This window comes from Natator depressus, chromosome 6, assembly GCF_965152275.1.
Source record: "Natator depressus isolate rNatDep1 chromosome 6, rNatDep2.hap1, whole genome shotgun sequence".
In the NCBI taxonomy this organism is placed as follows: domain Eukaryota; kingdom Metazoa; phylum Chordata; order Testudines; family Cheloniidae; genus Natator; species Natator depressus.
In genome coordinates, this window is record NC_134239.1 from 88,627,708 (window position 1) to 88,742,492 (window position 114,785).

Here is a 114,785-nt window from a genome sequence, read left to right on the forward strand (position 1 = left end):
AATAAAATAAAAACATGGAGCAGCCCAAAGAATTTGCTTTGTGCCAGAGCCAATGGAACCTAAAAATGTTCAACTTCTGTTCACAACCCGCCATTTCCAATGTGGTGCCAAATGTGGTCCAATGAATTCTCAGTTCTGTAATGTTTAGAGAGGGAGCTGGGCCTCCCAACAAGCGACTAGCACATTTCAAGCAGCACCAAATAAGGGTGACATGGCATTGGTCATGGTCATCCCTGCATCATATTGCAGCAAGAGAGGTGCTCAGGGGACACATTTACAATTCTCTCCCCAAATGCCACACACCATCTTACACTCAAAGGCCAAAATGCAAGGCAGATATTTCCTGGGCATCATGTAGGACGTATGGAAGCTTGGGGGCCTCCTGGGAAGGGGGCTAGTGGCGTATGTTCTAAGGCTTCATATTTCAAGATTTACTTAGCGCTGCTTCTAATACCCTGCGTGTACACACATGCCCCACACACAGGATTTCACTTCTCACACCGCATACACATCCCACTTCAGCCACATACACTGTGTCTCACCCACAAACATTTACACCTTGCACACACCCATGGTCACACCTCACAGACACAGATTGCACATACCTGTACTTACACACTTTACACTCCCTGGCACAGGCACAGTTCTGCTTTGCACATCCATGCACCACACATACACCCTGCAGACATGAACACACTTTACGCACCAACATAATGCCATGCTTACACTTTGCACACATCCACAACTCACCTGCACGTCACACTTGTTCACACTTCACTTATGTGTACACAACACACTTGGCACACATGCCATTCAATTTAATAGTACTGTATTGATATGACGAGCTTTAGGAGCATTGCCAAAGTAGCAAACATACCAGGTATCTTGTAGAGATAGCTACAGGCTGGTTTAGATGGGGAGTCACAACTGCACATGGAACCAGAAGCCCTATTCTGCAGCATTCTCAATAAAAAGGTATGGTAACTGGCCATGACAATCTATCCATGGAGTCAAGGCAGCGTCCTTCCTCCCTGAGAAAACCATTGGCCATATCTTAATTATCCTTCATTTTTCATTCACCAATGTAAAAAATACACAATGGGGAGACATGTGCCTTTTTTATAAAAGAGATTGGTGACACTTTGGTTTCAATCTGGCACCCAGGACTGAACCTTCCATTGCTACAAAAACTTCCATTGCTATTGGGGTTGTTGGGAAGGGGGGAACATATGACCCCATTAAATCAATTTACCAAGTTAGGTGTAGGGTAAAAGACAACTGCATGCAAATAGAGGCCTTCAACTGAGAAAGGCGCAAGAGGGCACACGTGGGGGGGTGGGGTCTGTCTCACACGCAGAGCTTGTCATGCCAACAAAGTATTACTGAACTGAAACGGAAATTGCAAGTTTGGCCTTTTACTTCAGCCCACTCTTTCCAGCACACACTTCAGTGACCTATGAATCCTACTGGAGCAATCCCTTGACCCAGCTGTTCCAGTGTACTACTCACAGATAAAGCCACCACTGGGGCTAGAAAACACACATCACCTCAGGAAGAGGTGATGCAAAGATGTCTTTAAATGCAAAGCTCCCCAAGTCTGGACACCAAGCCAGTCCCTCAGTGTAACTGAAAGTAGCCTGAAACGTGCACTAAATTTCACCAGGCTGTAGGAAAGCCCTAGCCATGGGGAGAAGAGGGACTGAAAGCTTTATTACCTAATATATAAGTCATTGAAACTAACTGATTTTAAAAAAAACAATCCCACACTAGCTGATACCTAGTCACAGTGAAATGTGCCAAACTTACGCAGACTCTTACCAAATACTGAATCCGTGACCAAAAGCAAGCGAGAGACGCTCTGCGACTGGAGACACAAATGAAGAGAGGAACAGCTATGCAGAGAAGAGATTGAAATAAAGACATTTTTAGTCCTGTGTCCAAACTCCAAGGGTGTGAGAGACAGGCTCTTCAAACTATCAGAAATACTTAAAGACATTCCATTAAATGGCAATAAAGAAAAACTGGGTAACCCTGTGTATCCAATGCACTGGCCCTGGCCCTGTCTTGGCATGAAAAGAAAGTGATGCAGAGATGACACCAGGCATCTGCATCAGGAACTGACAAAAATGACAGTGAATTCATGGGGAACCAAATGTGCCATGAAGCCCAGTCACAGAATCATAGACGGGTAGGACTGGAAGGGACCTCCGTAGGTCATCTACTCTAGTCCCCTGCAGGATTAAGTAATAACTAGACCATCCCTGACAGGTGTTTGTCTAACCTGCTCTTAAAAAGCTCTTAAAGACAGAGATTCCACAACCTTCCTAGGCAATTTATTCCAGTGCTTAACGACCCTGACAGGAAGTTTGTTTAATGACCAACCTAAACCACCCTTGCTGCAATTTAAGCCCATTGCTTCTTGTCCTATCCTCAGAGGTTAACGAGAACAATTTTTCACCCGCCTCCTTGTAACAACCTCCAAAACTGTTATCATGTAATCCGTCCCCCCGAGCCGCGTTCAGTCTGCTCTTCTCCAGACTAAACAAACACAATTTTTTAAATCTTTCCTCTTAGTCTTAAATCATGTTTTCTAGACCTTTAATCGTTTTTGTTGCTCTTCTCTGGACTTTCTCCAGTCTCTCCATATCTTTCCTGAAATGTGGCACCCAGAACTGGACACAATATTCCAGCCGAGGCCTTATCAGCAAAGTACTTGCTGTGTTGTCTCTGTTTCTGATGGCAAGCGCTGGGTTCTGTCTCTGTCACTCTGGCAAAGGTTGCATGATGCATTATGCCATTATCATCAAATTACACCTCACCCACAATGCACATAGCCCACTCCCCGACAAACCTCCTGTGTCTAATCTCCAGGCACCTATAACTATAATTCACTGGTGAGGGTATATCCTACATCCCCAACATACAGAGGATGTAAGCCTAATACAGGCACCAGTTACAGAGCCTGATTCTTTACCGCTTCAGCTCTGGAGGTCCCTGGTATGAGCCAAGATGGTGGCTATCATCCATCCACCTCCCTGCTTGCCTCTGTCTCCTTCATGGGTGTCGCATCTCTGAAAGCAGGAAAGAAGGGCTGTGAGTAACTCATCAGCCTAGGGCCCCTCTTGTGGGGCGAGTAACTCCTGCCCAGTAAGGGAGGCAGATGGTAAGGTGGTCTGGCTCCAGTGTGGTTATCACAGTAAAGTCTGACCTAGCCCAGCTGTAGTGGGGGAAGGTGGGCATCTTTTCCAGGCCTCTCTGTGCAAGGAATGGGGGTGGCACAAGGAGACCCTCCAGACCTACCCCCTTAGAATTAATCCCCAGTCTCTGAAGGCAAGGCCGTGAGGCAGCATCACCAACTCTTCTCGCCAGTAACCAACTGGGCCTTGCTGGAGCCAGTGACGGATGATGATGAGGGAAAAGCACCCCCACTTCCAGGGGAAAAGCCCCTTCTGATTGGCTGCTCTTCCCTATAAGGTGAGGAAGTGGGGAAGGCAACCAATCAGGGCTGCTGCAGGAGGCAGCCAGAGCTCTCACCAGAGCTCTCAATCCCCTCAGGCACCAAAGGATTCTTTGGGTAGGGGAGGGAGACCCTGTTCTCATGAGAAGGAGGGAAGAGAGCCCCCCTCTTGTGAACAATGGGTCCTTCAACACTCTGCTCCTCCCTCCTGCCAATGCCAGGCCTGGGAAGGGGGAGAGGGGAGTGAAGAACCCCTAGAGCTAACCCCCACACCAGGAGGGGGGAGAGGGGACCCCTGTAGCTGTCCCCCCGCAGCCTGGGAGAGGAGGATGAAGAACTCCAGGTGCTGCAGGTGGAGCAGAGGTAGGGCTGGGGCAACAGGCAGATGCAGGGACTGTGGAGAGTAGAACTGATGTGGGGCTATAGGGGCAGAATTAATGGCTGGTCAGGGGGACAGGCAGATAGGGGATTGGGGGGCACTGAATTGTTCATTTGGAGGAGAAGCTGGAAGCTCTACACTATCTGGCAGCCCACAATAGCTCTTGCAGCAAGGGGCCAAATCACTTTATCTGTTTGGGAGCTCTGGCAACACTAAATTTGTGTCGTCCCCCCGCCACACACACACACTGGGGATGGCCAGAGGGAGAGGGAGGAGTTTAAAAAAATCAAAGACGAAGCAAAAACCACAGTATAATTTTTTTTTTGAAAAAAAAACTCATGATTTTTGGGTCAATCTAGTGATTTTGGGGGAATCAGTCATGATTCTTTGAACATTTAGGGTTGGCAATACTGCCTGATGGTGGGGCTGGTTGGGAGGGCATTTCTATTGATGGGAGGGACACCGCAGAGCGGGACAGAAGTAGTGGAAGCACAAGGGAGCAGGGCAGAGAGGGGACTCAGGCAGAAAACTAGAGGAAGGTTTGCCTGCTCTGGACCCTTACACCTCCAAGTGGTGGATGAGGCTTGGTGTTGCCTAGGTTTAAGAAAGTGCCAGTGTGACTATGAGGTAGGACTGTATCTGAGTTTCTCATGTCTAGTGTGGACACACTGACCCATTTGTGCACAATTGATTGAAGAGCAGACAGTGTAAGTCTCACTTGTAGACAAGGCCTCATCCTGCTGCATAAAGAACAATCCTGGTGTTTTGCTTTTGTCACAGGGTCATTGGTATGTTGTATACACACAGGGATCTGAACAATGACAGTCAGTCCTTTGAGGGACTTATGCAGTGGGGTTAGAGCCCTAATGTGTAACTCTGCCAATGGTTCTGATGCTAGGCGAGACACTCCCCCCTCCCCGACCCCTGCTTCTTTTCTCTGTGGAGGCAGCCCCTCCCTGTAGACAGACTTTCTTCCTCACTGGTATCTGATCAGTGCTCCAGGCAAGTCAGATCCCACTGATCAGGGAAACAAGAGCCACAAGGGATCCCACTAATGAAGAGTGAAGAATTAGAGACTCATTAACCTTCATGGCTCCACCATTGATTCCCTCAGCATGTCTGGCCTGCCACCAAGACTGGCCTGGGCTTTGGGTTGCCAATTTTGGTTGGACATATTCCTGGAGGTTTCATCACAGGACATAATCTTTAATTAAAGATTGAGCTGTAATTCCTGGGGACTCCAGGACAATCCTGGAGGGGTGGATCCCCAACATGTTCCTCCCTCCTCATTTCTGTCCCCTGCAAAGCAAATTGGTTAGATTCTATAAAAAAACAAAACCTTTGCATTAAAAATAGTTGCCTATTTAGGCCCTGAGGAAAAGGAAAACAGAAAGAAGCTGTGTGGTATTTAGATGTTGTTTGTAATTATTAGAATTGGGAGCACTGGCTGTTGGGAGTCTGAAAGGACAGGAAGGAGTGGGGAGGAGTTGAGAGGCTGGGAGAAAGCTACAGAGGGTGCAGCAGCAGCTTGGTAAAGAGGTTTCCACTTTGAAAATAAAGTCTTGTTGAAGCTTGTTAGTACCTTGCTTGGTTGATACAACATTTTGGCGATGAGGATAGATCTTCTGCCTCTGAACCCACCTGCACCCTTTCTGCAAAGCCCAGGTGAGCCTCCAATTGCTTTTACTACCTGGATCCATATGTTTGAGACTTATCTGCTTCCAATCAGTGCTACAGAGATTTCTGAAGTAAGAAAGCATGATCTGCTAATCCACTGCCTTGGAGCAGAAGGGCAGTGTATATTTTACACTTTTCCCCTTGCAGATGATAAATATGAGACTGCACTCACTGCATTAAAGAATTTTTTTTGTGCCAAAAGTGAATGTAGTAGCTAATCGCTACAGATTTTGCCAGCGTGAGCAGAAACCAGGGGAACCTAAAATGCAGTATATTGCTTCCCTGAGGAGTCTGATTGTAATTTGTGACTTTGGGAATATGGCAGATGAGATGATTGGAGACCAGCTCATTGAGAAAACAACCATGCTTCATGTAAGAGAACGCTTACTTCTGGAATCACAACTTACACTAGAAAAAGCAATAACCATTGCTACTCAGATTGAGTCCGCTACAGCTGAAGCCAAAATAATGAGCATGGATACAGGAGGCACAGTCCAGGCTTTGACTCCTTTGCAGAAAAATTCACTACCACTGCTGACACACAATTGCAAGAGGAAAACTAATGAAAAACCACTGAATCAGCAAATTCAAAATACAGTAAAAGCATGTTTTCGCTGTTCCCCACAACACCTTGCAAGCTGCACAGGATGTCCTGCAAAAGTAGCTCAGTGCAATCATTGCAAAAAGATTGGACATTTTGCTAAAGTATGTTGCAGTAGCCAGTTCAATCAACAGGTGCATGCAGTTACAATACCAGATGTTCCTGTGCTGAGCATGGACAAAATCACTACTGCACATATTCCAGAAGAGATAAAGTGCACTGTAAATGTTTCCGCCATACCCTCAGGCAAACCACACTCTATTCAGCTAATGTTGGACACTGGCTCAGCAGTATCTATACTACCTGATTCCATCTATCTGCATTACTTTAAAGATGTGCCTCTTTCTGAACCCAGCCTTCACGTGGTGTGCTATTTGAAAAACCATATTCCCGTATGTGGCTGCCTGCCAGCAATAGTTACTTTTGGTGATTGCTGTGTAAATACAGAGTTCTACATTGTCCACAAAGGCACTCCTATCCTCGGCAGAGATTTATTGGCTGCTTTAAATCTCAGGGTAGTTAATGGGTTAATTGACCTTCCTCAGCAAAGCACTCTTGCAGTACACACACCAATTTCAGCTGGGACCCAACACCACGTTGAGGAGAAACTCAGCTGTGCTTATGGGTTTCTGCATAAAGTTAAAATGCAGAATAATGTGATGCCTGTACGACAGAAGTTATGGTGCTTACCATTTTCAGCCAGGGAAGCTGTTTCAGAGGAACTTAGAAAACTTGTTCAAAAGGACATTATTGAAGAGATCGACTTCTTGAAATGGGTTTCACCTATAGTAGTGATGCAGAAGAAGGGTTTGCATTGGATGACTTCATCGTAGTACCAACACAACAAGACATTGTACTGGAACTGGGGCTTGAGAGATGGCCTGTCAGACCCAGATGACCACCTGGTATGTTATGTAGTATCTACAGTGTTTTCAGTGTAATATTTCTGCCAACAGTATAGTGTCTTGTTTCATATTTGTTTCTGTGGTTAGAACAATAATGTTTATTTTAATTAGGAGAGTTTAAGAGAGGAGGGAATGTGGTGTTTAGATGTTGCTTGTAATTATTAGAATTGGGAGCACTGGCTGTTGGGAGTCTGAAAGGACAGGAAACAGGAAGGAGTGGGGAGGAGTTGAGAGGCTGGGAGAAAGCTACAGAGGGTGCAGCAGCAGCTTGGTAAAGAGGTTTCCACTTTGAAAATAAAGTCCTGTTGAAGCTTGTTAGTACCTTGCCAGGTTGATAGAACAAGCTGGCAGCTCTCATGTTCAGAGATAAATTCATTCCTGCCATGGGCAGGAGGCATACATTAGATGCGATGGCATGTAGAGATTCACTTCAGTGTCACAGGGGGAGAGTACCCAGACCAGTGCCCCCTAGTCTACCTGAGGAAGATGGCCTGGCTTAATCCCATGACCCCAGTCCACCACAGGGACGTGGCCTGGCCCAATGACTTGTCCCATGGGTTAGGGGGATGGAATGGGGGGATGGCACAGCTCAATACGCCTCATTCCCATGGAGGTAGGTGCTGAGCCCACTATGGCACAACGCACAGGGGGGAGCCAGCCTGGCTTGACACCTCTCTGTCCTGCAATGAGTCAGGGTGTGGCATGTGAGAGAGTACAGGCCTTGCTTCGACAGGTGCTCCCCCGGTCCCTCACGGAAGAGAAGGACCAACGCAACATCCCTGGTCCTATGGAGGGAGCTCATCCTGGACTGACACCCATAGTCATATGAGGGGCACATTATGTGACACAGAGCCCCCACAGCCTGATGTCCCCTACACCACCCAATGCTGCAAGGTGGAGGTGGCCTGGTCCAATGACCCCCCCGCAGTCCTGTGGGAAAACAGAGCCCAGCCAGCACATAACATTCCTGTGTATGGAGATGGTCCAGCGAGCGGCTCTCACAGGGAGGAGAAGGTCTAGCCAGACCTACTGGTCCCACTGCTGGAAGACAATGCAGACTGATGCCCCCCACCTCCATCCTGTTAGAAGAGATGGCCTGATCTAAAGCCCAGAAGGCCCACATGGGGGCTTTACTTGGTGCAAGCCCCCTACTCCAAGTCTGACATATCCTGGATCCACAGGGGAAGATGGTCTGGCCCTACTCCACCCAGGCCTGTAAGATGGAGATAGTCCAGCTCAGTGCTCCCCAATCTCCCTGGGCTGACATCGCCAAAGGAAAGATGGACCTACTCACCAGCATATATGCCTATAGAAGTAGTTGGTCTGGCCCGACACCCAATTCCTGCAGGGGGAGATGACCTGGCCTGACGCATCCCACTCCCATGGGGCTAGATGGTGAGCCTGCCTGCCTTGATGTGTACTAGTCCTGTGCATGGAGACCTAACACCAGTGCTGCCAATTTTCACAACTTCATCACCCATAACATGAGTAACGTAAATTTGGCCCCCTGCTGGAGCAAGTCTCAGAGACACCCCAGCCTTCACGCCAATTTCAGACCATGCATCAGAAATTCCCCTCTGATTGGCTGTCTTCCCCACTTCCCTACCTCCTGAGAAATAACAGCCTATCAGAGCTGAGTGGGAGCAGATATGGGGGCTGGGGCACAGGCAGATATGGGGACAAAATTAATGTGGGGGCTGGTGGAACCAAATTGATATGGAGGTAGGGACAGATGCATAATTATTTGCTGGGCTGTGGGATGGGTAGATGTAGGGCTTTTGAGGGGAAAACAGCTTTAGACTGTTTGGATTTGGGGAGAAGCTAGAAGCCCCACATCCTCAAGCAACCACTGAGAGCTCATGCACTTTGGGGGAGGGGGGTAGGCGTGTCAAAAATCACTTTGTAAATTTGGGACATCTGGCAACACTAATGATCCCGCACGCGCACACACACACAGAGGGGGTGGGCAAGAATAATTCAAAAATTGAAAGAGACAAAAAAATATAATCTTTCTTTTTAAAAACTCATGTTTCTTGGGGGTCAAACACATGGTTTTTGAACTTTTGGGGTTGGCACTAGTGTAGGTGTCCGAATGCCTGAGACTTTTGGCCATTTTGAAGGGAAAAATCATCAGTATAGGAAAGCACTAGGGGGCGAGGCAGACCTGTCCCCCTCAATCCCTTTTGCCCCAGGGGCTTAGTTTATGTTCCATGTGCTTTAACTCTGCCAATCCTGGAACCAGTCCGGTGGGAAATACTCACATGCTGTGACCTGAAAAAGCCACTGGAGGTCACTCTTTTTCAAGAATTACTGAGGCTGCAGCTGCCCCTTGCCTTCCTTCTGGGAACCACTTCCAGTCTTTCTCCCTGGATTGCCCCAGCACAAGCCCTTAGAGGTTATTATTATTATTATGTTCCCTCAAACCCGATCCCCTCAAGTGTGCTGGGTGCATCACAGACAATAAACCAGGACCCTGCCCCAATGCAAGGAGCAGACAGAAGCTACATAAGAGAATTCTCATGCTCCTTGCTAAGCTTGCATCCAGCTTCTCTGCCTCCCTGTCCCTGCCCCTTTAGAGACAGTCACTCAGCCAGGCCTCTCTACACCTGCTCCTTTAGACACAGTCACTCAGCCAGGCCTCTCTACACCTGCCCCTTAGATACAGTCACTCAGCCCACCCACTCTGTGCCTCTCTCTATAAGATACAATGGCTAAGCCCAGCCTCTCTGCTTTCCTCCACCTGCCCATTTAATTACACATTCCCTCCTCCCCCCGACGGCCTTCTTACTCCAGCTCATATATTTCCCCAGTCTCTGGGCAGTTTTTAACTCTTGTGTTTGTAATTCCTGCTTGGTGCCTCAGACTCCTCTAGTTCAGGCAGCCTGCATAAAGCTGCAGCTCTGTTCTTACAGACTCTGACCCCTAGCCTCTTCCCCAGCTCTTCCTCCCAAACCCATTTTCCTAGCACAAAAATTTGGCATTGCTGATATCAGAGGGGCTTCTGGGACAGTGAAGCTGCAGCCCTGTTGTGTTCATGCTGCTGTTGCTGCTGGGTTCTCTGCCTCCTGGGAGCCTGGATGCACCTGGAAGGAGATGGTTGACAGGGATTCAGCCCCTCATGGTACCAGTAGAGACTATGTGGAGACTTAGGGCTCCAGGGAAGGCCCCTTCACTGTTGCGGGACTGGGGGCTGCTGCCAATACATTTGGTGCTGTACACACGGTCATTCCTTTGCAATCACTGGGATTCCACTGTCCTCCCAACACCCAGAATCACATCTGAGTGCCATAGCTGCCTCCTCTCTTCCCTTTCATAGATTTAAGGCCAGAAGAAACAATTAAACCATCTAGTCTGCCCTCCTGCATATCATGGGCCAGAGAATTTCACTCACATCCAGGGGCTTGGCTGTCAGCACATCCTGGTAGTTCTTCCTTTGCAACATCTCTGAGATCCACCATGAACACTCAAAGCTGCTCTATCTCTTGGCCTTCTCTCTCATCTGACTTCTCCCACCTCCTCCTCCCTGGCCTCCCTATATCTCATCTCACTGCCCCTCTGCTGTCACTTGAACACACAGACTCCCTTTCAAATTTCCTTGTGCGGCATTTCTGCTCTAGCACCATCTTGGGCTCATTTCCTGCTATTCCCCATCCTCCAGGCAAGCCTCCATCCCCGTCTCCCAATCCCTGAAACAGTTTCCGTGGTCTTGCACCAAATGACCAGGCTCTACTCATTGAAACCTTTGTCTTTCTACAAATCCTAGAAGCTACGTCACCCCCTGCAGTGAGAGTGCCAAAAACCCAAACAAAACCATCTCAGATGCAACTAGCTTTTTTCTCTCATTCTGCATAGGAATCTGGGACTTGGAGGGTAGGGACCCCTCTTTTCTTTATTGGGCTATTCTTCACACCCTCCATGTCTGTTATCCTTTCACTGTAGGCTAGATTTTGGTCCCACTATGGCCCATTGATGCTGTCCGCTGGTGCAAAGGGATTGGAAACCCCGGTCTGGGGGCATTCCCCTAGCAAAAGAGCAACACAGGGCCCTACGCTGCTCTCAGAAGAAGTGTGTTGGGGTGCAGCTAGTGGCTAGAAAGGGGAGTGGCCAGGGTAGTTTGAGCTCTGGTTATTCTGGGCTGTGGGACCATCCCTGGGCAGCTATACAATGCTGCTGTGCAATTAGGGACTGCTGTAACTTACTCCAGGAGCTGTGCTTGAAGCCACTTTTGCCTGGCCCTCGCCTTTGGTGTTGCATCTCCAGGGAGGTGCAGATCAGAATCTGGCTGTGTCTCTTCAGCCCAACTTTAGATGGGAAGCCCCTTGGGACAAGGATCTCATTTTTACAGTTGCCAGTAAAACTCTGGGCATGCTGTGGCAGGGCATAAATAGCAATGACAATAAAGAGGAAGGCACGGTCCCCGCCCCAGAGAGTGTATACAAACAGCCCAGGTCCCCTTGAGTGACCAGCTGAAGGTGTGATCTCAGTCAGCAAAGCATTTTCATAGACTCATAATAGACCCATAGTTCTGCGGTGGACTGTGGCTGAAAGACTTCAGAAGAGTATTTTCAGGAGGATTCTGACTGAGGAGAGTGAGGTCATTGGAACATAAAGGAAGGGAAATAATTACAGGTACAGGGGGCAGCGTGAGTGGGGGAGGCACAAAGTGAGATTGGGAAAAGAATTCAAGCGGAGCAGATAGGCAGGAGGCTTGGGTGGGGCCAGATCAATCTAGCAGGCAAACTGTTCCATTCAACCTCTAAGCAAGGGCAGGTTAGTGACAGGACAAAGGGAAAGTGTAAGGTGACACAGGCCAGCCTGGATTGCTCCGGCTGCTGAGAATACAATCACCAGCCAGTTCTGGCTTCAGTGCAAGAGCAGTCGTCATAGAATTCAGATTAGCATGAAGGTTATTCCAGTCAAACATTCCTACAGCCCACCCCCTTTCCTCCCTTAGAAGGGATTGAATTTCCTTTTCATGTATCCATCTGGAACAGGCGAGAAAGCGTGTCAGGAAGAGACGGCGCACCTCTTGAGCTGTCTGCTGAGTGCAGATTTATAATCTGATGGACAGAGAGAGACCCAGCTAACACTCCACTCCTTCCCGTTCAACGCCACGGCTCCAGGGCAGACTGAAAGCACTTAGCCTGAGTTTTGTACCTAAAGAAGAAAAGCAGAGTTCTGAGGACCATTTCCTGCTTGTTGCAGAGTTGGGGATCTCTCTTGCAACCCTGGATCATGGCCTGGCTGCTTCCTAGGGCTTGCTGCCTAAAAGTCTTCTGTCAATCCTCTAGAGGACCCTTTTCTTCTGGAATAGCTAGAGCTTGGAGTGGCGGGCCCCTGACTGCATATATGCCAGAAGCTGCAGCGTTCCCTGGATCAAGGGACCACCCAGGGCTGTACAAGGTGTCAGTGGAGCAGGCAGATGAATTCTGGGGAGCTCTAGGGAGAAACCGACTCATGTGGATTAATCCTTTTCACTCTGTACAAGACTGTAATCTACAGCAGGGCTGGGTGTCCTGGTTCCTGGGAGGACAACTGAATGTAGCAGGTAAGCAGGAAGCCAGACGTCCCCACCCTAGTTTGCTGGCCTCTTGGGGAACCCACCTGGTCCCAGCATCTTCAGGATGGATCCTTTTCAGTCTCATGAGTCTGTTCCTGGGAATGCACTCACCTTTAATTCCTTCTGTTAGCCAGTTGCTACTGGGGAAGTTCTATGGCAGCAAGAATTAGCTTTCTATTTTTAAACGCTTTCTTGGAAGTGCACCAATCTGTCTTTCCCCTGCATGTGGAAATCCTAAACTGAGAGGAATAGTCTGAGGAACAGACACCAAAGAGGGAGGAAGGCAAGGGAAGAACGTGTGTCAGAGAGCGAGGGTGTGAGTGTAGGACAGCACCTGCCTCTGACCCCCACTTTCCCTGGCGTGTTTGTTCCCAGTCTTATTCTCCTCACACACAAATCCGGGAGTGCTCAACGGTGCCACTCAATCCAACACTTTCACTTGAAGAAAAACTAGGGAGGTAGAGCTGAGCAGCACGGTCTGGTAAAAGGGTTCAAATGAGGGATGGTCTCTCAGATCCAGGCACAAGTTCAGCCAGAGGACGCCTGCTAGGAACGTTCCAATTGGCTGTGTGTGGTAGGTGTGTAGGAATGTGATTGGTTGTAGGGGAGCAAGTGTGTCTCATTAGGATGTGTGAATACAGCTGGACCACCATGTGCTGTGAGCCTAGCTGCTCTCGCAAGCTGTGTCATTGGGCCTGGTCAGTACCCTTTTGTGGGAGTCCTCAAAGGTGCACCGATGTACTGCTGAGGTCATCAAATAGAAGTTAGTGCTCTTCCCTTATCCATTATCAACGAGTGCCTCTTCACAGCGCTAGATAGCAGCACTGCCAACCCCAATCACTCAAAAATCGTGAGTCAGGCCCCCCAAAATCATGAGATTTCAAAAATAAGTTTTAGTTCCTTTTTTATTTGCCTTCTGGTTTTTGAGCCTTTAGGGGTCAGATTTTCAAGCTTTTCTCTGGAACCATGAGGGAGAGAAATTAATTTTTTTTTAAATGAAAGCTGAAAGTCTCACCTAATCACAACTCTGGGAGCTGGAGCTCTACAACGAACAACATATGTAATTAGACTCCCAATAAAACTACAAGTGTTGGCAACACTGGTGCTTTCAGAGGAGCCCACTTTGGGATAAGATTTAAAACCAAGGTCTTGACCGCTTGTGGTCATTCAACATTCCAAGGAACTCTACGTACTCCCAGAGTTCTGGCCCTATTCCATCTCAGGTGATTGCATTCTACTTCCCTACATTCCCCCTGCAGTGCTCCTCACTTCCTGTCCTAAACTGCCTCCTGGAGTGCTGCTGTCACTGTTTAATAGCTGCCTCATTCCACTAAAGAGGCAGCTGCATTTCAGTGGGAGGTGTAGTGTTCCCTGTGGATTGCTTACCTGCCACACAGGGTTGCTGAGAAATGACTGAGTTAATATTCATGAGGCACTCAGAGAGCCACCAAGGAGGAGTGCAGAGGGCTGTTATGGTTACTCAGGGTGTTTGGGGGCAGTTTCTGGTTAGGAATGTGCAGATTGCAAGTAAGGATGATGAGGATGGTCATGGGTGTGGCAGGGAGGAAGGTGTGGGAGTGGGATTGGGGTGGTGCTTCTGACCTGATAGCTGGTGCTAGCAATGATGTGGTTTAAGGGGTTGAATAACAATCAAACTTACAATGCAGCCACCCTGATTGTATTCAGAAAATGAAGTGGCGAGCACTGGCTTTACTAGAATTGAAAATAGCTGAGAGGGTAATGACAGTCAATCTTCTCTTTCAGTGAATTGTCTGGATCGACATGTCCATATAGCCCCAAACAAAGTGGCCCTGATCTGGGAGAAAGATGAGCCTGGGAAAGAAGTTCGGGTTACATACAGGTCAGTACTTACCCCATCAAGGGGCCCTGAGCTGGAGGAATTGAGCACAGAGGGCTGGTATGGTTACTTATCTGATTAAGGGACCAGAGTCATTTATCTCCAGCTCTGCGGGGCTCCCAGAAGGGAAGGGAAGGGAAGCTAGCCCCATCTGTTCCCACTTCAGAGAGGCTTCTGGGATGGGAGAGCTTCTAACTACAAGCTGGTTTCTTTGGACAGAGAACTGCTTGAGTTGACCTGCCGTCTGGGAAACACCTTGAAACGACAGGGAGTAAAAAAAGGTGACCGAGTCACCATCTACATGCCCCCATGCCCTCTGGCTGTGGCAAGCATGCTAGCCTGTGCCCGGATAGGAGCCGTACACACTGTGGTATTTGCCGGATTCAGCTCCGAGGCTCTAGCTGACAGGATCCGGGATGGTAAGAGCCTTCTTCACAACTGATAGGTGCTCTGTACACAAATTGTCCCTTCAGCCTGGCCCCTTGGAGAACAATATAAACCCCTGTCAGCTTCAGTGACCAGTGGGGCTGAGGGTGTGGGGATTGTGCCCAAAGCTTCCTGGCCCCGGCATTCTTACTCCTCCAGCCATGGAGGAGAGAGTGGCCTGAGGGAGTGGAGGAAACAAGTGGGCCCTGGATCACATGCTCAGGCCACCCAAGAACATCACCACAACTCCCCACAAGCTGTAGCTACAGACAAGCCCTGCCCTGAGAGACGGTTTGGAAAATAAAAGCTGCAGCCAGGAAGTCGACTGAGGGAGATGAAACGGTTTGCACAGGGATCGCTCATTCCCACGGGCAGGCCTGGAAGGAAGAGGCTTAAGATGCAGCCAGGGAAGTTCAGGTTCAATATTCAGAGACGCTCTCTAACCCTAAGCAGAGCTCAGCAGTGGCACATGCTGCCAAGGGACGGTGCTGGAATGCTGCTCCTTGGACCTCTTTAAGGAAAAACATCCCCTGCCCTATCAGGGATGATTAAGAAATCCTGCCATGATGATGCACGGCAGGGAGGAGAGGACTAAATACTGTATCCCAGTAGAGGGCCTCCCATGGTGCAAGGCTATTCACTAGGTCTCACTAGAAGCCTCTTCCAGCCCAGTGGATGCTATGCCCGGCTTCATCAAATTCAGCATTTTAAAAATAAGCTCCTAGAGCAGCAGGGTCTGTCAGGCCATCCTCTCTTGGTGTGGGGGCTTGAGTTCTCTGCCTCAACAGAGGGAGCAAGGGCCTGGAGTGCTGCCTCTCATCAAGTTGTATGTGACTTAATGGGACACATTAATGGGAAAGAAAGAGTTTAAAACTGCTGCTCTTATTTTAAAGAGAGGCCATGAAAACTGGAGATGGGAGGGGGAAGGAGAGAGAAAAGGCATGTGGGGCAGGGCAGGGTTAGATGTGTGTCTGGAGCCGGGGGGGAGGGGGCGCTAGACATCCTGGTAATAATGATGGAGGGCAGAGGGGCAGCTGGGCTGAGGGGAAGGGCTGATCATGCTGCTGTTCATTTTCTTCTCTTTTGCCCTCTTCAGCGCAGTCAGAGACAGTGATCACTGTGAATCAGGGGCTGAGGGGGGGCAAGGTTATTGAGCTGAAGCAGACAGTGGACCAGGCCGTGCATGCGTGCCCACTGGTGAAGCGAGTTCTGGTTTCCATGAGGACTGAGCAAAAGGTTCCCATGTCAGAACTGGATGTGCCTCTGGAGGAGGTGAGATGCCATGTGGAGCTACCACCAACTTCCCCCTAGGGTAGGACATCTGCTCTAGGGAATCAGGAGAAGTGGTGGGGGTGGGTTTCCAGCCCAGCCCAAAGGACCCTGTTTGCACTTAGTTGCACTGGGGACATTGTTCTGGGGTAATAGTGTCATGGTCCGAAGCTTAATGCCCAGGCCAGGAACCTTCCCAACAACAGTTGCCCTGCTTTCCAGAATGAATGAATGAGTTAATGTGGGGAGCTCTTGGAGACACAATATTCTCTGTGTAACATCAGGGGCTGGCAGCACTAACCAGAGCCTGCAATAGTGTGGGCAAGACCTTGAAAACGATCTGTACGTGTACCTCAGACCTGGCCTGTAGCACGCCCTGCTATTCCAGCCCTGGGCTCTCCACACAGCTTTGTCCAGGCACCTTATTCCTGGCCTGCAGTACCCTTCTATTCCAGTCTGGGTGGGGCACACAGTCACATTTACTGACGGCAGTCCTAGCAGTCAGTGCTATACAAGGCATAGAGCAGGGGTCGGCAACCTTTCAGAAGCAGCGTGCCGAGTCTTCATTTATTCACTCTAATTTAAGGTTTCACATGCCAGTAATACATTTTAACATTTTTAGAAGGTCTCTTTCTGTAAGTCTATAATATATAACTAAACTATTGTTGTATGTAAAGTAAATAAGGTTTTAAAAATGTTTAAGAAGCTTCATTTAAAATTAAAGTAAAATGCAGAGCCCCTCGGACCGGTGGCCAGGACCCGGGGTGTGTGAGTGCCACTGAAAATCAGCTCACGTGCTGCCTTTGACACACGTGCCATAGGTTGCCTACCCCTGGCCTAGACAGTGACGCGGGCTGTCTCTCTTGGTGTTTACGCTCCTAGTGAGGCACAATGCACCCAATGATGGTCAGACCTCAGGGTAGCAGCACTTATGCTTGCTGAAGAAGTATTTTGTTGTTAGCTCCTGGGTTCAGAACAACTGCCTCCACCATGTTTTGTACAGAGCGGAGCTCACTGTCTGTGCTCAACAAATAACCTAATTAACATGAGAAGGCTTCTCACAGAATTCTGTTATGGTGAGAAAAGTGACAGGAACAAATGGCCTCTTCCTACTCAGGAGATCTGCTCTGTGGCAGGGTTCGGCATTAGAGCTGCTGGCTCAGTGATTACAGCCTTTTACTCCTGCTGGCTACACAGGCCTGGGAGAGGGAGCTGGAGTCTATTCTGGACAGGGCCTCAGCAGAATTTTTAAGTGCGCCCCAACTGCAGAATCGTTATTACTGGTGGTGATGCCTGAGCCAGCAAGAGCCAGGTTGACCCTCAGAACCCACGGGGAGTTTGTGGTGCCAGCATGTGGAAGAGAACCCCTCCGTTTACTTGAACACAGCACACTTGATCTGGCAAGAGTGAAAAACAATAAACACTGGCCCCACTGGTGCCATTTTGATAGTCACTTTCCAGAGTAGTTCTGCGTTTTAAGGAGCCAGCTGAATGAAGAGGGGTGAGCGTTTGGGAGTGGGAGGGAATTCAAAGCTTAAGGGCAGCATAGAAGAAGATGCAAAGACATGACTAGGAAGCTGAGGAAATGAGAGCGAAGATGTTGATGGGGCAGCGTTCTGTAGGGCCTTGTGAGCGGGAGGAAAAGGACCTTAAACCAGATGTGGAAGGTGAAAGGAAGACACTGAAGGGCTCTGAAGAGAGGTGGGTGGCATGGTCACAGTGGCAGCACCCATTCTGGTATGTACTGGAGAGGATCAGGCAGGGAAGCAAGAGCGGCAGAGGCTGCAGCAACGAAGATGAGAATTGACCAATTGGACGAGACGTTAGCCATAGGGAAGGAGAGGAAGGGATGGACTTGAGAAATGTAGGAAGGAAGAAGCAACAGGATTCAAGAGCCTGAATGTGGGGAGAGGGGTTAGGATCTGGTTTGCTAGAGTGCTGTCCCAGCCTCCGCAGTGCTATCCCCCTGCCAAGCAGCGCCGGCCCGTCACCAGGCAGCGGAGGAATAAGCCACAGTGGGGTTCATTTCTCTGACGTATACAATGCTTTCCATTCAGCTCTTCTGGGCTTAGTAAATGACTAATGAAATGTAAGGTCAGAGCAAGTGTGGGGAGAATGGAGGGAAATCTGGGGGCTGTGAGGAGATCCTGGAGCTGAGTGAGAACCTCTCTGCTTTGTGTCATAGGAAATGATGAAAGAGGATGTATGCTGTGAGCCTGCTGCCATGGAGAGTGAAGACTTGCTGTTCCTTCTCTACACCTCAGGCAGTACTGGCAAACCCAAGGGGCTGGTCCACTCCCAGGCAGGATACTTGCTCTATGCTGCCATCACACACAAGGTAACGAGGCCTAGACACAGACACCGGGGACGTCGGGTCAAGGCGTACAGGCAGCAGAACTACCAAGCTATGATGACAAGACCATGTCTCTACTATTTGAGCTAAAGCACAATCTGGGAGCTGCTAATGTTATTAGGGGTCCAGCTGCTGGAGAGCAAGACGGTTACTAGGAACGGAGCAGGACTGAGTCCAGGCAACAGGGGGCACCAGTGCATGTTCTAGAGCAGGTCAATTATTCATTACTTATAGTAGCACCCAGAGGCCCCAGGTAGACCTGGGTGCCCTGTTCTGCTGGGCACTGCTCCAACCCTTGGGAAGAGACGGTCTATGCCTCAAAGAGCTGCCAAGATGACAAGTGAGGTAGAAAGGGGGGGAGGAGCAGCAAACACCAGCAAGACACAGGTTTTATATTTACAGTCATTTATGTCTAAACATTTGTTTTTTCCTTCTTCTGTCCTCACCATGCCCTGAGCCAATCAGTTCAGGGAGGGTGCTCTGCCCACAGAGAAAAGCATTGCTCAGGCACCCAGCCAGTTTATTCCAGGGGATGGAGAGGGAGAAATGGCTGGTATCCTACAGAAATATTCCAGCCTTTTCCTTCTCTGCATAAGCTCTGTTGCAGTTTAGCCAGCAACCTGCTTACAGGCCGGCAATGGGGAATACAGGATATACTTACAGAGAGAGAGAGAGCGAGAGATCTCCAAGCCCCCTCTCCCCTGTGTTCTGAGCTTCAACTACCCCCAAGCATACATGAGAGTGAAAGCTCTGCTCCTGAAGAGAGCCCCCAGAGCACTAAAGAGAGGGGTCCATACTTCAATGGAGCAGAGGTAGCTTTGGGAAGAGGAAGCCCCTAAAACAGACAGCAATGTCCCAGATTTTATTCCAGTCATTAGGTTGCCTGTAGGCAAGACCTCTGAAGATACATCTACACTTGGGGGGAAAAACCCCACGGCAGCGAGTCTCAGAGCCTGGGTATACAGACTCAGGCTCATGCCACGCCACTAAAACTAGCTGTGTAGACATTCCCACTGAGGCTGGAGCTCAGGCTCTGACACCCACCCTCTTCCCCCGGGCTTCAGAGCCTGAGCATGAATGTCTACATGGTTATTTCTAGTGCTGTAGCGTGAGCACTGGGCACCCATTGACTTAGGTGCAGAGACTCACTGCCGCGGGGTTGTTGGTTTTTTGCTGTGTAGACATGAGAGAGAGCTGGAGACTGAGCTGCTGGGAGCTCACGTGCTGAGCCACACTCGTGTTCCTGAGACAGCGCAGTACTGGGCTGCAGAACAGCCCCCCAACGGAAGTGGGGAAAAGTCCATTGCTTGAGACAATTCACCAAGCAAACAGCTTCCAAGTGTAACCCACACACCTCCTGGGTGTGGTGTTCTGTCCCATCTAGTGGCACCAAGACCACTTAGAGAGAGAGACAGATTAATGAGTCTGCTCTACAGCCTTAGCTAACAGCCATGTGGCTTTTAGCTCATGCAGTAGACGCTCATGCACTAAGCTCCCAGGTTCAATCCTGCCCACTGACCACCAGGACCTGTCGGTCTTACACAAGAGCCACCCTTCTGGCTTCTCATGAGACAAGTCCCTTTCTAAACACCTCAGTGTGGGCTCCTTAGCCATGGGCAAGCTCCCCCTATACCTGATCCAGGGACCTTCACACCTCCACCCAGGCTCTCTTACCAGAGGGCTCCAGTCCTAGCCTTGGTGCATCTAGTATTCATGTGAGGCCAGATCTGGTGACTTAGGTCTGAAATGCCCTGTGTGCCTGGGGGTGGGACATGTGGAAATCAGGGAGCCAGTGATTTGACACAGAACAAAGCAATGGATGTTGTCCCAGGACAGGAATGTGGGAATCAGGCAGCACTGTCCAATTCCAACACACGGCCACTTTAGCTCCAGCTGCTCTGGAAAACATGACCAGAGCTGGAATGAATTCCTGCTCGTTTTCCCTGGGTGGATTCAGCAAGCTGCTGCTGCTTGAATACTCTGTTACTTTAAACAGAGACTAGCTCAGAGGACAGCGAGTTTCCATTACAAACACACCAGAGCCTTCCTCACCCCTGGAATCCTCATCTGTCACCCTCCTGTCAGCAGGGCCCACTTTGTGGGGAGCTGCTGGAGCATTGCCACAGCAAACCTAATGGCAGCTAGAGCATGTTAGTAAGGGATGAAAGGCTTTTAAAGTATTGTTGGAAATGGCGGATCCCAGAGCAACCGCCAAGGAACAAAGGGCTTCCAAGAGACATTACACTGGGAAACTTGCTTGGTGGGAAACAGACGGGAAATGGAGTAAGAGGAGCCAGGCCCAAGTAAAATACAGGTTTCACTCTCAGGGCCAGCCCTGCTATCCAGTTACTTTAGGACATTCTGTCCCTCCCCCTACATCCAATGAAATGAGAGGGTGTGGAAAATAGCAAGGTCTGAACTCCGGCTCCCTGTGCTGGTGCGGAGCCAGGCTTACCTTGCGGAGAGGGACAGAGGGGTGTCTGCCTGCTAGCCCTGCAGAGCCAACGCCGCAAGAAGAGAGGGGTTGGAATCTAGTTTGGCTTGCAGAGCAGCAGTGCAACTATTTGTCTTTATTAGAGAGTGTTGTGAGGTGGAAGGAGCCCAGTTCTGCTCACCGGGGAGTTTGAGGGCTGGCAAGTGGAAAGAAACTTTTTTTTTTTTTTTTTACTGGCAAATCGATACACCACTGTCACATCCCCTCTGACTCATCTCCTCTTTGAACTAAATAGTCTGGCCTCTTAGGGAAGTCTTCTAGGCCTCCACTCATTTCTATTTCTACTGTACCTGTGTGTGAAGTGACAAGCAATGCTGAACACAACTCCAGCTATGAACTTATTGTTGATTTGTCTAATGGCAGTATCACATGGTCAGTTCAATTCATTATACAGCCTAATAACTTGTTTGCACAAGAGTAGCTCTTTTCCGTGAGTGGTCCCAGTCAATTTAGAATCCAGCAATGTGAAGGAGTGGTCCAAATGATTCATTCCAACAAGCATGCCCTTGCCGTTGCCAACAGTGAATTTCATCTGACATCATGTTGCCAAGTCTACCTTTGGAAGGGTCTTCTGGAGTTCCTGACAGTCCTCAAGTGTTGACTCTAGTAGTAATGGGAACTGGCTTGTTTGAATTTGCATCAGGACCCTGGCTCCTTTCCTCAGCACAGGACTGAACCTGCTTTAGTTATTTATTTCTTTTTCAGCAGGGCCCTAACCAGGACTACGGCTCCATTGTGCTGGGTGCTGCGCAAATGCAAAATAGGCCAGTCCCTGCTTACAGGCTAAACAGGGACAAGCGGTGACAGATGGGTGTAGCAGAGAGGGTGGGAAGCAGTGACTCAAAACAATTTGGGAGTCATGGTGGATAATCAGGTGAACAGGATCTCCCAGTGTGACAGTATGGCCAAAAGAACTAATGGCATCTTGGGATAAACAAGGGGATCTCAAGTAGGAGTAGAGAGATTATTTTACCTCTGTATTTGGCACTGGTGCAACCGCTGCTGGAATAGTGTGTCCAGTTCTGTGGTCCACAATTCAAGAAGGATGTTGATACATTGGAAAAGGTTCAGAGAAGAGCCATGAGAATGATTAAAGAATTAGAAAACATGCCTTACAGTGATAGACTCAAGGAGTTCAATCTATTTAGATTGAAGAGAAGGTTAAGGTGTGAGTTGATGACAGTCTATAAGTACTCACGCGGGGAACAAATATTTTATAATAGGCTCTTCAGTCTAGCAGAGAAAAGTACAACATGATCCAACAACTAGAAGTTGAAGCTAGACAAATTCAAACTGGAAATAAGGTGTACATTTTGAACAGTAATTAAGCATTGGAACAATTTGCCAAGCCTGTGGTGAATTCTCCATCAAAGGCAATGTTTAAGTCAAGATGGGATGTTTTTTCTAAAAGACCTGCTCTAGGCATTATTTGGGAGAAGTTTTATGGCCTGTGTTACACAGGAGGGCAGGTGAGGTGATCACAATGGCTCCTTCTGGCCTTGGCATCTATGAAGGGGAAGACAAGGCTGGCAGAGACAGGAGACTTTAGTTACAGATCTCTCCCACACAAGAGCTGCTCTGGCAACCTCTGTGGTAGGAGGGGCCCTGACTCCAGGCTATAGCTCTTGCGCTCTTCTTTTTTTTGCACAGTATGTGTTTGATTACCACGATGGGGATGTCTTTGGCTGCGTAGCCGACATCGGCTGGATCACAGGGCACAGTTATGTGGTGTACGGCCCTCTGTGCAACGGAGGTACCACAGTCCTTTTTGAGAGCACTCCAGTGTACCCCAATCCTGGTGAGTAATGAGGTTCAGAAGAGCCCTGGCCTCAGGGAAGGGCAGCCGAAAGAGGCTGTGGGGCTGAGGGACCAAGGATCCTTCTTCAAAAATGCTTGGCAGCCATTCTGCTAGAACTGTAAGAAGCTATTAGAAATGCATGAATGTAACCCTGCTCTGAAATCTCTGGCAAGCAGGGAAGTGACCCTGGACGCTCTATACAGAAGAGAGAGAGGCCTGAAATTAATTCCCATCTCAGCCCACATACCAAAGACTCCTGCCACCATGGCACGAGTTGAGTCCCTGTGTGGAGCTGAAGAACACACTGAATTCCTCTCACACCCCAGGGGAGGTGGTAGGAAACCATCTTATTCATGGGTGGAGCAGTAAGGAGAAGAGCAAATCCCTCCTTCTCTGGAGTAGTCTCTTGTGTATTACATGTTTGGGAAGTCACCTCCACGTGGTAGGGTCCTGAGGGGGATGCTAGCTGTGCCCTTCCCTGCCGCAGAGAGCGCTGTGGAGATGCTTATCAGGAAGGGCTCTCAAGGAAGGAAAGAGCCACTGCTGCTGCTCCTGGTGTTTACCCTGAGCTAGGTTGGCCTGGCTACAGCAGGGGTATGGAAGCAAGGAAAGTATTGGGATCAGGTGAATGAGCCAATTCTAGAGGTAACTGGCCCAGTTTCCTATTCCAGGGCGTTACTGGGAAACAGTGGAGAGGCTACGAATTAATCAGTTCTATGGAGCACCCACAGCAATTCGCTTGCTGCTGAGATATGGGGACGAGTGGGTAAAGAGATATGACAGATCTTCCCTCAAGACCCTTGGATCAGGTTGGTACCAGGTGATGGTTCAGGGCTGACCAGACTATCAATCTCAGACTCAGTTCAGTAGTGGGCTGGATTAGAGGTGTGTGTTGGGTCAGTACTTCGCAGTGAGAGAGAATATACCACCAAGGAGAAGGCCTGTTAGTTGGCCCAGGTCCATGATCTTGATAAAGCCAGTATGTCGAAGGAAAACGGAAGGAGAAAGATTTTTCTGAATTGTCCCTTAAACACGATTCATCTCCCTTTCCCCTTGCAGTGGGAGAACCCATCAACTCAGAAGCGTGGGAGTGGTACTTCAACGTGGTTGGGGATGCACGGTGCCCAGTAGTTGACACATGGTGGCAAACTGGTAAGAAACAAAGAAGACCCCTCCCATTACAGGCACTTAAGCAGTTCCCCAGTCATCTCCCCATCTTAGGAGATGTAATACCTATCTGGGATTGTTCAGATTGGGGCAATTATTATTTAGACATCACCATAGATGTGCATGGCCAATTGTAGCCAAGTGCCCAGCACAGGGAGCCTTTTGGCCCTACCACAGGTCAGACAGTTAATTTTAAATCCTATAATTTATTTAACCTGGAGAAGAGACGGTAGGGACCAATCCAGCGCTGGACTAGATGAGCAAGACTTTCCATCTCTAATTAACAATCTTTTCCAGCCACCTCCAGACAGCAGAGAGCTTTGCCTACAGCAACCCCTGCATGGGCACGGAAGCAGCTGCATTAACCATGCAAGACTTAGGGGGGAAGGTGGATTTCTTAGCAGTGTTCCACGGCTTTCGCTTTGACCTAATTTCATGGGTGTCACCATTACATTTACCTCAGAAACAGGAGGCATCTGTATCTCTCCCCGTCCATCCAGCCCTGGAGATGAGATTCTTCCAGGCATGGCCATGAGACCACTCTTTGGGATCAGCCCTGCCCTCCTGGATGACAAGGTAACTTACAACCATCAGTCCAGAGGTTCTCTTAGCCAACGTTCCCATACTGTCCCCTCTAGCAGGCAGAGGCTGGAAGTAGAGGACTTGCAAGCTGCACCTGTCTTCCACACACCCCCACCCCCAAGGTCATGTCCCACTCCCCACAGATCCTCCTATTTTGAGCAACTGCAGCAAGGGAGCTGGTAGCAACCCCTTGACATCTCAGCCTGTGTTCCTGCACCATTCTCTATAGCACCCTGTCCTGGGAGAAGTTTGGAGGCTCGCCTCAGAAATGCTACAAATGTATTTTCTGGAACAGTGGTTTCCAGCTCCTCAGTAACTGAACGGATGCCATGCTAGACTTACAGTCATAGCTGTAGCTATATGCCAGTGCCCAGGGAGCCTGGAACACACTAGGGGAAGAAGATCTGGACAAGGGCATAGAACAGGCTGGGCCTGAGTGAGAACTGGCTTCTGTCAGAAGCAATGGACCAATACCGGGTGTTAAGCAGCAGAGTGGGCTACACATGCACATCATCTCCCTGCGGGTGGTGTGAACTAGATCCTCCCCCACTGCTCTCCATGTCTCTCCCAGTCAGAAGGTTGTGGTGGGGATGTGGCAGGTAAAACTAGACCCAAGCCTAAGCATGGAGGTTACCCTCAGCCCCAGTCATGACAAAGGGTATTATTTTCCAGGGAAACGTCCTAACAGAGAACGGCATCTCTGGAGCCCTCTGCATCTCTCAGGCCTGGCCAGGAATGGCACGGACAATTTACAATGACCACAAGAGATTTCTGGAAACCTACTTGATGCCTTACCCAGGTAGGATTTGCAGGGAAGGACAGAGGAAGGCGCACAGCTGATCATGGATTGGAGACTGAGTGCTTCTAGAGCCACATGAAGAAGGGTTTTATGGCAAATGCACTAGACTGGCACATGGGAGATCTGGGTTACATTCCTGGCTCCAACAGACTCACTGCAACGCTTTGGATAAGTCATGTAGTCTCTCTGTGCCTCAGTCCCCCATCTGTAAAATGGAGATGGCTCTTCCTTTCTTCCACCCATTGCCTGTCTCATCTACTCGGAACATAAGCTCTTTGGCACAGGGACAGCTCCTCACTATGTGTGTATATATAACACAAAGGGGTCCTGATCTCAGTGGGGACCACCAGTTGCTTCTGTAATACAAATGATAATGTCAGCTCCTGTAGCAATGAGAGAAAGGGAAGAGAAGAGTGTCCAGACTATGGAGGGCTGCACTGTGGCATGTGTCCCAGGCTTGTGGGAATGGGGCTAGTCCAGCAATGAGCATGCACCCCAGAATTAAGGGTGGTAACGGAGAATGCCCCTGAGCTGTAGAGCTGGGAGAAGTCATGAGGTTGACTGGGGGTAGGGAAGTCCCTCTGCTGTGAGTTTAAGGGGGGGCATAGTATACAGGGGGGATGGTGTTGATGTGGGGAGGGGTGTACCTAAGCCATGGAGGTAATGGGAAGAGGGTGCAGCTAGCATGGGCTAGCTGTGAGAGACTCTCATGGTTCTGATCATCACAGGATTTTTCTTCACGGGAGATGGAGCCTATCGTACTAGCCAAGGATATTACCAGCTGACAGGACGTCTGGACGATGTCATCAGTGTCAGCGGGCACAGGCTAGGCACCGCAGAGCTGGAAGATATTGTGGTAAGAGGCTTGGGCAGAAAGAAGTGGCAAACATCTGACCCCTAGTTTATAAGCAAGTCCAAAGAGCTGAGGTGGGGAGAGCCTCTTCAGGGAGCAGAGCAGGGGCATGGGGGGCTCCAAGTAAAGAAGCCATGAAACACTGAGTGAACATAGCACCTTGGTATCATGCCTGAGTTTTCTGCTCCAGCAGGAGGCCTTGTAGGGAATGGGGCAGAAGCCCTACCTGGAGCAGGTAGGGTGGAAGGAGCAGTTCTCTCATCTCTACCACTCCCACTCTGATTTCCAACCAACTCTAGAGCCACCCAGCTGGGATAGTGATCACAACATGCAGCCATCGTTTCTGAAGTCACATTAGGACTCTTCCCATCACAAGTTCCATCAAGCTAGCTACAGCTATGAGTATGTACCTGCTGCTTTACTGGGTAGGGGGCAACCCCTTCTCCCTGCAAACACTTCAGGCCTTCTTACCTTTCTGTCAAAAAGCCCAGCACAGGGCTGCACTATGGTAAGTTCCACTTTCCTCACCAGCATCAGACAAGATGGCAAAGTATTTAGCTCCAATATCACAACTAAGCTGTTCTAACAGCACAGGCCCCAGCTCTATCCTTGCACTCAAGGGAGAGATAAAGGTTTATTTGGAGCTCAGGCTACAGCTAGGTGAAGTCAGGGCATCATGCAAATGTAGGGGATTATTAACCCTTGGAGGCCCCCATTGTTATGAGATTGGAGTCTCTCAGTGCTCTTTGGAGCCGACACGTCCCTGGGTTTGTAAGCAGGGACTACCCAGTGAGATCTTGTGAACAGGTTACTGGGTCCTGCTGCAGCAGGGGTGGGAGGAGCAGAGTGGGTAGTTGCCACTCACAGAGGTAAGCCGAGCTGGAAGGGGAAGCAGAGGTGTCAGGCCTCTTCCCTACACTCTGCTGTGGCAGGTAAGTAGGAAGAGGGCATGGAGGCCACCTTGGGAGCTCCCCATCTCTCTGCCACACACCAGGCCAGTGTGTGGCAGGACAGGCTGCAGCCAGCCTGCCAGGACTGCTGAAGTGACATGCAGACCTGTTTTGTTCCAGAATCAGCACAGAGCAGTGGCAGAGTCAGCCGTGATCGCCTTCCCTCATGAGATCAAAGGAGAAGGTGAGGGGCTCTGATTCCTGCTACTGCAATCTCTGTAATGGGCTTCACAGCTGCTAGGGCTAGTGGTGGGGGGAAGGAGTCATTCTCAGGGTGACTGCATACCTGACTTGTACTGGGGCATAGGAACACAGGGACCACACTCACCCCTGCGGTACACACAGTAAGCTTTGTAGGACACAACAGAAAGTGGGGTGGGAGTCACCGCAAGAGCCACATGGCTTTGGGCTGGAAGGGGGCAAGTCTCTGGTAGCATTACACTGCAGGGGCTTGCAGCTTCAGGCAACACAGGACTCCCTCCAGGACATCTTCAGGCGGGAGGTCCCACCACCTCATTGGAGTAGAGGAACTGTAGCCCTGTAGAGGAACAGTCTCAGCTTTGGTGATACCACTTCAGTACAAAGGTTTGGATGAGATCTGAGATTCACTTAGGTCACAGACACACCATCTCAACCCCCATCATACTTCAGGTTGCATCTGAGCCCGCTGCAGAGTACTTAGCCCTGCACTGGACATCTCCCTGAACCATGACTTGGTGCATGGATGAGTAACTCCATCTTTTCCCAGGAGCATATGTGTTCATTGTGCTGAAGAAGGGGACTGATGTCTCTCAGGAGAGGCTGAGCAATGAACTCAAGGAGCTGGTCTCAAAGAAGATTGCAAAATATGCAAGCCCTGAATACGTTCAGGTAACAGCCCGCAGGCCTGTTCCTGCCCATACTGCACCCTGTATGCCCTCAACCCTGTCTCAACAGCATGGCGGAAGCCCCTTCCCCACTGCTCCCAGCCCCAGATGATACAGCTTAGGGCTCCAGCCCTTACTCTGCTCCTTTCTGCCACAGGTCACAAAGCGGCTCCCCAAGACCCGTTCAGGTAAGATTATGCGCCGTGTCCTGAAGAAGATTGTAGAGGACAAGGCAGATGAGCTTGGGGACCTGACCACCTTAGATGACCACGAGGCTGTGGAGGAGATCATCAAGGGACACAAGCGCCTCCTGCAGGAGGAGCAGGGCCAGTAACATGAGTGCTCTCTGCTCCCCTTTTCTTCACGCTTCTCACCCCCATCAAACTTGGGACCTAGTCTAGAAAAAGCCAATCAGCAGGCACCAGTAATTCAGCTGATATCAGACTTTTATTTTTTACACCAGCACTGAAGACCTTGGACTAAACCTCCAAAGCAGACCGCTCCTCTGAGAAGTGACCATGTCTGGGGGCAGTAGGAGTGAGGGTGAGGCAGGGGGTCCTGCTTCCTCCCTGAGAAGCAGAAGGCCCTAGTGAGAAGCCACCATACCCCTCCCAGCATCTGGATAACGAGAAAGGAGGCAGAGGGGGGAGGTTGGTTAACCCCAGATTGGAGGCCTCTCTTCAGGATGGCTCCCAGCTCCAGCATGTCCACGTAGAACACTAATCGCTGACACTTTTCCGGCAGCTGCTCCAAACCCACTGCCACAGCACTGTGTCTGTGTGGGGGAGGGGTGTCGGTGCAGACAGAGTCGGCCTTTCTTTGGAGTTTGAGAACTGCAGCATGGGGTGCAGGGATCAGGTGCCTGCCAGGCTGCACAAGGAGAAGTTTCACCCCAGGGTCTCCCCTGGCCATACACCCCTGCACACCTAGCAGGAGGAGAGTGGGTGCACAGGAAGGGAGGACCCAGGGGCTGGCCCCCTGGCTCTGCAGGCATGAGCCTGGCTGACCTGCACCTCCCAGAAAGGCTGGCAGCTCAGGGCAGCACTGCCCACCCCCCGCCCAGCGCCAACAGCTTGTGGCACTCGGACGCTGCATCCTCCCCCACCCCGATGCCCTAGGCAGTCGCCCACATAGCCCACCTGTAAGGCCAGCCCTAGTGCAGGATGACAGGAGGCGGTGGCGGCTGCTGTCTGGCACCAGCTCAGGCTGCTTGATGAATGCTGACACACATACCCCATGCGAACAGGCCCGGGATTTTCATGCAAAATGCTTCTAGTGAGGTTCATCCTGGGGTGAGACGACACAAACTCCATGGACTAATCCACCATGTGCTGAGCACGGCCCTGAACAGAATGAGGAGACATGGGCCCTGTCCATCCAAACAGATTCCAGCCTCAGGCCCAGATGATAATGGTCCCTGTGGAGACCATGGTCCTTTCTGAGCCACCATCACACTGCAGTCAAATGCAGGCAGCACTGGCCCTGCCTTTGCATAGCACCAAATGATGCCTTCTCCTGGCACCCAGAAGTTCTCCCACTCCATCCAAAGTTATCCCCTCTCAAAAGCAGCAAGAAGTGGGGCTCCTTCTGCTCCGCCCTACCATGATAGGCAGGAAGAGGGGATCAGATACCAGGGGAATGGTTTGGGGAGAAGCCCCTCTCTGGTAGGGACAGAAGCCTCCACTCTCAGCAGCACCCAACAAGCAGCAGTTTGGACAACAGGCAGAAAGAAAAGACAGCCCTGGTTCCTTCAGTAAAAATCCAGAAACCAATCACCTTCCTCCCTGAATACTTATTGGCTCCTGGTGGCTCTGCAGTTCCTACAGTTCTACTAATCAGGTATCTCCTGTGGCGCAGGTAGTTTCTGCAGCTCCTGGGTAATTAACCAGTCACAAGCCTCAGTACTTTTTTCAGCATCCCTCACTGGCTGGGAGCCGCCTCACTCTCTCGGTTCTTGTTAGTTCCCATCTTCCTCTTCCGGAGAGTTTCAAAATCCAACTGTGAAACTGCAATTCAGCAACACACAACTGAGTGCCTTGGCTTCAAAGGGGGGGGGATCCACTTCCTCCCCAGGAGCTGACTGATATACACCCCACCATCTCTCTCCCTCCCTGCCCAACTCCATGCCATCCACCCACTGACAACATATGCCTCGCCCATTCATCCACTTGCCCTTCCCTGCCCTGTTCAGTCCCACATGCAGTCCAGGAGCTAACAGGCCCCACACTGCTGATGGAAATAGGTCTGCCACTCTCTGTCTCACCTTTTCCAGGCTGGTGCGATGTCCCACACTGACTAGTGTCATCCCCAGCTGAGCGCAGGTGCAGTATAGCTCATTCTCCACCTCCTCTGTCAGAGCACTGGTGGCTTCATCCAACACTGAGAGCAAAGCAGAAAGCCCCATCAACATGGCATCATCATCCAAGGACTACAACCACTCAGGCTAGCTAGCCAGTCCAACCAATCCCTGCCCTCCAGCCTGCTCTTCCCTATAGGTGTGGATTCTGGACTGAGCAGCTGTTGAGAACATTGCTCACATGCTGCATGGAGCTGTCAAGGCTGAAACCTCCATGGAGGGACGCTTAGGCAAACTACAAAAGGTACCAGAGAAGCAGAGCAGGGACCTTTGTTCACCGCTGGTCCCAGCTCCCAAAGCTACTATCTGCTGAAGGGGAAACCTGGTCTTCCCAAAAGGACTCCTACTCCAGCCAAAAGAATGCAGCTCGCGTCATGTACCCCCTCCATCACAGCCAGATGCCAGTGAGTATCACTGGGGTTTTTCTTTCCCTAAGAACCTTCAAACACCTTATAATCTGGGAAAGTCTCCCCTATGAGAAAGTCTCCAGGGCTGGCGACATTGGGGAAGCTAGAACCCCAGAGCCATTCACTCCACAAACTGGACCTCAATTCTGTGGCAATGTTTCTGAATTCAGCTACAAGCTGGTGGGGCAGACTGGAAATTCTGCAGCCATTTCCTTAAATTAAAAATGAAGAGGTTTATGAATACTACAGTCCTGGAGTCCCTGGGGTATTGGTTAGAGATTAAACTGAATTTATTTTACAGACTCCATAATTTTTAGTTTTCAATATGCCAAAGATTTCTGTACTGGTGGCAGGGGTTGTGAGGAAACAAGCTGCAGGTGTTGGTGCCTGGGGATCGTGCTGTAAGCATTTCCATTGGTGATTCACTTTAGCAGAAACATCCAGCTCAACAATCAACAAGGCTGCCAGGGGTACATTTGGATCTTTAGGTTTCAGAATCAACATCCCAAGGTGATGAATGGGATAGATCATAGAAATAAAGGGCTGGAAGGGACCTCAAGTTGTCAATTAGTCCAGCTCCTTGCGCTGAAGCAGGACCAAGTCAACCCAAATCACCCGGACAGGTTTTTGTCTAATCTCTTTTTAAAAGCCTCCAGTGATAGGGATTCCACAACGTCCCTTGGTAACTTGTTCCAGTGCTTAACGAGCCTTATAGTTAGTTTTTCCTGATAGCAACATGAATCTCCTTTACTCCAGATTAAGCCCATTACTTCTTGTCCTACCTTCAATGGACATGGAGAAAACTGATCACTATCCTCTCAAAAACAGACCTTAACATATTGGAAGATTTATCAGCTTCCCCCCTTCACTCTTTTCCTCAAGACTAAACATGCCCAGTTTTTTTTAAACCTTTCCTCAAACAGTTTAGACAACCTGACTTTTATCATTTGTGTTGCTCTCCTCTGGACTCCTTCCAATTTGTCCACATTTTTCTTCAGCTGTTGTGCTGAGAACCGGTCACAATACTCCAGCTGAGGCTGTGCCAGTGCCGAGTAGGGCAGAGTAGAAAAATTACCTCCCATGGCTTAGATATGATACTCCTGTTAACACACCCAGAATGGATATTTGCCTTTTCTCAAATGCATCACATTGTTGGTTCATATTCAATTTATGATCCACTATGGGCCCCAGATCCTTTGCTGCTGCTGAGCCAGTTATTCTCCATTTTGTAGCTGTGCATTTGATTTTTCCTTCCTAAGCACAATACTCCCTCTCAGAGTTATCATTTCAGGCTGCCTGCTGCTACGCAGAAAACACTGTGCGGATTCTGAGCAGGTCATGTTTTCAAGTTTATCTTCCCAACCATTAGAGCTAGAAAACAAACAAAAGTTCAGATTCCAGAGCACAATTCCACACCAAAGGGTGGGTTGTGTAGCACTGCTGAACATCAGGGCCCCGGTTATGACAGCCGCCAGCCGAGGAAGAGGAGCCTCCATAAGCTCAACCTTTGAAAAGTAACTTCTGATGTTTTTCTATGAAATGTTGCACTAAGTGGGGTTACAAGTGTCCCCGACGGAGCTTTCAGGGAGCCTTGCTGAATACGCACCCCCAAGTAAGAAATTTCCTGGTAAACAAACTGGATAAAAAAAACTGAGCTAAGGATGAGATCACTTTTCCCACTTGGCGGCTCTTCCCCTTCCCCCATTTAATTCCACTCAATCCCTATACCCGACCTCCCGTTGCAATATAGATCACAGATACACTCTCCCTGCCACAATGCTAGGCTCACTCGTTACCAACGGTTACTGTAAATAATTAATGCACAAGCCTCCCCCTGGAGGGGAAAGTGATCTAGTGGCGAGGCCAGTCACAACCTTCTCCCCAACAACTCTCTCACTGTGGGCCAGAGAACCTGATGGAGGCAAAAAAAGCTCAATACTGTAACTCGATCTACCTGTACTTTGTCCACAATATAAAACAATGAACACAAAATTCACTCACAAATTACCTCTTATACTACACACAGACACATACAAATCTGCACTGAAAGTACATTATTAAAGTTGCAAAGTCAAGCACTCAAAAGTCAGGAAATGCCAGGATTAAGTTGCCCATGTAACCAGCACTAGAGGGGGATGGGAAATGCTTTACCAGTGGATTTCACAGATCTTTGCTGACACCAGAGCAATGGTGAGACTCAGGAGTCTTGGGTTCTACTGCAGGTTCTGGAAGGAACACGCTCTAGAGGGCACAGCCACTCCCCCACTAAGACTTGACCCCTTCTGCCCTGTCCCCTCCAACCTATCCCATTCCTGTCTCTTACCCACCCTGGGCTCCTCATCCCACAGAGCACAGGAGAGAGAGGCTCCCTGCTCTCAGTTCTCGTGCCCAGTTCTCACACAGCCTACAGCAGCAATTGCAGGGAAAGTCCGACTCAGCCCTGGGCTACAGCATATCCAGTGCAGATCGACTCTTCTGCAAAGCTAGCTCCGAAGCTCTAGCAAGTCTTTAATGAGCAGGTGCAAGTTGCAATTTTTTGAAAGGCTTATAACTTGACTAAATTTGGGCAGATTTTCCTGGAGGATGGCAAAAGGCACATCCCTGACACTAAGGCCATCTCCCTGCCAAACTTCAAGGCCTTAGATTCATAGATATTTAGGTCAGAAGGGACCATTATGATCATCTAATCTGACCTCCTGCACAACACAGGCCACAGAATTTCACCCACCCACTCCTGCAAAAAACCTCTCACCTATATCTGTGCTAGTGAAGTCCTCAAATCGTAGTTCAAAGACTTCAAGGAACAGAGAATCCTCCAGCAAGTGACCCGTGCCCCATGCTACAAAGGAAGGCGAAAAACCTCCAGGGCCTCTTCCAATCTGCCCTGGAGGAAAATTCCTTCCCGACCCCAAATATGGCAATCAGCTAAACCCAGAGCATATGGGCAAGATTCACCAGCCAGATACTACAGAAAATTCTTTCCTGGGTAACTCGGATCCCACCCCATCTAATATCCCATCACAGGCCATTGGGCCTATTTACCATGAATATTTAATTACCAAAACCATGTTATCCCATCATACCATCTCCTCCATAAACTTATCGAGTTTAATCTTAAAGCCAGATAGATCTTTTGCCCCCACTGCTTCCCTTGGAAGGCTATTCCAAAACTTCACTCCTCTGATGGTTAGAAACCTTCGTCTAATTTCTAGTCTAAATTTCCTGGTGGCCAGTTTATATCCATTTGTTCTTGTGTCCACATTGGTACTGAGCTTAAATAATTCCTCTCCCTCTCCGGTATTTATCCCTCTGATATATTTATAGAGAGCAATCATATCTCCCCTCAACCTTCTTTTGGTTAGGCTAAACAAGCCAAGCTCCTTGAGTCTCCTTTCATAAGACAAGTTTTCCATTCCTCGGATCATCCTCGTAGCCCTTCTCTGTACCTGTTCCAGTTTGAATTCATCCTTCTTAAACACTGGAGACCAGAACTGCACACAGTATTCCAGGTGAGGTCTCACCAGTGCCTTGTATAATGGTACTAAAACCTCCTTATCCCTACTGGAAATACCTCTCCTGATGCATCCCAAGACCGCATTAGCTTTTTTCACGGCCATATCACATTGGCAGCTCATAGTCATCCTATGATCAACCAATACTCCAATGTCCTTTTCCTCCTCCGTTACTTCTAATTGATGCGTCCCTAGCTTATAACTACAATTCTTGTTATTAATCCCTAAATGCATGACCTTACACTTCTCACTATTAAATTTCATCCTATTACTATTACTCCAGTTTACAAGGTCATCCAGATCCTCCTGTAGGATATCCCTGTCCTTCTTTAAATTGGCAATACCTCCCAGCTTTGTATCATCCGCAGACTTTATTAGCACGCTCCCACATTTCGTGCCAAGGTCAGTAATAAAAAGATTAAATAAGATTGGTCCCAAAACCGATCCTTGAGGAACTCCACTGGTAACCTCCCTCCAGCCTGACAGTTCACCTTTCAGTAGGACCCGTTGTACTCTCCCCTTTAACCAATTCCTTATCCACCTTTCAATTTTCCTATTGATCCCCATCTTATCCAATTTAACTAATAACTCCCCATGTGGCACGGTATCAAATGCCTTACTAAAATCTAGGTAAATTAGATCCACTGCGTTTCCTTTGTCTAAAAAATCTGTTACTTTCTCAAAGAAGGAGATCAGGTTGGTTTGGCACAATCTACCTTTTGTAAAACCATGTTGTATTTTGTCCCATTTACCATTGACTTCAATGTCCTTAACTACCTTCTCCTTCAAAATTTTTTCCAAGACCTTGCATACTACAGATGTCAAACTAACAGGCCTGTAGTTACCTGGATCACTTTTTTTTCCCTTTCTTAAAAATAGGAACTATGTTAGCAATTCTCCAATCATATGGTACAACCCCTGAGTTTACAGATTCATTAAAAATTCTTGCTAATGGGCTTGCAATTTCATGTGCCAATTCCTTTAATATTCTTGGATGAAGATTATCTGGGCCCCCCGATTTAGTCCCATTAAGCTGTTTGAGTTTTGCTTCTACCTCAAATATGGTAATGTCTACCTCCATATCCTCATTCCCATTTGTCATGCTACCATTATCCCTAAGATCTTCATTAAAGACTGAGGCAAAGTATTTGTTTAGATATTGGGCCATGCCTAGATTATCCTTGACCTCCACTCCATCCTCAGTGTTTAGCAGTCCCACTTCTTCTTTCTTTATTTTCTTCTTATTTATATGACTATAGAACCTTTTACTATTGGTTTTAATTCCCTTTGCAAGGTCCAACTCTACTTGACTTTTAGCCTGTCTCACTTTATCCCTACATGTTCTGACCTCAATAAGGTAGCTTTCCTTGCTGATCCCTCCCTTCTTCCACTCCCTGTATGCTTTCTGCTTTTTCTTAATCACCTCTCTGAGATGCTTGCTCACCCAGCTTGGTCTACAATTCCTGCCTATGAATTTTTTCCCCTTTCTTGGGATGCAGGCTTCCGATAGCTTCTGCAGCTTTGATTTAAAATAATCCCAGGCCTCTCTACCTTTAGATCTATAAATTCTTCAGTCCAATCCACTTCCCTAACTAATTTCCTTAATTTTTGAAAGTCAGCCGTTTTGAAATCAAAAACCCTAGTCAGATTTATTTTTATTAATCCTTCCGTTCAGTTTGAACTGAATTAGCTCATGATCACTTGAGCCAAGACTATCCCCTACAACCATTTCTTCTATGAGGTCCTCACTACTCACCAAAACCAAATCTAAAATGGCATCCCCTCTAGTCGGTTCAGCAACTACTTGCTGAAGGAATCCATCAGCTATCGCATCTAGGAAAATCTGAGCCCTATTATTATTACTAGCACTCATCCTCCAGTCTATATCTGGGAAGTTAAAGTCTCCCATGATCACGCAGTTTCCATTAGTAATTTACTTTATTAAAAACATTAAAAAGGGCTCTATCCATATCCAAATTAGATCCTGGCGGTCTATAGCACACCTCAAGCACTATCCCAGGGGAGGCTCTAATAGTTTTCTTCCCCAATGTAATTTTTGCCCAGACGGACTCAGTCATATCCATTTCATCGCTTCTTATTTCTTTACATTCTACCTCATCATTGATATACAATGCTACTCCACCACCTTTACCTTTATTTCGGTCTTTCCTAAACAGCACATACCCCTCAATACCTGTAGTCCAGTCATGACTACTATTCCACCATGTTTCTGTTATCCCTATAATATCTGGTTTCACTTCCTGCACCAATAGCTCTAGTTCCTCCATTGTTACCTAGGCTCCTCACATTAGTGTACAAACATCTTAATTTTTGCTGTTTGGCCTCTCTCACATTCTGTACCCTATTAGGCACGGTCATTCTACAGCCAGTATAACCTATTAGACTGGTATCCACACTGCCCTTCCTCCTACCCACGGCTGTATCCTTTTTTACTTCATTTTCTTTCCTCTCAATGCTAAAATCCAGCATGGAGATTACCTGGACATCTCCCAACCATCTCCCCCAAATTCCTAGTTTAAAGCTCTCTTAATCAGTTGTGCCAGCCTCCATCCTAAAAGTCTATTTCCTTCCCTACTCAGATGAAGTCCATCCCAAGAGAACTGTCCTCTGTCCATGAATGCCTCCCAGTGGCCATACATCTCAAAGCCCTCCTTATAGCACCACTGCCTAAGCCATCTGTTGATAGTCATAATCTTGTCACACCTTTGTTGCCCTTCTCAAGGAACAGGCAGAATCCCACTAAAGATCACCTGAACCTCGATTTCCTTAAGCGTCTTCCCCAGCCTAGCATAGTCTCCCTTAATACTTTCCAGCGAGAATCTAGCCGTATCATTTGTTCCCACATGAAGAATAATTAGGGGATTCTTTCCTGCTCCCTTTAGAATCCTTTTCAACCTCAGATCTACATCCCGTATCTTAGCACCTGGAAGACAGCACACCCTCCTATTCTCTGGATCAGCTCTGGTTACAGAGCTATCTATTCTTCTCAGTAAAGAGTCCCCAATCACATAGACCTGCCTTTTCCTAGTGACGGTGCTATTCTCCAGTCTATCCCCTATTCCCCCTGGCTGCAAGTTCTTTCCATTCCTATTCTCCCTTGTAATCCTCTTTAACCCATCCTGTATCCTCCTGGGGCTCATATTTGGTGTAATCTCCATTAACTCTTCCCCTTTTCCTATAGGACTAGCCGCTCTTCTCTTCTTCCTTGCCCTTCCACCTTCAGTGACTACCTGCTGAACCCCTCACCTTTGTTCAGCCTCTTTTGCACAGTTTAGTCTAACAGACAAAAGCTCCCTAGGGCAGATATTTGCCACTTTTTTTGTCCAGCAGGCATCCTGAACTATGGGACTGTATACATATGTTCACTGGGACAGATGCACACTTCATCTGGCAGCTGGAGGGTACACACAGGAAGTCATGACTGATGTCAAAGAGACCCAGATGGTTCCTGGCAAAGGAAAGGAGGTTTTCTAAAAAGAGCCGGTTTACCCCTCCAGCTGCACAGAGACCTACTCTTCTCCAGCCTGCAGTTACTCACCTGCATATCTGGGTTGGAGGTAGAAGAGCCTTGCAAATGAGAGTCTCTGCATCTCCCCTGGGGACAGGATGTCATACCTGCAGCAGAGCCAAGAATCAGAACAAGCCACAATTAGCACCAACTTGCTGATGAACCCAACCCTCTGGCAATCAGTAACACCAGAGAATCATGTGATCCACCTTCACTGTCTGCCTCACAGAGCAGTCTCTTGCAGAGGCACACAGCTGCCCCCTGCCACACACACACACACCCCGCTCACATGGAGCCAACTCCTTTCCAAGCTTGGCACCCAGAGCTGTCAGATTCAGAGCTTAGGGGTGGCTCTGCAGCCCCAGGGATCTCAGATTGCTTTGGGAGCAGATGTGCCCATGTGGGACTATCAGACTCAGATGCTGGGGGCAGGGATGCTGGAACAGAGACTCAGTGCTAAGATGACATCTTTGCTCCAAAATACCATTCCCTTACCCCTGTGCGGCTGGACGCAGAGGATATTCCCCTCATAACTCAGGTCAGCTCTGTGTGACTGCCCCGCACTCACTTCCACTAACCAGGAAATCTACACCAACCTAGCCTCAGACACTGCACCAGCCTTACCAGTTCCAATCCACCTGCTGGTCCAGACCCCCTGTGCGCACCAACAAATCAGACTGCAAACGACACAGGAAAAGAGACTAATGAAAATCTGAGCACGTCCCCGGCTCTGACCAACAGCCTCCCACGGCAGATATAGTCCTGAATAGAACCACCCCCTTCCTCCCCAGTGCTGTCCTCAATAACCCCTTTCCATCCTTCTCCCAAAGTCAGCTCCCGCACAAACGTGCCTCCTGATTTCACCTTCCCATGACAACCCTTCTCCCACCCCGGTGTCACTCCTGCCTTTGATACGTTCCCACCTCCTCACTGGTGTCGCACCTTCCACAGCAATACTCCTCCTCTGCTGAGCCTACTGGGAGGGTTCTGTCCAGGTAACAGATAACACCCTGCACATGACACTCAGCACTGTGCTGCCCTGCCGGGAGAGGTAGCAGAGCAGTGCCCTCAGTGATAGAGCAGGCCCATTATGCTGTTGTCAGCTCCCTTAGCAACTCACCAGCCCAGCCAGCTCCAGGAAATGCAGGATCCTCTCATCATCTGCAGACCCTAGAACACAAAGAGCATCATCATCACATCCAGGACAACAGTACCACCAGGGCAACACTTCTGTGGGATCACCAAGGATGGGCCAACGGGCCCAAATCTCCCACTGCTTCCCATGAGAGTTTCTGGTTGCTTGTTTATTTTTCAACTGAGTTATTTAAAGTCTAACTTTTGACTGTCTGAACCACTGAAGAGCTGCAGATTTCACACTCCACCGTTCGGCCCAAGGCTAATCCTCAAGTGGCTCCTACAGGCCCACCACATACAGGGGAGGTTAAACACCAACATCCAGGAGCAGCACCATGAACAAAGCAGACTTCTAGGCAGCACGTTTCAGAGCTATATCTAGAGCCTGGGTCAGTGGAGAGCAAGGGAGGAGAAACACAGGGACCAAGGGTTCAGTAGTTCTGACTGTGCCCATCTGCAACAGAAACATGCCTTAAGCAAGACTGCCTAAAAGCTCTAAACCCTCATATTGCAAACTGGGGAATCCCAAGGGTCAGAACACAGGCACCAGCAAATGGGGAGTTCTGGGAGGGGAACAAGAAGTTCCAACAAATGCAGGGACAATATCAGAGCTAAAACGAGCCAGCCAGCTGAAATCTAAAATAGACACGTGAGCTGATCTGGAAGCTAAGCAGAAGGGCCATGTACCTACCAAGTGCCTCTCTGAAGTGAAGTTAGTCTTTGCCACCTTGACATTAGGCGACTCCAATGCACTCTACATGTGGCTATGCCTCCAGCCTATCTGGAAGCGGAATGTAGTTGCCAGCTTATTGGGCATCACTTCACTCAGACAACATTACACTGGAGCTCTGCAGTCTGCACTGGCTTCCAATCTGACTCTAGTCTGGTTATAACTGAGAGTCCTACAAGGCTTGACTGCTGGCTACATCAGTCACAGGGGTGTGCTTTGGCGGGGGAGGATGGGAAAGATTCTCTTTCCCCCCCATAGGATACCACCCACAGCAGGGCCTGACTCTGGAACATACTTCCTATGGGTCTGACAGAACCAGGATTCATTTGCCTTCAGGACATAATGCAAATTCCAGCTATTTTCTCAGGTTCTTTGTGAGGGGTAGGTTTATTTAGAATAGGCTCTGTAGGCAGGGTCTACACTCTGTGAAGCAGTCATAAAACACACTAAAAGTTACAAGAAATGACTGTCCAGCCCTCCTTGGTACAGCAATAAATACCCACCATCCAACAGGAGGATAACTCAACAAATCTAGGAGCGGGAGCGGTCAGTCATGAGTTGTGCAATAAAGAGTGGTTACACTGGACAAGTAGCCCTGGGTCTGGGTAAACTTTGGATGGGCAGTTTTTTTTAAGCTTTATTTTTGTATATTTAAGTGTTTTTTTGTTTTTTAAACAAAACACCTACATCTGCTGGGAAAAGTGCTTTCAGAAATCTAACTCAATATATATTTACCATGACAACAAGACATAATTTGGTTCAGAAGGGGGCTGGTGATGAAATATGTTGGGTAACATTACAAAGAACAAAGGAGTGTCACGGGCAACTACTACAGCACAGAGAGAAAATCCACAGCACCCTGAATCCACTGATTCTGGTCTCACGGGGCAGTTCCACTCCTAAGATACCCTTCATGGACCTACTTCTTACTGGTCAGAAGGTGAAGACTCAGTGTTTGACTAATTCAGAATCTGGGGGAATTCAGAAGTGTAGTAAGGGTGATTTGAGAACTTCCTCTCCACACACACGTATGGAAATCAGCAGGGAATCCTAGAAGATTCCGTACATAAGTAGCAATGAACAAGGGACAAGCAGCAGCCAATGTGGCTTCACAAAGGGCTGTTCACAAGAGCGAACCCTCCTCCCGGAAGCGTATGGAGAGCATGGAGCTGAACTACAGACACAGATAAGGCTTTCAAGGAAATGCTAAGGGCAGCAGAAACAGAATGAGTTAGTGCTGCTAATGTACGGACAGGCACGGAGGTGCTGAGCTAGAAAAAACAATGTGCCAGTGGGGTGTGTAGGGGACAGGTGCAGCCAGTGATCATTTAATAGCTGCTTCAATTAATTTCCACTCACCTGAAACTGGATAAATCTTCTTCAGAGGATAAATCACCTGGTTGAACAAACCAAACACAGACCCATGTCAGAGGAAGCTGGACATGGAGTTCATCACAGCCACACGCTGGGCCCAGAACTCAGACGCGAGGAGATGAGCCGTCACCAGTCCGTTCTCCTATGAGCTTTTACGCAGCCCACAGTTTCCTAGCACTGGGGTTGCTTGTCCCATCCCATCCGCTCTGAGTGCAACTAGGGACTGGGACTGTCACTTTGTGCAGCCAGCCTGTGGGACCCCTGCACCAAACAGACTCACCTGCTCTCGCAGGGTTCCATCTGTGAAGAAAGGTCTCTGCGGCAGGAACACCACCCCATGGGGGCCAAAACAGCTCAGCATGTGGATGTTCCCTGCATAGATCCGAGAGAGAGAGTCACACCAATTCACAACCTCACCTTCTAGCCCTTTCCCGGTGCACAGGCCTGCATTACTGAGATCCAAGCACTAGGTAATGATCACGTGTCCATGGATCAGAGGTCAGGTGCTCAGCAGAGTGCACGGATGAGAAGTTCACACCACAGCACACGGGAGAGGGGACAGCTTGAATGCACGAGTGACAGCACTCACAAGGCCCTAACTTGCCACACGTGGCTCAAGTTCCACCCACCAGTCTCTCTGGGGCAGCACCAGCTCCTGCCCCCCCGTTTCGTGGGATGAGGTTTTGGAGAAGTCACCATCCTTACCCCGTGTGCTCTCCCAGAGGCCACCAAGGACCCTCAGGAGTGATGTCTTCCCCGTGCCAGTGTTCCCCACGATCAGCAGATTGTTCCCTTGGGAAATCTGCAGGTCGAGGTCCTTGATGAGCAGCTTGTCCGAGGATGGAACTGAGAGAGACACTCGCTCCAGAAGGAAGGCTGTCTCCCCCAGCACAGTCTGCTCTCCAAGACCACTGGAGCCCAGCCACCAAAGCAGAGAGAGAAGAAAAGAGCCAAGGGTAAGTGATTGAGCCTCGTGGTGGTGAGGAGCAGATGCCTTTCAAATGACATGCCTCCCCTAATGTCATATTTAGGGCCTAGATATCATGGCGACTGGTGCCAACAGACAAAAACTCAACAGATTCCAGCCTTCTGAGTTAGAAAGCACCAGTTACTGGGGTACCAAGGTGTCATTTATACCAGCTACACCGTGAAATAGTGGGCTAATCAGTGACCCAACGCAAAAGCACAGCACAGACCACACAAGCCACCGGCCTGCAGCAGGGGCTCTGGCAAAGGGTAACACCGAAATGTGATCTCCAGTTCCCCCTTGTGGAAACGTTGCGATAACAGTTGCCAGCTCTGGAAGGCTGTACTGGGAATAGACAGCACCCATGGATGGTCTACACTGGAAAAAAAAACAAAAAAAGACCAGGCCAGCAGGTCTCAGAGCCTGGGTCAGCTGATTCAGGGCTCGTGCTACAGGGCTAACAATAGCAGTGTAGACGTTACCACTTGGGCTGGAGTTCAGGCTCTGAAACCTGGGGAGGGGGGTGGGTTTCCAAGCACAAGTGGGAAAGTCTACACTGCTACTGTTAGCCCTGTAGCACAAGCCCAAGGACCCAGGCTCTGGGATTCGCTGCCACAGGGTTTTCATTGCAGTGTAGACATACCTTATGAGGCCCTTTCATAGGGGGGCAACACTTCAATCCAGAATTAAACAGTGATTCAAGCTGGAAAACAACCCGTAAGGAATCAGCTACTTATTGATAGACAGGTCAAGAGATGGAGAGAGAGTGGATGATTCATTCATAACTTTTTAAAACACTCGCACCCTCCTATGAATAAGAGGCCTAGATCCCACTGTCTCCCTCTCCCCTCACTCATCTATCTAAAGCAGGGGGTTCTCAAACAGTGGGTTGGGACTCCTCAAGGGGTGATGAGGTTATTACATGGGGGGTCGCGAGCAGTCAGCCTCCACCCCAAACCCCGCTTTGCCTCCAGCATTTATAATGGTGTTAAATATATAAAAAAAGTGTTTTTAATGTATAAGAGGGGGTCGCACTCAGAGGCTTGCTGTGTGAAAGGGGTCACCAGTACAAAAGTCTGAGAACCCCTGATCTAGAGCATACGCTCTCTGAGGTAGAGACTGTTTTTGTAGATGTTTGTCCAGCCCCCAGCACAAGGGGGCCCAGATCCTGTGGGGGGCCATGGCTGCTATTACATAAGTTATACTCAGTGGGGCTCCCAGACCCAGTCTTCTCAGACTGCAAGTCAGAAACTGTCAGACTGCAGGAACCAAACTGCTCATTCTGCTTCACGCCTCACTGCCCACAATGGGAGCTGCACTCTGAGCTCAGCTACAACAATCCTGATGCATGAGGCGAATCCATCCCTCTCCTCGACAACCTGCTCAGGACCAGGAACCCAGCAGGAAGGAATCGGGGAGCACAGGTACAGTAGAAATGGCGGGAATGGAAAGAAGTAACTTTGCCGGCCAGAGGCATCTGATGGTTAGAGGCCAAGGCCAGGATTTTCAGACTTTGGGGCTTGCAGTCCCCATCCGTTAAAGGCAGGCCACTTTTATTCAGGCCTGCTTTTAGACTTCTAGGTTTGGAAAGGTTGGCCCACACCCCGAACATACCGTCAGATCCCCACCCCTCCAAGCACTGGTTCCAATTCCACAGATGGAAGGAACACATTCCAAAGTGTAGAAACACCCCCAAATGCAGGGGCTGTCCATGTCTGACAGGATGTGATGATCTGGGACAATAGCAAGAAGGAAAATGCTGAAGGAGAGCCCCACGTGGACGAATACAGTGAGGAACTGGAGGGAGCCTGAAATTGGCCAAAGCCCTGGAGAACACATTATCAGGAACAATCCCATTGGCTGCTGGGGTCGGGGCAGACTAGATAGAGCTTCTCTCTCTCTCTCTCGACTTATTTACTATTTTCACTATGGTCGTGCCCTGAAATCCTGGTTGGGATCAGGACCCCGCTGTACTGGGTGCTGCGTGTGCACGTACATGAAGACATGCTCCCTGCCCCAAACAGCTTATAAACTAATATGAAACAAGATGTGACAGGTGAATGTGACAGTTGGAGGGGAGTGGAGGCAGCCAGTAACAGATCGTATGATCATATGATTACGAATACATTGGCATTAGGGAGCCTCAACTTGCTGGCCTCAAAAGGATTTTTCACAAACACCTGGCTACCAGCACCTGCCTCTTATTGAGCTGGTTGATTTCCAAGGCTGCAGATTCCTTGATTTTCCAGTGACATGAACATACCTCCCTGCCTCAGGGAGATCTGGGGACATGCCCAGTGGTTGTTTAATCTGTGCCTATTCCTCAGACACAAAGGATGCAGACCTCTGCTCCTCCTAATAGCACCCCCGGGGGAATTCAAGGGAGAAGGACTCTAGGCTGCAGTGTTTGGAAGAAACCCTATTTTACCATCCCAGAGGCACATCCAAAATGCCTGATGAACATGAGTTTTCCCCACAGCCTGGAAACCCAACTTCAGACAGTAATTTACCATCCCAAGATAAGGCTGGCCGCAGATACTCACTTGTCAAAGTCCCAGTTGGTTTTGGCTTCTGATTCACAATCACGGTGTTTCCTGGAGAGAGACAGCAGTGTCTCCTGCAGCTCCCCAATCCTGTAAGACAGAGAGGATAGCAAGAGGGACAGACGTCACTCCGCAGCCCTCTCCCCACATTCCAGCTCCTGTCCCAACTGGGCTTCTTAACAGATTGTATTTAATATTTGTTTAGCCTGAGCAATGTGCTCGGTGCTGTACAGGACACAGAGCAAGTCCTACCCTGCAGAGCTGCCAGGCTGAACCACCGACAGGACGTCCATCCTGGGGGACTGGAGGGAGGTTAAAAGGAGTTCTCTTTTGTTTTTGAATTACCCAGAGTTCCTAAGCAGCGGGCATCATGCAGTCAGTTCAGTACCTTCCATTGCAGGCTACTCACTGGACTAGAAAGCACACGGACACTAGTGGGCTGCGACTAAGGCATATTTTAAAGGAAGAGCTACCCTTCCATTCAGCATCTGGCCTCCTCAGTGGCCTCTGCTGGCAAGGGGATTCCAGTCCTAGGCAATCAGCACCCAGGCTCTGGAGAGACGCGCTCCCTGTCAACCTCAGTTCCAAATGGGCCCATGGCAGTGACCTTTGAGTGCGAGCTCTCTAGGGCAAGGGCCGTCTCGCACTAGGTGTATGGACAGACCATGCCTAGCACCATCTGGGTTTGGGTCTGTGGGTGCTATCTTCATACTAAGAATGACACCTTGTACAAGCTGACCCCACATTAGCAATCACCCTTTTCCAAGCTTCCCCACTTCTGCCAGAGCCGCAGACTGGGCTCAGTCCCAGAAGCCTTGCACTGGGGCACCAAGAAGGTTCCCTTTCCTGGAGACAGGCTTAAGGGAGGGCAACTCTCACCTGTGTGTGTAGCCAGCCACGTCAGACAAGGTGGCAGAGAGATCGATGAGCTGGCTGAAGCAGCTGATCAGGTAAATGGAGACAAAGGCATTCTGCCGGAGAAGCACACACCGGGAAAAGAGTTAGCACAGAGATGGAGCAGCAGCGCCCAGGCGGCTGTGCCTGCCCTCACAGCCAGCAAGCTAGCAGCAATGGATACCATAGGCTCAGCTAGGGGCAGCCATCACAGTTGGACATGTGCAGTCACTCAGACTCCAGGAGAGTGGTGACCCAACAGAGGGACGAACCACAGAGAAAGCGGCATCAGACAAGAGACATAACAGGGCTCACCTGCACCAGCCTGTAGATTGACCCTGGGGAGACCCCTCCGGGTGTCTGCTAGGAGCTGCCCTTTCTCACTCCCCACAGCCATTGAGTGAACTGCCTCCCATAAGGCCACCCCTGGAGGGAACACGATCAGCCCACTGCAAACACAATAACTGGCCAGGGGGCCTGGTGGTAGGACTTGGGGAGGAGAGGGCACCAGGACTCATTCCCCACAAGAATCCCCACTGGCCTGAACACTCCCTGGACGAGCACCTCACACTAATGCCTCAGGAATCCCAGCCAGTAGGGAGCTCCTCTCAGTACTCCAAGGGTTAAAGCCTCTAACAGCTTTAAGCGAAAGAGGAACAACCAGAAGAACCACCAGGGATTCTAAACAAACAGGCTGCAGCTGTTCAGTTAGCACGTCCACAAGTCCTGCCAAGCTGCACTGTGACTCCTGCCAGCACTGGGGTCGGTGTCCACTCCCCCCGCCCCCTGCACTGGGGGTGGTCTGCTACTCTCAGATGCATGTCTCTGCTACACAGCCTGGAACGCTAAGCTGGCTGCTTTCAGATCTGCATTACCAGTCTCGGGCTGTTTTCGTTTAGCTGGGAACCAGTCAGATTTGGAGGCCCCTCCCTAAGGGCCTAGTGAGGCAACAAAAGCAGGAGAGAGATCAGCCTTCTAGACAGAGCAGTTCCATGAAGACAGGGGCTTTTAGAGCCAAGAATCTGGTTTGTGGACAGGCTGGTTCCATGAGCAGCCAGCTGCTGCAGTCTCTCTTCAGTCAGCAGAAGCAGTGGGCTTGGCAGTGCTGCATGGGCCCAGCCCTGCTCCGATGCCTCGTGCGGTCTCATCAGTATGTAACCTTTCATTTAAAACAGGAGGGCCTGATCCTGCAAATGCCTGTGCGTGTGATTAGCTTTCCACACGGGAGTGCATCGAATCAATCACATACCTAAGAGTTTGCAGGCACAGGGCCCACGTTTCTAGCCCTATGTTGGCAAAGAATTCACTGAGTCACGCTCAGGACAGTCAGCCATCCCTGGCGAGGGGCAGTCACCCCCTCAACCTCCAGCACCGCCACTTGCGGCGCACTGCTCGCTCTGCTCTCAATACCAGCCACCCCTTCCACTGGAGCCCAGCCCTGCACAGCACATCGCTGTCTTCGGACTTAGCACCAGACCCTCAGGATTGGGTCAGCCTGTGCTATGTCACACCCCCTGGCCTAGTGTCCTGCAGGGTGCAAGGGGAAGAAACACAGTAGAGGGGACACGTGCTGAACTCACCTTGCTGACCAGAGCGCTCAGCTGTGCTGGATCCAGGTCTCCATAGACACCACTAAAGATGGGAATGGCAATCACCACGTAACTCAGAATGCTGCCCAGATAGTCAAAGGTGTTGATCCCAACTGGATATAAGCACATTGGCAGAAGTTAATGAGCAGGGAGCACCCTCTGTCCCAGGCAAACCCAAGCCCAATTTCTGGGGCCAAACAGAACTAGTCCCCCCCATTCACACGCCTCACACTGCACCTCAGGTGCCAAGACAAAAGACAGCAAAAGACCCACATCACAGAGATGAAACCTGTTGGCATGAAGCTCCCCCAGCCAGGACACCAAAGTGGAGAAAAAGCCATCCAGATACCACCACCCACACAGCTAGAGTATCTTAGACAGGGCAAAATCCACCTAGCCTACTTGTTTCCAAATGTCAGAGCCCCCGCTGCCTCTTAGAAACATGGGGAAGCAAAGTGGCCAGCCAAGCCAGGATGCAGGAAGGAATATCCGGGGATCTGGCTGGCGCGGGAAGCCTACATCACTGACCTTCCTAAGGAACACAGGAAAGGCAGAAACGCTCAAGTGTTCAGAATTCCCACATACGCCACTCCACGATTTGCAGAGCTCTAGATTGTACCCTGAAGGCAAGGCACCCACTTGCCCTTTACTCTAAGCACTAAGGGACTGGCTCAGGCGGGGCTGGAATTAGGATCATAGTCAAGATTTCCGGGCAGCATCAGGGCAAGAGGGACATGGTCTCAGAGCAGCTCCCGTTCATCCCCACCAACCCTTCTCCCTTCCAAGGGCCCAGTTTCCCTGACGCTCTTAGTGTGGATGACTGAAATCCCAAGTGCTGCTGCCACCTGTTCCCCTCAGAGTCTGGATTCCTGCAGAACCCATTTCCTGATTTGGTCCTCCGGCTTTGCCAGCGTCCCCCCACAGCATCAGTGTGACATCCAAAGTCATTCTCTCCTGGGCTCTCCTCTAGGAAGACAATGCCGCCTCAACAAACACCTGAGGTGCCAGTACACCAATAGGTATGGCTTCCTGCAGCCAGGAGCAGCCAGCACTCCTATACGTCTCTGGGGACGCACTCCCCAGGTCTGAGGATTACCCTGATGAAGCTGCCACATGCCCCTGCAAATCAAGGAAATTCTCCACTTACTGTAGAGCCACAGCTCTTTACCCATCAGCTCCCTCTGTGTCTGCAGGAGGCTCTGCAGCCGGCGGTCAGTTCTCATGTGCTCTACCCGCCCAGCTCTGCAAAACAAGACAGTAGCATGCCATGGATCTGCAAAAGCCATCACATGCTGGGTGCACTGCAGAGTGATGAAAACATTGCAGGACTATTGTAGCTATCTGGAGCATGCCCATCACCACAGTATCTGGGCAATGTTATTGTGGTGGCCAGGCACTAAATACCCAGGTGCTGCCTGGTGAATGTGCCTCTGAGGAGTTCCTTGGCTGAGGCAGGTGGCTCTGAGAAAGAATCTGCCAGAGCACCTTGGTATTTCTATTAGACATGGAAGGCAAAAAGGAGGCAAGTGATGACAGCAAGGCCCAATACTGGACTAGGGCACCCGTGGGGCTACTTCATGCACCTGAACAAAGAGCCTTCTGGAATGGATGGACAACACCCTGCAGTGTTCCTCCAGCCAGAAAGGGAAGCAGTGTGGCGAGCTGAGGAGGTGACGTCTAGCCTGTTTACCTGACCCCTGACCACCAAGATGCCCAGGCCTTAGCCTGGCCGCTGTTCCATAACTGTTATTAGACTGATCACTGGTCTCTTGTGGGTCACTTTGGCTCAGGCCTTCAACATCCTGTGAAGCCAAACCGTGAAGTACTTTACACAGCTAATCCAGGTGAATCTGTGCCTATCAAATTCACATCCCTGGAACTATCGGTCTAAGACTGGATTTCAAGCCTGGAAGGGGGCTCTCTCCCACCCCAGCTTTAGTAGCTGCTGATATAGTCGCAGTCATTGCTGACTCGTAGATCAGCACCGCTCTGACTGCACCTGGGAGCCTAGATCCTTGCACCAGAGAGCTCCATTTACACACCAAACCACCTGGGCTGAGGTCTGCAACAGCTACTTCCACTCATTCACAAAGTTTACACCGCCCTCAGGTGGCAAAAAGCAGAAAAAGATAAAATGTTTAGTATTCGAACACAGGCTGTGTCCACGCTGAATTTCTACCAACTCTAGCCCCCTCAGAGCGGCGCATGGGGCTAGCCCCAGAGCAGCTGCCAGTGTAGGTCCAGTGCAGGTGCTTTTGCCACCACATTGTCCAACTCTGCTCTCACCACGCCTAGATGATACAGCAGTGAAGATACTTGTCCCCAGCTCCCATTATTGTTAGCACCACATGGGCACAGCACTAGGCTAGACCGATGGAGGGAGAACCGCTACAGGTGCTCAACCAGATCAGGCCAGTGAGCCACATACACAGTGGAGGCAGGGAGGGCTGGAGAATGGGGCAGCCCCCAGTATCCCCCAGTGATAAGATCCCATAGTGCTAAGGCTAGAAGGTGAGGGGAACATTGACCTTCAGTGCTCACAGCCAGGCACTCCACTCCAGACTTAATCAAGCTGGGGGCCCTCAGGCATCAGGGTTCTAGCCAATTGGATGCAACATCTTTACCCCCCTGAACCAGATCATTACTAAAGAGCATGCTGATGATGTCCACAAGAAGAACAACACTGGGAGACATTGCAGACACCATACAGCACTGGTCCCGCCTGGGAGAGCACGCTCAGTTCTAGGCACCTCAGTAGTAGCAGACATTGACAGAGTGGATGCAGTTCGCAGAAGATCAACAAGGTGATTAGGGGGACAGAGGGACTGAGCTAGAAGGAGAGAGAAAGAGAAAGAACTAAAGTCTGTTTAGCTGGGCTGACAACAAAGGGGAAACAGGAGAGAGTAGTGGGATGAAATTAGGAAAAGGGAACCTTAGAACAGATCTCAGGAGAGGATCTTAACAAGATAGGATGAGGCCCCTGAACAGTCTCCCAGAGTAGTAGAAGAGGCCCCAGTCTGATGCACCAGAAAATGGTGCCATAGGATGTATGGCCATAGGATAAACGTAGGCCATAGGATAATCCGAAACTGTACCCGGGGGGGGGGGGGGGGGGAAGAGGGCAAAAGGTTGTTCCTCTCCAACTCCTAGGATTTTAATGCACCTGGGTTATTTATTGACCACTGCCAGCAGGTGTTGAGCAGAACCCAAAGGAAGGCACTGTGGCACAATCACAGGTCTAGGAAACTCCCCTATAGGCACTTTTTCTTAAAGGAAAGGTAGGACCCAGCACAGGCCCTGTACTTGGATCATAGCAGAGCAGCAAGTTAGAGACTTGGTACCAGGCACAGGGGGCAAGGACAAGAGCTTTTAAACAAAAAGGACAGGACAAGGCAATGCAAGCAACAGGATAGGTCCCTTCCCTTACTGTTCTGGAATGCGTGAACTGAGCAGTTATTCTAGGAGCTGGGAGGATCCACGAGAAGAGATGAGAAGAAACAGGTTAATCCATCATTTACCTGTAGAAAGCAGCTGGCTCTGCATTTACACGAATCTGCATGTGCTTGAACCTGCACAACGCAAACCAAAACGTGAGATGCGACCACCCCACGGAATAAACAATGAACATCCCTGCAAAAGAAAAATCCATTCCTGCTCCTGCCATCACGGTGAGTGACCTGACAGATTCTTAGCCCAGGAATGAGCCTGAACATAGGGCCAGGGGCCTTGAGCAAGGTTCAGAAGGGCACTACACTGCCCTATACATAGGTACCATCAGAGCAGGTCAGTTCAGTGGTCTAGTTTGGTCTCCTACCTTCTGCACCAATCGCACTGGACCATTGGCATCCCACTCGCTGGGACAGTCCAGTATTCCATATCTTGTTTACTAGCCCAGTATCCGAGATACACTGGATCAGATCAATGAGCCCATCTAATCCGGCATCCCCATGCTGCACCGTATCACACCAATGGGTACATCTGCTCTGCTGGCCACACCTCTGACAGTGATGGATGCTATAGAGGAAGCTGTCAAACCCTTACAATGCACCTGGTCATTGATACAATACCTTTCCACAGTTTATGCCCCAAAGTGTAAGAAGAGATTTAGAAGACGTAGGGTGTGTGTGGGGATTTCAGGCACATCATGAAGGTAAGTGCATGTGTGTGGTGGGAGGAAGAGCAATGCCTCAAGTCTCAGCCACCATCCTTGGTGAACGTGGATCAAGATCCAATTTAACAGAAGCTCCGTGCTCCCTCTACTCCACAGCACCTCACTGCAATTAGCAGCAGCAGCAAGGGATCAGTGGAAAACACTGATGGCTGGACCAACAGAGACCCAGGGGCGCTGTCTCACCAGGTCACACTCTAGTGGCAGGGGTGGCTGGGGCTTAGCAGGTTGACTCCAGATGGGTCTCTCTGAGGCTGGGCTCAGTGGGCTGGTTGTGCGCTCAAAGGAGCTGAGCAGGCTGATTTGCTTAGTCAGAGGAGCGGGGAGGAGATTAGCCACATCTGGGTCACACACTGAGTGCACTGGACTGGGGGATGAGCAGGCTGGCATTAAACAGAGCAATTCCAGAAAGGAAGGGTCAGACAGCAAGACTCCGACCACTCACCTGAAATCCCCCTCCAGCTTCTCCTGATGCACCAGTTTCGACACAATGGGACTCATCAGCACCTTGTTAACAACAGTCCCAATGACAAAATACCCAAAGATACTTACTGGGCCCAGCCAGCCAGTGCTAAAGGGGAAGATGGAGAGAGGTTAGTTAGCAAACCCAGGAAAGGCCGCACACTAGACTGGGAGTGCAGTCAGAGCAACACCCACCCCACTATTGCTGGGAACCCTACACATGAACCCCAGTACACTAGGACTAGGAACTCTTCCCCCCTCCTGCTCCAGCATAGTCAGAGTCACCCCCACCAGATCAGTGCCAGGAATCCCACACCACATGCTAGTGCCAGGCTTCAAATTCCCAACCACTAAGTTCTGAGAACCATAGCACTCCCAGGGATGATATGAAAGCAGCTCTGAGAGGTGCAGTATTCCAATGGGAAGATGCAGAGATCCTACCTCTGAAAGCACTGATAGGTGTAGTAGCCCAGCGTAAAAGGAGAGATGATGAGTTTACTGGCCATGGAGCTTAGCTGTCTGCAGAACCTCTCCACATCCTGACTGATTCGCTGGTCTCTGCTCGACATAAAATAACACTGACTGTTAAAGCCAAGTATGAAAACAAAACAAGAGATAATAAAGCCCTGTCAGGATGCACCTAGTTCCTTCCCCCACCACTTCCATCCCACACACTGGGCAGGGCTGTTCCATTGTCTAGTCTCAGGGTTTTGTCCAATCCAGTTTTTGAGGAAGTAATGGGGCTTCCACCACTTCCCTTGCGAAACCATTCCACAACCTGACAGGATGCCACTTATTAAGATGCCACTAACACCACCCAGGCACAATGTTCCTTTTATTATCTTCATCCCATTCCCAGTTTTACCCCTTAGCCCATCCTGAATCACCCTTCTCCCCCCTTGGTGCTCACAACCTACTTAGCCATCTCTTGGGGCCCCATGTGCACTACAAAACCCACCAAGTCACTTCCAGCCCCCTTATCTGGATTAGGCATACCAGTTAACAACACAGTGAGGGGCCCTAACCACACTGCCAAAGGCTGACCCTGCTGTAATGAGCTGCTTGACCGGATTATGTTTAGCGTGTAGGCTGGCCCCTTATGCAAGCTACACATATTTTTTCAAAACTTTCTCCATAAATCAATCCCACACTTTCATTGCTCTCCTTTGAACTTCTTCCAATTTGTCAATACCTGCCTGGAAAGGAGGTGCCCTGAACCAACACAGTACAGGAGGCACGGTTTCCCTAGAGCCAGGGGGAGGGAGACTCTCCCCTTCTTAACTCTGACATGCTCCCTCTGCAACCCCAAAACAGCACCAGATTTTTGTTTTTATGCTGCTCCATCATACACTGATCTTACTGCTGCCGCCCTCCCTCCTCACAAGTGTTTGTGACCACCTCTCATCCAGTTACATTTTAACTAGACTGGAAACCCAGGGCAGGAATGTTGTCTTTCCTTTGTCTGTTAAACATTTATAGCTCCATATAAGTAATATTAATTCGGATACCCTGCTAGAACTCTGAGCTGTTTGGATGTGATACCCTGATGGTGCCCATCTATTTATTCCCCCCCACGCAGAGGGGAGAGAGAGAGAAAGAAAGGGAGATTGTAAATCAAACTGGGGAACTTTGTGTGAGCTAACAAGACACCACCTCACCATTACTGCTTAGCCTCTAACTTCCTGGTGCAGAGGAAGATCCCTGAGGAAAACCCATCAGACACATTTATGTCCTGGAATATTTTCAATTATGAGCCATAGCAGAACACATTTGTTTGGCGGTGGGGAATGAGGAGTATTCGATAGCAACACATTCATTCTGCCGCAGAATTTAGGACTTGCTGCCGTACAATGTGGTCCCATGTTGCTGAGGAACCGAGGGGGCCCTGATTATATAGTGCACATCCCAAGGTTAAAAGCAAACATTTGACTAAGATAAGTCTGGTGAGGGGCCTCTCTGTTCCTTCCCTGAAGGAACAGCCGGGTGTGCATGAGTTTTTGGTTTTGATCCATGCTCTGCACTGATAGTGCCTATCACACTAACAAAGCATCCAGGTGTCTTGACCTTAGGCACTACTTTCTAAACTTTTTTCTGCAAGTTTGGTCTAGTGCAAAGTTTTGTCAGCAACAAACATTTTTTTGAGGTGGGTGGCAGCTCCAGTCATGGCTGGAGAATCATAGTTCAGTGCCACTCCTGTATCTCCATCCCACACAGATGTGGTGCTAAATCACTTTTATTACAGAATGATCATGATCCTCTTACTTGAGAGGACTAAATTACCTGAAGTCATCTCCATTAACAAGAGTTATGGTCCCCATTAAGCAATCATTTCCTGTAACTATCTCTGGGCTCAGCTCAATTCCCTTGGAGGTGTCACCAGTAAGAGAAGTGAATTGTATCACTAGCTATCCAAGTCTGAAGTACCCATTCCTCAGCCATAATGTCATTATGCAGCCATGTAACTTGCTACAGATTGTTTTTTTTTTTATTTCACTACAAATATTTAATTCAGAATCTGAACAAAAAAAAATGCATACAGCCCCTATTCTCTCCAACCGTGATACGAGTGCAACTAACAGAGTGTTGACTTCACAAATCTATAGGCAGCCTGAAACAATAGCTTTGGCAGGGGTGACAGCTAAATGGAGGGACCTCTCAAAAGCCTAAGGATGTTGATTCAAATGACAACATTAACTATTTAGCTGCTCATCATTTTATCAGAATCATCCGGCTAATATACTCCTCCTCTCGCCTGCTTGTTCATGCAGTGGCAAATATTGCAGTGGGGTGTAATGGAGAAGCCAATTGTCAAAGTTTGCTGAGATGAACTATGAGGAATTCAACTCTCCACCCACTACTCCCAAGTTCAAAGTCACGTCTGACTCTGCCCAAAAGGGGACAGAAAAGAGAAGATATACCCCCTTCTCGAGTTCTAAATGCCTCTACTGCAAGAAACAAAGCCAACTCCTAAGCCTTTCCCAGGTGTCAAAAGCCCTGCCTGACCCCTGCCTGCCTGTCAAAACCTCTGAGAAAAACACCTGCATCAAATTAAAAATTCTGGGTAGTTTAAGATCAAAACAAACAAAGAAGCCTGTCCCAACTGGACTGGGGAGAGGGGGGAAGAGGGCAGAAGGGAACCAGCTGTATGGTTCCAAGGTCCCTGCCACAGGATCATGTGCTGTACAGCATGTTGAGTCTTGTTTATAACCAACAACTCTGTGCAAATAACTAGTCTCATTATTTTAAGCCTCAAGTGGGCATATTTTCCTTGCTCCATATTTGAGCCCTGTCAAAGAGGAAGGATTTACCCTGGGCAAAGCACCAGCCCAAAGGATGATCTCACATCCCTACCAGGGGGAGCAGAGTCTTTGAGAGGGAAGCAAGGCCCCGCGGGAGGGAGCTGGCTGTGGGGGCAGGGGGAGCTGCATGAGGCAGGAAAGACCAGGCAGCAAAGAAGAAGACCCACCAACAGAAACAACAGCACTTTCTGTCAACCTGCAGGCAGTGAGATCTTTTGGCAATGAAGAGTTTTCTCTGTCAGGAACTGCCTCCCACCAGGCACAGAGATAGGGACCCAGGCCACCCAGCCCTAGAGAAAAACCCACAGAGCAGAATTACACACACAGAGAGCTCAAAACGGCCCCCTACCAAGGGTAGCCAGATACACAGACATGACAGCCAAAGAGCAAGAAGCAGTTCAGGAGACACCAAGCAAGAGGCTGAAAGAAGTTTCGAACAGCCTACGGATTATCGATGTCCTCACGCAGCACGTTCAGGGTGTAATACACCTGGCCCTGGAAATAGTAGCCATGAAGGTATTCGGTGAGAGTCTTCCTCCAGCTCACATACATCAGGTTACAGATAAACTGGTCCAAGCTTTTCAGCTGGGATGAGGCAAAGAGAGACAGAAAGAGGGGCAGGGAGAGCAATCATTTAACAATACAAATCCAAAATGAATCAGAAATAAAAAACTAAATAGCCCATTCCACATTCAGCTGTCTGCACAGGGTAGAAGGGAGTCTCAGTCCCTCCCTTTGGGCACTAAGCTCCAAGAGCAATGTTGCGAGCTGTACTCCTGGAGAAATTCTGTGCCAAAAAATTAAAAATTCTGCACACAATATTTTAATATTCTGCATATTTTATTTGTCAAAACAACAATATAAATCACACCAGTTTCAATTATTTTTTGTCATTTATTTCAAAATACCCATCGGCAAGTAGGTCTTTAACAATACAGACATCAAAAAAAGATCCAGGAAATGTTTTTTGACAAATAGATTCCTTATTAGGCATATTAATACAGAACTCTAAATAATAATTCATTTAAACTACAACACAGAACTGTATTTCCCGCACGCCCCAGAAACAGTGCAAAGGCTTGGGGGAGTCGGGGGTAACGGAGGAGGCAAGGGAGAGGAAAGTAAATTGTTGGGAAAGAGCCTGGGTGTTAACTTGGAGGGCTGTTGGGTATGGGTACGAAAAGTATGGAACAGGTTTTGTCGGGGGCTGAGGAGGAATTGTTAGCGAGCTTCCCCCATGCAGACCCAGGCTGACCCTTAGCCTCTCCCACTCAGACACATCTGCCCTGTCCCCATATATTCCAGCACCCCTATGTCCTTGCACCCCCTGTCTACATGTGTCCCTCCACCCCCACTCAGACACCCACTCCCATGTGGCCCACGCTCCTCCCCCGTCCCTATGTGTCTCTGTGCCCCCACTCAAACACCCTCTGTCCCTATGTAGCTCCGCACTCCCCCATCACCATGTGGCCCTACACCTCCTTCCCCCTCACTGTGGACCTGTTCCTCCACTCCCATTCAGCCCCTGCCCCAGTCTGTCCTCCCATACTAGCCCTTATGAGCCCCCGTCTGACTCCCCCAGCGCCCCACACTGTCTCCCCATAGCCCCTGTCTCCTGACCTGGCCTAACAGGTGCTGTGAAGAAGGCAGGCTCTTTCTCTTCCCTAGCTGGCTGGGAGCTGCTGCTGAGTTCTATCACCACAACGCCTTCTAGTGAGTAAAAGGCAGAACTGAACAAGTTATTTTCTGCTGGGAGCTTCTGCTGTTCTTGCCCCACAGCACCCTTGTGATAAATGAAAGGGGGGAGGGAGGAAGCTCCCTTTTATGGATCCAGCCCACCAGTTAGCTATAAAATTTCTCTTAGTAGCTGTTCTCTACTTGCTTTACCTGTAAAGGATTAAAAATCTCACTGCGATGCAAAGGTAAAAGGAAGTGAGTAGGCACCTGGCCAAAAGAGCCAATGGGAAGGCTAGAACTTTTTAAAATTGAAACAAGACTCCCCTTTTGTCTGTCTGTTGTTGTTGTTGTTCTTGGGGAGAGGCAGACAGGGATGCAGTTATGCTGTAAGAAGCTTTGGGCCAGGTATGAAAAATCATTGGTGTCATACCTAGAAACTACTCATTTGAAATCCCAGACATGTAAGTAAACCAGGAAATCTCTTTATAGCTTATGGACTCCTCTGTGCTGACCCCAAATGCTTTTGTTTTGCTTGTAACCTTTAAGTTGGACCTCAAGAACGTTATTCTTGATGCTTAATCTTTGTAAATGGTTGTTTGTTTGTTTTTAAATCTAGCAACAGCCTGACTTTCCAGATGTATTTTCTTTCTTTTTGTTTTTAATAAAATGTACCTTTTTAAGAACAGGATTGGATTTTTGTGTCCTAAGAGGTTTGTGCACATGTTGAAATCAGCTGTTGCCACCAGCTAATTAAACCTTTGTTTTTTTCCTCAGTTCTTCCCCAGGATGGGGGTGGGGGTGAAAGAGCTTGAGGGTACCCCACAGGAAGGAATTCCCAAGTGCGCCTTCTTGGGTCCTCAAAGGGGTTTTTCACTTGGGTGGTGGCAGCATCTACCCATCCAAGGTCAGAGAAAAGCTGTAACCTTGGGAGTTTAATACAAGCCTGAAGTGGCCAGTATTAATTTTTAGAATCCTTGCGGGCCCCCACCTTCTGCACTCAAAGTGCCAGAGGAATCAGCCTTGACAGTCCTCTGGTGGGCAAAAGGCAGAAGCTTTTTCTGCATAAAAAATTTAAAATATGCATGGATCATTAATTATGCACACATGCAGTAGTGCAGAATTCCACCAGGAGTAAAGCTGACAAGGGATCCCTGGTCTGATCAAGGGATCCCAGGCCATCTGGAGAACCCAGGCTTGAGAGCACATGCTTCAGCCTACAGAGGGCTCTCCTTTTTTATAGGGTCCCTCTCTGTTCCTCCCCATCTTAAGAGTGAAGACGAGGAAGGGTTACTGTCTTACCATAGGGTCCCTCTTTGCTCTCCCTAGCCCTCTAGGAGCACATGCCTCTCTTACCGTGGAATTGAGTACGATGAGTATCGCAGCAATCGCAGTCAGGGTTTTGAACCCAGAGAAGTCCTTGCTCCCCAGGACCCTGTAGTACTGGCTGGGGATCAATCCCACCTGGTAAACGACCAACTGCTCTGGGAGACAACAAGAAAAACAGAGGGAAAATGAAGGGCTGAGGAGGCACAGTGGAGGAGGGGCAAGAAGCATGCCCCAGTGAAAGGCCTGGACTTGCACCCCTCCCCTCCGTCCCCCAGCCCAGCAATTCTCTAGCTCACCCAACAGGGCAATGCTCAGCAGGGTCAGGAACATGAGCACATTCTGGGAGGACCATCTAGGAAACAAGATGGCCTGGATCTTCCCGAAGCGTCGCAGGAACTGTAGATCCAGCTGGGGCTGGGGCCTGCTGAGAGAGAGAAAGAAAGAGCAGGAGAGTGAGGTTAGCAAGCAGGCACTAGACTCCTGAAGGTGCGCTATGTAATCTGCCTTTTACAGAGAAGTAGCCATCTCTGCTCCACCCCACCCCAGGGCCTGCTTCCCTGGAACCGGACTCTATCAACCCTTCCTCTACCTCAATGGAGGAGCCTCACATCCCCAGTGACAGTTGCAGGAGAGGCCACGGACTAGCCTCAGGGCACCAGGAGTGCAGTGATCCTCAAAATAAAGGACTCTACATGCCAACAGAACAAACTGCAGAGCTGCCCCATGGAAGATACACCTGCTTGGTCCAAGGCCGGCCAGCCAGCCAGTCAGGGGTCTAGTGTGTTAATAAGAATTCATTAGTCAGGGATTCCACAGCAGAGCATTTGTGCTGGAGGATCCCAAAGGAAAGTAGCCAAGATGGCTCTTCATGTTGGAGAATATGAATCCTTTCCTGTGCCTTCTACAGGCTGGGATAGCCTTGGCCCCCCATCATGCTTCATGCATCAGGCAGGATCCAGGCCTTATGGTTGGATGGTGAGATTGATTCCACCCACTGAGTGCGAATCAGAGAAGCTGCTGCTCCAGCACTCTAGATCTACCTCCAGTGCATGCCCAAGAAGTGTGGCTATTTTACACTCTGGCACGATGCATCTAACTTGTCCTGCCAATGAAACACCTGAACGGGGAAAAAGAGATGATTCCGTCTAGGGAAGAGGTAAAGCCCAGTTATTCACAATCCCTTGGAAAAGTGGCCCACCTGACTCTTGAGTTGGATCCTAAAGTCTAACCAAAGTGCTGAGGCTAAAGCCATCTTCCTGTTCTGTTGCTCCAACAATTCCCCCCTCTCTGGGTCACACTCCCTTCATTAGTTTCACATCTCCTTCTGCATCACGTTCCCATCCTGGACATCAGCCTCCAGGCTCTCTCTCAGCTCTTCCCCCAGCAACCACCATTTGCTATCCAAAAGGACACCCCCCCCCATTCTCTGCCAGCTCCCCTTCCCTAGCTATCTAGGTACTTGTGTGGCCCTTATTGCTGTAATATCAGAACACACTCAGGCTCCTTTCCAGTCCCCCACAGACAGCTGAATCAGCCCCACACCACCCTGGACTAGCCTCTGGGATCCTGGACACCACACAGCTTCCCTCTCCTCTTCCTCCCGTCCTGCTTCCAGCTATGCCCCCACCCGCTACCCCCGCCAACCAATGGAGGACGCGTTGCCTGACAGGGGGTACAGGGTATTGGCTGGCACGGGGTACAGGGTATGTGGGGGGCGTATTGGCTGGTGGGGGGTATGTGGGGGGGCTCCAGCCAACATTCCTCTACCCTATACCCCACCAGCCAAAGAACCCCCACATCCCGCATACCCCCTCCAGCCAACATGCCCCTACCCTATACCCCCACCAGCCAAAGAACCCCCACATCCCCCGTACCCCCTCCAGCCAACGAGCCCCTACCCTATACCCCCACCAGCCAAAGAACCCCCACATCCCCCGTACCCCCTCCAGCCAACATGCCCCTACCCTATACCCCCACCAGCCAAAGAACCCCCACATCCCCCGTACCCCCTCCAGCCAACGAGCCCCTACCCTATACCCCATCAGCCAAAGAACCCCCACATCCCCCATACCCCTCCAGCCAACGTGCCCCTACCCTATGCCCCACCAGCCAAAGAACCCCCACATCCCCCGTACTCCCCAGCCAACGTGCCCCCATATCCCCTGCACGCCCTGCCAGAAAACGCGCCCCCCACATACCTCCTACCCCCGCCAACCAACGCGCCCCCCATATCCCTCCCCACTGCACTCCGCTCCCACTCACCGGCTGCCGGCGCTCCCCACCGTTGCGCTCCCGACAGCCATGAGCCCGGCACCCCCCGAACCGGGCCCCGCCGCCGCCGCCCGGGCCAGAGTCCGAAAGAGACCGTCACATCGCCAGCGTCCTGCCCCGCCCCCAGCACCACGTGATGAATATTCATCACTCCCTCTGAATATTCATGAGATGCCCTTCTCAGCCCGCCCACCAATGGAACTATAGAGTCTCTACACCACGAGGCAGACAGGCGCCGGCAGGGACCAAAGAATTCGACAGCTCAGATAGAGCAGTTCCGGGAAAGGGAGGGTGTGGACGCGGTCAACATGGCGGCAGGGAAGGAAAATCCCATACGATAGACATCTCGCGGGGGGGGGGCTAGAAGGGCCACGAGTCCGCTGCTGCTGCTCCTCATACACTCCCACCCAGCGGATAAGAAGATACTGCAGCCCCATAAAGTCTGGAATCACCAGCACCGCTCCCTACAGCACAGCACCCCCTAGCGCCACTGTCTGCAACACTCGGGAGAGCAGTGCTAGAGGGCACAGCGTGCCCTACCGAGTCACCACATGGCTCTTTGTAGCATCTGGACTTTCTTTGGGCCTCCCCTCCATTTTCCAGCCCTTCTTCTTTTCAGAAATACATTTCCCCACGGCTGACAGATCAGGCTCATGCGCAGATGAATTATTTAGGAAACTCTGGACATGATAAAGGAGATCTTTTTGAGTTCTGGTAGAAATGTGCAGCTCTCCTAATAATATTCACAGTCAAAGATTTGCAACATAAAATTTTCTTCATTCAAATCCCTTAAAACAGTGGTTCCCAAACTGGGGTTCGTGAACCCTTGGGGGTTCATGAAATGTATCAGGGGGTTCTCAGAAAAAAATTCTGTAATGGCGGACAGAGCTGTCCCCAGGGACTCCAACCCCCGCGGGGGCCGGCAGCCCAAGCCCCATGAGGCGCGGGGGCCGGCAGCCCGAGCTCCGTGACCATGACTTCCTGGCAGAACAAGTTTAAGCTTTGTTGTATTGTAATCATGCGTTATTTGCCTGGACTGCTCAAGACCCGAATCCTTGTGGGAGGAACTCTTTATTTGAGTTGGCTTCTTAAATACCTTCATGCTGTTTCACGTCTGGTACTCCTTGATGAAACATGTAGGATATGAGCTACAGAAGTGAAATCTTGGAAGAGTGTTGCCATTTTCATAATGTAATAAAATTAATAATATAATGATAAATAATAATGTAATGATAAATAGTGTGTAATAAGAGTGTCATAAAAAAAACAAATTATTTCCAAGATCACTGCTTCTATAATTTATGCTTCTATAATTTATGGAAATATTCATTTTTAGGAAGGGGTTCACGAAATTTGATATTTTCGTGAAAGGAGTTCACAGACTGTTAGAGTTTGGGAACCACTGCCTTAAAACACATCCTGCTGCCATGCCTAGTGCTGTGAATAGTACAGCCAGAGAATATAACCCTCCTCTGGTCAATTCCACGTGAGCTGCATTGTGTTTGCACTGTGAGCCCCTTGTACAAAGATGAGCACGCAGTGATGTCACTTAAAGAACAATAAAGCAGTAGGAATATAGGGCAAGCTTACACTGATTGTCATCTTTTTATCTCTTACATTTTTCACAGCTGAGTCACTCTCTGACAACTTACAGCAGTTACATACAACTTCCCAGATTTCAGAGATGCATCCGATGAAGTGAGCTGTAGCTCACGAAAGCTTATGCTCAAATAAATTTGTTAGTCTCTAAGATATCTTCCCAGAGAAACCAAAGAAATCTCCATCCAGCGCACAAAGTTAAGGTTGAGAATTTCTCCCCTCTACAAACAATTCAAGTTACCATGACATTAATTTAAATGTTCCCAGTCAGGAACTTCCCAGTAATAATTCCAACACCAACCCACAAACTCCTCCACCCTGATGTTCCAGCACCAGCTCCTTACAAATAGGAAGTGGTTTGGCCAAACCCTATCTCCTCAAACAAAGCCCAACCAAACTCTCTGTATGAGTCAGGACTGGTACCATCAACATTATGGCTTGCCGACACAATCTGAGTCTGCTGCCAGCACAGCTCTTCTGGGGAGCTTCCCTGGCTGCACCAGTCCGGAGCCCAAAATGTCATGTTAAGCCCAACACAGGGATGCTACACGTTTACATTCTGGGCTGCTGCTGTCAGCAAAGCTTTCTGGTGTCTCCAGTTCAAAAATGGGCACCACCACTTCTTTCTGGGGAGCAAGGAGCCTGACCCTCCCCATGAAGATCCCCACCGACTGAGAGAAGGCCCCTGCAGGTGGCAAGCATTCCTCTCAAGTGTGCTACTGCCAGAGGGGCTGAGGAAGGGAAGGAGAACAGCAGGGTTGATGACTTGTGGGGTGGGAATAGAGGGGGGAGCCTTCACAGAAGCATCCCAAGTAACCAGAACCTTTTGTGATGGCCCTGTTGCTCTTTTCAAACAGGTTTCTCTTTCCAGGATCACACAACACGGTGCAAACAGCATATTGGCAAGCAAAGAAGACATTAGACTAATACACAGTAGGCAGGTGGTGGTTAACAGCATAATCCCATGTGTGTCCCATGATCTTGCAATGAAACCCCCTATTGTAAAGGATAAACACAAGCGGTCAGAGTGGAGGTTGGTGAAGGAGCAGAAGAGGGAGGCACAGTGAGACTGATGCGAAATGGGGAGGGTCTGTGGTAGGAAGTTGAAGTAGGTGGCAGAATAGGGTCTGTGTTGGAACCTAAGTTACCACTGACTTTCCTGGCCTTTCAGCAATCTCATCTTTAATGCTGGAGTCAGTTAAAGCTATTGTTTTTGAAACTGTATCTTAACTCTGGGTTAGGAAACCTTTTTGCTTGAGGGAAATCTGATTGTAAAGAGATTTGAGCCCCTTTGGGCTTGAGGCCCACATTTCCTCACAATCCCCCCTCACACCTGGACCTCTCTTTGTATCTCTTCTCCCACTGCGCCTTTGGGCCTTTCCTTGCACACACACAACCCCTGTGCCCAGACCATGCTCCCTTTGTCCACACACCAACCAGCCTCACTCCCCTGTCCTGTCCAATCCCTCCTTGCAGGTCACTCCTCTTGGCTGCTTCCCCACACTCCTCTCTACTCAGGCACTAGCTGGTCCTGTGCCTGATCAGTTTAAAAAGCAACAAAAAAAATCAGACTCTACATAATCAATTAAAATGCACACAATGTGCCTCCTTGCAAATATCGCTCTCCCACCTGGTTCACATCTCAGCTCCCTCCCACCACAGGCTGTTGTGATTTACAGCTTTATCAGTCATATTTAAAGGTCAAGCCCACCACCACTGTCAAACACTGAGCCCACTAGCATGGAATGTTACGGATACCGGTAACCATATTTCCCCAAAGGGAAAACGGGACACCGCCTGGGGCTAGCCCGAGGGTCCCCACTGCCTGCGTGAGGCCAGCTCCTGCCACTCACCCTCCCCGCCTGCGCGGGGCCAGGCCAGCCTGAGCTGCTCGCCCAAACCCTCCCTCCCCCCGCACATTCCCTCCTGCCCTGCTAGCAGTTGCACCCAACTTTTCTGGCAAACTGGGCATTTGTCCCATTTGTTCTTGCCAACTGATGATCAAATAAATTGGTTAGTCTCTAAGGTGCCACAAGTACTCCTTTTTCTTCTTGCGAATACAGACTAACACGGCTGCTACTCTGAAACCAGTCTTTAAGAGGTGGCATTTGAGAGCCTTGTCATGTCAGTAATCACTGGAATTTATCTGCCTCGCTCTCCCTCCCACTAGGAAGATTAAGTGGCTTCCCAGCTGGGACAGAATATTCATGTCCGGGTTGTTATAAACTGGACTCCACTTTGAATGCTTGGAAGCCAGGGGATCTGACACACATATACATGCTGGGCTGCAATTGTCTATTCCAACCCCTTTCCCACCACCTCTTTGTCCTCCCCCTGCCTCATACAGCACCTGCTGTGAGCTCCATTTAGTGTATCAGTTCCAAGAATTTCCCCAGCTCTTTCTGACACAGCCAAGATCAAGAACAAAAGAGAAACGCACCCTCTGGGCCTCTCTATCAGCTTTCTTCCCCCTCCCCCCCAGAGCCCGTGTCCAAGACAGTCGGAGCCGCTCTCAGCACTGAACATTTACATCTTTTATGACACCCTTCCCACTTCTCACACTTCTTCACTAGCAAAGGCTGTGTCCATTCCAGGACATGCCTCGGGGCAGGGCTGGGGAGTGAGTCCTGGAGTCAGACCTTCTGGGGAAGCACTGCACTGTTTACACCACAGGCCATTTCATATCCGCTGTTCTGGTGACACGCTCCAAACGACCCCCTCTGCACTGCAGGCTGAGGGATTTGCTATTGATTCAGAAGTCAGAGAAGGAAGAGCTCTAGTTGGTCTAGCTGACCCCCTCCCAGCAGTGCAACGTAATTCCCTCTGGTGTACTAAGCAGGGCTTTGGCCAGTCCAGTTCTCAATGAGCCATGAGATAAGGCTGCCACTCCCTTCTCTGTGCAGAGCTTGACTGATCTCACCATTCAGAAATTGCCTGAGATTCAGCCTGTAGTTTCCTAGGTGTCAGTCCGTCCTTTTGCTCTCAGTTATAACCCCTTGCATGCCTCCCACAATCCTCCTACCTCCTGGCTGTTGTCCCCCCTGAGCCCAATGTTCCATACCCAAGCTAGACAGATTTAGCTCTATTCAACTTTCCTCATCAGTCACTGCAGGCTGATGAGGAAAGTTGAATAGACCCCCTCTGCACTGCAGGCTGAGGGATTTGCTATTGATTCAGAAGTCAGAGAAGGAAGAGCTCTAGTTGGTCTAGCTGACCCCCTCCCAGCAGTGCAACGTAATTCCCTCTGGTGTACTAAGCAGGGCTTTGGCCAGTCCAGTTCTCAATGAGCCATGAGATAAGGCTGCCACTCCCTTCTCTGTGCAGAGCTTGACTGATCTCACCATTCAGAAATTGCCTGAGATTCAGCCTGTAGTTTCCTAGGTGTCAGTCCGTCCTTTTGCTCTCAGTTATAACCCCTTGCATGCCTCCCACAATCCTCCTACCTCCTGGCTGTTGTCCCCCCTGAGCCCAATGTTCCATACCCAAGCTAGACAGATTTAGCTCTATTCAACTTTCCTCATCAGTCAGTCTCTCAAGCCCCTCTTGCTTGTTCTTGTTGCTGCTCTCCAGCTCCTTCCAGTTTGCGGTCACAGCAGAGGCAGAGCTGTATGGACAGTGACTACACATTCTCTTTGACAGAGTGACAGTGGCTTCTTTGCAGCTAGACTGCATTGCAAGCTGCCTGTTCTCCACATTCAGTCTCTTCCAGACATTCCTGCTTCCCAGGTTCCCCCTGCCGGTAGCTGGGTTTGGGATTATCTTCCTCCAGACATATCAGCAGAAGCTTTCCAAAGTTGAGTCTTGCTCTGCTGTTTCCTGCCCATGGGTCTAATCTCTAGGCCCTTTTATAGTTCTCTGTATTCCCTGGAGTTTGCAGCTGCTCACAACTCACTGTCATCAGCAAGTCTCATAGCAGGTTGTTCAGTCCCCCTTTTGGATCATTAATGAGGAAATTAAATATAATTCGGCCTATTATTGTCCCCTGCACTCCCACTCCCTTTGTCTTCCTCTTGCTCTCAAGTCTATGTGTGTAGGTTGGTGCCTGTCATCCTAGTATCTAATGACTCTGCTTCTTCTCACCCTATTCACTAAGCTTGGATTAACCTTCCTTTTCCAGAGGGCCAAGCAGCCTTACTCTTCTCTTCCAAATCTCTCCTTGTGGTTCACCGTCTATCACTAACCTCCAACCCCTACTCTTCCCAGGTCCTACTGGCAGCCCCTGTTCCTGGGAAAGGGGTAGGGAAAGGGGTAGCAAGGAGATCTTCTGGGACCCCTCCCCCTGCCCCGAAAGAAGCCCTGGACTGTGAGGCTCCTTGAGAGTTCTTGGCACAAGCATGGGAGGAAATCAGTCACCAAACTCACATCAGGTCTCCACTAACACTGGGGGTGGGGGACATTCACCAGGTCTCCACTGCGGGTAGAATTATTATGACACAGGAAAAGCAAGGGGAAGAGCAGCCCCCATCCCCTTCCACAGAGAGCCTGCTGGGGGCTGAATGCTTTTATGTGCATGCGGGAGGGAAGGAAAGTGTGAGGGGATCAGAAGAGAAATGCTTTGATCTTGACTTTGAATCTTCAGCAGTTCCCAGAACTCCCCCTCCCCCACCACCTGCTGCCAGGAGCTTGCCCAGCATTATAGGACATGGGCTGGGATAAGCTGGCGTCTCCCCCTCCTGTCCAACAGCAGGGAACTGAGCTGTGTGCATTACAGTCACCCCTAGGGACAGCTCCCCAGAGCAGAAAACAGAGCCCAGAATCAGCGTTAAATCAGTCCATGGCAGGCACCCTTTGCAAAAGCGGGGTGCGGGAGAAGGGAACCCAACTGGGCAGGTACCTTGAGCGAGGAGGGCAGGGAGCCTAAGAGTGCAGAAGCCCAGAGCATTTCATTGGAAATCAAAGGCAGAGATGAGAAAGCCATTTGGGTCCCATCTCTATTATCCCAGGGCAGGACTGTCCCTCTTGTAAATGGGCCAGTGCATTTTCTGGTCAAGCAATAGGGCCTCTCCCCTCCTGCTCACCTTCCCCTGGAGGGACAAGTCTCCCCCTGAGCCACTCTCTGAGCAAGGGTTTCCCCTTCCTTCCTTTATTTCATTCCATTACCCTCAGTCCCTGCCCCTGGTATCACCCTAATTAGTTCCTCTCCCTCCGTAAGGGTTAACCCAGTGGTTCTCAAACTTTAGTACCAGTGACCCCTTTCACATAGCAAGCCTCTGAGTGTGACCCCTCCTTATAAATTAAACACACGCTTTTATATATTTAACATCATGATAAATGCTGGAGGCAAAGCGGGGTTTGGGGTGGAGGCTGACAGTTCGTGACCCCCCCATGTAATAACCTCGTAACCCCCTGCAGGGTCCTGACCCCCAACTTGAGAACCCCTGGGTTAACCCCTCTGATGCTAGCTGTCCCTCCCCTCTAGTCCTTACTTAGCTCAGCTACACAGATTTAGCTCATTTAATCTTTCCCCATAATTCAATTGCTCTAGTCTCTGAACTCTCTCTATCTAACTCAGAGAGAGGTGCCCAGAACTGAACATAATATCCCACCAGAGCTGTACAGAGAGGGGCTCTCACCCCTCTGTCTCCTGACCTGGGGCCACTGCACTGACCCAGCTTTTGGTGCAATTTGCAAACTCCACCCTGCTTGCTGCAAACTCTTCCCACTTCCCAGGTTTCAGCTTCCCTGCAGAACAGCACATGAGTAAGAGGGGAGAAGTCAAACCACAGGAACAGATGTGCAGCACCCCCAACTCCCATAGACTTCCATGGGAATGGAGGGAGCTCAGCACCTTGCTGGACTGAGCCCTGAGAAAGGCAAAGAACAAAATCTATTCTTTAGAGAAGGGCTGAGCGACACGAGCCCTGAATCCATTCAGATCAACTCAGGCCAAATCCAGAGCTAGAAGAATCACCCCAGCAGCAGCCTGACCCACCCAGAACAGAGCCTGGCTCTAGCTGTGACACACAGAAGATTGGGCAATTATACGACATCCCACAGCCCAAAATCAATGGGTCTCCTCTGTCCTCCCCTGAACAATGCTGGAGTCAATGAGTTACTTGGACTTGCTCAGCCCATGCTCCGTTCTGGAGGGTCCCCTGTATCTGATCCTGTGAGGGAAGTTGACTCTGCATTGGAGTTGGTGGGGTAGGGAGAGGAGAGTGCTTTCTTCTTATTTGGGGGAGAGTGTGGAATGTGTTCAAATGTGCCCCCCCTCCCCTTTTCAGGCCCTGTCAGAGTCATCACATTCCAGTGACGCAGCTACAAATGCCCCTCCTTGAACAAGAACCCAGCTCTATGCCCTGCGGACACTCCTCCCCCATTTAAAAAACACCAGGGAGAGTTACAAATGTCTATTGAAAACTGGACCAGTTTTCTGCACAGAAATGCATGTGCCGATGGCTTAGAGCAGACAGGCCTGACTTACAACATGGCAGAGAACCCAGCATGAGAAACTGAGCCCAGCTGGATTCTGCGCCCCCTGCCCCAGGGCTTGTTTGAGGAAGGACAGGCTGCAGCAGGCAGGTTAAAGCACAACAGCTAAACCACAAATGTCTCCATGACCTACAGAAAAAAACCCCAGCCTCCTCAGAACCAAGTAACAGAGAGCAACGGTGTCTCCCGTTGACCTGGCCCGGGGAACAGGCGGCACCAAGCACAGAAAAACACTAACTGCTTGTTTATACGCTGCAAGCCTGTGTGTGCAGTGATCTGCATAACAGAACTGCTCAGGGGTGTCTCTTTGTGTGCTTTCCAGCCCCCATGTTAATCACTGATCCAGCTGACTCTGGATTTACCAGTGTCCCAGGCCTGTGAGCCCAGCCTTGCAAATAAGACCAAAAAGTTACAAAGAGAAGGGTGCAGGAGAACATTGTTAGAGTGTCTGTGGGTGTGCTAGGGAGAAGGGAGCCAGCCAGGCTGCCAGGGAGAGGTGATTCTGAATCCGAGGGAGAAGGAAACTGGCTATGCAGCTGCCCAAGGTGTCAGGGAGAAGGAGGCTAAACTGGCAGCTCTTTGGGTTCCTCTCCCTCATTCACTCTCTCTGAAATGACTCTTCTGTGTTTCAGAATAGTGAACTCATTGGGCATGGAATCCAAGTTCTGGGTGAGCAGCCAACACCTGGAAATAGGGGCTGCCAGGGTTCGAAGGTAGATTGGGTCAGGGTCTTAATTGGAGGGATTGAGGAGAGTCTAGCAGCTGGGAGATGGGGCTGGTCACAGCACTAGTCTACAGGGAGTCATGCCCTTCTTCTCCTGCTGAAACCTCCCCAAGATGCTTCTGGAGTGAGCAGTGGCAACTGAGTGAGTCATTTGCACATTGGGAGGAGAGTGGGGGAGAAAACAGGAGTGAGACATAGGGGGTCTGGAAACACTTCTCAAATGTCCCTCATTTCAAGGGTCCTAACTCATTTTTAGCCCCAAAGTTACCTACAGGCCACACAACTTCAAAAATTTGATCCCCCCTTCCATTATTGATGGCCATTATTACATGAGGAAAGGAGAATCAAAAAATGGAAGGTCCAGAAAGTGAGTTATGCTGAGGAAGGAATGCTACAGCATGTTCGGTATCTGCATCAATAACTATTTTGTGCCTCTCACTTTGGGTCTTTGTCACACACCATATCCCATGCTTGGGCTTTGGCAGGTCAAAAGGTACGGGGCTGGGTTGGGGTCTGGGCTAGTCCTGGGAGAAGGGGGTGGGTGGAGACTAGACCTGAGTAAAGGGTTTGTTTGGGGGCCAGCAGAAATCACACGTTGGCTAAACAAAGGTGGATGCAGCTGACAACGGGAATAATGAACCGGTTGGGGATAACCTGACACCAGGGCTCCTCTCTTCTTATTGCTAATACCTGCAAGAGAAAACATGATGTATGCTGGGCTTCCAAGACCACTGGGGTCCATTATATCTGCCCACCCTCAGTAACAAGCACCAAAGCTCAGGGCCCCATTTTGGGGCAGTGGACAGTCAGTCTCTCACTCTCTCAATTAAGCATTTCAAATCCAAGAACTTGTTTAAACTTCCCTCATCTGAATTGTCCCAGTCCAGAGCCTGGACGCTGACTGTGCAAATGACCAACCCACTACAAAGACTGCAGGAAGCCGCCCCTGGTAGAACCAGAGTCCTAGGAAATTGACATACCATTCATTCCATTGCTGTTTTTTCCACACAAATCCAAACAGGGCATGGGAGACAGATGCTTTGGAGAAGCCAGTGTGGAATAGACATAGAGGGCAAGAGTGCAGGGGCTTCAGGGGGGCTGGCAGGAGGCAGTGGTTAGGTTAGGATAGACCACAGAGCATTGGAGGGCTGGAGAGGCTGTGGGAATGGCAGAGCTGTAGGTGGAAGAAGAGGGTAAGGTTTGCAATTTCAGGGTCTCGAGTGAGGTCTCAGAGGCTGCAGGGTCTTGCAGAGAGGACTTAGACTTTGAGGCAGTTGGTTTTAGGGACTGGGGGACAATGGAGCAAAACTCCCATGGGTTTTATTGTTTACACAGATTCATGTAAGGCCCAAGGAATGTGACGAATCTAATGTGCTGGGAGGGGCTGATAAAGAGATTTCTGGGGCCAAGAGAATAGGCAGAGGGAGAGAGCTGCAGCAGGCCAGAGCTAGTGGGAGGGGGGTGGTTTCTGAGGGCAAGAAAGGAGTGAAGGAAGGGATCCAATGAACAAGAGAGGGACCAGTCCAGGTATCAGGGAGAGTGGGGGAAAGAGGCTGATGGTAGAAGGGTGTGGGTGAGGGACAAGCCATGTGTATAAGCAAGCTGCCAGGAGTAAAGAGCCAGTGGGTAGAGCACCAGAGCCAGGGGGAGACTGGTAAGGTTAGGCTCTAGGAGACAGTAGGGCCTGGTGGTTACAGACAAGCAAGTAAATCTGGATAATTCTTTCTGAAAGGCAATGCAACTGAGACTTGGGTCTGCCATATTAGAACCAGGTTCTATTCCTAGCTCTGCCAGAAAGTATCTTATCTGTAAAATGGGGAGAATTATACTTGCTTGTCTCATAGAGAAAAATGTGAAGCCTTGCTCATGAATAAGGGTTGTGAAATGCACAGAAATATAAACAGCTGTGAGTGAAAGAGGTATGACTTGAACTCCTGGAGTCCTGGCTCCCAGCTCTGTGCACCTTCCCCATGGCAACAGGGTATTTTGTGGAGGAGGGTCTGCTTCCCACAATATTTCGGGCAGGCAACAGATTGCATGGGCAGTGGCAGGAGACTTGCCTGGGAAAGGGTAGGCAGGCCAGAGAGTGGGTGCGGAAGGATGATAGCTAGCAGGCTAGGTAAGAAAACATTCAATTTTTCTTGCTCTGAGTTGATGGAGCAAGAGGAGAAATCAAATCCAGGGCTGATCTCTGGGCAAGAAGTTCCTGGCCCTTTGATTCTCTTTCTGTTATAATTGTGGAAGCAGCAGGAGGGTGTTGCAGGGGCTGAGGAGGAAGCTGTTGGGGGTCCAAACCAATCAGTCTGTATCCAAGCTCCCTTCCCAGTGTCTGAGTTGCCCACATGGCTCCCAGCTACAGGCAGAGCCCTTCCTGAGGGCTTCTCTGCTTTTACATTTTCCTTTTGGAACTGAGATCTTCCCAGTTTCTTCTTGTTTTTCTGCTCACGTTCTGGAAGGTCTGAGAGCATACAGTAGTGAAGGTGCTGGCCCTTTAAGAAGTCCTGCTGGCCTGAGTGTCTTGAGACAATAGCCATTATCACTTTAGCTTTGGAAGTGACCCCTGAATCTGCACTCCTTTCATCTTGGATACAAGAGCACTTGAGGATGGACTATTTCCTGGTGGGGGAGGGGAGGAGCTGAGACCCCTTCACACAAGCCAAAGCCAATCACTCCAGATGGTTCACTCCAGATCTGAAACCAGTTCCAGTCTGAATGTGGGACCCAGCTGAGAAAGTGGAGCCTGCTGCGCTTCCTGCTGCGGGATTTAAATGTCCAGGGAACTGCCTTGCCGAGGGAGCAAGGCAAGCAGCAGCAGCCGGGGATTGGCTGGTGTGAGCTGTAGTGCTCTGCCCAACAAGCAAGGTGAGTCCAGGGGAGATTCCCAAAGCACAGCCCTGGCTCAGGAGGGAATCTTCATCCCAAGGGTGAAAGCCAGGCGTGGGCCGGACTGCAGGAAGCGCAGCCCAGGTCAGCAGGGTCCAAACGCTTGGGGCTTCAGCCGAGGGGGAAGCTGTGCAATCACCTCCGGACGCGGAGCAGCTGCAGGGTGGTGCCCAGGGGGCTGCGGCGGCTACCAGGGAAGTCCCTGCCTCACCCACTCTCTCTATTCCGCCTCCCCGCCGGCCCCAAGCCCTGCTGTGGAGCCGCCACCTCCCCATGCGAACTGGGCCTCCCAGGGCAGTTTCACCGGCTCCTCACTCCCCGCTTGGGGCCTCTCAGCCCATCTCTGGAACGGAGCGTGAGGAACCTTTGTATTGTCTCTCCATGTGGACTTCGCCCCAGGACATAATTGTCCAGAAAATGCCTTTCCTTCTTTCAAGGACAATAAACCCGGTTCCCCTCCCCCCATAGTTCCCCCTCCCCCAATGCCTTCTGGCCATTTGAAACCCCTGCATGTCTGAGGGTAAAAAGAGCCACACTTTGTCTCCCTTAACTTCCACCTCCCCACACACACAAACTTCCCTGTGCTGCAGCAGGGCCAGGGAGCCACCAGAGGGAACCCACAGTGCTAGTCACAGGCCTGTGCTGTCATCCATGACATCACAAACAACGCTGCCCATGAACTGGAGTGGAGCCTTCCACCTCTAGGGCCCAGCTTCCAATCTGGACCCACATGGGGCTAATGGTGCAGGGAACTGTCTGGTTTAGGGACTAGGACATAGGGCCTCCCCCCATCTCTGGAGTTCCAGTCTGACCCCAGGACATACATGGGATATTAGATGGGCTCAGGAAGGGTCTGAAAAATCCACTGTCTCCTGGTGAGCATGGGAGCTGAAGCCATCAATATCTGTGCAGCATCTGAACTTTGATTCTTTGTTTTGGTCAAGGCTTCTAGTCTTTATGGCTGTGAGAAACTTTCCAAACATGATGTCGTTTTCCTGGGCCTGCAGGCAGCTCCAGTGCTGCCACTGCTGCTTAGAGCTTACCCAAGCATCCATAAAGGGAAGTTCACAAGACTCTGTTCAGCTTCACTGCAGCTGTGGGCAGCCCTGACGCCTAGACTCCAAACAGGGCTTTGACACAGGGTAACACGTGTAAAGGACTTTCCACTATCTCAGTTAAGCTAACACAAATGGAAAAATGCACCCACTAGTATTGGGTCAACTTCACCTGGTTGCTGTTTGAGGAACTAGAGGTGTTTATGGGTGTGTTAAGATGAATTCGGCAGCTCACACCTCGTAAAGCTGTTGTCATGCTGCTGGAGGACTCAGGTCTTGTTTACACTAGAAAGTTTTGCCACTTTACTGGGATAGTTAAAGCCTCCACACCCACCCCCTGCTCCCACCCCCAAACCAGGTCTGAGTCCGACATAACTATTAAGCTTAGTCTACACTAGAAAATTTTCTACCAGTATAACAGTGTTGTGGTTAGGGGGTGTGACTTTTATATCTATTATAGTTCTAGCCCTAGTGTGAATGCTGTTATGCTGGTATAAGGTTCCTTATATCTGTAAAGCATATTTCCCCTCGCAAATTGGAATAATGACAGGTTTCAGAGTAGCAGCCGTGTTAGTCTGTATTCTCAAAAAGAACAGAACTAGTGGCACCTTAGAGACTAACCAATTTATTTGAGCATAAGCTTTCGTGAGCTACAGCTCCAATGAAATGAGCTAACGAAAGCTTATGCTCAAATAAATTGGTTAGTCTCTAAGGTGCCACTAGTACTCCTTTTCAAATTGGAATAAGCTGCACAAGTATAAGTTACCTTTATACCGGTATAACTGTATCCACAAGAAGGGGATTGTTTTGTTTGTTTCCTGCTTTAACTATCCTGCTATCCTTAAAGCGACAAAGCTGTCTAGTGTAGACAAGCCCTTTACACTCATGTTTTCAAGCTTCTCTCTATAATCATAAGGGATGGGAATGTTATTTTTGCCCTTGAAATGAAAGCTGAGAATCTGTTGTGGTCATGTGACTCCCACCGAGAATCTAGGCACATGCTTATTGTGTCTATGCCTTAATCCAGCTCTTAGTAGAACAGCAAGACTCCCCGCTCCACTCCTCCTTTCTCCCCCAGCATCCAGGAGGCTTTAGGGAAGGGTGGAATATTCGACCCTTCCCCTAATGGCTCTGGGTAGGGCGGGAGAAGAGAGAGCTGCTTCTCCTCTTCCTGCTGCAAAGGAGTGGGCAGTGGTTTCACGTTCATGAGATGCCTAATAGCCAGAGACTAATATGAAAACTACAGCCCCTGACCAGGGTTCGGGGATAGCACCCTAGTGGGAATTCCTGCATGTTCCTCCATCCCAGCAACTGGGGGCAGGGCTTCTCACCATGCCCCTGGACCTCCCTGCTGGCCACATCACAGGCTTTTGTGTCAGCCTCTGGTATTAAGTGTCTGGGCTCCAGGATTTGAGGAATGGGCTGTGAAGCTTCACCTCTAGGTCATAGGTTCAAATGCGATGTTGGGCAGTGGTGGTGTATCCCTGGGCTACCAAGCCAGCTGGCACTGTGTGTAATGAGCTTGTGACTGAAGTGCGGTGCCTAGAGGAGAGGTACCTAAATCACAAGTGGCCTCCTTGTTGGTAGCCTCAGCAAAGGGGCCAAGGAGTTGGACCTTGTGGACTAGGCTCCACGGAGGAGGGTTGGCCACATATAGAAGGAGATGAAGGGTGCTGGGAGCTTGCTTTGGTAGAGCTGCTTTGGGGATGAAACCAAGCCCGTTGTTTCAAAGCTGGCAATCCAGCACCTTGTGGCAGCTCCAAGCCCCACTCTTCCACCACCCTAGCCAAGCCCTGCCAGATCCCTATGCTACCTGAAGCAAGGGGTCTGCATTTGGGATCCATGCAGCAGCCCTTGGCTCAGGCTGTCCGCAGCAGGAGTTGGACGTGGTGTGGGGGCAGCAAGCTTAGCCCTGAGGAGTAGGGTTAAAGCGGTGGTTCTCCCCCTTCTCCATACTGTGACCTCATGTTACTATAGAAAAAGGTTTGGGAAGCCCCTTCCATCTCATCATAAAGGAAGAGAGGCTGTTCATGACCCCCAGATCGACAACCCACAGTCTGTTGGGATCCTGGAGATGGATCCCACTACTAAAGGACCTCCCCCAGCCTAAGCGGAGGATCCACATGGTCCGGGATCTCAATTAACTATGGGGGACAACTAAAGATATAACAGGGATGAGAGTGAGGTCACAGGGCTAAATGAAGGGAACCGGACAGGGACACCGAGCAGAGAACCCCGGACAGCGACCACTGCTCCTCGAAGGCATCAAGGGAGTCAGCGGATGCTGCCCAGAGGAACTCTGCCTGGATGTGTGAGACCAGGGAGGAGCGGAAGTAGGCCTCACAGTCACAGAGCACCCGCTTGTCTACCAACCTCTTCCTGGTAGTGTAAATGGCTACTTTGGCTAGTGCAGGAGGAGCTTGACAAGGAGGTCTCGTGACTTAGTGAGGCCATGGATAGGGTGTGCGAAGATGAACAAGTGTGAGGAGAAGTGCAGCCAGAACCTCAGCAGGAGGTTCTGGAGGAGCCGGAATAGGGGCTGCAACCTGGTGCACTCCAGGTACATGTGCGCCAGGGTCTCCTTCACGCCGCAGAAGGGGCAGGTGTCCAGGATGGAGGTGAACCGTGCCAAGGACACCCCTGTGCTCACGGCCCCGTGAAGGAGCTGCCAACTGACATCCCTGGCGGGCCTTGGGACCAGGGTGGAGTGTAGGCTGGCCCACTGGGGTGCCTCACCCTCCAGAGGTGGTAGGAGGTCCCGACACTTTGTGTCGGGGCAGGATGCAAGGGTGAAGATGTGAAGGGTGTGGAGCACGAGCGTGTACAGATGTTTCCTTGTCACGGTCCAGAAGCGAGACGGCTGCAATTCGTGCAGCTGGCTCACAGTGAAGGGGTGGGATGGCTGGGGGGGCCATGGCACAGGGGCCTGATAAAAAGGTCCGGAGGGCCCGGCATGCAGGGGGCGCTCTCTCGCAGGACCTGGTCAAGGTCGACAACCCAGTGAGATCATCTTACTTGATCTCTTACTCCCTGGACTGGGAGTGGTGTGGGGGTAGCATATTAAACCTGATGGGGAATGACCACCTCGCTCTCTGGGCTGAGAGTGGAGGATGCAGAGGCAGGATGTGGCAAGTCAAGTCCTGTGGGCTGGGCTGTCAGCCCTTGCAAAAGGGATTCACTGACACATACTCTGCAAGACCTCCTGAGTGAGGGGCAAGTCTTGCTCTCCTAACAAACCAGAAAACCTAAGGAGCAAAGGTGATGGAATGGCTAAAACAGGCACAGGTGTCTGCTTCCTCCTTGCCCCGGGGATGCTCAACGCCTGCTCTGCCCCAGGCCCTGCCTCCACCCCACCCCTTCCTCCAAGCCCCCATCCCTGCCCCACCTCTTCCCACCACCACTTTGCCCCCTTCCCTGAGCGCACCCCGGCTGTGCACCTCCCCCCTCTCCCCAGCACCTCCTGCACACTGCAGAACAGCTGATGGTGGGAGGGAGGGGGAGGAGCTTGCTGCCAGTGGATGCTAAGCACCCACTAATTTTTTTTTTTTGTGGGTGCTCCAACCCTGGAGCACCCACAGAGTTGGCGCCTATGAAAACAGGTGACCAAGACGTGTGGCCTGTCTGAACACTGCTTCACAAAGTATCTCTCTTGCAGCCTCAGTGAGAATAAAAATGTAGCCCTGTGCCCAAATGGCAAACCCAGATGCAACTGTACCAGGACTTAAGGGCAAGTCTGGCTCCCAGCTGTGGGGCTTTGGCCCATCTCTGCATCAAACCCACTGCATGCTTTCCCCTGTGATGATGGTGACTTTCAATCCTGCCTGTAATGTGCTAGGTGCTTTCCAGTCATAAAAGAAGGCTGTGTCCTGAACAGCCCACAATCTGAGACCAGCCAGAGGGACCTGGAACATAGGAACAGCCATACTGGGTCAGACCAGTGGTCCATCTAGCCCAGTATCCTGTCGTCCGACAGCAGCCAGTACCAGGTGCTTCAGAGGGAATGAACAGAACAGGCAATCAAGTGATCATCCCGTTGTCCACTCCTATCTTCTGGTGAACAGAGGCTAGGGACATTCAGAGCATGGTGTTGCATCCCTGCCCATCCTGGCTAATAGCCATGGACCTATCCTCCAGGAACTTATCTAGTTTTTTCTTTCTTTCTTTTTTTTTTTTTTTTAAACCCTCTTGTAGTTCTGACCTTCACAACATCCCCTGGCAAAGAGTTCCACAGGTTGACAGTGCATTGTGTGAAGAAATACTTTATTTTGTTTTGTTTTTTAAACCTGTAGCCTATTAATTTCATTGTGTGACCCCTAGTTCTTGTATTATGTGAAGGAGTAAATAACTCCTTATTCACTTTCTCCATACCAGTCAAGAATTTTAAAATGCTCTATCATATCGCCCCCTTAGTCATCTCTTTTCCAAGATGAAAAGTCCCAGTTCTCTTCATCTCTCCTCATGCGGAAGCTGTTCTATACCCCTAATCATTTCAGTTGCCCTTCTCTTACCTTTTCCAATTCTAATATATCTTTTTTTGAGATGTGGCATCCAGATCCACAGTATTCAAGATGTGGGCGTACCATGGCTTTAGTCAGAGGCATTATGATATTTTCTGTCTTATCTTTCCCTTTCCTAATGGCTCCCAACGTACTGTTTGCTTTTTTGACTGCCGCTGCACATTGAGCAGATGTTTTCAGAGAACTAGCCACAATGACTCCAAGATCTCTCTCTTGAGTGGTAACAGCTAATTTAGACCCCATCATTTTGTATGTATAGTTGGGATTATGTTTTTCAATGTACATTACTTTGCATTTATCAGCATTGAATTTCATCTGCCATTTTGTTACCCAGTCACTCAGTTTTGTGAGACCTCTTTGTAACTCTTCAGTCTGCTTTGGACTTAACTATCTTGAGTAATTTTGAATTGTCTGCAAATTTTGCCACCTCACCCTTTACCCCTGGAAAAGGGAAACCAGTACAGAGGTGACTTGGCCCTAGGCTAACAAAACAAAGGGTTAATAATAGCACTGTGGCCTTTGTTTTGTCTAGGTAATGTTTGCCTCACAACTAGACCTCTCTGCCTCAGGGTGTCAGTGTGGTCTATGGACAGAGCATCTGACTAGCAGTCAGAAGAGTTGAGTCCTAGTCCTGGTTTGGATTTCACCTCTGAGGTGTCTGTCCCCCCTTCTCCCCTCTGTCTGTCAGGTCTGTTGATACTGTAAGCTCTTGGGGAAAGGGGACTCTCTCTCTCTCTCTCTTTCTGAGATTTCACAATGCCTAGCACAATAGGGCCCAATTTTGGCTGGAGCCTCTAGGCATTACTGTTAGACAAATAATAATGGTTCCTTGCAGGCATCACGATAGAGGTGAGCCTTCAGCCAGGATCTGAATGCGGAGAGGATTGGGACCTTTGGACCAGCTAAGAAAGGATGTGCCATGCGGAGCAGGTGACATGGAAGAAGGCACAGCTATGCTTGTAGGAGAAACGGAGAAATGGACTGTTGAGGCTGCATCATTTAGGGGTGTGGAGGGGAGCAGGTGGCTGTCGGAGTGTTGGGCAGATAAATAAGGATGCACAGGACTAGGCAGGGCCTTGAAGGAGTGATAAGAAGCTTGAATTTGATATGGTGGAAAAGAGGAGCCAGTGGAGGGATACAAAGAGGGAGGGATGTCGTGAGATCATGGAGCACAGAATACAGCTTTAATGGACTGTGCGTGGGGGTGGCTATGTGGGTGTCAGGAAAGAGTGTACAGTAACCAAGAGGGGAAATAAGGGACTGGACTGGAGTTTTTGGCTTGTGATTAGAGAAACAGCTGGCTCTCAGAGCTGGTACAGAGCAAGGAGGGACAGGATTTGGATGTAGAGTTTAAGGCCAGAAGGGACCACTAGATCATTTAGTCTGACTTCCTGTATATCACAGGCCACCACCCACACACTAAACCCAACAACATGGCCTGGATGTAGAGAGATGGAGGCAGCTTCGATCTCATGTTCCCCAGTTTCCACAATGACTAAGGTCTACAGCCAGATCCATCCCTGTGCCAGCACTGAGGGGAGGCAGCTGGTACTCTCCTGACCCTGGGGCTGCCGCCTCAGCCCTTGGCAGAGGCTAACCCTCAGCTGCACCCTTTTCCTGCCTCCTCCCGCTGCAATAGTGTCTGTGGGCATTGCAACAGCAGGGAATAACTGGACTGTGGGGATGCTTCCTGCTCCTCCCACCCTGGAATGTCCCCGCCGAGGGATTGCAGAGGCCCTTTGTGCTGGCAGTATTCATCAGGAGGGCCCTTATTCCAGTGCCAAAGGGCAAGGATTCCTGAAATCACTCTTGCTTTATACACTTAGCCCTTCTTCATGCTTCTACAGTGAGTGGCATGCGCCACCTTGTGGCTTAAAAAGAAAAAGGAGTACTTGTGGCACCTTAGACTAACAAATTTATTTGAGCATAAGCTTTCGTGAGCTACAGCTCACTTCATCGGATGCAGTGAGCTGTAGCTCAAGAAAGCTTATGCTCAAATAAATTTGTTAGTCTCTAAGGTGCCACAAGTACTCCTTTTCTTTTTGCGAATACAGACTAACACGGCTGCTACTCTGAAATCTGGTGGCTTAAAGGGAACTACAATCACCATTTATTGCAAAAGTTGGAAGATGTGTATTGCACTGTCAGGTTACAGACTCCCCAGGATGGGTATTGAGAGCTTTGTTGTTCTCACACAATGATCCCAGCTGTGAAAAGGCTTCACTCCTTCACCTGACCAGGCAGAGGGAGCTCTTAGACTGTCCCATTTATTTGGCAGGCTGAAAGCTTGAGAATGGGCTCTGTGTCTAATTCTCACAGGAAAGCTGATGACTGAAGGGAGTGGCCATTCCCCTCTCCCAGTGCTGTTGTTGGATAATGAAATGAATACACTTTTTTTCCCTTTTGAGATTCCCAGGTTTTACCATTTGGGGTAAATGTTGGGCTCAATGTGGGCCTGAGCACAAAGCCAGGCACAGAACAGACAAGGTGTAAGCTTCCCCTCTTCACAGCTCTGCCCAGGCACCACACTCCTGGCCTGCAGCACCCCCTGTTCTTCCAGCCTTGCCTCCCACCCTCAAGCTATACTCTCCTACACCTTGCTTCAAATCGCTCCGGCCAGCCTGTCCTCTCTGGAGGCCATCAGTGCCATTTTATACATTGGCCAGAAGAGGTCGCTTGAGAGCAACACAAGATTTATCCCTTGTCCATGTTTGTGTGTGAGGACCCAGGATTCCTCCTTTGAATCTGGAGGACTGAGAGCAAGAGCGGCCCCCTTGAGGGTGGGGGTGGGGGGTTGGTAGGCATGGTCTCTGCTGGAGCTCCCATCGTTTGAATTCTTGTGTCTTGCAGGATGATCCAGCGGCACCAGCTAGTGCAGTCTGTACTGCAGGAGCTGCAGGAGGCCACTGAATGCTTTGGGCTAGAGGGACTAACCAGTGCAGCCCTGGAGGCTGAGAGGACCTTGTCCTCTTTCTCCCTACCCAGCTACTGCGGGAGGCAGTTCCAGGAAGAGTTGGAAGTTGACCGGGTAGCAAGAAGCCTGTATCCGGAGGACGCCCCCAGCAACATGCTGCCTCTGGTCTGCAAGGGGGAGGGGAACCACCTGTTTGAGGCAGCCAGTGTGCTGCTGTGGGGGAACCCCAGCCTGAGTCTGGAGCTGCAGGTGCGCACAGTTGTGGAGATGTTGCTGCACAAGCATTACTACCTGAACGGCATGATTGACTCCAAGGTGATGCTGCAGGCTGCCCGCTACTCCCTCTGCACCGAGGAGTCCCCTGAGATGACCAGCCTCCCTCTGGCCATCCTCGAGGCCATTTTTGATGCTGACATCAAGGCCACTTGTTTCCCTGGCACCTTTGCCAACATGTGGCATGTCTACGCCCTGGCCTCGGTGCTGCAGTGTAACATCTACTCCATCTACCCCATGAGCAACTTGAAGATCCGGCCATACTTCAACCGCCTCATCCGGCCCAGGAAGTGTGGCCCACAGACCTCCACACTCCACATCATGTGGTCAGGGCAGCAGCTCTCCTCACAGGTCTTCAAAGCACAGTACTTCGTGGCTGTGGTAGGCCTGGAAGAACTGGAACCCACAAGCCCTCCTCCAGAGCCTCCAGTCCAGCCAGTCCAGACTCTGGAGCTGCTGAAGAGTGACCCCCGGCTGACCTACTTTAATCTGTGTGACCGCTACAGCATCACCAAGAGCACCTTCTACCGCTGGAAGCGCCAGTCCCGGGAGCACAGGCAGAAAGCAGCCACCAGGTTTGCAGCCAAACACTTCCTGCAGTCTTGCTTCCAAGAGGGCAATGTGATTCCTCTTCAGCACTTCCGACAAATGTTCCCAGAAATCTCCCGCTCCACTTACTATGCTTGGAAGCATGAGATGCAGAGCATGGTCAATGGTGGCGATACCTCTGCTCCAGCTGAGGCTATGGTGTCACAGGAGCCTCATGGAGACCATCAAAAAAAGCCCCACCTAGATAGGGATGATGCAGCAAAGTCAGAGGGGGACCTAAGGCCAAAGATCCCTTCCCTGGAGCCCAACCAAGCAGGAATCTTCATGCAAGGAGCCAAGTCATACCTAGAGAAATGCATCTCCATGAACACTCTGGTGCCCTACAGGTGCTTCAAGCGCAGCTTCCCTGGTATCTCCAGGTCCACGTACTACAACTGGCGGAGAAAAGCAATTAAGGGGAACCCCAACTTCAAACCCCCTCAGCCTCCCTCAGTCAGCCAGAAGCCCCTAGTGAAAGGGAAGGCATACCTGCCATTCAAGCCTGGAAATCTGCCTGGCAAGAAAAGGCTGAATGGACACCGACCAGAGCCCAGAAGTCTCCTCCAGCTCAAACCCTCTCTCTATAACTGGAGAAAGCAGCTTCGAGACGTGGCCAAGAGGCATGTCCAGCAGTGGCGGCTGCCATTCTGCAAGTTCCGCCTGCGATACCCGGGCTTCTCCTCCACAGCCTATTGGTTCTGGAAGAGAAGCAGCCAGCAGATGAACAAGCACCCTCTCTGGACCAGCTCATCCCAACAGCTGAGTCAGGTCATCTCAGAGGCTCCTGGAAAAGCAGAGCCTGCGATAAAGCCACGGTCACAAATGGAAGTGGCTCCCAGGCATCTAGACAAGCAAGCATCAGTCACCCCCTACAATGCCACAATCTCGGGCTATGCCATGTCGGAAAGAGCCAACAGCCGGATGTTCGTGATGGATGTGATTGCCACTGCCCAGTTCAAAGCTCAGGCCAAACTGTTCCTGCAGCAGCGCTTTGAATCGAAAACCTTCCCGACCTACAAAGAGTTCAGTGCCCACTTTCCCCTCACGGCACGCTCCACCTACTACATGTGGAAGCGTGCGCTGCACGATGGACTGACGCTAGTGGATGCCTGAGGGTGGGCTGCCTGCTGGAACCTGCTCTCTGCCCTCCACGCGGGAGGGCAGTGTTTGTGAGCTGTGATTCAGCTCTAGCTATCTTTCTTTGTTTTTTCTCTTATTTTGTTTTCCCTTCTGTTTTGGCTAGATCTGGTCTTGGGGTACAGGGACCAGGTCTGCACATTGCCAGTCCCTGGAGGTGTGGGGAGTGGAGTGAGAGCTCTGGTTTGTGTTGGGTTAATTTCTGGGCTGCCAAGATGCCCCAAAAGAAAAAGGCAAAATGGAGCTTGCCTTCTCCCAGTGCTTAAGCTGGGATACAGGGTGGTGAAATGGGGGAGAGGGAGGGATATGTGACTCTGAAATGTTCCTGTAGGTGCCATGGGTATAAATGCCCTTAATTCATGGGCCAACAAGCTGCAGGCCTCCATTCTAAATGCTGCGTGCAAGATTTGCGGGCTCATCTGCCCCAGGTCACTGTCCAACCCAAAATCGATCTTGTTAATGTCAAGATTTTCTTGGGAATGAGGTGAGCCATATGGTGCCTGGCACAGAGGTCAACAAGCTCATTCTTGCCCAGGCCCCAAGAAGTGGTGCTGAGACTGTCCCAGGCATGGTGTCCTTAGGAAGAATTCCTAACAGCCCAGCCTTGGGTGAGGGCACCCTGGAGGCTGCACTGACTGTTGGGGAGCAGCCTCCCTGCTTTGGTGTATTCCTTGTTGGCTTAGGAGCAGGGGCTGGGAGCTGAGGAGCGGTTTAGCTCAGGCACAGCAATGACATGATCTGGGGTTTTGTGATTGTACTAATTCTAGAGGCCATGTGACTCTGTGGCTTCCCTGATCACTCATTGCCCTGCCTATAGTCACAGGAGACAAGACTTCCTGGCATTCCTTGGTTGGCGAGTGGATTGTGTTCCTGTTTCATTTGGTCTGCCCTTCCCCCTCTGGGAATGATCACATGTAGATCTTCAGCTAAGCAGGGGCCTGTTGGTCTTGTCCCATTCAAGCCTGTGTCTTGCAGTCCTTTGCAGGCTCTGGAGAAAGATAACTTCCCTGAGTCCTCTGCCCTAGTAGCAAATGACCTCACTCCTGTGCCCCTCTGCAATCCCAGTCAGCGTGTGCCTTTATGTTCCTGTTCTCCAGGAGCGTCTATTTCACAGGAGTCTGGTAGGACACCCCAACCTGCTGCCCACTGCAGGGGGTAGAGAGACAGCACCATGGGCTGGGGGTGGGGTTCTGCTTTCACTATCTAAAAGGAACTGTAAGAGAGGGGGGAGGGTGACCCATGGCTGAGCCCTATGCTGAGACAGGGCTGGATGTGCATGTGTGACCTGTAGAAATTTAAAGCAATAAAGACCCTTCCACTCCCAGCCCTGTGTGGTGTCTCTCTCCTCTCACCCCTCTTGTCTGACTGAAATGCCTGAGTGAGGGTTGTTGCCCTCCTGTTTTTTGTAGAGGAAAGCTGGGCCCCCAACGGGGTGATAGTTTCTCTGTCTCCAGGGCCCTGTGCAGACAGCAGCTGTACAGCTTTCCCGCATGCACCATCTGCCCTGAGCCTGTGGCATCACCTCTAGGGAGGAGATGGGACTTCAGGCTCCCTTCCCCTCTGCTGCAACGGGCTAGCAGGGAGGGCAGTTTTGTTGCTTTGAGCACCCACCAGCTCATCTCACTGAACAGCTAGCAGGGATGCAATGGAGGACAGAGAGAGGGAAGATTATCTAGCCCTTCTCCCTACAAGCGGGGGCAGCTCCCTACAGCATAGGGCAAGGGCTAACACCTATGGATTACTGCCGAGCTGGGCCAGATCCAAACCAGTGACATAGGAACCGATCCAGTCCCTATTCAGAACAATGGGGGTCTCTATATTGACTTGAATGGAAGCCTCATCAGGCACATACAACTGAATGCTACGGGCAGGCTGTCCCCTTCTAATAATGTTAGAAAATGAGCTGGGAGTTGCACCTCTGGCTGATACAGGGGTGGTTTCCCACCCACAGGGGCCTGTCCCACATAGATATATTTATAGAGGTGGCAGGGCAGAGAGACACTGCAATACAGGCCTGCAGTGACTATCCTGCAGTCTGTCTGTGGCATGCAGCAGCACGCACCCCCCAGCTGCTGACAAAGGGAAGGGAAGCTACTGCCTGTTAGAAATAACCCCAGATGGAGGATCTGGAGGGTGCTTGTACATTTATTATTAGTGGCCTCAGGCATCTAGTGTGCAAACAAACATAGGTAAAGAGACAGCCCTTGCACTGACTAGTTCACAATCAAAGGGACACACAAATCATCATAGCAAGTGTCTGACAGAGAGCTGATTTTTTTCAAAAATAAATTATTTAAGATGCTGTGAATGGGGTGATAAATCTGCTCACTCCCTGTCCCTGGAGAAAAAGTGGTGGTGAAAGGGGATCACAGCCAGCAGGTGGTGCTCTGATAAAGGGAGACTGGAAGTGCAGACAGTGTTTAAAATGCACAGTTCCCCACTCAGCGGCCCCTGCCTATAGGGCAGTCCTCTCTGCACTGCTTGCTAGGAAAGCTGTGCCTTAACTCTGCCTATCTACAGTGGGGAAACAAAGAAGCCTTCCTCCCCTCAGAGCCCCATGCTTCCTGTTACCCCTACTTCACTCTGCCACCGGGTCCTTCTGTGTACACAGAGAGAGGAATCTCAGGTCCATGGAAGAGTGGCTGGCAACCCTGGCAGTCTGGGGTTCTGGTTCCTGTGGGCCCAGAGAGCCTGGGGCTAGGCAGTTCGGTCTGATCCCTGTTAGGACTTAACCCTGAGAGGTTGCCTCCAGTAGGCCGAACATGGACCCCTCAGGGCTATCCCAAGTGGGACTGAAATGGGCCCTAAGTCAGGGGTGAAAATAAGAGATGTGGTGGAAGTCCAACTCAGCCTCCCACTCCTGTGCTAAAAGCCCCCTCCTTTCCCAGTCATGGAGGAGCAGTGTTCCCCCTCCGCTCCCTGGCTGGTGGGGTACAAACCCTTCCCCCACATCCTGTTTCAATGTACTTTAGCCCTTGCCCCAAATCCCACTGGTAGTGAGGGCCTGCCCACCTAAGATCTGACTCCAGTTGGCATCAAGCCCTAGAGAGACTTATTCTGGTACGGCTCCCCCAGCCTGAGAAGAAGACACCCATGGAGGTAGCTGGGGTTGTAGGGCAAGGCCTTCTTCCTACTTCTTGCACTGCAGCACTTGTCCCAACCCCCCATAACCCTGGCCCTGCAACATCTTCTCTCTCTTCCCTGCTCCCATCCCTGGCACTGCTGAGCCTGCACTGAGTCAGTCTAACTCAGGTGCGGGGCTGGTGCAAGTAGCCCTGGGGTTCATTCTACCGGGTTGGTCCATGAGGAGCAACAGGTGTTAGTAGGCCTGTAGAGTTTGTTTTACTGTCCAGTCAGGGCACTGATAGATGTCAAAAACCCTACCTACTGGATAGGTAAAGCAGCAGGGCTGCGATCTTGGATCCAGAGCAGTTGCCAGTAGGAAAGGTGAGCAGCCCCGATCCAGGGATGGGAGAGCACTCCCCCATGACAGGGGAATGGGCGAAGCTATTGCAGAAAGTGCTGCATTTGCTCTGATCACTGGGAGGGGGGTGGGGGGGGTGTGAGTGAGAGACACAGCATAAAGAAAAGGAGTATTTGTGGCACCTTAGAGACTAACCAATTTATTTGAGCATAAGCTTTCATGAGCTACGGCTCACTTCATCAGATGCATACCGATGAAGTGAGCCGTAGCTCACGAAAGCTTATGCTCAAATAAATTGGTTAGTCTCTAAGGTGCCACAAGTACTCCTTTTCTTTTTGCGAATACAGACTAACACGGCTGTTACTCTGAAACCTGACACAGAGCATAATTAGCTCCCAGGGACTTCTCACCAGTCAATTCCTCTGAGGTAGTGAGCTGGTAATTACTCCAGAATGATTATCCATGTCTGTAAACTGTGCCCAGAGATCAGCTGTTTCCCCTCAGCAGCGGTGGCAGCGGCAGCAGCAGCTGTGAAATTGAAATCAAGACTAAGTGGTATTTTCCCTCAGCTAGATAAAGGAAGGGAGCGATAGAGGGTGGATTGGCTGACACTGAGCCTATTAAAGCACAGGTTCAGACTCTAGGCACCAGTGGCCGAGCCGACTCCGCATCAGGACCAAGGCTCAGAAATACATGCACCCCAGAGATCAGGAGCATAGCATGTACAACACATTGCCTGAGTAGATGAGCTGGTGGTGCTCCATCGGCTTTTATAAATCAGACCCTGAGAGCAACCAGATGCTTCTGGGGAAGGTACAAGAAACCCCCATGATGGACAATTCTGCAACTCCCTGCCCAGAGGGGAAGTTTCTTTTTAACTCCCATCAGGCAGTGGTTGGTTTATCCCTGAAGCAGGAGGTCTATATGCCATACACATAGTTATCCTATCAGATATAGTTGCGGGTGGCTTCATGGTGTTCACCTGGTCCTTTGGGAATCCTGCTAAGTTCTTGGCCTCACTATGCCCTTGCAGCGGTGAGTCCCACAGATTAGTCATGAGTTGTGTTAACTAAATTCTTTCTTTCATCAGTTTTATATTTGTCACCCACCCTTCTCTCTCCCCACAGCCTGGCACCAACCCGGTCATGGGGGAGGCTGGAGAGCTATTGGTAGCCAGTTCCTCTAGCATAGCCTTGTGTAAAGGGGCCAGAAGGCAATGGGGCCCACAACTTAAGAGCAGGAGAGTTCTAGTTTGTAATGTGTAAACACAGATTTCTTTTCCATGCTGACTTGTTGCGGATTCAATTTTCAGCTTGTACAACTTTCCTTCACTGCAAGCTCCCGCTGAGCTCCCTCTAGAGCAGGATGAAATGGAATTGGGGAGTCTGCCTTGGCCTGTGTCTCACACAGCCGAGAGACTGGAATTGGTGCCATCGCTGCACCGCTCTCTCCTCACCTTTCAGGGGACGCACCCTGAAGCACCCTGGGGACTGTGTGCCAGACGAGTGGGTCTGTGAGATGCTAATTTTAACTTCTCCCCCAGCCTCAGCACATCTTAAGGAGAGTACAAAACCTTCCTGCTACTCCTGAACCTCGCTGGGGTTCACTCCTCCACTGCCATCATACAGCATGGTCACACAAGGGAGCCCTTGAAGGTCCATTAATTTTGCACTCAAGATTTAATAGCTGACTTCTTTAAAGAAAAATGTCAGTCTGAGGAAAGATTTGGTTTCTTAAGTGCCTGGCCCCAGCCTGGGGGGAGGTCAAGACCGTAAGAGCAGCCAAGTTGGAGGTCAGAGCCAAGGGGTAGCGCAGTGTGTAGGTTGGTGCCGGGGGGGGGGGGGGGGGGGGCAAGGCAAGACTGGCCCTGGGAGGGAAGTGACCAAGGCAGAGGCTGGGAGTTTAACCCACGCTGTGTATTTTGAAGGAGGGCATGAGATTGCAGGGTACGTAGGGTCAGGGCGGAGGTTCCAGGCACTGCAATCAAGAATGACAGATCTGCACTGAGCCTGGCTGTGGGCCAGCTGTCTCTGGGTGGGGGTATAGGACAGACAAAGAAATATTTGGGCTATTGCCAGCTGAGAATGGCTGGAGTACAGTGCACGCTAGCTAGCCCTCCCCCCAGCCCTGCCTACACCAACACTGAAGGCTGTGCGGGGCCAGCGTAGAGCTGTTGTGCCAGCTCTAAGCACAGAGTAGAACAGCCCTGTTTTGGGGCAGGCCCTGTGGGCCAATTCCCCCTACAACCCAGTGCTTTTGTGACATCAGAGCATCATAAACCAGCACAGAGGAGCAGTGCCAGTATCCCCTACAGGAGAAAGCCGGTGAAAGCAAGTGGGCACAAGAACATGCCCTCTCCTACTCGGTTCGATAGGCAGAAGGCCTTTATGGCATAGACCCAACTCTCACAGGTAGATCCTTGGTGTCTGTGCCATTTGAAAGCCCAGATGGTAGCCTAGCAGGTGGGCTCTACAGTCAATCCCTCCTTTGAAGACAATGATGCTAGCCCCGCAGAATGGTGTTGAGCTTCAGGCTTTGCTCAGGAAACCACTGCTTGACATTCTAGAGCAACCCACTTCAACAGTCTTGAGAGCATCCCTTTTTGGGGAAGGTGCTACCGGGGCAGCTCTAAGGGCCTCTGAATGGAACAGCAATTGTTAGTAACTTTCACCTTGGGGTCAGGCATGGGGCTCACGCTGCTGTACCCGACAGATGACTTTGGCACTGGATAGAAGAGCTCTTCAGAGGGAGAACAGTAGATTTATCAACTGCTGTCGCTATGGTGGTGGTGATACAGTGCAGGTCTGGTTGCATGCACTTGCAAACGGGCCCAGGTTTGCAGTCTTGAGGGTGGGTGTCAGACAATGGTGATGAATAGTTGCTCACTGGCCCCCCAGAGCGCCTCCTGGATGGAACTGCACAGGGGTAAGGGTTGTCCACTGACAGATGTAAGGCAGCCTGGTCTGGCCTGTGCTCGAGAGACAGCCATCACCTGGGCCCACACTTCCAAAAGGCTCTGCCTCTACCTATACATCAGGCGTATGCATTAGCTCGCCACGCTCTGGGCTTAAGCCCATTTGCAGCAGGACCCTCTTCCTGGAATCATGCACAAACCTCTTCTCTTTACAGCCCTCTAAGGCAGCCCCTCCCATAAGAAGGCATCTCATAAGCCCCTAGAAAATCTTGCTCTCACACAGCAGTTCCCTCCCCTGCTCTTCATCAGTAGCTACGTTACAATCTCCCTCCCTCACTTTATTTTTCTTGTTGAAGAATGGGTGAGATGCCCTGTTTGAGTCCCTGTTAAAACACCCACCTCCCATGGTCTTTATTCCCCCTAACCTAAGTATTCCCCCCACCCCAATGGATTTTTATAAATCCATCATACACCCTGGGCCCCTCTGACAACATTAACTCCTTCTGCTTTTCCTGATCTTTTCTCTGCAGCTTTCCCTGATTTGGAGAGTTCCCATGTGAGTGACAGCTCACCTTCTCCGTTGCCGGTACTGGTTCCAGATCCTTGAGCCAACCCTAACCCAGCCACATTGGCTGCTCCTGGTTCCTCCCATTCCTCTTTTCCGGAGGACCTACAGTTAGGATTCCACAGCCACCTTCTCCCACGCTGGTGGATTGTAAGGGCCTCCTTTTGGACGTTACTCACTAGATTCTTCCTGGAATCTAATGCAGTTGTACTGCTGTATGCAATGACCAATCCCTTCCACATGCCAAACTCAAGTAGCACATGGTCTCTGGATCTGCGGGTCACTGGTTCCCTATTCTCACCCGATCCCTCCATTTTGGCAAGGAGCAGATCCAGAAAGACTTTTCCTTTTCCTGGAGTCTCTGTGTTCTGGATCATAGGACTGGTCTCGCCACAAGAACAACTTTGATGATCTTTGTTGATTTGTATCTGTCATCCATCCAGATGCCTGGACTGTTAAAAGCCCCCCATGGGAGTATTGGTCCCTGCAGCATGGAGCTGCTTGAAAGTTGATCCAGGAAGCTCTCTCACTCATGGAAATGGAGAGGTGTGAAGCGGATGCCCAAGGTTGCTCATCCTTTACTGTATGTTCCTTGTATCTTTGCCTCCAATCCCCCTGCATTATAACATTATGACTCATTGGCTTTAACATACAGGGCCTTCTCCCTACCTCTTCTACTTTTCCTCTCTCCCTGTAGAGGTTTTTTCTATCAATATTAATAGCCCATTTATGGGATTTATAGCACCAGATTTCAGTAACTCCCACGAGGTACTAAAGGATGGTGACAGCGACAAGTATCACTTTCAATTCATCTTACTTATTTCCAAGAGGGATCGCAAAGTGCTTTGCAGACTTTGTGCATAATTGACAAAGGGCTTGTCTTCCTGGGCTGTGAAACACACCAGCTGTCTGGCATCCCTGCAGCAACACTGCAGGACATCTGAGGACAGGAAGTGAAGAGGAATTGTGTATTCAGTAGAAACTGTAGGGGGAGTTGGGGGAGCAGAATGGAATTAGCCCAGGTTGGAATTTGGCCTGGATCCCAGGATTAACACTTGGTGAACCTACAACTCTGGAGCCAGGGTTGGAGTCTGAAGGTTGGGTGAGGGCTCCAGCAGTAGCAACAGGCCCATACCCTCTGCTTTTCCCAGCCAGCCTTATCAGCTTGCTATGCAAGGCTGCTGAGGACTATGCAGCTCTTTATGCTCATCCTCCCGTTGCTGGAGAGGACACTGTCTGGGGTTTGCTGCATACCACCATAAAGCATGAATCCTCCAGATACAGAATCTCAGGTCTCCAGGACTCCTCTTCCTTCGGTGTCTGCTTCCTAGGCCTCGTTTCCTTTTCCACTCTCTGGAGTTCGTTTTGGTTTCCATTTCCCATCCTAAATTCCAGTCTCCAGTGTCAGTTTTTGTTCCCAGTTCACATCCCACTGTATGGCCTCTGGGGCTGGTTTCCAATCCCCATCCTCATCTCTGGTCATTGTTTCCAATCCCCAGCACAATGTCAGACTCTCCATGTTGGTTTCAATGTGACAAACCTGCATTTTCCTCCTGCCAGCTCAGGCCCAGTTTGTCTTCTTCCTTGGTCTGCTGTAACGAGATGGTGTTTTATTGCCCAGCCAACCTGGAGGGACATGGACAGAGGAGTACTCCTGGCATTAATGATCAGTTGTGGGCACTTTTTATTTACTGAGGTAGTTTGTGGCTGAGTGGAGTCTAATTGGGGGGAAAAACATAACTTGCAATGTATCCCTGTCACACTGAACTTTCATTGAGCTGACAGGAGAGAGATGAATTTCAAACATGCCCAGCTGCTCCTCACTTTACTGTCAACCCTGGGACAATAAATCTCTCCCTTCACATGTGTGGAGTAAGATTTAGTTCAAGTGTCACCTGAAATCCCTCACAGCCTGGTACTTAAAAACACAAACCCCAGCAAAGCAGGAAATGAAAACAGTAAAAGGAGATTAAAATGCAGAAGCTGGGGGACTGTAAAACCCATACAGAGGAGCCCTCCTGCCGGTGTCTGATTTAGGGGCTGTTCTCAAACACTGACGCACCTAATTCACATTCATCCATGTTTGTCATGCTACTCAAAAACCAGCCAGACTCAGTGCAGGGACTGAGAGATAAGAACAGTCTATGCAGCACATGGCACCGGGCTCGCCCCACTCCAGGAGGAGAGGCTCGCAGAACACAAGATTTGTCGGAGCACTAGCCTATCCAGTGCTGGATCCTGCCTCTAGCAGGGGTCAATGACTGGGCCAACATTTTCCGTGTGACTGCTGCCATTAGGCATCTACATGCCTATTTAGACATGTAAATAAGTGAAGTGATTATCAGAAGTGTTGAGTACCCACAGCTCGCATCAGGGTCCCCAAACATGGAGCACACTGCACTGTTCAGGTCTCCTCTTGATAGTCGAATTGATGTTTTCAGACAGATCAGCAGAGGAGCTCAAAGAAGATCAGCAAACAGAGGCTGGTGGGGGGAACTCACTTGATGAGGGTGATTGGAAGACCTAAGAGATGGCTATGGGAGGGAAGGAGAACCTTTTTGAGATGTGTGCTACAGGTGCTCCTGTCTTCGTGCTGGCAAGAGCAGGGTTGCCTTTGCCCCAACCCCACCTCTCATCAGAGCAGTTGATGAGCAGCTGATTGGGAAACTGGGTGATGCAGGGAACTTCCCACTTGTCAAAGCCTGGCCATGATATTGTCTTTGTCTCCAGCATCTGCTGGTGAAAAATGCAAAGCCTATGTTCTCCTTAGTGAACATTAGAAGTCACTCTAGAGACAGCCCTAAAGCATCATTCTGCTTAATTCAGGTCACTCTCAAATCCAAATACAGGAGCTGGGATACTACCACAGACTGTGGGAGAGGTCCTGTTCCTTCCGCTAGTCCTGACACTCAAAAGCCTCTCATCTGGACTTACTTTGTTGTTATTTGCAAGCTGTAATTAGAACTTTCCCCCATTAATCAAGGCAGTGGGGTTGTGGTCTCACGCTCCGGGTCTGTTTCAGTCTTTTCAGAGCCATTCGCTTGTTTCTGAACCACATCTGTGGCAGTAGCCCTTGGAGTCAGCAGCAGGGCCTTCAACTTTTTGGAACCCTACCACGTTGTGCGATTGGGGCCACAGAATAGAGCTCATGCTCTTTCCACTACACCTGCATTTTGTACCTTTATCACAAGTAGAACCAGTCAGCAAATTTGATGGAATAGTTTTCTGCCAAAAAAAGGTAGTTTTGACTAAACATTTTGTGGGAATATGTCTATTTTGACAAATGGTTTAACTTTTTCCCTTCAAGACCTTGTTTCAACTGTATCATTTTGATTAGTTTTGACTATATTAAAATTGACTTAATGGTCAGTATAATAAAATTAACATGAAACGTTTTAATGGTTCCAAATAACCAAGGTTTTGGAAGGTGTTTTGTGGGACACTGCAGCTTCTCATACCGATTTGGAACTAATTTGGTTTCAAAAATATTGGAATTTCTTGCCAAATAGAAATTCAGGTTCCCAACCACCTCTAATCACCCCTGTGTCTGAAGAGGAGAGCATTTTTAGAAGAAAAAAAAATACGAAGCAACTAAAGCCACTTTAATTCCCCAGCCTGGGAGGGAAGCTGGCAGAGAACTGCGGGAGAACTTCCAGAATTTCTTGGAAGCAAGTGATATTGCTCAGAAATCTGAGAGAGTGAAACACAATGGTGCCTGGGGCAAGCCTAAAAGCTTTGAGGACTTGCAATCCAGTCCAGTGGGAGCATGGAGGAGACTGTAGACTGCCAGACAAAAATAATTCAAACATATCCACAATATTATGCATCCGATGAAGTGAGCTGTAGCGCACGAAAGCTTATGCTCAAATAAATTGGTTAGTCTCCAAGGTGCCACTAGTACTCCCGTTCTTTTTGCGGATACAGACTAACACGGCTGCTACTCTGAAACCATCCACAATACTGTGACCCACAGAAGGAGGTCACTTGGCATAGACACTTTTTTGTTTTTAAGCAAAAAACCCAATAGTCAGATGAAATAATTGAGCCTTTTGGTACAAACCTACCTAATAAAGCTCAGCTAAGCCATGAAAAGCTGACTGGTTAACAGATGAACTAATCAGAGTGGTATAACTGATGAACAGGTCAAAGCAAGGATATTGTGAGAGGCGGACTTGACTTTGCAAAGAACATTAGTTATTTGTGGGGCTAGTGAGAGCTGTGCTTCTCAATGAAAACGTTAATAAGCAGTGAAAGGACTAAAGTGAATCCAGTGAAGCATGCACACGAAAGCAGAAAGACACAGTACAAGGGTAAACAAATGTCAGGGACCAATTTGTTTGCAATAAGTGTGGAAGTCATTGCAATACACTGTGTCCAGCACAAAGGCTGCAACAGCATGTAGTGCAACCATGTAATGAACTGGGATTCATCAAATCCATAATAATCCCAGTGGGTGCCAACCACACTATATCGACACCTAACATTTCATTTAGCAGAGAGGGAAGGTAAAAGCAAAATTTGACCAGATGGTAAAATTAAATGTTATTGAGCAAATACAGATACCAGCTGACCGAGTTAACACTGTAATAAAACCAGATGAGTTAAGTGGACTACTGTTAATTTTAAAAAAACAAAACAAAACACCACTTGAGGTGCTGAACACAATACACCCCCTAGCAGCGTACTAAGCCTCATAAGTCAGTTTGTTCACCAGAAGACTCCAAATGAGTTAACCGTTAAGGGCCTGCAACCCATGAATAGCTCATTTTGGCTATTTGCATTATAGCAGAGCAGCAGCTCTAAGTTTGAATCACTTGTTGTTTAAAAGATGAGAATTTTAAGGGCTCTTAAGAGGCAATTGGCCAATGGGGGACTTGGATGGTCTTGATATTTGCTGTGCCTCATAAGGATATGGGGGATAGGGTTAGTAGCCCAAATTTGGGATCCTTTGAGCAAGAGGTTCCTGAAATATAATCCTGCTAAAAAATCAGCAGTTTACAAAATCCAATGTTTTGGAGTTTTTTTGTCCACTCCTGGGGGGCTCAACCTATTGCTCCAAATCCTCCCTAAACTGATCTCAGCTGCTCGTGATTTAGCTCAGCTAGTGTATCCACTGACTCCCCCTTTCAGGACATGTCAAAGGTTCAGTCAGTGATCAGCGTGCCCCCTCATGGCTGGGTGTGGCATAGCAGCTCAGCTGTTTCTCTTGTATTGTCACCTGCAGTTTAGACTGCTTGGTGGTCTTTTCTTTCTTGACATTTAAGCCAAGTCACTTGGAGCCACCTCACCCCTTTAATGGCTTATCCCAAGTCTTCAGTCTGGGTACAAAACTGGTTTACACTGCCTGCCCTTCCTGCAAGGGAGCTGGGGAAATCCCAGGCCCAACTTCTCCTCTAGGCTCCTACCTAGGCCCCTTGCAATAAGCAGGTAGGGTCTGTTCTTTACAATACCCTGCTGGAACCCTGGGCTGCTGCTTCCTACCTTTGTCAGTTTGCAGGCACCTGTTACAGAGCTGCAATCTCCAGTCATCGCTCCCTGGAGCATCACCTCTCCATACAGCTTCCTCACACTTTGTTGCTAAGGCACTTTCTCCAGTTGGTTAGCTCCTAGCCCCTCTAGCAGCCCCACTCTGCAGCCTTTTATCCTAGCTGTGATTAATTGGCCAATTAGTCACAGCTTGAGAGGGAACTGACTCATCTATTAAGCCCTTCTTGGCTGCCACAAGGTGAGGTCTATACATCCCATCACAGGAAGCAATACTGAAAAATGTATTAAGGACAAATTTCACATTCTAGATCTGCAGGAGCTAAACTGACACGTTTAAAAGAGTGAAATGTGCACATGCAGCAAGACTAGGGTTTGCAGGCAGCTTGTTACAGTAACTGGATAGCTCAGGCTCATGCTGGGGTCCTTAAACCTGAGCAGCACCCATGCACTGAGGCCATGTCTATGCCACAAAATTAAGTTGACCTAACTTACATCGGCATACAGCCGCTGCAGTAATTACATCACTTGGGCGTGTCTACAGTTTGTATCCTCACCAGGAGAAACTTGTATCGATTGCATTTTTGGTGTGAGGCATTGTGGTATGGCTCCTGAAAGCCAGTAATAGTCAACATAAGCAACGCAGTGTTCACACTGACACTCTTCGACCTATCTACATCAACCTTGACTCTACACCGCTCAAGGAAGTGGAGCAGTTACGTTGGCGGGAGTGAAATTTAAGCGTAGACATGTCCAGAGTTAGGTGGACATAAGCTGCCTTGTGTCAACCTAACTCTGTAGTATAGACCAGACTTGAGAGTCTAAGCCCTACCCTCGGCAGTTTTCAGAGAATGCGCCTTGGGCACGTTCCCTGCATTCTTCAGGGGCTCCTTTTGAAAGTTTTGCCCTAAGCCCAAATGTCTAGTTTAAGAATGATATTTTAAAGTGCTCTAAAATCCACATTCAGACTCTGATTTTACTTTAGATGTATTGTCAAAGAAATTAGCATTTAACAGAGGGAAGATGAAAGACTCTAGTAAGCAGTTAAGGTCATGTAATTCCTGAATTTCTTGAATAATGGAACTGAGTGTGATCAAAGGCAAGCAAGTCCTTGAGTTATTTGATCAAGGGTTTCCTAATACTAAGTTCCCCCCTAACAAGAGCTTCTTGTAACATTTGCAGATTCTTATAACTTTTTTAGTGCAGACCTAAGGAATATGAAGGGTCATAGCAGTGAGGAGGGAAATGTGAGGGGGGTTGGAACAGTGCATGGGTGGGTGAGTTGGGCCAATACAAGGGAGGGGACTCTGTCCCTTTGCCAATCTTCATCCCTTTAGGTCTGTGCTCTGGCACAGATTGTTAGGGGCCAGCACAGCCCTGGACAACATCTTGTATTAGTGTTAGGGGTCACTCAACCATTGATTTTGAAAAACCAGTTTGATGACTAAAGTTTTGATGAAGAACTGGGTTTCCAAAAGGGTAGTTTTTCTATGATCCCTCAACAAATAAGGGTCATCCTCAAAAGGACCTTTGGTTTCTGGGAGCTCAGTTCCCCTGAGAGCAGAACCAAAAGGGGGAAAGTTGAGCATTTTCACCTCCAGTAACATATTTGGTAGGGGAAGGGAAGTGGAGCCATCTATGCCCTCCCCCGCAACCCCCACCCCCCATTTCCCATAATTCCTCCCTATGTTGCTCCATCAGGCCCAGGGCGAGGACTCAGGGGCTCCGCTTCCCTCCACTACCCCCTGGTCAGGGGTGGAGTCCAGAACTCCTCTCCTTCTCCATGCTGCCTCCAGCAGAGGGAAAGGTCTCCATGCTCACGCTTCCCCACAATGCTGCTGCTGCTGCTTCTAGGAGGAAAGGGGAGGTCAGAGCAGTGCAGAAGAGTGGGAAGGAAAGGAGGGGGTCAGAGTTGTGCAATGAGGAAGTAGGGAGGCTTTAGCTGTGCCCCACAAACCTATCCATATCCATATGCTCCATTTCTGTCCCGCCTTCAAAACATGCCCCTCACCTTGCTGTGACCAACCAAGCTGAGGAGCTGGGAATGAGCATGTTCAGTGCATGGCACAGGCATACAATGCCAATGCCACGGTGAGGAGCTAGGAATAGGCATGATCAATTCACGGCACAGTGCACAGCGCTGAGATCATAGTTGAGAACTGAGAACAGGCATGCTCGGAGCAGGCACCAGGCACACAGTGTAGAGACTGTGGTGAGCAGCTGAGAACAGGCATACTCTTGGCATGGCTCAGGCCCACTAGTGCTGAAACCACGAGTGGGGGACAAAAACACCCACTGAGGGCTTGTCTACACTGCCAATTGAAAGACAAAACTTTTTTTTAAGCACCTGTCCCACTCCCGGAAAGACAAAAGTTTTGCCACAGCAAGTGGCAGTGTAAATGGCTCATTGTCGGCTTGTAGGGGGTGGAAGTATTTTGTCTGCAAAAGTGCCATGTTGCTAAAAGCTGTGTAATGTAAACAAAGCCTGTGATAAATGGAGCAGTTTGCCCCTCTCAGAGCTGTTGTTTCAGGCTGTGTTAATCTCCATGGAGTGCTCTAGTTCAGCTGAGAACATCTCATTGAGATGAATGGGCCACTTCACACCTCTCTGAGCCTGCTAGGATGTGTAAAATGCCTTCTGCACACACCAGGCCCAGATTGTGGGGAGGGACTTTGCATCTCCATTCTCCTACCCTTTCTTGCAACCAGCTTGTGCATGCACACACTCACAGCCTCACCACCTTCCCACAGCCCCTCCAAGTTTACCAGGGGCATGAAGAGACAAGAAGGGGGGATGAAACTGGGGCAGTGGCTGGAGCAGCAGAGGGGGAGCTGGTGGGGGTGGTCAGAGCAATGGGCATGATGGAGGGAAGGTTAGAGAAACTAGAGCAGTGTTAGAGCGGTAGGGGAGTCTGAGCAGTGAGGGGGAACATGGGAGGTCAGAGCAGTCTAAGGCAGAGTGGGGTGGACAGGAGGTTCTCAGTGCTGTGCAGTGTAGGATGCTGGGAGGTGGCATGGATCTTTGTATTTGGTACTGTTCAGAGGTTAGAGGAGTGTATTACTAGCAGTTGTAGGATAACCACAGCACCTAGGAATTCTAATCATGGCCCAGGACCCCACTGAGCTAGGCACTGTACAAACTCAGAACAAAAAGACAGCCCCTGCCCCAGGGAGCTCACAAGCTAAGTATAAGACAAGAGACAACAGATGGATACAGACAGGCCAACAGGGGAATACAAAAAATCCAAAGATAATATTAATCAGCATGAGGCAATGGTCTCAGCACACCAGTGGCTGAACTCAACATCCTAGGAGACATCACAGGGAAGAAGGAGGATCCTGGGAACTACAGGCCAGTCAGCCTCACCTCAGTCCCTGGAAAAATCATGGAGCAGGTCCTCAAGGAATCAATTCTGAAGCACTTAGAGGAGACGAAAGTGATCAGGAACAGTCAGCATGGATTCACCAAGGGCAAGTCATGCCTGACTAATCTAATTGCCTTCTATGACAAGATAACTGGCTCTGTGGATGAGGGGAAAGCGGTGGACGTGTTGTTCTTTGACTTTAGCAAAGCTTTTGACACGGTCTCCCACAGTATTCTTGAGGGAAGTTAAAGAAGTATGGGCTGGATGAATGGACTATAAGGTGGATAGAAAGCTGGCTAGATAGTCGGGCTCAACAGGTAGTGATCAATGGCTCCATGACTAGTTGGCAGCCGGTATCAAGCGAAGTGCCCCAAGGGTCAGTCCTGGGGCTGGTCTTGTTCAATATCTTCATTAACGTTCTGGAGGATAGCGTGAACTGCACCCTCAGCAAGTTTGCAGATGACACTAAACTGGGAGGAGTGGTAGATATGCTGGAGGGTAGGGATAGGATACAGACGGACCAAGACAAATTAGAGGATTGGGCCAAAAGAAATCTGATGAGGTTCAACAAGGACAAGTGCAGAGTCCTGCACTTAGGACGGAAGAATCCCATGCACTGCTACAGACTAGGGACCGAATGGCTCGGCAGCAGTTCCGTGGAAAAGGACCTAGGGGTTACAGTGGACAAGAAGCTGGATATGAGTCAACAGTGTGCCCTTGTTGCCAAGAAGGCCAATGGCATTTTGGAATGTATAAGTAGGGGCATTGCCAGCAGATCGAGGGACATGATCGTTCCCATCTATTCGACATTGGTGAGGCCTCATCTGGAGTACTGTGTCCAGTTTTGGGCCCCACACTACAAGAAGGATGTGGAAAAACTGGAAAACATCCAGCGGAGGGCAACAAAAATGATTAGGGGACTGGAACACATGACTTATGAGGAGAGGCTGAGGGAACTGGGATTGTTTAGTCTGCGGAAGAGAAAAATGAGGGGGGATTTGATAGCTGCTTTCAACTACCTGAAAGGGGGTTCCAAAGAGGGTGGATCTAGACTGTTCTCAGTGGTAGCAGATGACAGAACAAGGAGTAATGGTCTCAAGTTGCAGTGGGGGAGGTTTTGGTTGGATATTAGGAAAAACTTTTTCACTAGGAGGGTGGTGAAACACTGGAATGCGTTACCTAGGGAGGTGGTGGAATCTTCTTCCTTAGAAGTTTTTAAGGTCAGGATTGACAAAGCCCTGGCTGGGATGATTTAGTTGGGGATTGGTCCTGCTTTGAGCAGGGGGTTGGACTAGATGACCTCCTAAGGTCCCTTCCAACCCTGATATTCTATGACCCTGTAACAAGCAGGCAAGGTCTGTGTATTCAGACCTACTCCTGCTACCTTCCTGGGCTTCTTCCTACCTCAGTCTGTCCACAGGCCTTTTCCATAGTTCCTACCTGTATTTTTCCTCAAGCTTTGTAGCCTCTCTTGGTTCATGCTTCTTTCAGGGCTTCCCCTACAATCTCTCAACAAATCCCAAATGAAAATACAAACAAACCACTCTGCCCTCCTCAGACTTGAATTTTCATCCCTCTTAGATTTCCCGTGTTCCTCACTTGAAAGCCTCCCAGGGTTTTCCTCCCTGGAGGACCAGATCCTTCCCTTCTAACAAGGCCAGAGCTTTCTGCACCACAGCACCTGCTCCATGTCTCTCCCTACCTCTTGCCTCAGAGTTCTCTAGTCAGGGGAGAATCCCAAGGCCAACTCTTCTCCTAGGCTTCCTCTTCCCTCCACTGCCCTAATGTTCATCCTGGCCCTGAAGGTCTCTCACCTGCCCAGAGAGAAGCTACAGTGTTCTTTCTCTCCATCCATGCTACCTTCCTTCTGCTCTAGGCTTCCTCTCTATACGGTAAGCACCCAGCTCCTTACCCAGCTGGGACTTATCTTTCATTGGGCCTGGTCCCCTCTCCAGGTGCAGCCAGGTGTCCTAATTGAGCTCTCCAGTGAACTTTTTCAGAGCCATTGGGGCGTATACTCCCCATCGCTCACACCTCCCTCTCTGAGACACAGTTCTTCAGTAGGAACAGGAGACAGCTAAATAAAACCAACGAGGGCATTGAATCTCTGTTTCTTTAGGAATCCCAAATGACCGAGAGTGCTCATGTGCTGCCTGCAAAGTAGTTCATGCCTGCTTAGTCACTGACAGCGGAAAACAGTAGCAAACCAAGGCTCCAGGTCACAGCTCCACTTCAGGGCTCAGCAGGCCACCAGGGTTGCCAGGTGTCCAGTTTTTGGCACTGACCGGGCTGTTAAAAGTCCGGTTGGCAGCACAGCAGGCTAAGGCAGGCTCCCTTCCTGCCATGGCTCCGCACGGCTCCTGGAAGCAGCAGCATGTCCCACCTCTGGCTCCTACATGAAGGGGCAGCCAGGGGGTTCCGCGCACTGCCCCCGCCCCAAGCGCCAGCTCAGTAGCTCCCAATTGCCAGGAACCATGGCCAATGAGAGCTGCAGGGGCAGTGCCTGTGGTTGGGTCAGTGCGCAGAGCCGCCTGGCCGAGCCAGCGCGTAGGAGCCAGAGGAGGGATATGCCGCTGCTTCTGGGAGCTGCCTGAGGTAAGTGCCAGCCGGACACTGAATCCTTTACCCCTTCCCACAGCCCTGATCCCACGCCCCCCCACACTCTCCAAACCCCTTGATCCCAGCCCAGAGCACCCTCCTGCGCCCCAAATCCCTCATCCCCAGGTCTACCCCAGAGCCCGCACTCCCAGCTAGAGCCTTCACACCACCCCCACGCCACAACTCCCTGTCCCTGCCCTGATCCCGCTCCTGCCCTCCAAACCCCTTGGTTCCAGCCCGGAGCACCCTCCTACGCCCCAAACCCCTCATCTCCAGCCCCATCTCAGAGCCTGCACTCCCAGCTGGAGCCCTCACCCCCCCCCACCCCAACCCCCAGCCTGGAGCCCCCTCCTCCACCCCAAATCCCTCATCTCTGGCCCCACACCAGAGCCCGCAACTTCAGCTGGAGCCCTCCTCCTCCCCCTCGCACCCCAACCCCCTGTTCCAGCCCAGAGTCCCCTCCTGCACCCTGAACCCCTCATTTCTGGCCCCACCCTGGAACCCGCACCCCCAGCCCAGAGCCCATACCCCCTCCCACACCTCAGTCCCCTCCCATACTCCAAACACCTCAGATCCATCCCCCAGCCTGGAGCCCCCTCCTGCATCTCAAACCCCTCATCCCTGGCCCCACCATAGAGCCCACACCCCCAGCCGCTGCCCTCACCGCCTCCTGCACCCCAACCCTTTGAGCCATCCCAGTGAAAATGAGCGAGTGAGTGAGGGTGGAGAGAGCAAGCAACAGAGGGAGGGAAGATGGAGTGAACAGGGGGCGGGGCCTCAGAGGAGAGGCAGGGCAGGGGACAGGGCAAAGGCTTTCTGTTTTTTAGTAGAAAGTTGGCAACCCTACAGGCCACTGCAGGAGCAGTTTGATAAACAAGATATGGCTGTGTGATCAGAAAGCCATTTGGGTTCTGAGATAATGACAGGTGTCCAATAGAGTGAGAATAGTTGTCTCATCTGCCAGGGGCTCAGGTCATCTGAGCCCACCCTCCATCCTAGGTATCTCCATTGTGTGCTTTCTTGACTAGCAGTGTTAATCTGTGGTTGTATTTTGGCTGATATTATGATTTATTTGCATGTAATTTCCTTCCCCAAAACGGGGTGGGGAACTTAGCAGTAGCCACTGGAGGTGGGTACTGACCCGTCATGTGATGGGGCAGAGCCCTTTAACCCTTGCCTATGTCAGATGCTTCAGCCTGACAATAAAGACCAGACTCTTCCTAGCACCCTTGTGTGTCACACCTTTATTATAGGTTTCAGAGTAGCAGCCGTGTTAGTCTGTATTCGCAAAAAGAAAAGGAGTACTTGTGGCACCTTAGAGACTAACAAATTTATTTGAGCTTAAGCTTTCGTGAGCTACAGCTCACTTCATCACTTTTGATTCTAGATCAACCCCAGCCTCGCATTCTGGCAATGGTCCCTTTGAACACCCAAAACCATCTGTCTCTGAGTCAGCAAATGGCCAGTCACATTATGCACAGACCATCCCCTTTCTCCTGTGCTGTCCAGAGTTTCCTGCGCTTGCTCATGGCTGCAGAAGACTGTCAAATAGCTGAACTGGCCCCAGAAACCCATTATCTTCCAAGATGTCCTGATTCATCTGGATATATTCCAGGGAGCATGTGGGTCATTCACTGGAATTTTACCCTGTTGAGACAGATGGACATGTGAGTAGAGCCAGGTGTACTCAACAAATTAATTACTGGGGAAATCCATGCACGACACAAGCTGGAAGAGTCTGCTACAGTCAGCCAGCCTGAGAATGTACCTATGCTCAACGGTCAAATTAGACTGAAATGAGGCGGGGGGAAGCTCTTGCTACACCATCAAGGAGGAGGGGAGTTCCTGGGATATGCTGCACCCACAAGCCAGGGAGAGGAGGGGGGTTCCTTCTCCTTTAAGCTGACCTCATTCCCCGCCCGTCCCATTCCACCCCCTGCCCATGCTGGCTCTTGGGATGGAGGAACTTCAGCAGTTGGAGGAATCCATAGTGGAGCTTATGCCTGAGCCCCTGAATGTGGCTGTGTCTGCTTTATAGATTAAAGGTGCTGGGAACGTTCAGGAGGAAGTGAGGGTGAATTGTTCAATCTCGCACACCCCTGATCTCAGAATTCTTGTGTGAGTACTGAACGGATGGGGCTTCCCACAGTGGGAAGGTCTGGAAAGCCACCAGGGAAATGGTAGGTGGCATCCCAGTTGGCAGGATGTGTGAATTCCTCTCCTGGGTGTTCTAGGAGTAGGTCTGCCCTGCAATTAAAAACCTGCAGCTGACCCATGCCAGCTGACTCAGGTTTGCAGGGCTCAGGCGGCGGAGCTGTTGAATTGCCGTGTGGACTTACAGGCTCTGGCTGGAGCCTAGACTCCTGCAAGGAGCGAGGGTCCCAGAGCTCAGACTGCAGCCCCAGCCTGACTGTCTATACTGAGCTTAACCAGCCCCTCAGCCCGAGCCTGAGTCAGCTGGCACGGGCCAGCCCCGGGTGTCTAATTGCAAGGGAGACATACCCTAGGTTACCTCACTTCAGCTGTGTTACTGACTCTGCTAACGGCTCTCAGGGGTGAGACTGAGGTGTCGCTGAAGATAGTAGGGTCACCCTTGATTTTAAGGTGCCTTTTATACATGGCTTGTCAAGGGTTAATAAACAATTAATAAGGTTTTTAAGCATGTCACACAGAGGAACAGTATATGTAAGAGCGGATTCTAAGCACATCAGCTAGAGTAGGGTCTAGCAACCTATTGACCCCTGTGAATCTATAACCATTTATTAACCATTCATTAACCCTTTATTAACTATTTACAAATGGAATGTCATAGAAAGCGTGGCCAAAATGGTTATGCACGCGGGAGTAAAGGAAAACAATACAGGTACATATGCTGGTGGGGAAAAATCAGGAGGAACTCTATAGCAGGTGCTGGTGTATGTATCTGCTCTTCTCATTAGGATTGGAGTTCAGTTTGCTGTTATTTATGCTGAGAGCTAAGGCTCCAGGCTGTTTAGGATGTGAATGGGGGGGATGGAGAGCTGGATTCAGAGGTTGTTGTGCCTTTTAGTGGGGCTGCTATTCATGGACTGGAGCATTAAGATTGCTTCGTTCTGTGCAATTTCCCTTCTTTTTATTATTTCCGACACACAGCAAATAAATAAAACTGAATTATGCCCCGAGTATCTTCTCCAGCCTGATTCCTTTTGGCAGGAGTATCCAATGGAGTGTGGGGCAACGGGCACCTCCTTGCACACTAATTTTCCACTGCGGCGAGCAGTCTGTGACAGACGTCAGCTTAGATTAGCGTTCAGCCCTCACCACTTCCCCCTCCTTGGCCCAGTCTCTGCAGCGGCCCTCGGCAGGGAGGGCAGAGGTGAGGAGAGGGGAGATGAAGCTGAATGTGCTTTTGCTCTCTATGTTCCCTGCGGGCTCCATGCTGGTGCAGGTGTGGTTTCTAAAGGGTAAGGAGTTCCACAACATGGCAAGTAGCCCTAGCCTTTACTTCTCCATGCGGCTGTGGGAACTAACTGTAGGTTCAGGCGAGCACAGCAAGGAGCAGAGTGTTCCAGCCACAGGCCTGCTCTGCTCCAGAGAGCTCTCTACAGCAAACGGGGATGTCCTGAGCACGCTGTGCAGCGCTGAGGAGGAGGCTACGAAACAGACGCTGGTCTCAGAAAGAGGAGACAGGAACAGCCAAACCATTTAATCAAGGCTAAGGAGTCTCGAGCTGGCGGCAAAGCTCCTCCATGCCCCTGGCTCTGTGGGAGTAGGCAGCCCCCAGCAATCCCCGACAGCCTTTGCCCACTCTCTTTAAGTGCCTGGAGTCACACTGATCTTTCTGTCTCTTTTAGGGCTTTACCTTCTTTTCTCTAAGTTGGCAGAAGCCCCGATGGGACTTGCTGCAGCTCTGCAAGGTAGCAGGAACATGGGCCCAGCACTGCCATCCCCCAGTGTTCAGAAATGGTTAGTCAGGCCCCCAGCCAGACCGTGAGATTTTTGAAAAATGATACGTTTTGGGGTCTGTTTATTCACTGTCTGAGTTCAGAGCCTTTTGGGTGCCCTCGGGTCACATTTCCAAGCTCTCCTCCACAACCGCAAGGGCTAGAAATCTACTTCTCAAAGGAAAGCTGAGGTTTCCTTGTACATCTCTGATTCCAGGAGCGGGGGTGTCACGACAGATACTACATATCGCGAGCTGCAATAGAGTCACCAGAGTTGGCATCTGTGGACCTGATCCACAAGCATCACAGCTGGCCCATTTGTCCCAGGGCAGGGCAGTTCCTGGCAGTGCTCCCGTCCCAGGGCTCACCGCCTCTTCTCCCGGCTTAGTTCCTCCAGGCAGCAGACATTTTCTAAAGCCAAGGGGCATAGGAGCAGGTGCCTTGCTGGTTGCAGGTTCACTCTCAGCTGCTGGGGCCTGACTTCCACTGCTGGAAGGGGCAGCTCCTGCCCCATGTGGTCTCTGAGGGGTGGACAGCGGTGCCCTGGGGTTCCTCCTGCTGCTGGCTGAGCTAGCTGGGCAGCTCTTCTCTGCCTGCTTGCATCACCCACTGGACACAGGTGCAGTCTATTACTCGCATGGTGAGAGGCTGGTGGGACTCTCCTGTGGGAGGTGTTGCTGCATGGCCTCTTTCTGCCTTGCCCAATGGACCTGGCTGAGCTCGTGTCTGTTTGGGCAGCCCTAACTGTTGTGCTCTGGTGCATGCTGCTGCTGGAGATCTTTATACGGGGAGATCATGGCAGGTGTCACAAGGGAGAGGAGCAATAATGAGTATCCTGGTTTTACAGCAGCTGATGCCTGAATGATGGCCCTTAATTGGCTTCTCTGTGAGTAAATCCCTTTCCTCCAGCCCCTAGAGAGAGGGCACTGCCACAGGCAGAGCCTTCATGGTCTCTCCCAGCTGCAGGCTGTGGGCGAGGGGGGGAGGAACCGGAATGGAAGGGGGCAGGTGAGTATATTTCTGAGATCCTTTTTTTTGCTGCAGGAATAGAAAATTCACTCTGCCTCAGATAATTAGACAGTTCCTCTCTGAATTGCTGTGAAAGGAAAATATTGATTGTGCCGTCAAGGGAGGAGAAAGCATCGTTCCTGTTCTATTTCTGTGTCACTCTTTCTGAAATGAGGACAGCATGTTTGCTGAGGGTCTAGAGTGACTCAGGGAAGGGTGAGCTAGCGTCTTTCAGCTCGAGGGCAGTGGTGCCAATCCAGCCACAGGTCGGGGGGCCAGACTGGTGCAGGGAGTAGGAGACAGAGTTTTTCACTTTTAGATGACAATTTCTCATCCATCAGGGGCCTGGATGATTTAGGGGACTGGGAATAAGACAGTAACAAATCATGAATACCCTGCTTTTAGATAACACTTTTTCTCCAAGCACTTTACACGCCTGGGGCAGTGTTCGTGTTCCCATTATTGTCCATGACAACCCTGACAGATGGAGTGGGTAAGGCCAACATTGTGAAAAATGGCCCCTGATTTTGAGTGCCCTATTTCAGACATCTTGAGACGGGTTTTTTTTGAAGTGCTGTGCCTCCACAATCCAACTGAAGTCAACGGGGGCTGCTGGTGCTCAGTGCCTGTGAAAAATCAGGCCCCAGGTGTCTCACACTGGACACCCAAAATCAGTCACCACTTCTGAACTTTTGGTTGTTGGTAGCTGACTTGCACTAGGCTGCACAGTAAGTCAATGTCAGTGCTAGGAATAAAACCCAGCCTCCTCCCTCCCAGTCCCCTGCGTTAATCACTAAACCACGTGGATTCCCCTTGCTACAGAACCTGATAGGTCACCACTGTGAATATGGCCCAGGTCTGTAGTGATTCAAATTCCTAATCATCTGGCCACTGTTCAGTGGTTATGGGTAATGGGTGTGAGGGTCTAGTGGCAGATGGCTTCATCATAGTTGTCACCGACTTGCCCGTTTGCTGGCTCTCAGCTGAGAGGCCAAAGGATAGTGGACCTCTGGAGTCCGCACTCCTGCTCCCTGCCCTAGAAGAGGTCTCTGCAGGACAGCGGGGAGGCACTTGAGCCAAGGTGGTGCGAACAGGGAAGAACACACTGCTGCTGCCCCCAATGTTCCTGGTTCGGGGATAGAGATCTTCAGTTTCCAGGAATCCCATTCATTAAGGATCATTTGGTAGAAGCCAGTGTATTCTGTCCTGAATATTCTGCACTAGCCCCTCTCCTTGTGCTCCCTGCTTCCTCCTCCCGATGCTCTTCAGAGAACGGGAAGGAGAACTGAAATAGATCAAGCGCAGAACCAGCCCCTGCACCCTTTGTAACTATACAAAGCCCAGCATCCAGAGGCAGCTTCTGCTTCTCTCCATCTCAAATCATTCGCCAAGGGAGAAAGGCGCATGAAGAAAGGAAAAAAGGAAGCATGTGTTGACAGACTTGGCTCAGATGTGTCAGTAACTTAGATCTGTGTTGGACAAACCAGTGCATTTTCCTTTTATAACGTTCTGTTTCACTGCATCCTAAAAGGCAGCAGGGTACAAAGCGTAGCCCGGCTCTGATAAAAGAGCACTCCATCAGCCAGGACCGTCTCAGGAGGGAAGCACTTCCTAAGATTAAAACCTGCCAGGATGAGTTTGACTTGAAATTACAAAGTGAGATGAAGGGAAATAAAAGTGGGGAGATGGCACATTTTTCACTTTGAGCAAAAAAGGACAAACAAAAGAAACTTCAATGCAGCTAGCGACAAGAAGCACCAGACTGATGGGCCCCAGGTTATGGGAGCAAGGAGCTGATGGAAGGTCTGAGCCCCAGGGAGACTTTCAGGCCCAACAAGGAGAATTGTCCTCTTAAATCTATGCACATTTTATAACTGCCCACCAGATCTGAGCTTCTTGAGGAGAGAACAGGCAGCTGGTCCTATTTCTGCCTAACAGGGGGCAAAAGCCAGGGATTGCTTTTTACTCCCAACCTCATGGATGTAGTGACAGCACTGTCAGGTAAGGGTCAGGAAGCAAGTACATCTGTTTAGGTTAGATACCCACGTCCCTTTCATCATGCTATCTCTCTTCTTAGGCTTCTTCCCTGCCAGACTGCACAGTGCGTGTGACCCTGGGGGGTTACATCCTTGGGCTGCTAACGTAGATAGCTTATTAATATGAGAGCTTCAGACATGTGATCTGTCTGATAGATCCCTGCCCCAGAGAACTTCCAGTCTAACTCAATGACTCACCAACAAAGAGGGGAGGGGAAAAGGGATCTAAGATTTTGTAAAAGGCTTCAAAGATTCCTAACTGCCCCTTTTAGTGTTTCTTAATTTTAACCCTCACGTTCTCTCACTTTTTCTTATTGCCTACATTTTTAATGGGCTTTACTTTGTTTGGGTTAAACCTGGCCTGTTTCCATTGGCTTGTTGTTTATAGAGGCGTGCATGGTGTGAGTCTCCTGCTACTGTTCTCTCTCATGTGTAGATGTCAGAGCTCAACGTCCAGCTTCGTAACCAGAGGATGGTCTCTGTATCCAGGGAGGCTAGGTGGTGGAAAACTCCCTCCGGATGGAAGGTTGGGCACTCCTCCACCACAAGTTACTGTCTACAATGCTGCCCCCACAGTCACAGCATGGGGAGGAAATCAGGCCAAGCTGGGGCATAGTTGTGGCAACTCTGGATGAGCCAGAGAATAGCCTGCTGAGCCTGGTCTAGGAACTACACTCAAGTGGACAAAGGTGAAGATGCAGCAATAGGCTCCTGAATTTACTTAGGGCTTGTCTTTTGGACTGTGGAGGTGCGTGTGACTAGCAGAGCATACCAAAGTGCTGCGCTGTAACTCCCCTGCGTGGATGCTGTGGGCACGAACTGAAAGGTTCCTAGTGCACGGTAACATAGTCCTCGTCAGACAGGATTACATCCCTGCAGTTCACAGCCCCAGAGTCTGAATTGCAGGGCAATGCAGACAGAGGCTTTGTGTGTTTAGACGCTCTTTCCAAACTGATGCGTCTACTCTGTAAGGATGTAGTTTTCAGTTTCCTGGTGGTGCAGATCATCCAGGCATGGTGAAAGGCCAGTGGGGCTCTTGTCCAAGAGTGCGTTAGCTGTCTTAGCAAAGGGGTGTCAGGAGATCAGCTGTGGTGACAGAAGCGGGATTCCTCCCCCGAATATGAGCAGATCGATGAGTTAGCGCAGTGTAGGCAACTGTTGAGAAACTGGGATCCTAAATGGAAAAACCCAGCCAGTAAGCGAAAGATGGTATGTGCTTCATGCTGCAGGAAATCCCACTTCTGTGGAGTAACCATGATCCCAGGGCAGCGCCTGACAACATCCTGGTTCTAGCAAAGCACAGATGTTGCTGCATACACTGGTCAGTGAGTGCTCTGTTGGCTGGTTAATGCCAGAGGGTGTTAGTGGAGCACTGATCACACTGCTCCCTACTCTGCCCAAGGACTTGGGAATATCAAGGGTCTGATTTTCAGATGTACTCAGCACCCAAAAGCAAATTGTGGTCAATAGGAGCTGCAGGTGCTCAGCACTTCTGAACAGGAGGCCCTGGATCTATTAGGCCTTCTGCCTCGCTCCATAAAACAAACCCTAATCAGCACCTATGGGATTAATGCCGTCACTGTACACTTTGGAGCCACTACTGACAGAGCCCGGATTCAACTTGTCTGATAGAAATCAATCATTTATTTATACCGGGCCAGCCACATGCAAGCTACCTCTGAGGATACAGCCTCTGCCCCACAGCACTCAGGACTGGAGTAGCCAAAACCCAGCGACAGAGAGGAGAAGGAATGTGACTCAAAGTACAGGCCTTTGAAATACATTGTGCCCCCCTCCCCCTCAAAGTAGCTTTGGATAAATTGGGGGGAAGGCTGGTGTAGGTTTTAATGAGGTGACCAGTTCAGCACAGGGAGGACTAGAGTGCATAAGCATCACTGAAGAGCGGGTTTGCTTGGTCAAAGAGTTCTAGTAACACTAGGCCTGGGTCAGAGGGGGTTTGTGATGTAGCCAATGATTTTAATTTATTGTTCATTTATTGTGTGGTTATGATTAACTAACATGTTATGTCATATATACTCATTGTATGTTAAATAGAGTTAAATTGTAGGATTACAGAAGTATAAGCTTGATTAGGAGTTAGAAGGGATAATTATGAATTAGGCAGCTAAGTAAGTGGGGCTGAAACACAAGGCCTGTAGGCTGAGGCCTGCAAAGATTTTAGCATAGCTATTTTAGGCCCTGGAGATAAGAAATGCTTGACTTAAGTAAGGGACCAAAGAATGACCCTATGCCACAAGATTACAGGAAAAGATGGTACCCAAGGGTGATATTGCAAAAAACGAACAGTAAAAGTAAATTTTTGCTTACAAGATGCCTAGCAGTCACATTTTTCTAACATATGCCGTCACCACAGAGTGCACTGCGTGTATAAATGCTCATGAGGTATCGTCAGAAATTACATTATAAAAAGGCGCGGGGGGAATTGAGCTCACTATGGGAAACTCCAGCAGGAACCATTCCTTAGTGATGATCAATCCATGAGAGACCTACCAGAGCCTAACACTATCGTTAAGGGTGTGAGTATAACTATATTTGTAACTTGTGCATAGGTCTGTATAGAATTTCTATATGCTTGGGTAATCAGAACTTTAATTGTAACTTTAATAAAACTTGTAAAACAGTCTAGGCCTTGTACTTGTGAATGTCTGTGTGGTCACTACCCTTGGTCTTTATGGGCTCCTAGAAACTCTAAATCTGAAGCAAGTGGCAGAGGTGACTTCCACTCTGTTAAGCTTGAAACTGTAGCCCTGAGCCAAACCCACAGTGGTATAATACCACATTACAAAATTCACTTTAAATAACGTAAAAGCCTACAGTGACTAACGGCGGGGGGGAGTTGATTCTCCTCCTAACAATGTAGGTGGGATGGGAAGAGAGAGACTTTCTGTTCCCCTCTGAACCTGGGCCCAGAGCAGGTCACCACCAGCCCCCTTCTCAGTCCCCAGTGGAGGTAAGGAAAAGAGATCCTTATGGCTAGGCAGGGAGCAGAGGCGGAAGGGGTGGCAGGAAGGAGCAGAGTGGAGGGGATGGGCAGTGAGGGGAGTGGGAGGAAAGAGCAGAGGGGATGAGGGCAGGATTGGCCGGTGATGATCCTTTTCTTTTAGAGCCTCAAACAGAAATTTAATTTTAAAGTATTTTGTAGTTTGTAAAAACTCCTGGAGCTGCTTTTTAACCAGTTGATTTCTTGGCTTTTTGCGTCCCTTCCCTTTGCTCCCAGGCATGCAGCAGACTGTGAGTCTATAATAAATTACTCTGAGGCAGCCGCCATGCTGATTCTATGGATTTCAATTCCCCCAAGTTTCCCTTTAGGCTACTTCTAACTAATAGCTTCCTTTCCGTAACATCCCAGCCAGGGGATGTTCTTGCACCATCTACCCCTTATGGTATCACCAGAGACCCCACTTATGAGCAGAAAACACTTTTTAATTTTGTCAGCCCTTTCAGGTCAAGTTCTTCTCCTTATAGCTTAAATTAAAAAGACAAAGAGATGAGTTTCAATTTACTATGTTTTGTTACACAGTGTGTCACATATTCCCCAGTGAGTGCTAGTCATTAAAGAGCCTGGGCAAGTGAGTTTGAGGTGGGCCCTCGCAGTTCTGGTGGAGCCCAACCGGATCTTATTTCTAGTTCAACGGATAGTAACCTAAGTTCTGCGTTTGACGCTCATCCCCGTGACTGGCAATGAAGGGACGCAGGCTGAGGTATCTCAGTGCATCACTCCAGGAGGTGCCACCAAGTACAGCTGAGGAGCAGAAGGAACTTGGAGCCAGACAGTCTGTAGGGAGCTGAAGGGCTAAACCATAGGAAGCTTGGTGAGACTGAGCATGTGAGGAGATGCTCCCTGAACAAGCAGGAGCCTGAAGAGCAATTTCCAAGTGCAGGGAGGTGTGGAGCAGAGGCCGCAGGGGCTCTTGATAGCAAGGCTGACGTATCGCTCACAGCTCAGGGGAGTGGAGGGTGTGGAAAGCCGGACTATTCCAGTCAGGCCCCTCAGGCTGACCAATAGGCTCCTGAGGACAGATATTGGGTAGCATTTTCAAAACTCACCTAAGGGACTCAGGAACCTGAGAACCAGTGATTTTTTTAGTAAGCAGAAGTGAATTTTCATTGGGACTCTCATAAAATCCTAGAAGATGCAGGGCTGGAAGGCACCTCAAGAGGCTGAGAAAACTCTGGCTCTTGTTCTCAGTGTTCTGCACCGAGATACTCAGGGCAGACACACGGGCTGAGACCCTCTCCCTCCCAAGCCTCCTCAGTAGACGCTCACCCCAACCCCTTCCCTCCCAGGAGATATAGAAGAGGGTCCCTAGTGGGCAGAGAACTCCACCTCCCCAGGGAGCCATTGCTGCTGCTGCCCGCCCCATGCAGTGTCAGAGTGAGATGTGTGAGTGGCAGCCCAGCAGGGGAGAGGAGGCATGGTGGCAAGGAAGGCCAGGGTGGCAGAGGGCTCCTATCATGAGGGAGACTGCAGGACCCTAGCCAAACGCTCCTCTCAGTGGCCACACACTGTCCCACCTTCTCACCACATTCGCCTCCCCAGAGACCTGGGAATTAGCCAATCCCAGCTGCCAGCCACCTGGAGCATAGCTGGTTTCCTAGTTTAAGTCGGGGGATGGTCCTGCTATTGTGGGGAACTTTCCTGGCTTATGCATTACCCCGGTGAAATTACTAGCGAAAGGATCTGAGTCCTCGCTCCCACTCCCTTTACCCAGAGGCCTGCCTGACCTCGAGAGCCCCCCTTCCCTCGCTCTCCGCAGCTGCTCACCGCACTTTGCTCGCATGTCGCTCAGGGCACAGCGGGCGTCTGCTCCCCAGCACTGGGCCCGCAGCTCCCCACTGTAGCTCAGCTCTGGCTCGCTGTCGGCGTGACTCCAGCTCCCGGCTCTGGGCTGCTCTAGCTGCAGCTCCATTCTGCCCTCTGGGCTGCTTCTCTGGCCCCTCTGTTTCTGGCTACTGCCGCTTTCTCCTTAGCTCTGCCTTACTCTGGATCCCGGACTCCTGACTCACTCATTGGCGTGCCTGCCCTGTCAGTCAGACTGACCTGGGGATCTCTGTCCTCTCTCCATTGGTCCCAGGAACTGTCTCAGGATCTTGATTTCTCATCAGCCCTTTCCCTTTCTTTTGGTACTGGGAGTGGGACAACCAAAAAACCTCACTACGTTTCAGTAATGGGCCAAAAGTCCCCTTACAGTAGGCATCACTGAGACAGAGGCTCATGTGGGGCCTTGGGAAGCTGTTAGTATAAAATGCAGATTTGCTTAAACAAGACAGAGTGAAGCAGCATCTGGTACCTGCGGTCTGGGATGTCCAGGGGCAGTAATGCCAGTGCCTCAAAGCCAGGGTTTAGCTGTGTCTGCAGGGAGCCGCAGGCACCCAGGGTGTCAGTCACATCAATTAACAATGACACCAGCCGCAGCGCGGGGCCTTCCTCTGGCCAAAGATTCCCAGCTTTCGTTCCTTTGTGCTGCACCACAGTCACTCCTACACAAGAGCAGCCTGTGAGCGAGCCCAAGAGGGGAGCCCGGTGGCTCAGACAGAAGGGTACACACTTAGCATTGCCAGCCTGCAGGCAGCATCTCGGCACATGCAGACTGTTGTGTGAGAGGAGCGCGCGGGCAGGGAGCAGCGTTAGCTGTGTATTTCATAGCAGTCTGGGAACAGACTCCCCTGACTGTGATTGCATTCTGCAAGCGACTAGCCCTGTAGTTGTGACTAATAGATGTTGTGGCCATTGGAGCAGTCATTAGTAGAAAGTGTGAATCCAAGGCATGGTAACTCAGGGGGACTCAACACCGGAGACCAATATAACCCAACCAAGAACATCAATTGAAAAGAAACCCCCAGCTTGAGAGAGGCAGCAGTTATGCAAGGCTGTGTCTCCAGGTGAAGACATTAGTTGGTTAATTTAATCTTGGATAACCCTGATTAAGATGAGGCCAGGTTGTATCTGCTTCCAGACTCAGCTTTCAGAGAGTTTTTGGAGAAAACAGCAAGGATCTGGTTGGTCACTTTTCACTTGTTGTGAGGAAAGAATGTCATGGGACTGGGAGACACGGCCCTGAGCATGCAGAGATAGCTGGTGCTGCTTTACATTTCCTGGTTGTAACGCTATTCAATCTTCTGGGATTGCTCGTGGGCAAGTCAGAAAGCATCGCACTTCACACCAGCCAACAGTGTCAAAGCATGTGAGAAACATACCTTTTAATTAAGCCTTATGATGCCTCAGTCAGGGCGGTAAATGTTGTCCTTGAATCTCTCTACTGGCTCCCCATTTTCTACTTCATCAAATTCTACCTTCTTGTCCTCATCCTTTGACCAGCAGACACTTCCCCAGAATTTTCATCCAGATACTGCCCCCTCTATGCTGCAACCACATCAGATTTGCAGTATCATGTACCCTAGGATCCTGGCTCCTGATGTCCTGGATCAGGCCACTGGTCAATCCTGGGCCCAGTATTCCAGCTCCTGCTGTAAGGGATGCATGGCAGTGTGTTCCCTGGGCTTATTTAGATGGTAAGCTCTTTGGGCCAGGGACTGTCTTGTACTATATGCTGGTACACAATGTAAGGTCCAAATCTCTGGTGAGGCCTCTAGGTACCACTGCAGCACAAATAATGTAACACATCAGACCCTTAGACTATTGCTTCTATCTACTGGACAGTAGCTGATGGGACCCTCCCACCCATAATGCTGCTGGTCACTTGTGCCTTGCTATGGCTGGGAGGGGGAGTCCTTATTACCTCCTTGGGGGCTAGCTGATGGGCTGAGATTTCATTATACTTCTTTTAGTTTGCACAGCTTCAGAAGTGATTATTGGCCACCAAATTATCCTCTCTTTAAATCCAGCCATGATTTCTGGCATGATGACCCATGGAGCACTGACTCCCCCATGTTAACTAGATGCCCATTTCCCTCTCTTTGTTTCCCATTTACTTTCTTTCACTATGATTCAAGTGACCCTACTCCTTGAGTTATGAATAGGTCAAACTGGTAAGATTTTACCTAATGGTAAAAAAGGAACCGAAAACCTTGGAACTGCTCTAACTCGCATCTCTTTTATTCAAGTCCTGCCAGGCCTTGAATCATTTTTGTT

The 114,785-nt window shown here is 50.0% G+C and overlaps 3 protein-coding genes across 11 annotated transcripts; 2 read left to right on the forward strand and 1 right to left on the reverse strand.

Annotated features, from left to right (window-relative positions):
- Positions 1-12,008: 12,008 nt before the first annotated feature.
- LOC141989363 (acetyl-coenzyme A synthetase 2-like, mitochondrial) lies at positions 12,009-30,553 on the forward strand. Its single transcript, XM_074955934.1, has 14 exons — positions 12,009-12,567; positions 14,344-14,440; positions 14,657-14,856; positions 15,960-16,135; positions 18,318-18,470; positions 22,630-22,777; positions 23,449-23,586; positions 23,837-23,929; positions 24,408-24,520; positions 25,199-25,325; positions 26,054-26,181; positions 27,249-27,312; positions 27,877-27,998; positions 28,152-30,553. Exons 1-14 carry the CDS (start codon positions 12,255-12,257, stop codon positions 28,326-28,328), a joined length of 2,049 nt encoding a protein of 682 aa, XP_074812035.1. The 5' UTR covers positions 12,009-12,254; the 3' UTR covers positions 28,329-30,553.
- On the reverse strand, positions 28,430-60,347 carry ABCD4 (ATP binding cassette subfamily D member 4). Of its 9 annotated transcripts, none has more exons than XM_074955929.1 (19): positions 60,224-60,337; positions 58,258-58,385; positions 57,989-58,116; positions 55,404-55,543; positions 52,101-52,217; positions 51,643-51,768; positions 50,548-50,598; positions 48,177-48,271; positions 47,021-47,142; positions 45,426-45,517; positions 44,544-44,636; positions 41,742-41,959; positions 41,317-41,408; positions 41,022-41,058; positions 38,919-38,968; positions 38,423-38,475; positions 37,829-37,905; positions 30,258-30,373; positions 28,434-30,000 (listed from the first exon to the last, which is right to left on the reverse strand). In XM_074955929.1, the coding sequence occupies exons 1-19, from the start codon at positions 60,262-60,264 to the stop codon at positions 29,905-29,907; spliced, it is 1,872 nt and encodes a 623-aa protein (XP_074812030.1). In that variant the 5' UTR covers positions 60,265-60,337; the 3' UTR covers positions 28,434-29,904. The 9 variants fall into 9 exon arrangements, with proteins under 9 accessions (XP_074812029.1, XP_074812025.1, XP_074812026.1 ...); XM_074955930.1 differs by having other exon boundaries at positions 28,435-30,000; positions 41,742-41,947; positions 44,547-44,636; positions 60,224-60,333; XM_074955924.1 differs by having other exon boundaries at positions 28,431-30,373; positions 60,224-60,345.
- An 11,278-nt stretch (positions 60,348-71,625) lies between these two features.
- Positions 71,626-83,555, forward strand: VRTN (vertebrae development associated). The gene is made up of 2 exons (XM_074957111.1): positions 71,626-71,849; positions 80,293-83,555. Exon 2 carries the CDS (start codon positions 80,294-80,296, stop codon positions 82,328-82,330), a length of 2,037 nt encoding a protein of 678 aa, XP_074813212.1. The 5' UTR covers positions 71,626-71,849; position 80,293; the 3' UTR covers positions 82,331-83,555.
- The last annotated feature ends 31,230 nt before the right edge of the window (positions 83,556-114,785 follow it).

Coding starts and splice junctions, on each gene's coding strand:
- ABCD4 (XM_074955924.1), bottom strand. CDS start 60,264: ATGGCTGTCGGGAGCGCAACGGTGGGGAGCGCCGGCAGCCG. Junction 41,059..41,316: donor ATGGAACCCTGCGAGAGCAG/GTGAGTCTGTTT, acceptor TTGTTCAACCAG/GTGATTTATCCTCTGAAGAA. Junction 30,374..37,828: donor CCTCCAACCCAGATATGCAG/GTGAGTAACTGC, acceptor CTTTGCTCTCAG/TGTTGGATGAAGCCACCAGT.
- LOC141989363 (XM_074955934.1), top strand. CDS start 12,255: ATGGCCTGGCTGCTTCCTAGGGCTTGCTGCCTAAAAGTCTTCTGTCAA. Junction 22,778..23,448: donor TCCAGTGTACCCCAATCCTG/GTGAGTAATGAG, acceptor TTCCTATTCCAG/GGCGTTACTGGGAAACAGTG. Junction 26,182..27,248: donor CAGAGCTGGAAGATATTGTG/GTAAGAGGCTTG, acceptor GTTTTGTTCCAG/AATCAGCACAGAGCAGTGGC.
- VRTN (XM_074957111.1), top strand. CDS start 80,294: ATGATCCAGCGGCACCAGCTAGTGCAGTCTGTACTGCAGGAGCTGCAG.